Raw genomic sequence first — 116,279 nt, 5'->3', positions numbered from 1 at the left:
GGACGAGGAAGAGCAATCGTCTCCTTCCCTGTTTGCTCCATGGCGCAGGGAAGAGGCTTTGCAGATGTTTCTCCCTGAGGGTGGCCAGGCCTAGGGAAGTCCCATCCTTGGTGGACATCTCTGGAAGGAGAGTCCCTGTCTCCTACCAACTCCAACCTAGGGTTTGTTTACAGTGCAGGACCCCCGGGACAGGACCTTGTGGCTCCTGCACCCCTCGGATGTGGCTCTGCAGGCTTGGCTGTGGGAGGGAAGGACAAGCTGCTTGCTCCCTTTTGCAGGGCAGCCCTCCTTCCCAGGGGCTCCTCTGGACCGCGGCCACCGTGGTGACATGAAATCTTGATGCGAAAGACAGAATGGCTGTGGGGAAGCGTAAGGCTCTTGTCAAAGAGGCTGCATGCCCTTTGGGGAGTGGGAAGATGCCCCCCTGTGTTGTGTCCAAGCAGTCCCTCAAGAGCCACCTGTACCTGGGGGCTCGTCCTGTTCCTGCCACCTCCTTGCGCTCCCCGCTGGAGGTAGGAGCGGTCGGAGTATTGTCTCCTTGCTGCCAGGAGCTCGGCCCCCAGCAGCCAGCCCCGGGGCAGGGGAAGGGGAGCAGGGCTGGGGGCATTGTGCAACATGTCCACACCGCAGCAGGCTGCGGGGCCAAGGCTCAAGGGCGAGTGTTGTAAACCCATGGGGCGGCTGATGTAACAGTGCTGCCTGGGGCCGCTGCCACAGGACACCCTGTCTGTGGCCTCCTGCCCCTTCCCAAACCAGCAGCTCCCTCCTGCTGCCTCATTCCCTCCACACCCTCCCGGCTGTGGCCTCCCATTGCCCTACTGGGAGGCCCCAGCCCTTCCACACCTGATTTTGTCCCCAGCCTAATGAAATGTCCCCAGCCTAATGAAAGCAACTGGCGGGGCATTTTGGAAAGGTCTCCGTCCCTGTCCCCTGGAGGTCCTTGGGCTGCTGGTGGAGGTGTCACGCTCCTTGCGCCCTCCACGGCCTGCAGACAATGCCTGTGGTGGCACAGCGGATGCTGTTGCAATGTTGGTACTTGCCAACAATTTCCAAATCAGAAGTGCCAAGAAACTACTGCTGAATTTGAGCCAGGCCCCGGTGCTTGCACCAGGCAGAAGAGGGTTTTTTTTTGTTTTGTTTTGTTTAAGTTTGCCTGCCTGTGACAAGGCTGAGGGTAGCTCTGAAGTAATTTTAACCAGGTGTTGCCTCATGTCAAAATACCGAGGGAGAAACTAATTTTGGAGTAATTTTTGTCATTGAAGGCATGTGATTACGGAGGAAATCCTGGCTGAAACAGAAGAGGTTATTTTGGGCAACACTGGGGTGCTGCAGGAGAGCTGCCAGGGCAGCGCGGTGCCCCAGGAGCAGTGGCAGCAGGCCGCATGGTTTGTGCTCCTCCAGAAAACATGTACCCATGGCCGAGCTTTGTGTCTGTCTGTCTGTCAGTCCTCCCTCGTCCCTTCTGGGTGTACAGACTGGTTACAGCCACCCCGACAGGAGGGCAGGAAGCCTGCAGATCCCTTTTAGGTTTCGTGAGAACCAGCAGTGCTGGGGAGGGACCCAGTGAACGTCCTCGCTGAGGAGAGCGGGGCTTGGTAGTGGTGGCTGCTGGCCAGCCGGTGTGTGTGCCGACAGCTGCAGCATGCCTCGTGGGTCTGGCTGCGGAGCAGTGGAGAAAGCTGAGAGAATTAAAATGTCTTAGTCTCAGCTGCAGACACGTGTCAAGGTCTGATGTGAGTCTCCTGGGAGCTTCTTGTGTTACCAGGCCCCTGCTCAGCTCCCGTACCGTCAGAGCAAACGCAGCTCCACCAAAGAAACACTGTGAGAAGTCCCATCAGGTGGTGGGATTCTCCTCTTTTATTTCCATAGGTCTCCAACTTTTGTGGCCATCCCAGGAAATAAGGCAAAGAGCTTTCAATGTGTCAAAGGAAGTCCCGCTCTGGTTTCAGTCTCCTGCCTGTGCTCCAAGGCAGAGGCCGCACTGCCACTCCTGTCCCTGCCCAAAAGCAAGGAGTTGCTTCAGTACCTTGGCTGCAGGCCTGAGATGGAATATTTGCCTTGGCAAAGCTCCATTGGGATCTCGTATGTGCTCAGATGGTCAAGCACCCCAAAGAACATGTACTCTGCCCTGCAGAAGACTGTGGCACCTTCCCTTCCAAGCTGGTGCGTGCAGAGAAGACAGTGTGGGCCCAGGTGCAAAACCTAGCCTGGTACTCTGTGTTGTGGAAAAATACCAGGGAGCGTAACAGTATTAGTTCCTAATAATAAAAATGCCCAGCACCAAGAAAATCCTTGCAAAAAGAGATGTTATGAGGGAGAAAGTTAAAGTAAATATGTTATTGCAAATGCCCTAGGGAAAGCTGCTACCCACCGGGAAAAAGGAGTTGGGCTTCCAGCAGAGGAAGAGCCCAAAGAGCAGCACAAGGAAACAAAATCCCAGTAGAGCACCCAAATAACAGGCAGGCAGGAACAAGAAAGAGGTGAGTCCTTGGCCAGGCATACAAGGTGCTTGTCAGAGATATTGTAGTGGTGCTGGGGTGAGGCACTGTAGGCAGAGTACCAGGTTAGAACAACCTTTTCCCAGAGATTAAGACCACTTAGGCTCAGTGGGTTAGTCTCTCCCAGGAGAGAGGGGTAACTCCAGCTCTCTCATCACCTATGATGTTCTCTTTAGAGGTATGCTCCAAGATCTTGCCTACATGCAGTCCACAGCTTTCATTGCCATTAATGAAGTCATGGAAAAATCACAGCAAAAGGAAGGAGGTTGGTTGTCTGCTTCAGGACTCCATGAAGAAGTGCAACAACTGTGTACACGTCTTTACTTTTTTTTTTTTTTTTTTCTTGCAAGTTTCCCTTCCCCTAATGAACACACGCTGTAGAGATGTCTGGCTTGACATCCCAGAGACTTTTCTTTGTAGCTCTCCAGCTGATGCAAAGAAACAGTGCCTTTCTTTCTCCTATGCTCTTTGCTTGAACCCTGGAGTACTTGGTTGTGCAGATACAATCTGTAAAATTTGTCTGTAATGGGTACGTGCCTTCCTACACAAGGGAAACAAGGGACATAAGGATGCAGTCTGGACTAGAACTTTAAATTCTCCAGATTTCCTGTGTGCTCTTGCAGGAGAGGAACGAGGGCCGTGATGGAGTGGTGAGAGTATCAAAAGGGACTGGTGTTATTTCCACTGACACACTGCTATGACTGCAGAGAGAGCGTGGTGCTCGGCTCCGCTCAGGTATGCTGAATCAGTTCAGATGCATTAACAGCTTCGTTTGTTTACACCTTTAAGTGTCCGACTGACTGGACTTGGATCTGTTCTAGATACACAGGTCATAGCGAAGCAATGTTCTAGGGCAACTTTAGTGACTGCAAGCTTTATTTGGTGGGGCAGACATCTTGGGAACTTGCACGTACTGGGCCTGGGGGCTCAGAGGACATAGCGTTGTACGAGAGGCTGTTTTGCTTTGCTTGAAAGGCACATACACTTCTTGTATGTTGATGAAGGCGGAGAGGGAAAAGGTCAGACAGAGGAATGCTTGCAGTTCTTGGTGATAAATACAAACCCAACCTCTCCTCAAGGATTCATCAGCTCTCTGTGCTGCAGCAGACAATAGTCAGTCCCTCCAAGAATCATTTTTTCTCACCCTGAGATGAAAGATGGGATCCATTGCTTTTTGGACCTGCCTATCTCTGTCCATTCACTATAAAGGGAATCTGAAAACCGGGGGGAACGAGATGCCTGACTCTTAAATGGGGAAGAAGGTCAGCTAGAGCTGCTCCCATCATCAGCCTCTGTGTTCTTTGAAAATATTTTGCAGATATAGCCTAGTCTTTTTATTTGGAAGTGTTAATTTAATCACAGGGAAAAATGGTGACATTCAAGTGTTTATCAAATTAACCAGAAGTCTGAAGTTTTGCAGAAACTGATTGCAGCTAAGAAACTAAATGCAGTGAAGTAGGTCACTTGAGATGCCAGGTTTGGTGCATAAAATTACCTCCACTGTCTGTAGGAAGCTTGGCGTTGCCGACTGTCTGAGTGCTTAGGAGTCTGCAGAGATGGCTCCCTCCCTGTCCCATCTCCCAAGATCTAGCTAATCTCATTTGCGCCTAGCAGGAGCTGGTTAGGCACAGCATCCTTGTAGCACAGCAAGTACTTGTAAGCTTGGATCGGAGGAGGCAAAATTTGGGAAATCTGCCTGCAAACAAGAGACACACTCAGGTCAGAAATAACCCTGACAAGGTCAGGAAAGCAGGCTGGTTATTTGTAGGAAACCTGCTGCTGGCTTTGGTAGGGGAGGAGGAAGTCAGGCCGTTGGACAGTCTGTGAAGGTGTGTGTAATTAGCTTGTAGTTCAGTCAAATCAAACAATCAAAAACTGTTTGACTAACAGTTTAACCCAGGCTGTCTCAGCTCGTAGTGGCCTCCCCTACAGACAGGGCCTGATCCAGCCCGTGCAATGACCCAACTGGGCTTTGCACCATTCCTGTACAAGGAACTGCGTGCTGCGTGTGCAGGACAGAGGTACCCTGGCACCCAAACTGCCTCCAAGCTTTTTAAATCCCTAAATGTGAGCTAAGGCAGCTATAAATAGCAAACGCTGGCCCTTGGTTAACCCAGAGGTTTTGGTCGTGGAGCTGGCTCTGGGTTGCAGTGCTTGGCTGCTCTCACATCAGCTGGGTTCCCAGTTCATTAGTACTCCTGGCTCATTGCTGCCTGCTGGACTGGGTAATGGGGAGCGCATGTTTCCACAGGCACCTGCAAATATGAAAATACGTTTGTATATTACATGGCAATAAACATGTTTGTACCTACCCGTAGAGGTTGATATACTTTTTAATAGAAAATATTAATCATGAACTGCAAATTAAAAAGTAAGTGCATTAAAAATGCAGATTGATGAAGTTCAATAACATATTTAAAATAAATCTCTAAATAAAGGGTTGGAGGCAGTTGCCTCGGGGCATAACTTGCCAGCTCTGTTGCAAACCAGGCGTCTTTCCCATCTGGTGTGGATGCTGCAGTGAACTGCCCATCGCAGGCCTGGCAGCCGCGTGTCACCACGCTACCGTTCCCCAGCATTCCTTATCTGCTCAGGCACGCATCCTGTTTGTTAGGCAGACTTCCTTTGTTTTGCCGGTCACTCTCCCTTATTGGCATATCGTTGCCATTGTTATTCTCACACTTGGACAGCGTGGTGTGACACGCCAAAGTCACCTGAGTTCACCACGCTGAAGGTTTAATTGCCTTCCTCGGGACATTTGCAGAGTGTGGGTCTCAGCTGGGGCTCCTAAATGGTTGGTGGGGCTGTGTTCCTGGTGTCTGACACTGCCAAGACTGTACTCGGGCCAAAAGTACAAGAGAAATGGGGACAGGCTGCAGCCCAGCAGCAATCACTAAGTTGGCAAGAGTTTGGAGCACATGGCAGATGAAGAGATAAGGAGGGAGCTGGGCTTCTTTAGCCCAGAGGAGAGGTGGTCGGTGGGGATCTGACTGCATCTTCCACCGCCCTGCTCGTAGTGGGGAGGTGCTATATCGTAGTGATATAGCGAGCAAATACAGAGCGATGAGTGGCAGATAAGGCATGGGGAATTCACTTATCCGTGTGATATGAAATCCAATATTATATGGCTAAGAGAGATGAAAGAGAGAGAGACGAAGGAAGGAAGGAAGGAAGGAAGGAAGGCAGGCTCAAAATACTTAATAAAGGTCTCAAATAATTTGCAGATAGGATGTAGTATATGAGCGTGAGTTCACTACAGAGTCTCAGAGCAAAGCCTTTCCTTTAATTAATTTATTACTAATATAAAATTTTACTAGTCTGTAGGGAGCAATAAAACATGCTAAAGCCAAGTTAACCCAATCTAAGGTAAACACATGCATCTATTGCTAATACAAAGGTATCTTATTCTGCATAAAGCAAATAAGTGTATCTATGGGCTGTGTGCAAGTAGTCTGTCTCACAGACCTTTGCCCACAGACTGCGATGTGACTCTTGCACCTCTGAAGATCTGTACTTGCTTTAGCTCCCACTGCAGACAAGATGGGCTTATGCTGGCTATAATTATTACCCATGACATGCTCAGCTGCAGTCTAAGCTGCTGTCTTAAGTAATTTTGGCTGGTTTGTTTCACTTCTCACCCCGTTCTAAGACTTTTACTACATGAACAAAGATTATATCAGAGCTCCTGTCATCCCATCAGCTGCCAGCATCAGACCACTCTTTATTTTTCCATTTGTGAAGGAGGTGTATGTAAGCTGTGAAACTCCCCATCACAGGGCCTTGTGGATGCTAAAAACTGACGTGAGTTCAAAAAGGGACCAGACACATTCACAGAAGGAAAAAAATCCAGTTGCACAGAAAGACGCAGCCTCCTTTTCAGGAAATCCTTGATCTGCAAATTGAGCTGGCTGGGAAAGTAATCTGAAGTTGAATCACTACAGGCTTGTCCAGCTCTTCTCCTCCTCAGACATCTGCCATAGCTCCCTACCAGATGCGGGGGAAGATGGACCACGTTTGAGCTTGAGGACTCACAAAAATGTTTGCTCGATGTCACAGACATATTGGAATTTCTCCCTGGAAAACTTCACCGAAGGTGAAATCTTACAGGACAGTTGCAGAGAGAAGTGAAGGGACAGCTCCAGAGAGAAGAGCAGCATTGCCCAACTCCTCCTCCCAGTCCAAGGGTTCCCATGGAGGAATGCTCCCAGGGTTTGCACATAGATGGAAACCACCTGCAGGGACAGGTAGGTATGGCCATGAGCTGAGACCTGCAGGGTGGGCATTGGTGAGCATCATTCATCTAAAAACCCAAAGGTGCCTGTGCAGGTGAAAGGAATCTCCGTGTGACAGTAAACAAGGCCATTAAATGTAGAAGACTGAGAGCCTGTGGTTTCTGCACTTCTCTGAGCAAAAAAAAATCAGTTAATCCTCCAAAAGCTACCAATGCTGGCGCCCCAGCTTCTGTGCAGGGCGCTCAGAGCATGGGCAGGGACTGGCCCAGATGTGACTGGTGGCATTTGAACTCAGGGGCTCGAGTATCTAGAAAAAGCCTGATAAGAGCCGGGAATTCAAGTGGTCCTGAAATAGTGGTAAGAGCAGCTGGGGAATGCCTCATATGGACACATGGGATGGAGCAGTGGGGCTTGGTATGCAAGGAGGTGACACCTGCCCCACGCACTCAGTGTCACGTTTCAGCCCCGAGGAAGGTTTGCACGGGGCAAGTGACACACAGCGTGTCTCAGACGTGCTGGGGAGGCTGTCCTTTGCTTGCCCTACACGGAGCTGCAAGAGGAGGGAGGCCGTTCCGCCGTGCAGCCCCCAGACTTTCACACTGCTTCCTAGAGTGCCAGGCATCCCTCTGAGCTCTGCAGCACGTGCTCTGGGCTTGCAGTAGGAAAGCATTGCTGTCAGAATGTCAGCCAAGAAGCCACCAAGTTTGGCCACAGGGGTAGGACCACAGAAAATCTGCAGCCCTCCCCAGCCTCCCTTTGAGGTGTCCCAGGCCCTGGGGCAGAGCACGGCGCTCCCTGCTGCCCTTCTCAGCTACCTGAGAAGCTGCAGCCAGCAGAGATGTGTACCCTGTGAGCATCGCCGCCAAGTCCCCTGCGTTGGTGGGAGGTGTTACTTGGAGCCGACAGGGCTAACGTCCAAAGAGTTCAGTTTCAACTCCAGGCTTCAAACAACTGTGGTGAGCACACGCCTTTCAGAGCAGGCCTCAGGCAAGCAGCGTGGTTCCCTGGCGCCTGGCCTCCCCGGGAGGTTGCCGCTCATCTGCCTCGGGCAGGCAAGTGCCTCTGTGCATCCCTCTCCTCTGGCGGCTCTGGGACCTCCTTGGAGCAGAGTTTAGTCTAACACAGACTTCTCCTCCAGGCAGGCCTGGAGGATGGCAGTGGGAACCCGCATTTCCCTTCTTGCAAATTCAAGAGGAAGATTGGAGTCACAGCTCTTCAGAGGTGGTTGAGAGACTCCATGGAGTTAAGAGTGCTTGTTTCACGTCCAGCGGGATGTGATGTTAACACGCCAGAAGTCCTCTGGCAGCAGTACCCTCCCTTTGCCCATGCAGACTTGCTGGGAGACTGGCTGCAGCCTTCTCCTCCTTTCTGGTCCTGGTTCGTTGTTTCCATTCTCTCTCTCTCTGCCCTGTAGTGCTGTTCACGAGCAAGTCAAACAAGGGATTGCATACAGCAGTAAAAAGATGTTTCTCTTAAGAGCAGGAAACAGCTTGGTGAGGAAAGAAGCTCCAAAAGCCAGCAATGCATATAGGCATGAAGGAATAAACGCATATAAAAGCACGAGGGAATTTTAAACTAAGTCACCTTAACTCTGCCCAGTGCTGAGCTGATGGAAATAGTCTATCTGCTTTGCCTGGTGGCAGGAACACGATGGTTTTGAAGCTCCCCTGGGGTACGTGGCACATATTACAGAACTCAGCGGGGCCTGGACTGGAGCATCCCCTGACCTCACTGCCTGGAGGAGCAGGAGGGCAGCTGTGGGGTCCGCACTGGCCACCTATCACCTGGAGGCAACGTGCTGTGAGAGCTACCAGCTTCGTGACGGAAGCCTCAGGTTTGTTCTGGCTGCTATTGAGGGGCTAAACCCTGGGCTTCTGCTCTGAGACTGAGCATCCTACTCAGCCCCCCTCTCTGGACGTGGGCAGGACATTTGAAGAAATATCTGCTGCCTGGATCTGTGGAAGTCCTGCAAGGCTAAGGGCTCCCAGTCTCACCCCTGCTGTTTTACCCTTTGCTGCCAGACCGGGGCTGCTTCAGTACGCCACACGTATTTATCCTGCCTCCCGGTCCTCGTGCTCGGCGCCCTGCGTGCTCTGCCCTGGAGGCTGGCTGAGCCTGGGGCTCTGCGCCGAGGCTGGTGAAGGCTGGCAGGCTCAGGCAGACTGGGCTCCTGAGCGCGTAACCCCAGGGTTATCTCTGAGAAAGCAAACAGCTTGGCGGGTTGTAAGCATGTGCAGTTAATGAGGGAAGAAGTTTCACAGTCCTTGAGCTTGTCCCAATTGCTTTTCATCCCCTACAGCCCTTCTTATCTCCCCGAAAGGCCTGGGACAGCTTTAATTGGAATTAGGGCTCTGACGGTGGATGCCAGATTAAATATGCAAGCTTTCACTGAGAATAAGGCAGTCTGCATCCTGGCCTACATTAGATATGTGGATCGGCTCAGCTCCACCCTTAGAAAGGAAGAGCTCGAGAGTCATGGTCCCGACTCTCACATGTCTTTGTTTCCCAGAAAAAAAAGTAGCTGGCTCATGCGTTTGTGCTGGATGGTGCAATCTGCGGCTGCCCGGAGCTCAGGTATGCAGTAGGCACGCTGCCCATGGCCCCAGGGATTTCCAAAGGGGTTGGCAGCGTCCACCCCCTGCAGGAAAGACGGGCACTGAAGGTCACAAGCCTACCGTTCCCAGCTGAGCTCTTCCTCCACGGTGGCAAGAGCATATGCCAAGGGCAAAGGGAAGAGCAAGCGGTCTGGTGGAGAGCAGAGCCCCACGTTGCTTTATGGCTCCACGTCTTCGGCACTGCAGAGGTGAAGGGAGGTCCTGCCAGAAGGTCTCTCTCCTCTGTGGGTTTGATTTTCCTGGAAGGAGGAAAGCTTTATGCTTGGGGCTGGGGTTGGCCTGTGGGTTTAGAAGGTTTTGAGAAAGGGATGCACAGACGAACAAATGGTCAGTATCAAACAACCCCAGCTTGTAAGGAGATAGGGTTAAACCAGAAAGAGCCGGGGGGAATGAAAGTGAATGCCACCCTTAAAGAAGAAAATGAATGTAGTGCTTTATGTCCTGGGACCCAGTGGCACACTGCCTCTGAGGGACGGCAAAGTGCTCAGCCCCTGCACTCCCACGTTGCCTTGATGGGAAAATGCAGAGACCAATCCCACCCCAAGTGGGGACTGTTCCCTGGGGGGTGGACACCAGCACGTTGGGCACCTCCTAGGAGACTCCCTGTCTCTGAGACACTTGCACACCTTAAAAATCAGGGCCTTGGTAGCCTCCAGGCATCCTGCTTGAAAAGACAGGCCAAGTTGCAGAGATCTAAAAGTCTTCCCTTGGGTTTTCCAGGCAGAGCTGGAGGCGCATCTCACCAACAACCACCCAGACGAGATAAAGTAAGCAGCAGAGAGCATGTAGGCAACTTTTTGCATTTACTCATTTGCAGTTGATCAAAATTCCGCCAGTAAAATGAAAGAAAGAGTACACGCTGAAAATGGAAACCCTGCCCTGAGAAGGTAGACTGGCCTCCAAAGCAGTCTATGGCGGGCCCATTTGAATACTTGTCATATTAAAAGGAGGCAGTGTCGGATCCACAGTTACAGGGCTCTACCCTCTGCTTGCCTCCCAGTCCCGCCCCAGTGAGTTTGCCATGGCAGCCCTGTCCCAGATGCTGCTCCAGAGATGACATGCTAGCCGCAGGGCTTGCTGGAAGTTTAAGACTATTTTAAATAATGTGGGCTGCTTGATTAGCTGAACGAGCCTCTCTCTGCCAACACACTCACCATGCACGGCAAACACACTCCATTTTTTGGCTTCAAGTGCACTTTGCGTGTCGTCAATGCAAAAAATTAAGTGGGTGCAATACGTCATAAAGATACAGGGATACTACAACTCCCTTACCCCCAAAAACACACTCAAAAAAAAAATCACTCATTTTTTTTTAACATTAAAAGGAAGGGAGCATTTAATCTACCAGCCACAAAGATGATACTAATTTATCTTGGTTACTTGGAGCACTGGAAACTCGATACAGCAATCTCCTCTGGGAGAAGGTGATTGTTTCTATTTTTGTGGGGACTGGAATCTGTGGGATTAAGCAAGATGTTCTGGATGCAGCTCCATCTCCCCGATGCCCGTTTTGGGGCAATGTGGCAGTAGCGGTATTTTGCACAGAGCTAAAAGCCCAGTCAGCACAAAGAAGGGTGCAGTGCAGCTCCATCTGGCAGAGAGCAGAGCCACCATGAGTCATGAAACGAAGCCGGAACGCGTGGGACTTCTGCAATCAGTAGGATTTAGGCAGTGTTATTTCAGAGCTATTTCAACCCCATCCTCTGGGACTTCTCCCCTTTGCCTGAGTGTGGGGATTTCTCTGCCCAATTCCAGGCTCAAGGCAAACAGGCACGCGTTAGAGAAAACTAAATACAACAGATATCAAAGCCCATTGTAAAACGTGAGCCCTACAATAGCAAACAGCTGTAGCTGCCTGTGCTGATGCCCTTCTTGTTCCAACTGCCCACCTCCCTGATATCTGCTAAGTAAGAGGAACAGCTGCTGTGATATCTGTAGGCGATGGATCTTGGAGGCAGGGACCGCTGGGTGATACCAGCCTGCAAGGGGATGACCCCATCCTCCTGCATTTCGTCTCTTAATCTTGTGGTCAGAAGACCTAGCAGGATGGGGGAAGGTGACAAATACCCCCAAGCAAAACACGTGCTTGGGAAGAGGTCTTTTAGAGTGGGCTGGGTCCCCAGCGCTCGCCATTCTCTCCCTCAGGGTGCGCAGTGTGTTCTGCTCCAGTAAATGCAGAGAACAACGCTGACGCTGAAGAGCAGCACCCTGCAAGGCAATAGAAGAGCTGCCCTGGTCAGCACTAGGAGGATCTTCTTATCTTCTTATCTCTCTCCATGTGGCCAAGGTTGAGCTAACACGGTTGGTTAGCTCAGTGTTAGCCTCCTCTGAAGAGCTTTCGGAGGAGAATTAGTCTGAAAACACACGGCAACTCGCTGCATAGCCATGAGGGTGCAAGGAGTGCCCTGTAAGGACTTCTGTGTGTGACGTCCTACATCTGGGATTGCACTGGGCTTATGCTCGGATCCAAGCTGATGGTGCAAGGCGAAAAGCAGCCCTCCTGCCTGAAGAGTGAGGGTTGGCCACACACATCCCAGCAGAACGCGCTTATCAGGATCTCACATAAATATGAACTCCACGGGAGCAGGGATGCCATTTCACAGGCATCTGGCTGCTGGCTGCGGCTCACAGCACGTCAAGGAAGGGATTAACCCCTGAAACAAACATCAGGAGCAGCTAGGAAAGGAAAAAAGCAGAAATAGCCTTTGCAGCAGTCTATCTCCAGCCACAGCACACTCGCATCCCAGATGCTCTGCACAACTCTGATCTCCCCAATGCTAGAGGAGGACTTCAAGGGTCTGAGACACTTACTACACGAGGAACAACCTAGGTGTTGTCTCAGCCTTGTGAGAACAGGTGAGGTACAGCTGTGAGCAGGCAAAGAGGAACTGTGTTTTCACCAGGTGAAGCTCTCGAGTGGCCTATTAAAAGGGAGCGAGAGGAATTGGTTTCTTCTTACAGCACAGAGCTGGGAGGAGGAAGGCCCTTCTGTGGTACAGCGAGGCTTACAGGAGTTCAAAAAGGGAAACCTTGAAGAACAAGCCAGCAAGGCTTATTAAATGGAGACACCTTGTCTGGTTCAACAAATGCTGATCAGCGGAGCTTGGGTGAGGTTTCAGGGAGAATAGCATGTTTTCCCAGTTCTCTCTCTTCCTTAAGCATCGTTTCTGCTTCTTTGCGTCCTTTTGCCTTAATTTTGTTGAAAGTTCCTTGGGGAACAAGAAAGGGAGGTGATGTGCGGAGCACAGGTTGTCCCAGGATTATAATGCTTTATTGTTCACTAGCAATAAATTAAATCTGCTATGATAGTCTGAGAGGAGGGCAGATTGGCCTGTTTTATAGCCTTCTTTGTCTCCCTGCAATTCTCATTACTGCCTGGAGCGATTAAACAGGTGGCCCTGGAAGGGTTGGCAGAGGGTAAGTTTGCTGTTGCTCCACATGTGGGTGCCCTCCTGGTGTGCCTCACACAGCAGTGGGCTGCACTGGTGGCCCAGGCCTGGCACAATCAGTGCAAGTAAATTCTTAATGCAAACACCGAGAGCAGACAACCAGGGCAGGCATCAGTCATACTAGGACAATAAATGTACTGAGTCAGGGAGGACATTCTGGTCCAGGACACCCATGGCACCCAGTGCAGCCTTGAATACATACAGAAGGATGAAAATTGTTTGAAATCAGAAAGTCAAATTCTCTTCTGAAAAAACAGAAATCTGACTGAAGCTGGGTAGGGAGGAGCTGTTTTTAAAACCAGCTTAAAGTTAATTTTCCAAGTAACGATGAATCAGATTTTTCTTCTGAAATTATGTGCATCTGGAGGGGAAATGACAAAGACATTTATTTTTCTTGGCGTGTCTTATTAAGCAGCTAAAAGCAGTGATGTGATGCTAGCGGGTATCGGTGATGCTGGGGCAATGCTGAATTCACTGCTTCGGGAAGAGAAGGAACTTCTCTCATTTTTTAGCTTTTTACTCGGTTAAATAATGGACTCAGCTGAGGGATGCAGCCAGAGGGTGTCTTTGCTTGGGGTACTCGCTCTGTGTTGAATGCGGAACTGGAGACAGGGTATGGACAAGAAGAACTTGGAGTTAATAGAGGCTGGAAAAACAGAACAGAAAGGAAGACCTTTGCCATTTTAATATGTGTTGGGGAAAGAACAAGGTGTGCCCAGCTGGATCCTCTGGGGTAAGGAGCCTCCAGGTTTCCTGGTCCCAACTGGACCTGCCACGTCCTGGATGTGGAGGGTAGAAGCATGTTGGTGTGAGGCGGCAGGTTGGTGAAAAGCAGGATGGAGAGGTGAGCGAGAAGTTTGTGAGGAACAGCTGAGGGAACTGGACTTCTTCAGTCTAGAGAGAAGGATGCTCTGGGGAGACCTTATTGCTCTCTACTACTGCCTCAAAGGAGACTGTAGCACGGTGGGGATTGGTATCCAGAGCAAAAAGCTATAGGACAAAAGGAAATGGCCTCAAGTGGCACCAGGGGAGGTTTAGGTTGGATGTTAGCAAACATCTCTTCACTGAAAGGGTTGTGAGGCATTGTAACAGGCTGCCCAGGGAAGTGGTTGAGTCACCATCGCTGGAGGTATTCAAAAGATGTGTAGCTGTGGTGCTTAGGGACACGGTTTAGCGGTAGACTTGGCAGTGCTGGGTTAACAGTTGGACTTGAGGATCTTAGGGGTCTTCCAACCTAATGATTCCATGATCTGCACCAGGGACCCTCAGCTGCTCGTGGGTAGGTTGTCCATCTACCTATGCTCTTGGCTGTAACGTGGAAGAGGAGCACTGCTGCACGTAACTTTCAATATTATGTCCAGGGTAAACTGATCTCATGGGCCCACCTGGCAGGAGACACCTCAGTGGAGCAAGGTGTCAAAGGACTGGAAACAATCCTTCATCACCCACGCAGGTGTGTGAATCTGTGTGAATCTCGATATGAATCTACCTATATGTGTGTGTAACTGAGTCCAAATGTCCAACAGAGAAACCTTCATGCCTGCGATGCTGGGGAGATATTTCTGCGCTGTAGACGTGAGCTGACAATGATTTTTCTTCCCTCTCCTGAGGTGGAAGGACTAGAAAAACTGGAAAGGAAGGGGAAGAACCGTGTCCGCATAGCAAGTCAGAGCTATCAGGGCCAGGAGACTTCCCCCATCATCCTATCCTAAGCCAAACCTTAGCCTGGACTCCTTGCAAAGTCACCTTGTCCCACCTCTTCAGCAAGGGTGCATGAGGCTTTAAGCAGGGCTTGGCTACAGCCTGTGGAGCTGCAAGGTGAGCTGTGGGAAGGCTCCGAGGCATGGCATGGGCTGTGGTTTACTTCTCCATCCTCCCTAGGTCTCGCAGCTCACTCTCGCAGAGCCTGGGAAGAGCAGGTTGACGAGACGGGGCCTTCCTGCAGCCTTCTGCTGCTCCCCAGTGGCCGCGTGGAGAAGGCTTCACAGGAGAATCCCTTTGAAGCCCCAGAGATGCTGAAGGGGCTGTGGCATCTGTAAGCAGAGGTCCCGATTTCCTTTCTCACCGTCTCCACGTCTCACAGATAATTTTCACAGGGCCTGGGAAGAGCAGGAGGGCAGAGATGTGGGAGAGATGCGCTCACAGGCTTCGAGTTCTTAGAAAAGAAGCAAATATTTTTAGGTCCGTTGGGCACCAAACAGTACTTTCTGGGTTTAATTTTGCAAAATCGCTGAAGAGGCCAAAAAACATCTCAATTTCTGTATTCAGGTAATTCACCTGCTCATTAAAAATGGTTTTTCTGCTGTTTGCTTTGGGGCTGGTGCTGGACACATGCTCGCTGCAAGAGTGGAGGGATACTTCAACAAAACAGAGAGGCAATGCCTGCTAAGACACCAAAGCAGGAAAATGACAGATGAAGGACAAGGTCTCCAGTTGTTTCCTATCCCTCCGGGCACAGCCCTGCAGGTGTCAGGAGAGTGTTGTGGTCAGTGTAGAAGTAGGGTAAAATTGGGAAAGCATGGGAAATGGACAAAGCTGGTCACTGATAAGAAACTGCCTAGGGTGAGAGGTGTAAAAAAAAAAAAAAAGGCAGCTCTCTGGTTATTTCTGCCTCATCCAGCTTTCTGGGCTGCATGTCCTCTGAATGGAGAAATGTCAGAGGGAACTACTGAACCAACCTTTGGCATCCCACAGCTCATCCTGCTGAGCGGAGTGCTGCAGTGTGCAGCTCCCATCAGCAACATTTCCCACAAAGCAGAGGCAGTGTTTGCGTTAGCCTCACTTGTAATGCACACCGAAATGGACGAGGTCAGATCGACCATTTCTCTACCCTACCTCCTGTCTCTGATGATGGCCTGTAGCAGTTAATGCTTGAAAAAGCATTTATTTTTTTCCTGTGCTTAAATTACTGCTTTCCTCGTTTCACTTCAGTGCTATTCCTTGCTATCCTTGCCTAAAGAGTTTATCTTCTTGTCTCTTGTTTTCTCTATGGGCATTTGCGACATTGTTTTCCGTTAGGAGCAGCTTTGCCAGAAAAGCAAGCTTTGAGAGATTGCACTTATTTTCAGCTTCTATTTCAATTAGTCAAATGATCTGATATGAAAAACAGGGAGATGAATTGTTGAAATACTTTTCTCAAGGTTTTCCCTTGGAAAAAAAAAAAACAACACTGAGCCAGTAGGCTGTTTGCATGCCACAGCTGACCCACATATACACGGTTAACTTGAAAAAAAGGTGATAGAGGCATGGAGAACAGCACACCGAGCTTAAGGGATAAAAAGATGAAGTTTCCTTGCTGAGGCACTAACCTCCATTTAAATTCAGTGTGATGATCTCCATCTGGGAATACTGTGAGGGGCAACACTACAGAAAGACTGTTATACCAGGTGTCATTAGGCCACGGCTTAAAATAGAAGAAAGGGCATCTTGTGATTGCAATCAGCTGCAACGCATCCAAGAAAAAAAATAATAATAATTTTGAGTTACGAAAGTTGATAGATGGAAAAGGTGTAAAAACTTACAGCCACTTCCCACAGGATTTTTTTCTATGTGACCAAAATGACTTCTTCTGTCGTCAGAAAATGACAGGCAATGTATGTGCCACGTATTGATCTCTTCTGTGGGTCTTCCCGATTACAGCTTGTGCAGATGGGGGAGGGAAAAAAAAAGGGGGGGGTGAGGATATGGTTTGAAATCATTTTCATTTTGCGATCTGAAGAATGGGGTGTTAGTTCCCCTCCCTCCCCCAGCCGCCAGGACTCCCTTACCTCAGGGCCCTGCTTCAGGGACGCTCCCCACCCAGGTCACTGTTCCCGAGACCTGCGCCTCCCTGTTCCCTTGGAGGTGCCGGGGCCGTGCTGTGTGTGAGTACCTAGCGTGCTTGGAGCACCACATCCTGGGACAAAGGGTCTCTCCGTCTGCGTTACGGGCATCTCCCCTCTGCCACACGATGCCCGGCGTGCCCCATCTACCAAATGGTGCTGCCTCAGCCCTGAGCGCCCAGCCGAGACGGCCGTGCCGGAGCCTGCCCTGTGCTGGCAGCGTGGCCGTTGCCCAGCTTTTTCCCTTCGTGGAGGAGATGGTCTGGGAGCAATCCCTGAGCGCCGGGCTCTGCCCTGTGCTCGGGGTGGCGGTGGGGGCTCCTTTCCCAGGCTGCCGCAGGTGCCTTATCCTGCTGGCGGGCTGTTTTCCTCCCCTTGCTCTTTGTTGTGCTGGGAGCCTGTTTTCCCAGCGCCCAAGGCCAAAAAGGGGCCAGCGGCAGCCCGTGTTTTGGGACAGTGCCCCGGTTTTCAAGGTTTCTCCCCGGATCCCACGCCTGGCGCAGCTGCGCCGGGGCCCGGTTCACACGGCGGGCTCCCACAACAAGCCCACGCTGATAACGAGGGGGTTTGGGGCACCCAGCGGGGCCGGGGACCCTCCGGAGCCCCTCATCTTGGGGCCGGCGTGAGGAGGGGGCCGCGCCTGCCTCGGCCGGGCCCGGCGCTCCCCGGGGCTCGCATGGGGGCTCCCCGGGCCGGCCCCGGCCTCGTCCCCGGCCCCATCCCCCGCGGCCCGGCCCCGCTGCGGGCGGGGGCAGCGCCGGGGCCCCTCCATAAAGGCGGCTGCGGCCGCTGTGGCGGCGTCGCGCTGCCCCCCGCCGGCCCGGCCCCCGCAGCCCCCGCCGCCGCCGCCATGGGCCGCCCCCCGCCGCTCCGCCTGCTCCTCGTCCTCGCCGCCCTCCTGCCGCCTCCCGGGGCCCGCCGTGCCCGTGAGCTGGGGCTGGGGGGGCGGCGGGGCTGGGGGCTCTGCCTGCACGCCCCCCCTCGGGGTCCCTGTACTGGGAGAAGGGGGGTGCTGCGTGGCTGAGCACCCGCGCGGCTTCCTCCCGCAGCCCCCGCCGGCCCCCCGTGTGCTGCCTCGCGTCAGGCCGCCTGCGGGGCCGGCTGCATCCCCGTGCCCTGGCTCTGCGACGGAGAGCGGCAGTGTCCCGACGGGACGGACGAGATCTGCGGTGAGCGAGCGTGTGTGGGGGGCGGTTTTGGGGGGCCCCGTCCCGCACTGGGTAGCGCCCCAGGGCTCCTGGGCACGGGGACGCGTTCCGGAGCCTCCTTGGACGTTGCCGGGACAGGGGGGCTGTTGCGGTTGTTCCAAGAGCCGTGGCGGGTCCCCAGTGACCGTGCGCTGTCCCCACAGATGCTCCCTGCGGCGGGGACCCCCACGCGTGGCAGTGCGACGACGGCCGGTGTGTTTCCAGCAGCTGGCGTTGCGACGGCGCTGCCGACTGCCCGGACGGCTCTGACGAGCAGGACTGCGGTGGGTGGTCGCCGGGGGGCCGAGGGGCTGAGCGGGGCTGTCCGGGGGCGCCGGGTGAGGTGTTGAGTGCTGCTCCGTCCCCTCAGTGTGCGGGGCGAAGAAGCTGCAGTGTCCCGGCACTCACCACTGCATCCCGCACTGGGAGCTGTGCGACCGGCACCAGGACTGCGAGGACGGCTGGGACGAGGAGGGCTGTCCCCAGCAGCCCTGCCTGCCCGGGCAGTGGCAGTGCAGGAACAGGGTGTGCATCATGGCCGAGTGGAAGTGCAACGGGGTCGACGACTGCGGCGATTCCTCGGATGAAGACGTCTGTGGTAAGTGGGCACGCAAGGTGCTCCTTGATGGGGTGAGACCTGCCCAGGGTACGTGTGAAGTTTTTTGCCTTCCCGGGCCCCAGCTCCCCTCAGGATGGTGGCAGGCATTCCGGTAAGCTGTAGGCACTTTGTGGGACCTCCCCATGAGGCTGGGACCCACAGCTTCTCCAGTGCCCGCCTGGCATTGCTCTGCCCTCCTGACATGAGCTGTGTGTGTCGTAGCCCCCTGCCCAGCCGGCATGGTGAGGTGTGACGAGGGGAAGTGCATCCTGGAGTCTCTGATGTGCAACGATGAGGATGACTGCCTGGACGGCACCGATGAGCCCAGCACGTGTGGTGAGCAGGCGTGGGGCCGGGGGAGCTGCAGAAGTGGTCCTGCATCGTTTCACTCCTCTGCTGCGTCCCCGCAGGACGGAGCTGCTTTGTGCGCAACGGGGGCTGTGCGGAGACGTGTGCTGACACCCACTGGGGCGTGCAGTGCTCGTGTGGGGCCGGCTGGGTGCTGCAGGCTGACGGGCAGAGCTGTGCCGGTAAGGGGAGGTTGGGGTGTGCACGCTCTGGGTGCAGGAGGCTTTGCCCACTGAGAGTGGGGCCTCGCTGGAGCCAGCGTTCATGCAGGAGCACCCGCCTCAGCCCTGCTCCTGCCCCCGTGTCATACCTGGCCCCGAGAAGGCTGCGTGTAGATCATGTCCCTGCCGTAGCTGATGGGTTTGGGGGTTGGGGGCTATCTAGGTAGTCCCTTGTGGTCAGCGGCAGTGCCCACAGCCAGGGGCTGGCGGTGCTGTCTGAAGGGTGCTGGGCAGCCGTGCCGTGGGCTCCCGGCAGCTCCTGTCGCTGCAGATGTAGACGAGTGCTCCTTGGAGTACAGCCCCTGCAGTCAGCTGTGTAGGAACACCCCGGGCGCTTTCAGCTGCTCCTGCCTCGAGGGCTATACGCTGCGCCACGGCACCATCTGCGAAGTGGCAGGTAGGGTGTGCTGGGCTGCCCTGCCTGTCCCGGGGGTGGGCAGTGCCCCGAGCTAGTCCCATTCCCATCCACCTTGCGACATTGTCCTGGCAGACAACTCGACGCAGCTCCTGGTGGCCGTTGGGGAGGACCTGGCTCTTCTGGACGTGCGGACTCAGGCTTACCGGCCCCTGCTCTCCACTGAGACTGAGCCCCGTGCCCTGGTGTACGACTTGCTCCGGGAAACCTACTACTGGCTGACGGAAGAGGGCGAGCTCTGCGCCCACCACCCGGGGAAGGGTGCACAGCTTCTCTACGCAGGTGCAGAGATGCAAGGGCGCTGGGTCCTGCGGTGGGGCTGAGATGGGTGCAGAGAGCTGGCCTGCCACCCCAGCCCGGCTTTCCTGCAGAGGAGGGGGCAACCTGGAGTTTGTGGCCAGGAGCTGAGGCTGCGTGCATTAACCGCTCTGTCTCTGCAGATGCTGGGGAGGTGAACAGCATCTCCGTGGACTGGTTCACAGGGCAGCTGTACTGGGCCAGCAGCCACCCTGCGGCCATCTGTGCGGGGCTGGGTGACGGCCGGGGCTACGTGACGGTGCTGGGGAAGGATGTGGCCCCAGAACAGCTGACGGTGTATCCAGCTGCCAGGTAAGGAGTAGGGGAGGCAGGGCTTCCCCTGGGATCCTGAGCGAGTCAAGGCCGTGCTCACCACGCCATGCTGGGGGGTTTTGGCAGCCCTGGGGGTATACCAAGAGGTGGGTGCTTGGTGCCTGTCCTCAGGTCCATGTACTGGGTCAACCGTGGGCAGAAGGGCCGGACGGTCATCGCTGCAGCTGGCATGGATGGCTCAAACCGCCGGGAGCTCACAGTGGTGTCCATGGAGGAGCCTGTGGGGCTGAGCCTGGACCACGTGGCCGGCAGGCTGTACTGGATCAGCGAGTACAAGGAGGTGGGGACGGGGGGCAGCAGGGCTCAGCCCCACCACCTGCTGGGAGGTGGGGTGGGAGTGGGAAGGGTGGCCCTGGCTCCCCTGTGGCATGGGAAGGAGCAGGGAGCAGCGCCCTGGCACACGTTATGGGGCTGGGAGGGGGAATGCAGCTCTGAGCCCCACGGCTGTGGGGCGCTGCTGGGCTCTGTAGCCGAGGATCCCTGCTCCGAGGTGTGCCACACGGTCACTGCGCTCTGTCCCCAGTCCATCGAGACGCTGCAGGTGGATGGCAGCGGGCGCCACTCCTTTCCCTCCGTCCTGCGGAGCCACACGGAGCCGCTGGGCCTGGCTGTGTTCGAGAGCCGGTTCTTCTGGGCCGACGGCACCGAGCTGGTGTCCGCCAGCCGGGCCTCTCCCCAGGAGCACGCCGTGCTGCTCCGGGCCCCGGTCTCGGCTTTCACTGTGCTGCACGTGCTGCAGCAGCCACCACGTGAGTACTGCGCCGGGTCCCACCTGATGGCTCTGCTGGCCCCGTGGTGAGGGCTGCCCTGTGGGGTTGTGGCACAAGGGACGTGTTGACCCCCCGGCTGTGTCCCCTCGGTGTGGCTGGTACCCTGCCTGGGGCAGCTGGCCCCTATCCTGCCACGGGACAGCCTGTGGGTGTGGGGAGAAGCACGAGGGATGGCAGCTGCCTGAGCTCCTCGTGTCCCCTTTGCTCCCAGGGGATACCGCTGCTTGTGCTCCGGGCCTGTGCAGTCACCTCTGCCTCCTGTCCCCTGTGCACCCTCGGGGCTACAAGTGTGCCTGTCCGGAGGGCCTCTACCTCCTGCCCTCAGGGAAGTGCGCAGGTGAGCAGGGCCTGCTTGGCTGCCCGTGGCGGGATGCGTCCCTGCCGTTCAGGAGGGGCACTGGGCAGCCCTTTCTGGTGCTGTGCCCCGTGCAGGGAGGGGAGCGGGGTGCTGTCTGCACCCTGGGGAGGGGATGATGGTGCTGCGTGGGAGCAAGGGACCCCCTTGTCTCTCTGGCGTGTGGCCTGGTGCCTCAGCAGCCCTTTAGAGCGTCAGCCCTGCTTGCCAGCAGAGGCTGCCTGGGCTGTGCCCGTCCAGCGCCCCTGGAGACGTGCTCACACGCTGCCCTTGTGCCCCGCAGAGCTGTCCATCGCCTACTTCTCAGGGACAGCCATCTCCCTGGTGCAGGTGGGCCCCGGGCCACGCAGCCGACGAGTGCAGGAGTGGCGGGAGCCCCTCCACCTGCAGGACGTGGACTGGCAGAGGGCGGTGCTCTACGGGACAGATGACAGGGGGACGCTGCTGCGTGTCGTGGGGCACCCCGGGAGGAGAGAAACCATCGTCACCGGGCTGCCAGGTGAGATCCCGTGGGGTGCTGGAGCCCCGCGGTGGCACGCTTGCTTTCTCGGGGCTCCCGGAGATGTGAGGCTCTCCTGCTGCAGAGCTCAGCGGTCCCTTGGTGCCCACGCCGGGGCTGTGCTGAGGCACCGGTCAGCTGTGCCCTGGCTGTAGGGACAGGGGGGACCCAGGCGGAGGAGCTGGGCCATGCGACAGCCCCGTAACTGCTTGCTTGCCTGCCTGCTGTTGCCAAGTCTGCTCCGCCCGCGTGGACATCCGCTCAGGGAACCTGTACTGGCTGGCGTGTAACCGGAGGGACATCGGGGTGACCCAGGCGCCCGACATGACCCCGCACATCCTGCACCGTGCTCGCGGCAGCATCCAGCACCTCTTCTTGGACTGGCAGCGGGGGGCTCTGTACTGGCTGGCTCGTGGGCAGCCCCTGCAGCAGCTCAGCCTGGCTGGGGGCGACCCGCGGGATGCCTGGAACGAGACGTGGCCCGGAGAGCTGCCCGTGGCCATGGATAGCAGGGCCTTCAGCCTGCTCTGGAGCTCAGCCCTGGGTGAGCCATGGAGAAATCTGGAGCAGAGGGGGTTGCTGTAGAGGCAGGAGTGCCCAGCCGTGCCCTACGTGCAGCAGGTCCCTGCCTGGGCGGTGAGATGCTCTTGGGACAGGCTTTGTCCCGCGGGTGGGCTCCTGTCCTCAGCCGTGGGGTCCCTGCCTTAACTGGGGGCTGTGGGGGCACAGGGTGGGCCACAAGGGGTGCCGACAAACCCCAGGACCAAAACATCCCTCTGCCTGCAGGCCTGAGGGCACTGAGCCTGACCAAACGGCAAGCAGTCACCCTGGCACCCAGCTGGCCCCACGGTCTCGTGGCTGCCTTCGAGCCGTACCTGGTGTCCGTTAACAAGACGTCTCTGCTGCTCTGGGACCGGAGGACGCTGGCCCTTGTGCTGTCTGTGCCAGCAGAAGGCGTGCAGGGAGCGGTGGCCTTCGTGGACTTGGAGTTGCCTGCAGGTAAGAGGGGCTGGGGCTCTGTGCCTAGCGTCGTACCTGGTGTGGCTGGGCGGCCCGCACTGCTCCAAGCTGGGGCAGTGCCGGGGTGCTGGGGGCCGTCTGGGTTGCTCCTGGACGTGCCTGGAGTGCGGGCAGCCCCAAATCCGGGCTTGTGTTCCAGTGCCTGCGCCAGTGCCAACAAGCAGAGTGCCTGCGCTGCCACTCCATCCACCCGCGACCACTACGTCGAGGACAAGCACGACCACTGCTCCAAGGGCAGGCCCAACCACCACGTCCGCTTGGCCTCCCACCTCCACCACACGACCTCCACCACGCAAGACCACCGCTGTGCCCGCCACCACAGCGCCGACCACCACCAGCCAGTCTGTGCCAACCAAAACCACCCCTGCACCAGCCACCACCACCACCACCAGCCGGCCCACCCCAACCACGACCTCTGCGCCGGCCACCACCCACACCGCTCCGCCCAGGACCACCACGAGCACCGCCACCACGAGCACCACCACCACCGCTCGGTCCGTGCCAGCCAAGCCCGCCGCCCCACGGCTAACTACGACCACGCAGCACCCAACCGTCCCTGCACGGGTGGAGCCCAGCGTCCCGCCCGCCCAGCCCAGCCCTGCACGCCCCCTCACCGCGGTCCCCCGTCTCTCCTGCCCTCGCACACACGTGCCCTGCCGTGACGGCACCGAGTGCGTGGCCCAGGAGTACGTGTGTGACGGGGAGAAGGACTGCGCGGACGGCTCTGACGAGGACGGCTGTGCCCAGCTCTGCGACACCCCAGGTAGGAGCCCTCCTCCAGTCCCCTGTGCGGACGGGTGGCTGTGTGCCAGGATTTCAGGTGGGGTAGGTGGGGTGGGGCCCCAGAAAGGTCTGCGTGTCCTGGGCTCCAAAGCTTGACCTAGATATGGATGAACCGAGACCACCTCAGTCTCCCTGCCCGGGACCTGGGCTGCTGGCCATGCACTGACTAACGAAGTTAGTCCGTGTAATTTGAGGCCGCTCCAAGTCGCTGGGGGGCTGGCACCCCGCCCGCCTGCAGAGGGCTCGGCACAGCTCCTCGTCTCCCCAGGGGCCTTCCGCTGCGTGAGCGGCGCCGTGTGCGTCGGGGCTGGCGAGCGCTGCGACGGGGTGCCGCAGTGCCCCGACGCCTCGGACGAGGCGGGCTGCTGGAGCCCCACGCAGGACTGCGCCCTGCGCTGTGACGCTGCCACCCGCTGCGTCCCCGAGAGCTGGCTGTGCGACGGCCACGCCGACTGCCTGGACCGTGCCGACGAGCAGCACTGCGGTGAGACCCGGGGGCTGGCGGGGGTGGCACGGGGTGAGCGCGGGGTGAGCGCAGTGCCCCAATCTCATCCCCGTCTCCCCTCGCAGCGCCCAAGGAGTGCAGCCCAGCCGAGTTCCCCTGCCGCAGCGGGCAGTGCGTGGCCGTGTCCCTGCGCTGCGACGGGGACCGAGACTGCCGGGACGGATCGGACGAGGAGGGCTGTGCCGTGCCGCGGCCCCTGCTGTGCCGCGCGGGCGAGGTGGCGTGTCCCCACAGCAGGCAGTGCGTGCCGGAGGCCTGGCGCTGCGACGGGGCCGCCGACTGCGAGGACGGCACGGATGAGGAGGTGGGCGTGCGGTGGGGAGCCCCCTGCCCCAACTCCCAGGGGGCTGGTGGCACCGCTCGCCCCCCTGCTCCTGCAGGGCTGTCCCAGGGAGGAAGGGCTGTGCCGTGACCAGCAGTGGGGCTGCTCCCGGGGCCACGAGTGCGTCCCCAAGGCCTGGCGGTGCGACGGAGAGGCTGACTGCACGGACGGCAGCGACGAGGCTGGCTGTGAGCAACGCGCTGCGTGTCCCCCTTCGTGTCCCACCTGGGGGAAGCTGGCAGGTCTCCAGCACGGAGCGGGGCGGGAGAGCAGCCTGGTCTGTGCTGAGGGGAAAGGTCCTGTGTGCAGAGAGCCTCCTCCCAGCACTGCTGGTGGCTCCAGGCCCTGGCTGGGCGTTGTCCCCATGGGACTGGTGGCCTGGGCGTTAGGATAGCCTGGGGGCGGGCTGCTGGCACAGCTCTGGGCATTGCTGCCGTGTGTCCTGGGCACCCTGTGGGCGCAGCTCAGCTCGCCCTGGGCACGCGGATCTGGTGGACGAGGCTCGGGGCAGCTTCCCCCTGTGTGTCCCTGCAGGCCAGCCCGCTCCGTGTCCGAGCCACGAGTACCCCTGCGGGCTGGGGGTCTGCCTGAACGTATCCCTGGTGTGCAGCGGGCAGCAGGACTGCGTGAACGGCTCGGATGAGGGGGGGAACTGCTCCCTGCCCTGCCAGCTACGCTGCTCACAGCTCTGCCACCCCTCACCCCAGGGCCCTGTGAGTGCCGGCAGCCCTCACCTGGGGGCTTGCACTGCTCTGCTGCCCCGTCCCAGCTGCAGGAGGAGCCCCACGCACACCTCTTTCCCCACAGCGGTGTTGGTGTGCCCCGGGCTATCGGCTGGCCGAGGATGGCCTGACCTGCGTGGACATAGATGAGTGCACGGAGCGGGGTGAGCGAGCCTGCAGCCAGACCTGCCTCAATGCCCCGGGGTCCTACAGCTGCGGCTGCCTCGCTGGCTACCTGCTGGAGCCCGACGGCCACGTCTGCAAGCTGAGTGGTAAGCCCCAGGGATCAGCAAGCAGCATGGAGAGCCCTGGTGCTCTATGCTACGCTGGGAGCCAGGGGGTACTCGGCCATAATTACCGCATGCCAGCTCGTGGCCAGCATCAGGGGGACGTGCTGTGCAGTAGGGCTGAGCCCCAAGAAGGCTCTGACGCCGGGGATGGCTGTGTTTCCTGGGGCCATGGGGCCACCGGGGGCTGAGGGGCTGTGTGTCACCCCAGGACCAGAGCCCACGTTGCTGGTGGCCGTGCAATCGGAGGTGCTGTCCTACGGCCTGCGGAGCGGGCGTGAGGAGGTGCTGCTGGCCACCGACAAGGAGCGCATCGTCTTCTCGCTCGACTACGACCCGGCAGAGAGGAAAGTTTTCTGGATGGACCTGGCCACGGAGAGCATCTGCTGGCAGGGCCTCGACTCGGGCAAGAAGGGCACGTTGGTGAAAGGTAGGCTGTGAGGACACGGAGTTGGCGGGGCTGGCCTGTGTCTGTGCGATCTGTAGGATGCAGCTGGAGTAGCAGGCTGTGTCCCCGTGCGTGTGGAGGTGCTGGGGGGAGCCTGAGCTCCTGGGGTGCTGGAGACCCAGTCTGGGAGCACTGTGCCCCATGCAGCTGTCACCCTCTGTGTGCTGACTCTTGGGCACGCTGCAGGTGTGAGATCAGACTGTATCGCTGTGGACTGGCTCGGGAGGAACCTGTACTGGACGGACGGGGCAGCAGGGCAGGTGCTGGCCACTCGTCTGGGGGCTGCCTGGCGAGGGAAACCAGAGTACACCGTGGTGCTGGATGGAGACATGGACCAGCCCCACTCCCTGGTGCTCCAGCCTCTGGCAGGGTGAGGTTTGGGTAGGAGGACCTGGAGACCTTCTTGCCAGCCCTGCCCTGGCCCGTTTTCCCCTGCAGAAGCGGGCAGTGGGATGGGAGAGAGTTGGGATGGCCTTGCCTGGGTGCTGTTGGGGCTGTGTGACTGGGGAAGAGGAACCCCAGGCATCTGCCTCTGCCTCGGGCAGAGCTCTTAGTGCATCCCTGGTGGAAAGGGAAACTCTGTGCTGTCCTCTTCCCACCAGGATGCTGTACTGGTCAGAGGTGGGCAGCCTCCCCCGCCTGATGGAGGCCACCATGGACGGGAGCCGGCGGCACGTGCTGCTGGCGCAGGGGCTGGGCTGGCCCACAGCACTGGCCCTTGACCTCCCCGCCTCGAGGATCTTCTGGCTGGATGAGAAACTGAGCAGCATGGGTTCTGCACGTCTGGACGGCACTGACGTGAAGGTGCGTGGTGGGTGCTGTGGTCGCAGGGCTGGGCCGGGTGCCAGGGTCAGCTCTAAGGGCCTCTCTCTCCTCCAGGTGCTCCAGCTGGGCTGGGTCCGGAGCCCTTTTGCAGCGGCAGTGTGCGAGGGGCAGCTCTACTGGTCAGAGGGGAAGACGTGGTCGGTGCAGCAGGTGGACAAGGCTACTGGCAAGAACAGGACCGTGCTGCTCAAGCGACACGGGCAGCCCCATGGCCTCCAGGTACCTACCCGAGGGAGCCCTGAACCCTGCTGCACCCGCTCTACTTGGGCACGGGGTGTGGAGGCATTGCGAGCTGTACCTGCTCCATCCCCGTGGTCCTTGGGACAGTGGTCCCTGTGGTCAGGAGTCACCGTCTCTCTTGTGGAGCTGCTAGGCCCCGGTCGGGCTGTGGGGCTGAGCCTGCCTTGCCCTACAGGTGATGCACCCAGCTCTGCGCCCGGCGGCCCCTAACCCATGCGCAGCGCGTGGCTGCTCCCACCTGTGTCTGCTGAGCGCCCGGCACTCCGGGCAGTGCCGCTGCCCTCCTGGGCTGACCCTGGCTGCCGATGAGACCACCTGCCTGCCCCTCCACGACTCGGCCTTCGCCCTCCTGGTGTCACCGGCAGCCGTGATGCAGGTACCCTCCTGCAGGGCCAGGCCTGGGGGCCGCTCCCCTAGCCGCTTTTGGGGGAGCGGGGTCCCCGTCCCAGCACTGTCTCTTTCCTCCAGGTCTACCTGAAGGACCTTCCCACAAAGGCTACATCCCAAGGCCTCCCTCCGCACCGGGCCCTGCCCCTGGCCAAGGTGGGACGCCTGACTGCCGTTGACTACGGGGTGAAGGACAAGAGCCTGTATTTCGCAGAGGTGGGGGGCGGCTCCATCGGGCTGCTGCGCCTGAAGGACTCGGGCCGGCTCTCCTGGAAGCAGGCGGTGGCCGTGGAGGGCACGGTGTCCTCCCTGGCCCTGGACTGGCTGAGCGGAAACCTGTACTGGATCGGGGGGCAGCCAGCCAGCATCCACGTGGCTGCGCCCGGCGGGCGCTGGGCCCTGGTGCTGCTCAGCGAGGGGCTGCAGGGGGCTGCCTGGCTGGCGCTCTGCCCTCGCGCGTCCACCATGTGCTTTGTCACCGCGGCGGGGAGGCGGGGGCCTGGAGCCGCAGTGGAGTGCGCGGCCATGGACGGCACCGGCCGCAGAGCGCTCTGGAGGAGAGCCCGGTCTCCTGCTGGCCTTGCCTTTGGGGGTGCTGGCACCAGGCTGTACTGGGCAGACCGGGGTGAGTGTGGGGTTGACCTAGGGCGCTGTGGCAGGTAGCAGGGCTGCAGGCGCTCACCCTGTGGGGTGTGACTTGGGGCAGCCCCAAGGGGCAGCCCGAAGGCCTGTGTGCCTTGCAGCTGATGGCCCCCGTGTCCGTGCCCACAGAGAGGGGTGCGATCGGCAGCATTGAGCTGGATGGCTCCCACTTCCGTCTGGTGCGGGAAGGGCTGCATGGCCTCTCTCTCTTTGCCATCGGAGACGGCTTTCTGCTCTGGACCACAGCCTCAACTAACGGTGAGCCCAGCTGGGATGCACTGAGCTTCCTTCAGCTCCTCTGGCTGCCCTGGGACTCAGGGTCTCCGCCAGTCCCTGGGGGATACCGGGTAAAGGGCAGGCTGCAGGAGCCCCATCTCCTGTGCCAGGCACCTTTGTGGGAGGAGGTGGAACGGTGCTGAAGCCAGTGTGTGTGTCTCCAGGCTCCAGCAAGGTCTGGCACAGCCGACTGGAGCAGGCTAAGAGCTGGTGGTTCCCGATGGAGCAGGAGCTGGTAGCCTTGAGGATTTACAGCCAGGTCTCGCAAGAAGGTGGGTCTGGGGCTGCCCCAGCCTCTGGTGTCTGGGGCACCGAGCTGTGCCCCGCAGAGGCCCTGCTAACTCGTGCTGTCCTGGCAGGCACCCACGGCTGTGCGAAGAGCAACGGGGGCTGCAGCCAGCTCTGCCTGCCCAACCCCACGGGACGGCAGTGCCGCTGCTCCCTCGGGTACCGCCTGGTGCGCGAGGTGACCTGCGTGCTGGCCCCACCGTGCCCGGCCCCGCTGCGGGCTTGTGCTGACCTCCAGAGCTGCATCTCCAGAGAGCAGGTCTGCGACGGGCACCCCAACTGTGCTGATGGCTCCGATGAGTCGGGCTGTAAGTGCTTCCCCGCTGCTGGGGCACGTCGGTGTCTCCCCTGCTTGGGAAGGGGACTCTCACCTGGGTCTCTGGTCTGCGCTCACTCCTCCAGGCCCCTCTGTGGAGCCGAAGACACAGGTTCACGTGGTGGTGGCACCATCAGGTACCTCCCATGCGGAAGAGGAGAAACCAGCCGTGCCCTCAGCCGCACCTGTGCCTCAGCAGCCTGTCCCCAGCCTGCCTGCAGCCCCCGGCCCTCGGGAGCATGAAGAACCCTTCCTGGTAACCCCCAACACCGAGGAGGTGCTGGGGGCCGTGCCGTGCAGCAGCGAGACGTGTAACCTGCGCGGGGACTGCGCCATCGAGGCTGGGCGGGTGACGTGTCACTGCGCCCTGGGCTACCGCGGGGACTACTGCGAGGAGGCCGAGGTGCAGCCGGTGGCAGGACCCATCGCCCTGGGGGTGGCCGTGCTCCTGCTGCTGGCTGCGGCTGCTGTGGGTGCCCTGGCCTACATGCGGAGGCAGGACAGGCGGAGGAGGTGAGCTGTGGGGATGGAGAGAGGCAGGATCTGTCTGCCCAGGGACAAAGTGGTGCCTGGTGCACTCCTCTGCCACGTGCAAAGCTCCAGTCACCCCAGCAGGCTAATGACACAGGTTTGAGACCGGCTCCACCTTGAAGACAGGGCTCTGTCGTTCTGAGATTCTTTATTTTCTCTCCACAGGACCTCGAGCACCGCTTCCACCCGCGTGCTGACTCTGTACCACCGTGAAAGTGACCCCGAGGAAGAGGATGAGGAGGAGGAAGAGCTTCCCCCCAAAAGCGATACCTTTGTGAACGAAGCTTATGACGGGAAAGAGGTGAGCAGGCCCTGCTAGGAACCCTGCTGACACTCTGGCTTGTCCTGAGGCTCCTCCAGATATACCTCAGGCCCAGTGCATGCTTGCTGAGGCAAGAGAGGGGCAGAATGTAGGGATGCCAGGAGTCTGACCCGATGGAGGGGCTGTCCCGCTCCTCCTGTGGCCAGAGCCCCCGTGCCAAGGTGTGTGTGGGCCCAAGGAGGCTGGTGTAGATCCATCCTTGATGCACTTATCTGTTGTCTGTGCAGGAGCTGCCGGCCGCACTTAGGAAGGGACCGCCTCGCCCTGATCCTGTATTTCCATAAAGGAACATCGTGCAGCATCTCTGGTGCCGTGGTGGTTTGTGTTTTGGGGGGCGGAGGGTGCTCAGGGCTCCGTTGGGGTAGAAAACTGGCCAAAGGAGCTCTGCAAGCAGGCTGGCTGGGCTCAGCTCAGCTCAGCCCAGTTACGCAGGCTGTTGAGTGGGATTTTGTCGTGCAGTTCTGGCCCCTTAGGTGTCCCTTACAAACCAGCGCGACCAGTTTTACTGCCTTGCACCAAGCTAACGTTGGAAAGGAAAATATAAGCTATTTTTCCCCAAAGTGGCCGTACTTTGGAGGAAGGAGAAACCTCCTCCTGAGCCCATTTTAACCATGGGAGAAAAGTCCTTGAGGAAGGTGGCTATAAAAGCCACCTGTCCTCTTGCAGACCTTTCCTCCCTTCTTCAGGCGAAGCGCAGGGGAGCAGGGTTGGCCGTGCCTCTGGCTCTCAGCCCAGCCTGCCTGGCAGAAAGCCCGTAACTACCCCACAGCGCGGACCTGTTCCTCTTCATTTATTTTCATGTTTACACAGCCCTGAGCTGAGCAGAGATGTGGGAGGCGCTCCCCTCCCCTCTTCCCCACCCTGCAGGCTGCGCGGTTGTAAGCAGTGTCCTGCTCGTGTGAGAACACCCTGAAAGGCTGCACGGTGCAGGGCGATGAGCTGCACCGAGTGCCTGGAGCAAGGCCTGGACCATACAAAGCACGGCTTTGGCACAGTCACAGAGCCTGGAGCGTGGCAGGCTTTTGAGGAGGCTGCAGAGATTCGAGCTGGATCCTTGTTCTGAGGTGCCCTAGAGCCTGGGGAGGCAGGAGCCAGCACCCTTCTCAGTACCAGGCAGGGCAGTGCCCGCTGCTCTCCCCGTGCTGGAGCTACAGGTCGGAGTCACAAGGCAGGGTGCTCTTCCAGGGCCGCCCGTCTCGCTCGTCCTCCAGCACGTCCCAGGGGTTGCTGTAGGCACCGGCAGTGGAGAGTGGCCCAGGCTCCCGCACAGGGCTGGGGGGGTATTTGGGGGCCCTGCACTTCTTGCAGCAGCGGTGGAAACTGAAGGTGAGGGCCAGCCCCCCCAGGATCTCCAGACAGCTCCCCAGGTAGCTCAGCACCAAGCTGTAACCCGCAGCCAGCGTGCTGCCGGACGCTGCAGGCAGTGCCCACAGCTCGTGGGTGTACCAGGAGACGGGTACAAGGCTCAGCAGCCCCGAGAGGAGCAGCACGAGCCCTGCTGCCCCAGCCACCGGGTGCCGGGGCTCCTCCTGCCAGCAGCGCACCCCCAGGCTGGCCACCACCAAGCCCAGGAGGGTGAGCACCAGCGAGGTGGGCATCAGCCCTCGGGCCACCTGCACGGGCACCTCCTCGAAGTAGCCCAGCTCGTCTACCTGCCCGCAGCGGCGGTCGTGGCTGCTCTGCCTCTCGCTGCACAGGTCCCAGATGCCCTGCTCCAAGACGAGGTCGGAGGGCTGCTCGGGCACGAGGCTCACCTGCCTCCAGCTGGGCGTCATTGTGCCTACCAGCGTCAGCAGGAGCCCGCAGGGGCACAGCACCAGGCCCACGATCATCGCCTTCGGCGTCCTCATGCTGGGAGGGCGGGTGCTCTCCGAATTCAGCTCCCGCTCGCTGAAGGCAGGGAGATCAGCGCGGACTCCGTGCCCGTGGGGTTATCCCGCGACGGGGCAGGAGCCCCAGGTCCCGTGGGGCGGACAGCCGGCAGGTGAGGTGCTGGAGGTGGCTGTGCTGCGGGAGGTGCTGGCAGCAGGAGGAAGTGCAGGCAGGGAGGAGCCGGGAGCAGGCAGCGCTGGCCAGCACCCAGCCAGCACGGCGGGGGCAGCACCCTCCAGCAGCACGGCAGGGCCGCGGCACCGCGGGAGCCAGCAACACATCGGTCTCCGCTCTGCCCTCGCAGGTAGAGGGGCTGGGATGCCGGGGGCATGGAGCAGTGTGTGAAAATCAGTCATTAAAATGCAACTGCAGCTCTAGCTGTAATCAGTAAGGACCCTGTGGTCCTCCGCTGGCCCAAGAGACCTTCCCAGCCCCTTCATCTCCTCGCTTACCATCCCAGAAAGCATCCCCCTGCACGCCAGGGACCGCTCCTGAGCTTGGCCCTGCTCAGAGGCACACCCGCAGGTGGTGGTGGCAGCCCAGCCCTCAGCAGGAAAAGTTCCTGGGATGTCCCTTGAGGCAATTGTGGGTAAGTCGGCACGTTTCGAGGTTCCCTGCGTGGGCTTTTGCTCCCCAAAAAGCACTGGCCTTGTGTGTCTCCCAGTTCCGCTGAATTTCTGCTGGTCACGCCGGGCCCAAAAGAGGGCAGCACCCTCTGTGGATTAATTTGGGATGGTCGATGCCAGCCGAGCGGGAGGGCTGGCTGCACGCCTTCCCCACAGCACCCTTGCGCTGGTGAGCGCCTGGCCTCGGCCACCTCGGGGTTGCCCGACTGCCCCGGGAGCCCTTCGGTCTGTGGGAGCCGGAGCGTTTGGGGAGCTGACGGCGGGGCCGTTAACCCCTGCTCGAGCAGGGGCACCTAGAGCACGCTGCAAAGGACCACGTCCAGGCAGGTTTCGAACATCCCCAGGGAAGGAGACTCCACAGCCTTTCTGGACAGCCTGTCCCAGCGCTCTGCCGCCCTCACAGAGGAGCTGTCGGTCCAACCAGCGTGCCAAATGCTGTCTGCCTGATGTGTCACCTCGTGAGGCTGCCTTCTGCCACGGGACCTCTGTCCCCGGATGGGAGCAGGCTCTGAAAGCACCTGAAATCTCCTACTCCTGGTTTTCTCTTGTTTGCTCCTCCAGCGATGCCCTGCCCCTCTTCCTGAATGCTTCCACAGGCCTGGCTTTAGAAGGTGGGCACCGCTTGGCTACCCTGTCCTGTAAGGATAAGTAGGTGCTGGGTGCCTGGGGCTTTGCAATTAAGAGCAGGTTTAACGGCCTGGGACCTTCCGTTTTGTTCGTAATGCCCAGCAGCATTGTGATCTGCGCTTTGGGCTGGCGCCCAGGCTCCCGATCGCAGGGTAACAATAAGCAGATTAGGTGATGTGGCCCCGATGCTTGATGACCTGCCCTGAGTAAGCCCAGGGAAGGAAATGGGATTAACAGAGCTGTTTCCCACTCTTCCTACGGAGTTATAGATTGTTCATTTCTTCCCCTTTTAGTTTTTAATGAAGTGGTGTGAAAAGCCATTCAAAGCAGGGGCTGGCCCTTCCTAGCTCTGGGGAAGCATTCAAAGCCGTCTGGTCTCGGAGATAAAATGGGCTGGCTGAAATGGCCTTCCTTCCCACGTTTCCCCAGCTGCTGGGTGGGGAGAGCTACCTTACTTGGTGTTTTCTACTTCTCCAAGGACAGAGTTTTTCCTACCTTGGCAAAGCCATGATGAGGGAAACGTTATCTGGGCCTGGTTGAGTAGGCTTGCAACTTTTTTTACTCCCTTTGTAAATTGAAGTACCATCAGGAGGCCTTGAGCTAACAGGAAGGGGAAAAGATCTAGGGTCGGATGGTCAGAACTTGTGCCCAGTTCCAAGGAGAAAAAAAAATAAAATAATAATTAAAAAAAAAAAATAACAGGACAGGCTACTGAGTGTCAAGTTGCTGCTTCCAGCCGCATGTACCCTGCATCGTTGAAGGCTGCAGATGCATTTGAGGCAAGAGTGCTGCGATCATCAAGAGCAGGAGTCTGTGACCAGACTCCCAGGCCCAGCTGAGCTCTTAAGAAGCGGTTCTGGAGGGGAGGAGAGCCCTTCTGCACAAAGGCAGCCCTGTGCTGTCTGAATTTGTGGCACTGAGAACAGCAGGGCATGTGCTCGCGAGGGGGCTGCTCCCACCCCCTTCCTGCCGTGCTGCAGGGCTTGTCTTCAGAAGCAGCAGGATCTCTCAGCATCCTGTTTGCCGTGCTGGGAACAGCCAGGGCCGGGGCTGTTTAGCGGGAGCCTGCAGCTGGCAATTCCTGTTTATGTCCTGCTGACCGTGGGGCTCCACATCTGCCATACGCAGCAAGGCAGTGGGGCTGCAAGGCCGGAGGGGGGACCAGGCCTGGCTCGGTGCCTGCGTCCCAGGGGCTTGAATATCTCCACAGCATCGTGCTGCCCACGTGTGATGTGAGTTATGTTGTACGTGAGCCCAGGCCGTATGTCCTTCGTTCTCTCTCTCTCTCTTTTTAATGGCGAAGCCTGGCAGCCCCCTGCCTCCTGCCTGCTGAAGGAGAAGGGGGCTGGATAGGAACAGGAGCTGGGCGCACTTGGGGATGGCAATATCCTTCCGTCCAGCTCTTTGGCCACTGTCCATCTGTGTTTGCCTCTGTGCTGAAACCCTGAATCCTCACAGAGTGGAAGCAAGGCAGGATGCCTTGAACAGCCCGTGCTGGGTCGTTCAGGCCTGGTTGTCTAAGCCTCTCCCCAGTCTCCATCCCCCAGGGAAGTCTCCTTAGGCAGGTGTTCAGGTTGGAGGACCTGGTTCTGACAGCTCCATTTTGCTGCTTTTTCTTCTAGAATTTGGAGTGTGAAATTAGGATTCCCCATCGTCTCGGCCATAACTTTGAGCCATGGCCCCGGCAGCACGTGAGAGCAGCCAGGACATGCTCTGCACAGCGCAATCAGCAGCTGCGATGGGCTTCTCTCAGCCCAGCTCCTGGCTTCCTCCCTGGACACAGTGTTGTCTTTGTGCCTGCCTTCTGGGATGCTGAGAGCAATCCCCTGGGGCAGGACAGTGCCTGCGGCCCTGCTTGCCAGCTGGATGAGGAGCAGCCACCCGTGTGCCCTCTGCAGAGCTCAGGCAGCAGCGGTCAGCACCCGACACGCAGCTCCGTGCCCCAGCTCTCCAGCCCTCAGGCTGTGCCTTCTGGGAGCAGATTTATTGGCTTCTCATTTGCCCGCCACCCTCCAGGCTGGACGTGGCAGTCGCCAGGCTGCGCTTTAGGGGGGTATCAGAGACCAGAGGCTGTGTTGGGCATACAAAGGGCTTGCAAGTCCTGTGCTGGTAGATGCCCCTCTAGGGCTGTGACCTCGCAGCGGTTTTACTACACTCAGACCATGGCCTGTAGGAGTCCTGGCTGTTTCCCCCAGACCCAAAACCCAGCGCAAGGGAGCTGCATACAACCACACGGTCTGGGGACAGCATCCTGCGGTGCCTGCACAGAGTAGCAGATCTCAGTGCGCGCCCGCGTTCCTGCTCTGTTCCTGCAGCCCAGCTGTGATCTGAAAAAACACTTGGGCTAAATCCTGGGAACGAGTTGTTGAAAGCATTATTAGATGCCCCCCAGCTATTCACTCATCTGTTAAACCCTCCCTTCCAAGCTGCCGCATTTGGACTCGCAGATTGCCCAGAGTGTCTTCTGAGTCTTTGCTTTCACTTCAGAAAACGATGTAAAAAGCATTTTTGCAGCTATTTCTATTTTTGTCTGACTCAATCCTAAAACGGCTGAGAGTGGTTTGGCCGTGAAGCTCTTGCTCTGGGTTTCCAGGATGTGGCCCTTTTCAGCTGGGGAGAAGAGAGCTGTGTGAGCTGTGTCTGGCTGTGGAAACTGCATGTTTGTCCAGCTCCTGGGCTACGGATCTCAGAGCAAAAGGCAGTGCCAGTGCCCGTGGGCACTGAACGTGTTGCAACCAGCAAGGCGAAAGCAGTACTTTGTAACGAGGTTCATCTACCTACTGTAAATGTGACTCACCTGCACGTACTTTGCTCTTTCCTTGGGCTAAAAGGCCAGAATCCAGTGCACAGCTAGTTTATGACTGTGCCTTTACATATTTCCAAGGAGTCTGGGCAGCTCCGTGCTGGTCAGACCTCTGGTCGTTTGACCCAAAAGACCTGCTTAAACCTTTCCTCTTAAAAAAAGCCCTGGGAAGGAGACAGCTTCGTCCAATGCCTGTGCTAGTGACTGAGGAACAGCAGGACCTCTGGCATTTGGTATTATTTTTTTTCTGACATTGCACAGGAAAAGGACAGGACCTCTGTCATGACTGTAGGAAATCCCCCCCCTCTATTTGCAAAATACATGGACATTTTGACCCAGAAGGATAGTTTTGTCTTGCTCCCATGTTACTTGCTGGCCAGCATACTGTACGATTTTGCTCCGCAGGAGGATCCTGGCCACTGTTCAGGAAAGCACGGGACTCTTCCAGGTTAGTCAGGGAAATTCTGCAAATGAAAGAGAAACACTTTTCTTTCTGCGTGTCAGATCCACGCAGCACAGTACACCTTCAGTGTGTGCGATACCATCAACACCAGCTTTCAAGGAAACCAGCACTCCAGTGGAGACAAAACTAATTGATTTTGGCACAGAAATGCCAGCTGAAACCACTAACTGCAGAGCATGCATAAGCAGCTCTTGGGTGTAAACTGTCCCCTGATGCAGGACTGGACCACAGCAGCAATGCCAAAGCACGTCCCTCCTCATCTTCTTCGTCCCATCAGCTTCCTGGAGGAATGAGCTCTGAGATGTGGCCCAGCTCACGTGATGCTCTGAGGATGCAGCAAATCCAGAACTTCGGTCTCCAAAGTCTCTTCTTGCTGTTCTGCAGCCCCTCAGGGAGACACTTATACCTCCTGCTATAGGAGGCGGTGGGAGATGGCAGCATAGCAGGGCAAGGAATGCTCAAAAGCTTGCAGGTCTTTATATAAGCCATTAATTAATTATTATTATTCATTAATACCCATGGAAGCAGCAAGTTTTCATCATCAGAAGGAGGTCCAGCCCTGGTACGTGATTTAGGCCAATGAGGTATTCCCAGGACTTTCTTTTTTCTTTTTTCTTTTTTCTTTTTTCTTTTTTCTTTTTTCTTTTTTTTTTTTCTTTTTTCTTTTTTCTTTTTTCTTTTTTCTTTTTTCTTTCTTTTTTCTTTTTTCTTTTTTCTTTTTTCTTTTTTCTTTTTTCTTTTTTCTTTTTTTCCTTTTTCCTTTTTCCTTTTTCCTTTTTCCTTTTTCCTTTTTCCTTTTTTCTTTTTTCTTTTTTCTTTTTTCTTTTTTCTTTTTTTCCTTTTTCCTTTTTTCTTTTTTTCCTTTTTCCTTTTTTCTTTTTTCTTTTTTTCCTTTTTCCTTTTTTCTTTTTTTCCTTTTTCCTTTTTCCTTTTTTTTCTGTTTTCCATTTTCTTTTTTCTTTTTTTCTTTTTCCTTTTTCCTTTTTTTCTTTTTCTGTTTTCCGTTTTCTTTTCTTTTTTTTCTTTTTTCTTTTTTTTTCTTTTTTCTTTTTTCTTTGTTTCTTTTTCCTTTTTCCTTTTTTCTTCTTTTTTCTTTTTTTTTTACTTTTTCCTTTTTTCTTTTTTCTCTTTTCTTTTTTCTTTTTTCTTTTTCTTTTTTCTTTTTTCTTTTTTCTTCTTTTTTCTTCTTCTTTTTTCTTTTTTCTTCTTTTTTCTTTTTTTCCTTTTTCCTTTTTCTTTTTTCTTTTTTTCTCTTTTCTTTTTTCTTTTTTTCTTTTTTTTCCTTTTTCCTTTTTCCTTTTTTTTCTTTTTTCTCTTTTCTCTTTTCTCTTTTCTTTTTTCTTTTTTCTTTTTTCTTTTTTTTCCTTTTTCCTTTTTCCTTTTTCCTTTTTTCTTTTTTCTTTTTTTCCTTTTTCCTTTTTTCTTTTTTTCCTTTTTCCTTTTTTCTTTTTTCTTTTTTTCCTTTTTCCTTTTTTCTTTTTTCTTTTTTTCCTTTTTCCTTTTTTCTTTTTTTCCTTTTTCCTTTTTCCTTTTTTTTCTGTTTTCCATTTTCTTTTTTCTTTTTTTCTTTTTCCTTTTTCCTTTTTTTCTTTTTCTGTTTTCCGTTTTCTTTTCTTTTTTTTCTTTTTTCTTTTTTTTTTCTTTTTTCTTTTTTCTTTGTTTCTTTTTCCTTTTTCCTTTTTTCTTCTTTTTTCTTTTTTTTTTACTTTTTCCTTTTTTCTTTTTTCTCTTTTCTTTTTTCTTTTTTCTTTTTCTTTTTTCTTTTTTCTTTTTTCTTCTTTTTTCTTCTTCTTTTTTCTTTTTTCTTCTTTTTTCTTTTTTTCCTTTTTCCTTTTTCTTTTTTCTTTTTTTCTCTTTTCTTTTTTCTTTTTTTCTTTTTTTTCCTTTTTCCTTTTTCCTTTTTTTTCTTTTTTCTCTTTTCTCTTTTCTCTTTTCTTTTTTCTTTTTTCTTTTTTCTTTTTTTTCCTTTTTCCTTTTTCCTTTTTCCTTTTTTCTTTTTTCTTTTTTCTTTTTTCTTTTTTCTTTTTTCTTTTTTCTTTTTTCTTTTTTCTTTTTTTTTCTTTTTTTCTTTTTTCTTTTTTCTTTTTTTCCTTTTTTCCTTTTTTCTTTTTCTTTTTTTCCCTAAATTCGTCACTACCTCTAATTTTGCCCACTTGGACCACACGGAGCTAGGAGAAGGCTTGACACTGCCACTTACATGACTGGAGCGTAGCTGCTGGGCCTTTGCTGGGATTACTGAATCCACAGTACAGCAGTGGGTGCTTAAATACTGTGCTTCACTGCTGGGGAAAGCAGAGTCCGGGGATTTTTTCTGTGTGTTTGTTTGGTTGGTTGGTTGGTTTTGGTTCTATTTCACACTGCTCTCTGCTCTCCAGGACCATGAATGAGGAAGGTCACTATAAACCTTAGAAATCCCTGAAGGGGGTGAGCCCTCCTGGGGTGGTGAGTGTCCATGTGTTGCAGGAGTCTGATTTGAGCAGATCTGCTTACCATCACTGGTGCTGTGCCGGTGTGCCATCGCAGTGTGGGGCATTAACACAAAGCTGGAGGCAGTCAGCAAGACAGAAAGTGAGGGAGACTTCACTTCAAGCCAAAAGCATAGGAACGTGCATTTACCAGCAGGGAAACAAAGGAGGAAATGAGATGTCCTGGAGCAACCTCAGCTTCAAAGGAGCATCAAGCACGAGCACCAAGACGAAGCAGTTCAAAACTGTATGTGACACCCAGCGTTTTGCTAGACAATAGCAATAAATTAGCCGTGCCCATCAAAGCTTTGTCATGAAGGAAGGCATGGAAAACTGCCAGACAGTTTGGGAGAGCAGGCTGCAAGGGGGAGGTGTCTCTGGCAAGGCAGAGCCTGGCATCGCTGTTACACAGCTCTCGAGGCATCTGCAATGGCTTAAGAGAGCTACTGCACAGGGAAAAGACCCTGGACAGCGCTGGGCACTGGCTGGATGGCAAAGAAACCAGAGAGCCCAATGATCTCTTGTGGAGACACAGTGGTTCCCATCCTCCCATAATGTTCACTGGATGTGGTGGCTTGGGAGATAGGAGAGGGCTTTGCTGGCAGTGTTGGCCTGTGCCAGAGAGAAGGGACTTCCTCACTGGTCTGTCTGTGGTGGCCAGGTGTTTGCAGCTGGCTGCAGGGATGCCCTTGTCTGGGGCTGACTGCTGCTCACTGGGTACAGCATCCTGTGGGGGGCATCTCTCTCTGAAGTGGGCACAGGCTGCAGACCACATGCCACATGGATAATTGACACCCAACATTATTTCCAGCCCATTGGAGTTTCGTTAAAGCAAAGCTGTCATGAGAGAGCAGCTGGCCTTGGCTAGCTGCCTGTCCCCATCACCCTGCCTGTGCCAGACACTTGGATAAGAAGGAGGGGGGCAGGCAGACATAGCAGTCATGGACAGGGTAAAGCTATGGTGAACCATCTCCAGCCACTAAGCATGAACACCTCTGGGGCACCAGTTTGGTCCCTGACACTTAGTGAGCAATGGGAATAGAGTTGTAAGCATCTTTACACTGTATGACAAGCACTCTAAATGATTTTCTGCCAAATCACTGAGAGAAGAAATTGAAATGGTGTAGTATGGAATGGTTCTTGTTTGCTTCTTAGCTCATATGTTAGCCCTAAGTGACTATATTAGTCCTTCCTGTGTGTTAATTTTCCAGGCACTGAATTATGGATCTATAGCTTGCATTCAATTCTTATAAACACAGGACGCTGGGCTCATCCTTTGCCATTGCCTTGGTCCTGCTCCAGCCCTCCAGCAGTTCTTGGAGAGCAAGACTTGAGAACTGGAGGTGGCTCCTCCTCTGATAATGGGCGTTGCTACAACTCATACACATTTCACCTAGCTAAAAGTTCGTGAACCTCTTCTTTCGCAATCCTGGCCCATTTCCAGACCCCTTTTCTGCTCATCATCATGGCTAAATGCCGGGCAAGGGTTTGGCTTAGTAACTGTAAGTGCTTGAGAGAGACTGCAGAGTTTCAGCTAGTTATCTGTTTATCTTGGCGGTTTGTAGAGGGCGATGCATCCTTTCAGAGGGTCATGCGCCTCTGGATTTGACTTTCATGTGAAGGTTAAGCACAAGAAAGACAGCAGTGTCATAAGTTTCTCCCATTTGCTTTCCTCAAATGAGCAATAGTGATGGTCCCACCTGCCCCTTGGTCCTTCCTCTCCACCCCCAAAAGGTTGCTTCTCACGTCCATGGCTAGCTTTTCAGCATCTCAGCTGTCTTCCCACAGGTAAGTGGTCATCGTCAAGGCAAACACTGAGCACAGAGCTAGCTGGTTCATCAGGGTATAACTATAAAGTTTGCCCTGGGATGCATGAAAGGCCATTGGGCTGCACTGCAAAGCCCTGTGTTTTCTGCTCCTCTTCTTTCTGTGACAACTGCTTCACTAGATTAAGGCGAGAAGCTTGTGGTTATGATACTTTGAGTTGGCACTGAGTTCTTTGCTCCCTCCTTCATCCTCCAGACCCTGACATTCATCTGGCCTGCCCAAAGTAACCTGTGGGTACTTGAGACCCCTAGTATCCTGTCAAATACTCTTGGCAGCTGTAGAAGTGAGAAAATTATTGTAGCTCAGGTGCCTGGCAGAGTAACCAAGGCCGAAGGGTCTGGAGATGTGTCCTGGAGGCCAGCAGGAGACAGAAGAAAAGACTTCCCCATCTTTTGGAGATGACCAGCATCATCCAGGCAGCACCAGTGAAACCTTACCACGAGCTGCCTGGCACGGACAGCTCACTGGGTGTGTTTTGGGAGGGTGTGAGGAGGTGCCACATGCAGATGGCTCGGCCTGGACTTCCACTCCAGCGCTTGCCTTTGGAAGATGGAGCAAGGGGCTTTCTCCCAAGACACTCCCGGAACACGGCAGGAGAGAAACCTTTTTCCAGGAAGCTCACTGCACGTTTGGAAAACAGTGTTAGTTTACGGCCTGGCCCCGAATAAACATTTGCATGCCTTTGCCCACTGCTGCCGACACTCTTCCCTCAGCCCTCTGATTCACCCAGGCCTGCCTTGTTTTTGCACGCCGGTGACGCCCGGGGAGCTGGGCAGTTACCAGAAGACAGTGAATCACCTGAAACATCCGCTAACCTCATTCTGCAGGAGCTCGTTGTACTCACGGGACAAATTCCAGCTCCTGACTCCTCTGATAATTCTCTGCCCACAAAACATGCAGCCATTCCTGGGCGCATTTCGGCCTGTCTGAGTGAGGGACACGGGTGGTGCAGGCCTGGAGCTAGAAGACGAGGGCAGCAGCTGTAAACCCACTGGTACCTGATTTTAGAGAAGATGGTGGGTTTTGTGGTGGTGCTTTTTGTCATTGTTTTTTATTTTGTTTAATGGCAGAGGCCTTTTGTTTCTGAGTTTGTCTGGCAAGAACAGCATGCAGAGAGCTTCACCTGCCTTCATCCTAGGCCTGTCCTTTGCAGATCCAACCTTTTGGAAAGACATTCAAGGTGGTGTCAGCTACAGCTTCAAAGCCAAGCAGGGTCCAGTTTTGGTCCATGAGGTCACAGCCCTGCTTTTTTCCTGCCTTGGTTGGAGCAGCTCCTCTACTGCTCCATAAATCAAGGCCCACTGATAAAATAAAAAGGGGGGGCTCGTTTGTCCGATGCCACTCTTGAAAGGCTGAATCTTATCTTTGCAAAAACAGCCCCTGGGAGAGGGGATAGCACAGAAACACACCGTGTATCTTCCCACCCCACCATGTGTTTTTCTGCTCTACTCCAAGAGCCAATGAGTACTAATGCCAAGGTGCTGTGCCCGATGCATATCACAGCCCGGCACAGTACTTTGGCATTTCAGCATTTCAGGTAGTAATCAGGCTGGTGTCTCGTGTCCCTGCCCTGTTTTAGTGCTGATGGGACCCTCACTACAGCCTGCACCAGTCTTCTCCATAGGCGATGTCCCTTCCGTGATTCTGTGATGAGGGGTCTGGGAATAGTAAACCCAAATACACCAACTATAGTCCAAGGAGTCCTGCAAGTTTGCTGGAGGCCAGAAGATTTCCATACGCCTGTGCATTTTGGGCACAGCAGGAGAAAGGATTGTGGTCTCCATGGACCTTGGGTCCTCATACATGGGAATATTCCTGCGGGCTCTGGAAGAAGCACAACAGCCTCTGGTCAGTATGGTTCTACCTTCTTGTACCTGTGTGTCTCCTTGGACTGTTGGCCATCACTCATCACAGAGACTTCAGGCCACTGGTGGCTTTTTGGAGGTGCATCTTCCGGCCAGCCTGGGCTACACCATCCAGCCAGTTAGCTCTGCCACGCTGTTGGAGGAGCTGTCCCCAGGCATGGGGACTGCCCAGTAGAACCAAATGGCTCCGCACAACTGCACTCATGGCACAAGTGTGCCCTGCTGTGAGGAGTGAGAGCTTCAGAAGATAGCTTTCAAATATAAAGGGTGTGAGCACGTGGAAACTCTGACGTTTCCCCACAGACATGCTCACGGGTGTGTCGGCTGCTCTCAAGGTGTGGCTGTTATCTAACCGAGTTTTGCTGTTTTCTTTTATTACACTCAGGACATAATTTGCATTCAGCTGTCTCCAGTCTCCTGTGGCTGCCACCTTTCAGGAGCAGCAGGCCCCAAGGAAGCAGATAGCTCACCATCTCGCATCTTCCTGCAACCGAGAGAGCACAGACTGGGCCCAAGCTTTGTCCTCAGCCCAAATACCTTGCTGACATGTTTCTGGGGGTGGCACAGTCCTGCCACATAGCTGGTGACTGTCCTTAGGCAAGCCTGCTGTAGGTGGCATGGTGCCTCTGCCATCTCTGGGCTAATTCTGGCAAGTTGATTTCACTTCCCAGTTGATTTCATTTCCCAGTTGACTTTGAGAGCTCTCATTCAGAAAATGTCCTAGGAGACACACCTGCCAAACCTCTTGCAAATACAACTCATCTCTGAGATCCGTTGATTTTCTGCAGATGAGATCCTTCTTTGGGGCTTCTTGGGGCAACCTATGACAGGGTCTTATCTGCATTTGTTTCCCACTGACAGCCAGGCCAGGGGCATCAGCTGTACTTCTCTGAATAGCCACAAACACACAGGGGGTGTTAAAGCAGATGCTAGTTCTCCTAAGTGAAGGCCTCTGGTGTCTGCAGGGAGATACGGTAGCCCTAAAGAGGGGAACGTCCTCTCTTGGTGTGAGAAATGACCCCAAGGTTAATATCAGGTTGATTCCTCTCCATAGGTAGCTCCAGGCTCCAAATCTGACCTCCAAAAATAAAAATCATCATAATAATTTAATATAAACCTGGGGATGGCTGTGATTTGCATTTACATTTTCAAGGAAGGTGTTCCTGCACTGCAGAATTGGCAGAGGAAAGCCAAACTGCTGCAGTACCCCGAGGGGCCTTACCTGCTCTACCCTCCTTTCAAAGGGCTTTACCCTTCATTTTTTAATGGCACAAAGCACAGAGGGCTGCAGCCTGCATCTCCCCAGCATGCCCCAGGCCGGCTTGTTCCACTGTGCCCAGTTTGGCAGGAGACGTGGGGCTCTGCTTCTCACTTTAGCCTTTGAACTTCCCAAGCTGGGCTCAAAGGCCTCTGGGGATACAACATTTTCCTGAGTGAGGGCAGTGTGCTGGTAGTGGATCTGGGCAGCCCTAGGGAGCCAATAAACCACGTGTGATGCTGAAAAGCAGCAAAATGGATGAGGGACTTCTGTTAGCTGAGCTCACGGGGGCTTCCAAAGCCCCTCTTGAAGTTTCCCCCCTCTTCCCATGCTACTTCATCCTGTTCATTCATGTCCTAGCTCTACTTTCTTGTACACTGTTGTTTTTTTGTCTCCCATTTGTTTACCTGTCCTGGACATAGAGGAGTCCTTGGGTGCTATCAGCATCTCTTTCTGTTTGGGCTAGCCCCAGTGTTTTGCCTTATTTTCATACTTCTCCTATCAACACAGCCACTCTGGGTACAGGGACCTCTCCCCTGCTTTCCGTCCCTTTAAATCACGGCCGGGGGTGCACCACTGGTGTGGCCTGCGATGTAGCCAGAGGTCTAGGACACCTTTCCCCATGGGGGTGTGTACAAAAGGGTAGCACTCAGTGGGTGTACCATGGGTGCTGACCCCCATGGCTCCGGCCTCGGGCAGCCCTGGTCCCCCCAGTGCCTCCCATATGGTCCGGTGGGACCAGGCCGCGCTCGTCCTTGGGGGGAAAGCTGCTCGGAGGCTTGCTGCCTTCCCCGAGTCGTGTCAAAATCTGTCCCAAATATTCTCTTTGAAGCTCTTCGCGCAGCGCCGAAGCGATCTCGCCTTCAAAGAGGCTGCCGGAGACAGGCAGGCTGCTTGAAAGACACTCGAGCGGTCTCGCGTCACGTTCAGGCTGCATTAAAATTTCACCGCGCTGTTTTCACACCTCAGATGAAACACAGTTCCTCCTGAAAAGCATCTGAGGGTGAGAGAGGGGGAACGTGTGCGAGGAAGGGTTTTTTTTTTTTTGAAAGGGATTATTAATGCACGGGGATGCTTTGGTGTGTGCGAGGGGCCCTGAATGGCAGCTCCGTGCTGATTTTCTCCGTGCTCATTAACAGCGAGGGGTGCAGCTGCTGCGGGGTGAGCGGAGCGAGGCGGGGGACGAGGCTGCTGCTCCATGAGGGATGCTCCTGGCTGGGGAGAGGACGTGGGAACCGAGGGAGGTGGGTGCTGGCTGCCTCTGAAGAGGCAGTTTCGGGTTGTGAGCTCAACGCCTGCCTCCGTTCGGGAGGCTGCAACCCTTTGCAAGTCTTTTCTTGACGTGCAAACAATTAAAAAGAGGGCGTGGGGGGAAGATGGAGAAAGCAAACACCTCCGTCGGCTCCGGGTCTGGCCGCCGCCGCAGCTGCTCACCTAAGGCAGCCCTCGCGGGGGGGAGTTTCACCCGGGGAAGATCGTGCTGGGCTGCTCGCAGGTCGCAGCGTGGGAAGGCACGTGAGATCTGCCTTCAGCTCTGGGCATAAAGGGCCTTCCTCCCCCTTCTGTCTGGGTACAGAGTCGGTCCCTTGGGTCTTTTACCACGGGTTGCAGTCCTCCTTTTGCTGCTCCCCAAACCGAGCATTTATTTCCTCATGCTGAAGCTAAAATGTGCCGTTTTCCTGATTTAAAAGGGGGCAAAGGTGCGCACGGGCCCCGTGCCCCCTGCTTCCACTCCCTCTGTCCTGGTCGGTTCGCTGCAGCGATGCCCCTCGGCCGGTATGGACGCCTGTCACCCCGCTGACAGCACGAGAGACAAACGCCAGTTTGCCTTGGCCAGAAAACTTGCCTTGCAAAGAGAAAAGCCAGCTCAGGGCTTTTCACTTGGAGAGAAAGAGAGCAAGAAGAATAGACTTGAAAGCAAATTCCCATGTTTTTTTTTTTGTTTTTTTTTTTTTTTTGCTTCGGGTGAGAGCTTTTCCCACGCTCCATTGGAAGGCGTGCAAGGAGCAAATGTTCCTTGGTGCCTGTAAACACCGAAAGCCACCGAGCAGCAAGGGAGAGAGCGAGTTTTATCTGGGAGAGGCAGAAATCAGCAGTCTGCTCCTCCTGTGGCAGTGGCTTTCCCAGACCTAGCTACGTTTCCTGAGTATGCCCGGAGCGTCGGACGAGGGGCTGCACCGAAATAAGACGGGGTGGTGGGTGCTGCCCCCAGCAATGCTGCTCGGCAGCTCGGAGGCTGCTACTCCTTCTGCAAGAGCCCCAGCTTTGGGAGGAGCATTTGGAAGAGTCTGGGGGGTTTGTTGCCCCGGCTGGCATCTGGTCAGGTGCTTGACAGCGTTCACCTGGCACAGGGCAAGGGTCTTTAGCTGGCTCTGCCAGACCTGTTCTCTCCAGCAAGTCTGGAGCTCCGTGGTTCCTGCACCAGTTGCTTCGTCTGAAGCTCATCACCCTTCCCTGGCCTGACTCCTGCCTTCAGAGAAGCGAAAAATGAAGCCTGTGCTCTGCACTTCGGCTATGCAAAACCCCTCTGTGCGTGGGAGAGCCTGCCCATGCAGCTCGCGCCCCTGGAACCGGTTCACCGGCTCTGCAAGCGGAGGCCTGTCTCCGGCGAGGCCGGCGGCAGCTCCCCGCTGCGCGAGGGGCTGCGTGTCTTTGAACTGCCCCGAGAAGGCCGATGAGAGACGTGAGGATAGCTTTTGGAGGTGAGGAGCCAGCTGAGGCTGGGGATGCTTGGCAGGCATTCGTGCAGTCCTTCCTAGGGTGGCCGGGCAGCTCCGTCCTGCGGGATGCGCCAGCTGCCTGGTGAGCCCCCGCTTCTCACAGCCGGCCAAGCAAAGAGCATTCAGGATACCTAAAGCCCCACCGTAGGTTCCTGGTTTTAAGCAAAGCAGTGGTGTCCTATCACTGGTGCATCTCAGCTCCTTGCCGTCGATGAGAACCTGGCTCCTTCCCGCTCCCCTTCCACTTGTCTTTGGTCTTGCTCGCAGTCCCGCTGACGAGCTCCGCAGCCTGCACGCGCCCCTATCTGCTCCCACGATCTCCCTTTGTTTGGCTGCCAGCTTTCTGCACCTGCGTGCACGTATGCTCTCGCTCCCTGCTAGGGTTCGTCCTTCCCTCTCCCAGATACGGGCAGGAGAGCAGGTTTTAGCTGGGTCCGGGGTCAAGGCAAAGGCAAGCGTTCCCATTGCTGCCCAACGGCAGCTGTGGGTGGGATGGGGGGGGCACAGACTGCTGGCGGCCTGGTTATTTGCAGACGAAGCGCAAGTTGCCCTGTGAGCAAGCCACAGCCATCAAGTGATGATGGGCAAAGTGATGCCAAGGGCCCGTGGAGTTAACGCCAGGCAGGCAGTGCGTGCTCTGGTGCCCTGGCTGCCATGGTGGCCAAGCCTTGGTCTTCATACGTCAACGAGCACAGGCAACATGGGCTGCCGGTGTTCCCCAGTGACAGGAGGAAAGGGAACCCGAACCAAAGGGACCAGCCCGAGGGCATCCCCTTTCCAGGAGCCAAAGCAGCAGCCAGAGCAGGACCCGAGGCGGGCTCTCCTCCCTGGGGACTGCTGCGTGGCTGTGAGGAGAAGATGCTACGGCACAGCTTCGCTTTTTGCAGGCAGGCAGGGACCGAATCGCTAAAATCTTATGATTTACACTCGTTCGCTTGAGCTTTTGTAGAGGCAGGAGAGGGGCTAGAACAGCTGTGGATGTCCCTGGGCGCAGCGCACAAAGCCCGCTTGTTGTCAGCGCTGTCATATGCCTCCGCGCCCCCCTCCCCCTGCCCGGTCCCACCACCGAGGCTGCGTCCCGAAAGCACGAAGCGAGCATCCCTCAAAGGGGCTATTATCCCACGATTTCTTAGCAGCCACTGTTGCCCTTCGCCACGGAGAAGCGGCGCAGTGCCTGTTGCTGACGGGCATGCTGATCCGTGGCCCTCCGCTGTGGTGGGGCCGAGGGGGAGGAAGGGAGACAGGCAGCTGCCTTTGGGGGAGAGATGTTGCACACGGGCTTGCAAAAAAAAAAACAGCAAAAAAAAGCCCACATGCAGCAAAGAAGGCGACCAGCTGAGCAGCCAGGGGCATGGCAAAGCAACCAGCGTCCAAAGCAAGAGAAGGCCTGGGGTACGCAGAGAGTCCAGGGGTGGCACGTCGAACCTGGTGGCCAGGCGGAAGCCCCAGCACATCAGGGCCTATGGCTCGGAGGAGATCCATGCAGTACAGGGGGAAATGAGCACACAGCACAGGGCACAGCTGATAAAAGGTGTCACAGGGCCTTCTGCTTTGTTTTGCTGTTGTTTTTTTAAGTCCCCTGGATGAAAAAGCGCTGTGGACTCAAGCTTGTTTTGCTGGCTGTGAGAGATGCCGAGCCCACCTCCGCAGAGCACTGCACTATTTTATTTTATTTTATTTTGTTTTATTTCTTTTCTTTTCTTTTCTTTTCTTTTCTTTTCTTTTCTTTTCTTTTCTTTTCTTTTCTTTTCTTTTCTTTTCTTTTCTTTTCTTTTCTTTTCTTTTCTTTTCTTTTCTTTTCTTTTCTTTTCTTTTCTTTTCTTTTCTTTTCTTTTCTTTTCTTTTCTTTTCTTTTCTTTTCTTTTTATTCTGACCACAGGGAAACTCTCTATCAGTTTATGCTTTTTTTGTCCTCCTCTTCTTGGGGGTCGTGCTTGAAGACCCTATGGGCCTGAAGTCTCCCCTGTGCCTTCAGGGTTTCTCCTAGCCTTGTTGCTGACTCAGCGTGCTGGAAACACTATGCTGGAAGAAATACGGCTGGCCAGGACATGTGGTCACGTCTTAGCAGACTCTGTATTCTGATTTCCACTTGATAGGGCCTTTTTATTGCAAGTTTTCTCGGCCATTGGTAAAATACCTAAACGAACAATGATGAACACTCTGTTGGGGGAGCTCTGGGAGTTTGCAGCCACCCAAAAAGCTGTCATTCTTGGTCTCAGACCTTGAAGAACAATATTTTTATGAAACTTCGAGGATGTGCTATTTTCCAGCTCCTGGCAGCACTGGGACATCTCAACCCAGCCGTCTTTGCAGGCGGGGTTCACGGGCAAGGCTGCGAGGTCAAAGCACCGGTGTCCCCAGGTGTACGACCACAGCGGTGCAGCTGATTTTCACAGCTGATTTCCACCCCCTGCCCCAGCACATCACTGTGCTAGAGGTTTGTTGAGATTAATGCGTTTTGGAGAGCTAGTTTACCCATTTGACTGGGTGCACTGGGATCCTGCCTGCAAACAGCCCAGCAGATTGATTGTGAACAAACGAGTGGTTAAGGACAAGCGGGAGGTGTGCTAGGCAGACTTCTTTACAGCGATGTTAAGGCAAATGAAGCAGAGGAGTCCTGTGTTTTCCCATCTGTCTGCTTACTGTGGGGTTTCCTGGCTATTTCAATAACTGATCAGAGTAAGGATTGAGAGCAGAAGCAAAGAGCAGGACTGGCCAGCCAGGGTGTCCGTGAACAGAAAGGTTTGCAACCTGCGGCACTGCCAAAATTCCCCAAAGCAGAAGGATTCATTGGGCTGATCGGCTCCTGGGAGGGTAATTTTTTTCCATGATGAGCGCTGTGCGTATCTCCCGCTTCTGCTTTTCTGTTCGGGGACTTGGATTTCCCATTGTGCAAGCCAGTTTACCTTTTTAATCCGCTATTTTGTCCCAAAACGCGTGTCACTTGGGATCCTTTGTTGTACTACATGAGAGGTGGCTCTAGCAAGGACCTGAGTTCAGGCCCTGAACTGCGAGGGGGAGAACTTCCTTTTTTTTCTTTTTTATCCTTTTTTTCCTCTTTTTTCTTTTTTATCCTTTTTTTCCTCTTTTTTCTTTTTTATCCTTTTTTTCCCTCTTTTTTCTTTTTTATCCTTTTTTTCCTCTTTTTTTCTTTTGTTCCTCTTTTTTTCTTTTTCCTCTTCTTTCCTTTTCTTTCTTCTTTTTTTTTCCTTTTTTTCCTTTTTTCCCTTCTTTCTTTTTTCTTTTTTTCCTCTTTTTTCTTTTTTTCCTTTTTCTCTCTTCTTTTTTTTTCCTTTTATTTTCTTTCCTTTTTTCTCTTCTTTCTTTTTTCCTTTTTTTTTCTTTTTTTTTCCTTTTTTCTCTTCTTTCTTTTTTCCTTTTTTTTTTTTCTTTTTTTCTTTTTTTCCTTTTTTTTTCTTTTTTTCTCTTTTATTTCCCTCCCCCCAGCTTCAGGTGAACTAGATGCCCAAAACCAGACAGCCCAGTGAGCGGCCGGAGGAACCCCTCTCCGTTTCTCACCCTCCCTGAAGCACATCCCAGACCCTACGGGGACCCAAACCTCCCCCACCTCCCCTCCGTGACCGCACCCTCCCCGGCCGGTAGGAATTCAGGATTTCCCGAGGCGCTGACCCCATTTTGGCACTGGGGAGCCCAAACCCCTCATTCTCTCCCTGCACACCGCAGGCGTGTGCACGGTGTGTGTGTGTGTGTGTGTGTGTGCGTGCCGGTGCCACGCGTGGGTGCCCGGGGTGCTCCGTGCCGGGGGCGCGGCCCCGTGGGGGCGGCCCCGTGGGCGGTCCGGGGCGGGGCGCCCGCTGCCCCCAGCCCACGCGGGGCCGCGCTCGCCACTCGCCCGGTGGCCACCGGAGCCGGGGCCGGGCGGCGGCACGGAGCGGAGCCCGGTGTGTCCCCCCCCAGCCGCCACGGGAGGCCGGTGAGAGCCGCGGGGCCGGGAGCGGGCAGCGCTGGGGCTGGGGGGAGCTCCGGGCCTCCGCCCCCCGGGACAAAGCCGGGCTGGGAGAGACCCCGCCGGGGCCGGGAGGGGCTCGGGGTGGGGGGGGTGGCGAGACGGAGCCCTCCGGTACGAGCTCCCGGCGGCACCGCAGCGGGAGCCCCGGGGAAGTTTCCGCAGCCCCCCGGGCTCCCGGCGGCGGGGTTTGGCCGGGGAGATGTGCCCGCTGCTCTGGCTGCAGAGACGGAGATCCCGGTCGGAGAAGGGCGCTTGGCAGCGCCAGCCATTCAGCCAGGAATGAGGAGTTTTTTCTGGCTCCCGTCCCTCCTTTCCTCCCTTGGATATTTTTTTTTTTCTTTGCTGGCTCTCATCAGGACACTTGTTAAACTTCGGGCATTGTCAGCGTGGCTAGCTTCCCAATTCTCCCCATGGCATTAAGCATCCCTGCATTTCAACGCTTTCCTTTTTTCCCCAGTCAGGTTGATAAAATTAATAGTGAGCCATTGGGATCATCCCCCCTGGCTCAGCGACCAGCCCAAACCTGATGGCAGTGCCCTGCTCGGTTAAGGATCGGATGCTGCGCGCTAAATCTGAAAGAAGACAAAGCAGGAGTACTGTAATATTTTTAGAGATGATTTTCTTGCAAATATTGTTAATCTTGTGGGCGTTGAGGTGTGTGCAAGAGTGATTTGCTCTCCTTTGGTTAACTTGGAGTCTGTGAAAATCCATGGAAAAAGCTGTCTAAAACAGTCTCTTCTCTGAAAGAGTCTCACTCCTTTTATCTTATTTATGAATCCCATTGATACTGCTCTTCTTGCTGCTTTGTCATGAAACAGTTCCTAATTTATTGGCCTGCCAGTCTGCAGGTACTAATGCCTTATGCGATCGAAGCCTCCCTTCCCAAAGCTGGTGTCTGAGCTCAGCTGATGCTTGCAGGTCAGTGGCTCTTCCCCCGTTCACTTCGTCCCCCTCAAGCTCTTACAGGCTTCCACCCCTTTAACTTGGGAGTCAAAGGCCATGCTATTTATACGTCGCCTTTCCAGTGATGGTGGCCAGGGCATCTCTGAGCCCCGAGGCAGGAGCTGTGGCTGAAGGGCAGGGCTGGTTGGAGCAGTGTGCGGGTGTAAAGTTGTCTGGAGCTGCGGGAGCACTGAGGGATCGAGCTGGTAAATTTTGCTACGCTGTTGGGATCGGGGTGTGAAAGCGTGTGTTTGCTCCGAGAGACCCTTGGAGAAGGGTTCCCAGTTAGCTTTGCCTTTGTGGTGACCTGAAATTGGTTATGTGGGGAAGATCTCTGTAGAGCGACATAGGGGACTTGTGTGCTGGGTCACCTGTAGCAGATGGCTGCAGTTTTCCTCCTCTAGTTGCACTTTCTGATCTTCTCTTCCCTAATCCCCTTTGCTTTGTGGGAGTCGTTGTCTGAAGTATCTCCAAAGTTGTTAGCTCCAGATAGCTACCGGCTGAGTGCAATCAGATCTGGCTGTGCGGGGAGGGAGGGCACAGGAATGCAGGAATGTCTTGGTCCTGGGGCATTTCCTCCTGGGGAAGGAAGATGGGAAGGCATCCTTGTGTGTAAGTAATCCAAGAGCAAAGCTCTTCTCCCCTTGCAAACAATGAATCATTTCAGCGAGCTGACACTGTTATTTGTGGCTCCTGGCAAACCAGATAAGAGCTTTTCTGCCAGGCACTTGCTCAAATCAGTGCCAGCCCCAGACTTGCTGCCTGCCTTTCTCCGTTGCGGTGGGTGGGAGAGATGCCTTTGTGTACGGCTGCAGTGATCACAGTGGTGTTTCTGGGAGAAGGAAGGCTGCTGCTGGTCCCTTTGGCTACACAATCACCGAGTCTGGCGCCTGTATCTCCAAACCTCTTTACTACCCAGAGGGATCGTGCCACTTTGGAAAATACATATTTTTTTCCTGCTCAGCTGGGATGCAAACAGCTATTCCGAGACCTCTCTCCTTTACCCTCGATACAAGCCTCGCACGAGGCTGGTTCTACATGCTTGTTAAACAGGGAATGAAATCACATAGGAATGCTGCTTGTTTGATGTCTTCTCTATTACAGAGTTATGCTTAGAAGTTGGGGCTTTTAATGTGATTGTGTGGGCTTTAGCTGAGCTGTGAAAAAAAAGCCTTGTAAACAACGAGCCTTTGTGATGAAGGCAGAATGAGTGTAATTATCACCTGTCCTATTAAAAATCTTCCATTTTTTTTTTTGTGGATAACAAAACTAATCGGACAGTTTGTGCTTTTCCAGGTAACCAGGTGATCTTTAAAAGCAGCTCTGGAAAAAGCCAATGCAAGATGAACAGCAGAGAACAGTGCAGGCGACACGGGAGGCTCTCGGGCTGAGCCGCAAGGATTTGAAGATGTCTGCGTGCAGTGACTTTGTGGAACACGTTTGGAAGCCCGGCTCCTGCAAAAACTGCTTCAGCCCCAAGAGTTCCCATCGACTGCAGACACCCCCAGACGTGGGAGCTTGTGGTGTGCTCCCGAATGGAGTTAGGACCAAGGCTGAGAGCCCAGCGTTGGAAGACGAAGGCGTAAATACCCCTGTCTCAAAGCCAACGATTGCTGTGAAACCAACTATGATAAACTCAGATGTTTCTGACACGTGGGCGGATGTGAATATGAATGCAGATCTGTCACAGGTAATGATTAATCCAGTCAAAGCATGATTTCCCGTTACTTACCTCCTCTCAGGAGCTCTTGGAATATCTGTTAAAACGGTTTCCTTCCCATTGTTTCTCCTCCTGTTCTTGACTCAGGTTTTTAAGCCTATCTTGGTTTCCCAACGTATTTTTGGCTAAAGCTGAATGAAACGTTCCTTGCAAGGCATGTGCAAAGGAGCTTAAATGTGTTGTTTGCTTAGGAACTTGTGGATTTTAAATGGTGACATAAGGTTATGGGAAGAGATAATGGAAAGAAGTCCTGCCTGGCAGGCACTGGTGCTTTGGATGGTGGCAGAGGTGCAAGCTCTGCCCCTACCCGCTCAGCTCTCCAGCTGGCTGATACTGCACTGCCCCAGCCACGCAGAGCGATGTACGAGCTGCTGTCACCTTGCCAGGGGTTCGTTGTACTTCCCTCTCCCACCCTCGCTCCACGAGAGAGGCAGACCGAACTGTAACAGGGCTCACTGGGTCTCATCTTTGCCTCCCGTTGCTCTCCCTTGCTCCTCTCCCAGGGATACAGACCAGGTGAGCGCAGGCTCCCGTTACTGGTGTGGTTTGGTCTGCACACGTGGATCTTGCCCCAGGCTGAATTTTGTGCTGTGGGAGTGGGGTTTGCAACATCCCAGCCCTGTGGGCTGCAGCTAGGTGCCACCCTGCGGGCAGACGGTGCCTCTGCTTCTGCCTTGGCAAAAAGGGGGCGTGAGGACTGTCCCTGCTGCCCCAGGATCTCCTCCTGCTCTCAGGCAGTAGAACCGTGGTCTCCTAGAAAGCACAGATTTACCACCTTGTGAATATCTACCAATGCCTGGCTCGTCAGGAAAAGAGGGGCTGCTGTAGTACCTGTCTACCCATCACAAGGCTGCGCTTTCAATTTACTGTGTATTTTTCTGTCAGGTTTCCACGCTGCAAAACTAAGTCTATGAGAGCTGAGTTAAGGCTGCCAGTCTTTTGAGGTGGAAGGACAACTGAGCAAAAATCGCTCCCTTCCGGGAAGCGATACTGCTGTCGTGGGATAACCTGTGATAGTCCTTGTCAATGCTTTGGAGTCTGCCACTCTGGAGCAGCAGCGTGCAGTGAAACAAAAATAGCAGAGGGAAGCACAAAGATTCCTTCCCTCTCTGAATCAGTAATTGCACGGTGACTCACAGACAGGATGACAGGTTGGACGTGTTTCTGGCAGGGAACCCATGCAAAGAGAAAGGGGAATGCCTCATTTCACTGCATTGCCATTGTTGGTAATGTACGGGCTGCGAATGGTCCAGGAAGAAGAAGGAGTAGAAAAGGCTTATTGGCGGGGTGAGCACAGAGCAGAAAAAAGCTGCAAATGCCAGAGGATTTTCCTGTGGATCTGTTTATCTTTTTTGCTTTCTCTTTCATTTTGCACGTGCTGACGGTGTGCTCATTTCTTCGGCCACTGCAGGTCAGCTGGGGGATGGTTTCCGGCAAGCACCTTCTGCTGAAGTCAGGCGATGCGCAGCGGCTTTGTCGGGACAATTTTGGCAACGGCGGCGTGAGGAAGCCCTTCCTGCACGGCCCGCCGAGCGAATGCCTGTCCTGCTGCTCTCCCAGCTACTCCATGGTGGGCCTGCGCAGCCTGGAGGGTCGCGTGGAGAGGAACGTCTCCATCCACAGCGTGGTGCTCGTGGGGGAGGTGGGCAAGCAGGAGAGCAGAGCCAAAGATAAGCTGGCCCTGCTGCATCAGCCCCTCTGCCCTAACCCGCCCGCCCTGGGGGACAGAGGCATCGCCAGCTCTGCCAGAAACCCTTCGTCCCAAGGGAGAGAAGGAGCAGCGCTTCCCTCAGAGAGCGGCTGTGGTCGTAACTCTTCCAGCTTTGAGGGTGAAGGGGGTGAGTACTGCTCGATCACGGACTGCCGCAGGGAGAGCCCCGTCTCGCGCTGCGCCGAGGGGAAGGGGGCCTGGTGCGAGAAGGAGGGCCCGGCGCCCCGCGGCTGGAGGCAGCGGGATGCTCCCGAGGTGGCCAGGCCGAGCGGCAGGGCGGTGAAGTTCAGCGAGGAGGAGCGCAGAGCTGCCAGCGTGGCTTTCTGCGTCGCGAAAGAGCAGGGAGATCCCTCTGCTCCGTCTTCGGAGAGGAAAAAGTCGTCTCTCCGTGCCGAGGCGGCCGCTGCCTGCGCTTTGTGCCAGGATAAGGAGGACTCCCCTCGCTGTGGGGACCCGGATGTCACCGGAGGCACGAGCAGTCCCCAGCAGGCGTTGGTGGAGCCGCAGTGCTCCCGGCTTGCCGAGCCGGCCCGCGGCGACCCAATCTACGCTGAGAGCACCAAGAGGAAGAAAGCCCAGCTGAAGGGCCTCAGCGGACCAGCTAATGTGGAGAAGCCGGCCCACAGCCCTGGCACGGAGCAGGCTGACGGCACGTGGAGGGATGGTGGCTGGGCGTGGGGCTCTGAGAAGGAGTACCAGGACCCCGCCACCCAGGTGGCAGCCAAGATAACCGTCATGACCGCGCACACGGAGGACGACCACAAGACCATCTTCCTCAGCAGCCCTGACTCCGCTGTGGGAGTTCAGTGGCCCTGCATCAGCTCTGCTTCCCACCCTGATTTTGGGACCTCGCCGCCCACCGTTGAGCCTGGAGAGGTGTTTCAAGCGTCTGGAAGTGAAAACGGACTGAGACTTCACTTCGCAGCTCCTACCAAGAACTCGGTTACAGAGGGCCCGGCCATCCCTCCCAAGATGTCCAAAAACAGCCAGCAGGGCAGCGAGGGGAGTTGCGTGCTCCCAGCCAGCTCCCCTGTGGCGAGGCTCGGTGACAGCAATAACCACGACGGAGCTGGTGCCCAGCTGCTGCCGAGGAGCTGTGCAGACACAGGTGTCTTTGGGGTGTCCCCTTCTCTGTGCACTCACGTTAACGGAGCCTCCGTGGAGGAGTCCGGCAGAGGCCTGGCAGGCTTGTCCTACGACAGGAGGCAGAAGCACTACACCCCAGCGTGGGCCAAGCAGTGCCGGATAGAGGAGGAGGAGGAGGAAGAGGAGGAGGAGCAGGCGCTGTCAACCCACCCGTGGGCAGTGGGAGCTGAGATTGGAAGAGCCGATGCCGACCCTGTGGATGACTGCCTGATGATGGAGAGCCAGACTGGGATCAGCAAGTCGTTGTCCTTTGACTTCCCTAAGGACAAGAGCAATGGCACGGAGTTTGCACCACCACCGCCGCCGCCAAAGAAGCAGTCCAGGTATTCAGCCTTGTGAGCGTGTGCATGACTCTGTTAAGCATTTGCAATCGTGATGTGTTTGCTGCAGGGGTTGACTGGCCAGAGGCACTTCTTGTTCTCTTTTTTCCCTTTTCAAGGTGGGCTTTTGGGGGTATTGGAGGTGAAAAACTGTCAGACTTTTGCAAGTCCTGGCCCTTCAGGGCTGTAAATTGCTGCTCTGGGTCACAGTATTGGAGTGAGAGCAGGGTCAGTATTTCCCAGTTAGCTTGGTATTTCCCAGGTCAGCTTGGTTCTTTCTCAGCACAGAACCTTGTTATCGAATGGGATCAAAAACAACGGGTTACAAGGTCCTTTGATATGTGGAACTGGGCAGCTTCCTCTCTTGGTGCTCGTAGCACGGGCCTCTGAAATCCCAATTTTCAGTTTGCCCCTAACATCTTTTTGCTTTAAAGGCCAACGCTTGAAGCTGTAGTTTCCCAGGGAGGGCTCCTTGCCTGCAAGCAAGTAACGGGAGCTTGTCTAACATGTGCTTGCTTCAGGCAGCCTTTCCCTTGCTGCAGCTCTCCTGGGACTCAGGTTTGCAGGCAGGGTGACAGCAGGCCCTACAGAACAAATGCAGGACTGCTGTCCATCTGGAAACGAAGAAGCTCTGCTAAACAATTAATAAAATAGGTTTCCAATAATTTATGTGTATTCAGTGACTGCAGTTGGGTGTGTATCAAAAAGAAAAAAAAAAAAACACAACCAAAAAATGCCCAAAGAAATGAAAGAAATTGATTTCCCTTCCATGCAGCTAATGGATTAGGCTGTCTGATCACAGCGGGGAGGGACACTTCGCGTTCTGCAGGTGTCCTGCGTTTGCTTTGTTGCAGACTTCGGTTTTGTTACCTGGAACTGTTCATTGCATGGCAGATTTGACTTCAGCTCTTTGATCTAGAAGTTGAGAGAAGGGATGGGTGTCTGGAGAAGTTGCTCTTGGGGTCCGTGGTCAGGCTTGTGCATTGTCATCAGCGCTCACCGGTCTGAGATGGTGTTTGGGTTGGTGCATCCTTAATTAATTAATTAATTTAAGCACTGCTTTATTCTTACACCAAAATTTCAACTTTTTAGGGCTGGCTAATGCAGGGAACTTTACCTCGTTTTAAAATTCCTTTAAACAAAATACTTTAAAGCGTTTTAAATTGACCGAATGATGAACAAATCAGTTTTCTCAAGGGAAGGAAGCAGATGAAAAAGAGGCTTTAGTCCTTAGTGCTGGGCTTTCTGCTGCGATGCCACGTGATTCCTGCTGAAGTCAGAGCAAAGAAAGAGTCCACAGGCGAGCACACAGACGAGCTTTATTGCCTTTACAATCAGAGACAACACTGAGATGTGCTTTAGTCCTGACCCTGCAAACTTGATTTCGTGGCTGCTGCTGCTTGGTGTCTTGTATCAGCACGTGGCTCGGGGTCGTGTTTGCCACGTGTGAGGTGTTGTGTTGTGGGGGCTCAGCAGAGCTGTTAAGGAGTAATTGTTTAGGAAATGTGCAGTCACCTGCTGAAAGTCTGGAGCTGTAACAGTGCCAGGTGGCTGAGGTAGGTGCTGGCATCGCTCTTACCCTCCGTGGCTGCAGGCGAAGCTTCGTGCTGCGTGTAGTTGCCTCCTCAGCACCTTGATGCCTGCAGCTGGGCCTCGGGGTGCCTTGCTCAGAGCACAGCCCTTCCTCTGGGAGCAACTCGATCAGACGGCGGGTTTCACAAGCTGCTCGCTTTGTTTGTTTGCTTGGAGGGTGCTCGTGTTTTCTTCTGAGCGTGTTCACACAGGAACCGGGGTGTTGTTACCTGTACGTGGCAGCGGGAGGGATGGCTACGTGCACAACTGCTTGAAACCACCACAGCAGGGTTGTGTTACCCTGGGCAGTCATCGCTGGCAGCTTCGTCTACTGGTGTGACCTGCCTGGTGCTAGGGGAACATCTCTGGTGTTCCTGGGCTGCAGCCGCGTGCCTGGAGAAGGGCAGAGATCCTCCACGCAGAGGCGACTCTGAGACACGTTCATCCTCCCATAGGCCTGGGCATTGTTCATACTGGAACATGTGCTTGTCCACGCTGGAAGAACTGCTGATTAATTACTGTTACACTGATGTAGTCCCTTACAGGGACAGAGAGCATCAGCACAAGGTGTTTGCTGGTGGGACAGCTGCAAAGGCCCCTTTGGATGGGTATAGATGGGGCCAGGGTGGTGGATGTAAGTCTTGGGGCATTGGGGCTGAGCATGTCCAGGCTCCGTTCAGCTGCAAGAAAGATGTGCGACCATCCTTTTCCCTTTAGATCTCGAGCCGCAGCAATGCATGTGGTTTCATGCTGGAAAATGAAGCCCGCCCGTTTGCATTTCCTAACTAAACTTAACTGCTTATTTAAAAAACAAATGCACATTTACATTCAAATTAGTTTCACAGCAGAGAGAGAAGTGAATATGTAGCATGTTAAAATTCTTTTTTTTTTTTTTTTTGTTGGTCATCCTTGCTCTAACAATTAGAAGGGAAAAAAAAATTACAGGGTAAATTCCTGCCAGGCACTGAGGAAGCTCTGGTTTTGCTGTAAGCTGTCTCCTAGAATGGCTGAAGGAGTGCTTTTGGAGAGTTTTAAAAGTGGGCATCCAAAAAGGCAAATAATAGATTTGTACCTGTTTCATCTCTCTGTTTCTTTGTATGCTTCTTTTTCCTGCTTGTGTGAAAGATTACAGATATTTAAGGCTTTTTTGGTCTGAAATGGGATAGAAAATGAGTCAAATTACAAGAGGAAAGAGACTGGAAAAGGAAAATGGTGACTGGTCTCCCTCCAAAAGCTGGGAGGGTAGTTGGATATGGAAAGGGCTAACCAGGGAATCTAGGATCCCCAGGACTTATATGTATAATGATGATTTAGATGTTCTTTGGTGAGAAATAGTCCAGCACAGCCTTCAGTTATTTGGCGCAAAAATGGAATCCTTGCTGAAATTTATGCCTTTATTATGCGGAGGGTGAGGTTAAATGATCCTAAGGTTTCTTCCAGCATGTCATCCTTAACTGTTTATGGATATTATGTGCCTCTAAAGCAAAGGAAACGGTGCTGCTATTTTGCAGTAGCTCTTGAGCTGGTTTTGTCACAATTAACGCCACCTTCAAAAGGCAGTGCTGTAGGTGTCTTTCTAGTACCATTCCTGAGGCACCTGTTCTGTTTTGGATCTTGGTGTGGGTGTGTGCTCTGGTGAACAGAAGCAAACTAGCTATGTGGTGCTACTGTGGCAGTACAAAATGCAATTGGAAGTCATACAGGTCCCAAAATTTGACCCTTTTCTCTGTGGTCTCTATGACTGTGAATGACAGTAGGGAGTTGCTTTGAACAAGCCAGACTTATTATTATTAAAAAAAAAATAATCACAAACTCTAGAGTCTATTTTAAAAAGTACATGAAGCAAAGAAGAGATAGTGTGACTCAAGCAGGAGAGAGTATCCCACTCCAGGACAGGGAGCTAATGGGCCTTTTGGATTCTCCCTGAGTGTTTTTTGTCTGAAACTAATCAGGAATTTCTCGTGTTGCTTCTGCCAGTGGATCACTTTTGAAGGTTGTGACTTATCGGACAAGTCTTTTGGGAGAGACTGTCTCCCATTTTAGAAGAAACAATCTCTTTTCTTTGTGTTTCCTATCTTGCCATGTAAAAAGTACGGGGTTGGAAATCAGTTTTCTTGTCGTCTTCACCATATTGGAGCATTCAGTGATTTCACTGTTGACTCAGCTATCATTAATTCTGCTCTCCATGTGAATTTACTCCGGCATCCAGGGGAAGATCACAGAATCATAGAACGGCTCGGGTTGGAAGGGACCTCATAGACCATCCAGTTCCAACCCCGCTGCCATGGGCAGGGATGCCACCCACTAGATCAGGTTGCTCAGGGCCTCATCCAACCTGGCCTTGAAAACCTCCAGGGATGGGGCATCCACAAGCTCTCTGGGCAACCTGTGCCAGTTTTAAAGAATCTGTCTCCTGATAAGTCAAAAAAAAAAAAAATACACTGTAGAAAGTATGGGTTGAGTCACCCCCAAGAGTATAAATTATATGAACGTGCCATCAAGTTTTTATTTTCTCTGGGCTTTTTACCTTTAGTGTAAAAGGGATAGGAAGATCTTTAATAGCTACACAGATTAAAGCATTCAGATGACCTGACCACAAAAAGGTTTTAGGTGGGACGCTGGTATTAATGGTGTAGAGGATGCTTAGCTTTTTTTAGATTGCTTGGTTTGCCTAAACCAGAAACAAAGCGATATAAAAACAGCTCCCTGGCACCACAGATCTGCTCTACCACCTTGCTAATGCCCACCTGCAGCAGCGGAGGGAGGAGGAAAATATAATGTTTCATGACAGACAAGCATATGGTACCATGATGCTTCCCCTTGTATAATAATTATGCCCAGGCGCGTGTGGTTGCAATGTAGTCTGGCTTTTCTCTCTGCTGCGCATTAGTTCCAGTGCTTTACTTTGGGAAGGGACGTCCTGTTCGCATTTGCACCGCCGTCCCCTGGAAGTTCCTACTTCTCTATTTTTGAGGGGTTTGATGCTCCTACTCTGCTCCGTTCATGGAAGCATCTGGAAATAATGTGCTCTGCTTTGTGGGTCACTGTACACAGAGAAACCAATTCTTCCCCGGCCAGGTGAGGTTGGTATGGGTTTAACTGTCTTAAGGGAGAAACGAGGACATTGCTATGCTTTCCACCACCACAACACACAAAGAAACACGAAGCGTTACACTGCCCTAGCAGGAGACGCAGCATTGCAAATGATCTGGTGTCCCGTGGCAATGTTACAGATCTCCAAACCATTTTATTTTTTTTAGAAGACCACAATTTTCCACCTTGGTTTGTTTTAGGCAGGACTGTGGGAATCGTTTGGAAAGCCAGTTAGATGGAATTGTTTAGGATGGGGAAAAATGGCGAATAGTGAATTATAGGGGTTGCCTAAATATGCTAGGATGTCATGTTGAGGATGTTGAATAAGCCAAGTGTGTTTAAAGCTGCCAGAATAATTAGGAGAGCTGGAAATCCTGTCTTATTAGATTGAGAGCTGACTCTTTAGTGACCTGCTCTTTATGCACTCACACTCTGTGGAGGCTCTGGTGCTGTTCCTGAAGTTAGCACTTAACATTTAAAGTGCTGAGCACAGACTGAGGAAATGGAGGTGAATTACCCACTGCGAGATCTTTCTGAGGGGAGCGGAGCCCACACGTGTTAGCAGGCAATGGGGGACAATCCCAGTGATCTCTTCAGGTTTAAAATGGGTTTGTGCTCCTTATTTCCAATATCCTTTGATGGAAAGGGCAAGACAGCGAACCTGTACAGCTGTGCATGGCACGAATAAACGCTACAAAAGGAGGATAAGTGAGGATCCCACAGGTTGTTACAGTGGTCAGCTGCTCAGTTCTTGGAGTGGATTTTTTTTGGAAACGGGACAGTTTGGCCACAGCAAGTGTTTTCAGTAATTCTTTGGGAAAGTGATTGATATTTTGTGTGCTGTCTGGGCTTTGAGGAGCTCATAGGAAAAGAAGGAGATTTGAAGCAGAGATATTTCCAGGCGCTATTAGCTGGCCTGGCTGCAACATCTGAAACAAGAGCAGGATGTCGTTTAAGCGGCGAGCAATTTCTATTTTGGTGCGACCTATTCAGGAACTGCATTTTACATAAGTCAGAGCGGTGCAGGGAGGAAATGGTGCTCTCTGAACGTATGACTTCACGGCAGCGTCGGGCTCGGCAAATACAGCAGCCAGGATGGTGCTGGCAGACGCCGTGTTGTGCCCAGGTTGCTTGGAGGAATAGGTGGGGCTGCGCGGGGTGGACCTTGGACCCTGCCGAGCAAAGTCCCATCTCTGCCCGAGTGCGGGAATGGTAAGGCAGCTCCGTGGATCTGTGTTTAAGTGATGGGGAGGAAACAGAAATGCACCAACTTTTTCGTGTGTGTGTGTGTGTTTGTGTGTGTCTGGAGAAGGGGAGGAATGTGTCAGGAAACCTCTCACCTGTGCAAATCGAGACCGGCTCTGTCCTAAGATCTCTCTTTTCTTCTGGATTCAAACACTTCCTTGATTCTTACCAAGTCAGCCAGGGCACACGCATGTATGTGCACCCTTTCATTTTTTCTCCCCAGGTTACTAAAAGTTAAGTTTCTGAGCAAGTCGGTTATGGGATAAGGTTATATAGTTTATATGTATGTAAAACCGTATATGTAGTTTTATTTAGTATATGTAGTTTTATTTAAAAAAAAAAAAAAGGATTAGACTCCAGTTGGTTGTTTTCAACAGCATTAATCATAACAGAGCTAAAACAGAGCTAAAAACCTCAGTGTCTCTCACTTGCTCTTTCCTTTTTTAAAAAAAAAACAACACTGTCTTGCGTGGTGCACGTGAAGTTTTGTAAATCATCCTCAGGAGGCTTGCTGTAGTGACCAAGTGCGTGTGGAAAATTCATCACTGGTGCAAGACCAAGGGCAGCGTCCCTGCCGAGCTGTACCTGAGGTGGTTTTCCGACCCTTATTTTGATCAGCCCCCGAGTATTTTTAGAATGAGCCTGCTCAGGCAAATGAGGAAGTCTGGCAGAAGTTTCTTCCGGGCTTCTCATACATGCTGCTCTCCATGTGGTTGTGTGGACACGAGAGTAAGTGCTTTGTCTGGACGCAGGATGAAACGTTTCTTAATCTTAAAATAAAGCGCTCGTGGCATCTGCTGTGCTGGGGGATTTTGGAAGAGGAGGGATTCTGCATGTGTGAGCAGTGTGTCACAAGAAAATAGTTGTGCATGTCTTTTGTTTGTCTTTCTCAGCAGCCGCTCAGCCGTCTGATTAGGAAATGCCGGATACCTTCCAGCGAGATAGCTGGTGGAAGTTATTTTTCTTTTCTTTCTTTATTTTGCAAGTCTTCCACTAACCTTTTTGCATTCTTAATCAACAATGCGTTGAGTTTTATCAGTGGATTGGTGGTTTTATTTAAAAAAGTGGCAAATAACCTCAATGGAGAGTTTGAACTGTACCAAAGCTAGGGGTATTTGTGCTCTGGTGTGCTGCCTGGTTTCGACAGTCCCTGTTGTTTTCCAGGGAGGAAAAAATGAAGAAAATACAGGGAAAACTCATCATCTCAGCAAATAGTCCTGCTTGCCTACAACTGATCGCTTATATTGTGGCTCTGGCAGTATATAAGGGCAGCTTATGGTTTAAGGATTTATTTATTTTAGATGGAAGCTGTGTGGAAAACAGTAGGTCTTACCCTAAAAGCTGCATGGTGGGTCCTGCGTTTGATGTACAATTGTTTTCTGAAGAGGTGCTTCTTTTTTCAGTTGTTACAGTGGTGCACAGTGGAGAAAACAGCTGCTGCTGCTGGACCGTGCTTCTACTCTTGCCTCCACCGTGTAGGAGTTGGGTTCTGGTGCCCAGCATCAACTTTTCCTCCTGTAAAATAGGAGGAGGGATGCTGCTCCCTTGCATTGAGTTTTACTGGAGGCAAACGTCGGTGGGTCCCCGCTTCCTGGTGGCAGTGGCCAAAATGGGATGCAGTCCAAGACCACACGTGTGCTAGAAGTGGGAGGTTCAGACTGGGGCTCGACGCTGCTGGCTCAAGGGTTTTCTCTCTGCTCAAGCACAAGTGGTTTGTCAGGGGAACTGGTGCTTTGCAAGGCCGTGAGCTGCTTGATGTCAGTGGATTACGGTCTCCAAATGCCAGAGAAAGGGAGGAAAAAGAAAGTGTACAATGAAATACTAACACCTGGTAAGACTGCAGTGTTTTTATGAATATGCGGGGACCAAGCTGAGGCTGCTCTCAACTTTAATCTATGTGCACAACTGCATGAGTGGTACCTTTTACTGTCTGTCTCCTGACCCTTCTGTTTCATTGTCTCTAGGCGTGCTCTGAAAATGAACCCAAATAACGCTGAGCTGGAGAGGGCCAGCAATAGCTCCACTGAGAGCCTCAGCCCACCTTTCCGGAGCATCCACGTCAGCTTCACGGCTGGATCCACCGACAGCCTCAGTTCAGACACGCAGACCGGCAGCGATGGCAGTAAGTGACCGACTGGGTGTCGGAGAGGTAGCATCAGACCTGGGGAGGAGATTACCCCATCCTGAGTCCCACTGCTGGGGCAGCATCTGCAGGGCTGGGGTCACAAGGGTCCCATCGCTTAGTCCTCCCAGCAACCCTCCGTCTGTCTACTCTCACCCTTCTGCCTCTTGATGCACTTAAGATGAACATGGCGGAGTCAGACCGTCATGGGTTTTTTTTCCTCTTTCGTTTGGCCAGTGCCAAAATCTGTTTATCCATCTTGTCTGGATAAAGCCTCTATCTGAAAGCAATTGTGCTCATCCTGCTTGTGCTTCCCATGTTGCACAAGGCCACAGGTAAGCTCTCATGGAATATCCGCCACAGATTTGAGGAGTACCAGAAGGAGTCTTGTGCTAAAGGTGATCTCTCCCTCTCCTTGTGTTCTTCCCAGTTGTTTCTTGAAGGGAAAAAAAAAAAATCTGCCTGCACTAGTTTAACTGAGATTAAAAAATACTTACTATGAAGTCACTTTCTTCATAAATGCGTAACTTAGACATGCACTAACGTGTTCGGCAGCTCAGAAAGTATTTCATTTGCAAAAGTAATCTTCGTGTAGTGGAAGTTCTGTCTTTCCAAGAGCAACAATGTGCAGCAATAAAATTAAGAGCCAGAGCTCTGGAAAGTCCATTTTTCCACTGCTAACTTGGAGTCTGAGAGTGAGACTCTGCCAGGAAATTGTACATGGGGAAGAAAAACTCACATATTTTGGATCTTTACTTGCTGGACACCAAAGCAATTTGCTGTCAAAAATGATACGGAACAACAGGAGTTCTCTGCTTCCACTAGCAGACGCAACTGTTTAAGCTCATCTCAAGAAGGCTGAGCTTTAAAATGAATAACCCACATGTGATTTCTTTTTCTGGTGTAAGCAAGCAGCTATGCAGTCAGTCACTGTGTGAAGTGAGCTCAGATTAAATGGCTGTGCTGTCAGATGTGAAAATATGGGGGGGATGGGATAAGCCCCATCCCGTCTTATGCAGAAGAACCCTACGCTGAAGGTGCAGAGCACTGTTAGGAAAGTTGTGAAAAGGTTTTAATTGTTACCCTGTGCTTGGGGCAGAGTCCATCGGAGTGTAAAAAAGAGGTAAGAGCAATTTGGTGTTTGTGGGCTGTGCATGTGGACTGGTTGCCAAAGGTTCTGGTGCTACTGTTTGTTCCCTAAGCCTCCATCAAATAAATTGATCCTCTTGAAATGGGGGTTCAACTGCATGTCCTGGCAGAGGTGCTGGTCTCGGGCTGTGTGCTGAAGAATTTCTCTTGGTTGTGTCTTCTGACAAAGCCCCTTGGACTGGAAGTGGCAAGAGATGCCCTGCTGAATGACTCCTGCCTGCAGGTTTTGCCAGGGTTTCAAGGGAGGGGGATCATGGACCAGGCAGGGTATAATGCAGGTGTTTGACTTTCTGTTAAAGCTTGGGGTGTGCTGATGAGCATCTCTGCTGGGCTCTGCAGCTAACTGTGCAGTCGGAGAGCAGCTGGAACTGGAGAGCAGCTGACAGCTCCAGCGGCTGGGCGAACAAGGCAGGCACCTGGGGAAAGGGCCCAACGGGGTCAGGGAGCTCAGCACCAAACAGCTGGTGGGCAGCTGGGACAAGAGAGGTGTGCTGATCCCCAGCATCTCCTACAGAGCTGTTCCTGAGCGTGTTGTCAGAGATGGGGTGCCAAAACTGCCTTGAATGGAAAGCTCATCTTCCACGGGAGCTGCCAGTGTCTGGGGAGTCTCCGATGTGGTGGACTGCAGCAGGAACATCCACGCCACTTTGGCAGTGGGAGTGACATGAAAATGGGTGTCATCCTACCAAGCTCTGGGGGAAAGGAACTGGGACAGCGTGAGCTGGCATCTGCTCTGGTAGCTGAGATGTAGTGGGCCTGCCCCCACCGTGGTCATCTCAGGCAGCGAGCAGCTACCAGGGATTGCTGTCCCAGTAATTGTCACTTCTTTTAATTGCCGCTTCAGATCCCCACCACTTTTTTCTCTCTGACCTGAAAGTCTTGCTGTCTATTTCAATGTCAAATCACCCTTTTCTGAATTTGCCCTCTTCTGTGGCATGCAGCTGTGTTACCTGTCTCCAGCCTAGGCAGGGTAGGAAGGCAGAGAGGTCTGATGTAAGCTGGGGGACAGCCAGGAGGGAGGCCAGATTTTTTCAGTAGGGTGGAGCTGGCCAAATCCCAGCCCTTACCCGGTGACTCTTACCCAACGTGAGGTGGAGAGACGGGTTCAATATCCTTCTTGGGCAGCTCTGGCCACGCTGAAGTCAGAGATGTGTGCTGCGTGAGTCACTCTTATCACGCTGTGCTGCTCAGGCGCCGGGTGGCAGCTCCCAGGTGAAACAGGCTTTGCTCGAGGGATTGCTGCCAAATGAGTATCCCCCAAGTGCTTCATTCTTACTTACCTCCTCGTGGCTGATGTCACAGCTTAAATATTTGCCCTCTGCCAGCTTTTACTGCCATGTATGCAGTTCGTAGGAAAGCAGTTTCAGGTGGGAGGGAACATTTCTCTAGTTAGCTGTTTGCAGCGTGCTTTGCAAAGTGTAGCTCTGCCTCCACGAATGGATAAGTCAAATCCTGTTGTGTCTTGCTGTCTCCTAGGGCACTCGTCTGAGCCGAACCACTCACCCCCCCCAGCTGAGAGCCAAGTGTTTCCCCCGGGCTCTTTCCTTCCTACCTCCAGTGATGATGCTCCCGCCGCTGGCCCCAGCTGCCCACCCCCTCTGCCCCAGAAGAAGACGGTGAGCAGAACGGTGTCCTCCCCAGATGGCTTTTTTGGGGGACAGGCATCTTCCGGCAGAGCAGCCAGCACTGCCAGCCCCAGGTTGAACGTCAGCCACTCTGAGAGCAACGTCTGCCTCCGGGAGGAGCCTCCCTTCACCCACCCAGCCGGCCTGGGGGGTCCTGGCACCTTCTCCTCTTCTGAGTCCTTGGAGAAAGGCTCCAAAGGCAACAGCTACTGGGGCTCGGCTACCAGCAAGAGCACGGGGGCCTGCATCCCCAGCAGAAACCTCCAGTCCCTCTCCTCCTCGCAGCTCAGCGTGTCCAGCCAGGTGTCGTCGGGCTCCAGCCTCCATCTCCACAACCTCCTGAGCAACATTGACAGCAAGGAGGGGGTGTACGCCAAGCTGGGGGCCCTCTACGCCGAGTCCCTGCGACGCCTGGTCGCCAAGTGCGAGGACTGCTTCATGCGGGAGCAGAAGAACGAGCTGCGCTTCAGCGAGAACAACTGGTCGCTCTTCAAGCTGGCGTGCAACAAGCCCTGCTGCGACTCGGGGGATGCCATCTATTACTGTGCCACCTGCTCCAAGGACCCTTCAACCACCTACGCTGTGAAGGTAAGCCTGCGCCCAGAACAAGCCTGGATGTATGGCTCATCTCCACCTCCCAACTCCAAACAGCCGCAGGGTTCGCTTCCCACAGCAGAGCTGGGACTGGTCTACAGCTCAACCAATTTCTCTCTAAAAAAGCTTGGTGCAAATACTGTATTGTGAACTCAGCATAGTTCACCTCTGACAAACCAAACTGCTTAAGAACTGCTCAAAAGACAGCCTTTTTCCCTCTGCCTGCCTTCTAAGGGGAAGGTCTGACCCAGAAACCATGTGAGTGCCTGTATGATGTTGAAACTACAGGCTTTAAGATATTCCAGGTCTCAATTAATGAAAGGCTGACCTAGAGATGGTGTGTAAGGTCAGGTTCTGAAATATATTCCTGTAACTATACAGAATCCACGTTTGAAATGGAAATGTGGGGTGCGATGGTTCAGCTCTCTGAAACCTAGATAAATAAGCTTAGGCAACTTGTTTCATGTGCATCCCATGGATCTGGGGTTCTTGATCCATGTTACTACTTGAATACAGAGACTTTTAACTTCTATTTGGACTTTAACCTAGGAGAAGTTCATTGCTGCTTTCTCTTCATGTTGTTTTCAAAAACTAAAATAATTCCCAAACAAGTGCTGCCAGAGGTGCATTAAGCAAGAAAAAAAAATCTGCTGAATTTTTTACACAATTACAACCCCCAAGGGGATGTTTTAGTTAAGTGATAGCTTTAAAGCCTTAAAAAAGATTTTCTAAAGGAAGTAGTCAACCCAACAGGGGGGGCTTTGAATAACCAGAGTTGAATCAGGGCTTGCCCCAATGCATCTAGTCCAGCAGTCAGAGCAGCAACTTCTTTGGCTTGTTATACCTAAATCCATCGAAATTTTCCTCCAGAAACCTCAGAGCTGGTCAGCTCCTTTTCAATATGTGGTTCCCTGTGGCACACGCAGACCTTTCCTCTTGCCAGCCACATTGGGTGGGGTTCAGTGGCTCAGCCTCTACTGCTGTAGTGGATGGATTTATGGCCAAGGCAGAAACACCACATTTTCAGTCTCTTAACGGAGCTGCTCTTGTGTCCGTGTGTGCTTATTCTGTGTTCTCGGTACTCTACAGAGCACCGTAATAAAGCCCAGACCAGCCCAACAGGGCTGTACTCTGCACCAGCATAAAGTCATGCATGGGTTTATGTACGTGCACTCACACATCTCTTGCAATCTTCCAGTGTGCTACCTTTTTTTCGGTAGATGAAATAGAGAATACTTACAAAATTTTACAGTTGGCTGACTTCTAACTGCACCTCCTGGAGGTGATACAGATTTTCTGACATGCAAGAAATCGCAGACCAGTAGTTAAAATAGATTTGGATAACTCAAGATGGGCAGAGGATCTGACTTGAGCCAAGGGGCCAGCTGAGCAGCCGGAGCCAGGGTTTAGGCTGTGTACAGGCACACAAGGATATGTATAAAATAGTTAGAAAGAGCCAGTTTTACATGAAATGGCTTTAGAGGAATTAAGCCAAGATATGCTCCTCTCCTTGGCTTCTTTCTCTGCTAAAAGGTGCACGACTAAGCCAGCCCCGGGCTCCTACTTGGAGCCTGTTGCATGGAGGATGCCTCTGGTGCAGCCAAAGTCACAAAGAACGGCTGGTTGGGGAAGATCTCCCTGACTCCATTTGGCTGCATTTATTCTTCCAGGGGCTCCTCTTTCCTTGGTACTAAATCTTACACATCTTCCCTATGCGGGGAGTAACAAGCACGTTTGTGCAGCAGAGGGCTGGAAGGCCTCCTCTGCCTTTGGAGACCTTTTGCGTTTTACTGCAGCCCACTGTGTTAATCTGTAGTCTGTCCCACTCTCCAGAGATTATCTTTCCCCTAAATAAGCATGAAGCAGCAGCAGGGTATTTTTGTTTAGAAGAGAAGGGGCACTTCAAACCCCTATTGTCCTATCTCTACACGATCATCTCATCTGAGTGAATTACCTGCAAATGCCTAGATTCAAACCGTTGCTAGCGGAGTACAAAAGCAGCCTGTTTCTCCAGCTCCTCTCTATTATTGCATTTATTTTAGCTTGGAGGCAAAATTGATTTCTTGTCCGATTTTGCACGCACACCATGACTGGCAGTGGCACGCTCCAGGGTTTGAAGCCTTTTATGCTGAGTTTCAGCCTGTTGTTGATTCCTGTGGTTGAGATATAAATACATCGCTAAATAAAAGGGGAAAAAAAAGAAGCGTACAAAAGAAATGCCAGAAGGCCTCACAAGCTAATGGATACTCCTATAATAAACCTGGTTTGGGGTTTGTGTTGTCTTTAATGCAGCCATAATGCTAAAACACAGAACAAAACGAAGACAAAGTCGTGCGAGTTCAAGAAAATCTAGACTGGTTATTTGCTTTTTTTCCCTTGAGTTTGCAGCACTCCCACTTATTTCTAAACCTATTGTTAGCTTCCACTTTCTCTGTAGATTTGTTCCCCCTGTGCTGATGAGTGCAATTTGTGGTTGGTATTCCTCAGCTATTGATCAAGGTTCTGAGAGGGGTTAATGACACGAGGAAAACGGAGTGTTTGAGGATGTGAAAGGAGCTTAGGTCCAGAGAAGGGTTAGGTGGGAGGAAAGCGCTGGAGGTTTCTGTCCAACCATCACTCCAAACAGGGCAACCCTCGTAGCCAAGTCAGGTTGCATGGGTCCTCTTCCAGGCAACCCTTTCCAGGCACAGAGGTGACACATCACCTGCTACAGCCTTTGCTTTTCCCTCTGCAAAATGTCTCCGGGGTTGTAGGGGGGATCTTGCTGACATATGAGACACAAAAGCTGTGTTGCTCCAGTTGGCAATGAAACAAAATCTCCAGAAGTCACCTGTGGGCAGGCTGTCTTCCTCCCTTCTTGCAAATGCTGAGCATTACCTGGCAAAGGAAGCGTGCCTAGAAATGGGTCGCAGAGCTCTGGTTGCTCAGCTTGGGGTGCTGCTGGACAAGAAAGATCCTCAAGCCAGGAGATGGTTTAAAGTACTAAAGGAACTAATATGCACCCTGCTTCTACTAATATCTTAATGTCTTCAAATCCCAGCTTAAGGAACTACCTCTGAGCTTCTAGTCTACGGCCGGTCTCTGTCACTGATGGATAAGACTTTTCTTTGGTCTCTCCTTGCAGATCTGTAAAAGCCAAGAGTCCAAGGTGGCCGCTTCGTACTGCAGCCCCGCGGTGCCAGTCCACTTCAACATACAGCAGGACTGTGGGCACTTTGTGGCCTCCGTCCCCTCCAGCATGCTGCTGGCCTCAGATGTGGAGAAGAGCGTGCCTGGGGATGGTCTCCGTCCCTCCCGCGCTGCCAGCGAGCACGACTGCGTGGTGGTCATCACGCGGGAGGTGCCAAGCCAGACCACTGCTGACTTCGTGAGGGACTCGGTGATGCTGCACCAAGCCAAGCCTGAGCTGTACGAACGTCGTGTTTGCTTCTTGCTCCTCCAGCTCTGCAACGGGCTGGAGCATCTCAAAGAGCATGGTATAATCCATCGTGACCTGTGCCTGGAGAACCTCCTGCTTGTCCCCTGCAAGCCCCCCATGAGCTGTGTGAAAGCCAAAGATGACAAGCACTTGCCCCGCCTGATCATCAGCAACTTTTTGAAAGCCAAACAGAAAACAGGATCTGGAGACTCCAAGCTGAAGAAGAGTCAGGCCAGGCTGGCTCCGGAGATTGTGTCAGCTTCTCAGTACAAGAAGTTCGATGAGTTTCAGACTGGCATCCTCATCTACGAGCTACTGCACCAGCCCAACCCCTTTGAGGAGAAGGTGCACCTCAAGGAGCAGGAGTACAGCCCCGAGGACCTCCCTGCTCTGCCCAGCCTGTCCATCTACTCCCGGGGGCTCCAGCAGCTGGCCCACCTGCTTCTGGAGGCAGATCCCATCAAGCGCGTGCGGATCACCGAGGCAAAGCGGATGCTGCAGTGTCTGCTGTGGGGTCCCCGGAGGGAGCTCACTGAGCAGCCCCTCAGCCACGAGGAAGCCCTCTGCCAGGTGCTTCAGAACTGGGTGGACATGAAGCGCGCCCTGCTGATGATGAAGTTTGCCGAGAGAGCCGTGGACACGGAGCGAAGCGTTGAACTGGAGGACTGGCTGTGCTGCCAGTACTTAGCGTCTGCCGAGCCTGCCTCCCTCTCGCACACGTTGAAACTGCTGCAGCTGCTCTGATGCTGGACGTGTCTCAGGGGCAGCTGTGAAAGGTGCGCAGCCCCGTTATACGGGAGAGGCTGGGAGCTCAGCTGGGAGCGTGTGTTCCTCTCCTGTCGCGTGCTCCGATCCGTGTAAGACGTTTAGTACCTTGAGGACAGTTAAACTGCGAGCAGGCAAAACTGGGAACCTAACCCTCTTTAGGGGGATTTTTTTTTTTGTTTTGGTATGGTAAGTCTGTGGACTAATAAATTCCTGCCCGCGTGTGTGCATGTTTCTAATGAACACGGTGCAGTTGAGTTGATTTCTGAGCCTATGGGACAGTCCTTTGATCTCCACCCCCTAAAGCCTCACAGCGTCATTGCCTGGAAACACCACTGATTGCCAGAGTGGGCAGCAAGGAGGAACAGCTGGCTTATTCTCCCGAGGAGTAAAAACAATTCATTCAATGCTCCTTTGCATGGGAGAGCCAGGAGGTGCTTTCAAATTCATTTCTGTTTTGACATCCATTTTGTTGTTGTTTTTTTTTTTTTTGCTTTAAAAACAAAAATCGCTGCTTGTTTCTGTATTTTCTGCTGTGGCAACTAAGTATCACCTGCCTGTTGCCTTCTCTGGATGTTAGTACAGCATTGCCTTCCTGTCTAGCATTGCTGCCTTTGTGAAGGGGTGAGAGAGCCAGGATGGGGCTGTTCACAAAGAAGATGCTGCATGCTGGGAATTACCCCTTGTAAAGTTAATGAAATGGAAAATCCCCAATTCACCTCCGAGGCCCCGAGGAAGAAAGTCGGGGCCAGGCTGCTATGCTTTCCCCATCCACCCAGCTTATTCCCTTCACCTGGTAACTCACCTGTCCCTTGTGCATACCATGTATTTAACTCCTTTATCAAAAGATGAGCGGGCCTGTGGGAGGCTGGTGCTGCTAGCCTCTGGTCTGGGAGGCTTATTGCTGCTGGTGCCTTGTGCTGATGCATTAGAAATGCAGAGGGAGAGCTGTTTGCATTGTGAACATGTTCTTTCAAAAGATGTAGCACAAGGGAAGGGGGAGAAGCTGGCCTAGCTCCCTCCGTCCCCTTTCTCTCTATTGAGACATGCAACAAGCAGCCACCTGGCTTGGTGGGGAGGCCGTGTTGCTGCTGACTTTTCAGGCAGGTTGTGGGCTGCCTTTATGCTCTTCCATCTCAATATGAGGCAGAGATGAGCTGCCCTGCTGCTGGGACCGGTTGTGCAGCACTTGCAGGGGTCGATTTGGGGCTCATGGAGGGAACCTGGCATCAGCTTTGCTGAGGAAGGACATCACCATCTGAGCTACCCCCATCCCAGCTGAAAATGGGGAGAAATTCATGAGGACTCTCCAACCTTTATTCACCTCCAGCTCCAGCCTGCTCTCTTGTGGGAATTTTAATTCCCCATGATTTTTGACACTTTGTATGCTTTCTGTGAATCTTTTCCAGGCTTCTCACCTGGATTTTTAATCTGTTTGGCTGCAGTTGCTGCTGATGGGAGGGAATGGTTTCTTGGCTGGGCACCCATTTGCAATGAATTTCCCCTAGTCCCCTTAGGGAGGAAGCTGTGCACGTCCCTGCCTGCTGAAAGAATGTGGAATGGCTCCAACCGCTACTGTCAGGGATTTTTTGTACGCAGGCTTTCTTGTGCCCTGTCTCTTGCATACATTTCCCTCCAACACAGGCAGCAGGAGCCTTCTGGCTTGGGAACCACTGTCCTGTGGACCATCCTACGTTCTTTGCTGGGAAGTCTGGCCACAGCCTGCTGCATGTGGTCTCACGTTGGCCAGGGGAGTGACTGAACAGCTGGAGAACCTGTCTGAAGGAGCCCAGCACGTTTTGCATAGATAAGATGAAGAGGTGACTCAGTTTTTAAGCATGGATGTAGGGAACAAGTTGGAGGCAGCTCTGCAGGACTAACACTGAAGGAGACAGGGCCTGACCATGACGAATCCAATCGTAATGCCCACTGTACTGGCAACTGGAAAATAATGATGGGGGCAACTGGATTGAGACTGGTTCAGGTGTTGGTGGTCCTGGTACCTTGCAGCAGTATCCCCCACAGATTAGGGACCAACTATAGTCTTGTAGTGTTTTCAGCTATATTATATTGAGATTGGGTGGGTGGCTTCATGCTTTCATGTAAACAAAAGCTCCTAGCTCCATGGTTTCCTGGTATCTACCCCTCTGGTATCTCATGCCTAAAGAGTCCCAGGCTTTTGGGTCTTAGGTCAGTGCTTGGACTCAAGAAGAGCATTGTGCAGCTGTTGTGGGGAAAGCAACCCTGAAGCCCTAGCTGAATGTCACAGCCAAGTCTGAGGGCTTTGCTGGCTTATTTCCCCCCCCCTCTGCCCGTGCTGTCCTCAGCATGCCCCGGGCAGTAGACCCCAACTCTACCTAGACATACTTGCCCACATGCCCAGGATCCTCTGCAGAGGTGGTTGAGGGGATGGATCATCCGTGTTCCCTGACCTTCCACCTTGGGGGCCAAGCATGTCACCCACTCAGGGGGACTGCAGAAGACATCCAGCTGGGGACAAAACTTGGGGTTCATGTGCCATGGGAAGAGTGTCAAGGGGCGATTGCTGGAGAAGCACTGCAAACTCATGCCTCTCACTTTTACTGCTGGTTGGGGAAAGATTTTCTTGGCTTGTGACAGACTGCCAGCCCCTTTTCCTGCGTCCAGGCTCCTGGTGGTCCCTGAGCACAAGAAAGCTGGCATGATATGGCTCCCTGCATGTACCTGCTAGCCCTATGGAGGACAGGTTCCAAGGAGCTGGACACAGGTGCTGACCAACACATATTTGCAGCACTGATGAGTTTGGCAGGGAGGTTGCATGCTTTTCACATGAGATGAGGCTGAGACTCGAAGCCTCAAGACAAATGCGGGGCAAGCAGTGCTGCTGGGAGCTCTTTTGTCTAGGTCGGTGACATCGACACCTTGCTTCAGTACATCCCTCAAAGCTGGGGATATCCCAGGACAGTCTCGGGTCTCTGGAGATCACTTGACCAATAGTTACTATCACTCTGTATGCTCATATGTACAGGGACATCCCCAGCCATCCACTCAAGGTAGCACAGGACAGGCTCAGTTCTGCTTTGGCTTCTTGGAAAGCAGCAGCAGCACAACACCGTAAGAGAGGGGAAGGATACTTTTGTAAGAAGTCCAGAGCAGGCAGAGCGCGGAGAAGCTCTCAGACTCCACAGCATCCAGGATGTAGGCAACAATGAGCTGCGTGAAGATCCAGGTCGTGCCACGGTAGAGGAGCTTTGCAACACGGGAGGCGGCCCAGGCGCTGAGGAAGGGATGGATGCGGTAGTCGGCCTCCACCATGATGGCCCAGCACAGGAAACCAAAGACGTGCCCGGGCCGGAGGCCGTGCCACCAGGCGGAGAAGGCGAAAGTGGCGAGGAGCGGCTGGGCTGGGCAGCGCTGGAAGACCAGCCTCCGCAGCCAGCGGGACGTGCTCTTGTTCCAGGTTCGGGCAAAGACAGCCAGGCGGTGTGTGGTCTCCAGCACCCACAGGTCACGGCCTGAAAGGTCTCCCTGCCCCACCACCAGCCCAAAGCCTGCCATCTCGAGAAGGGCCTCATCCAGTACCCACTGTGTGTAGTAGGCCAGCCTGAAAAGCAGGGCCCGCATCCACGCGTGGCACAGGCTGGCCAGGATGCAGCAGCCCTGTGCATGGGGCAGCCAGCCCTCCAGCCCCACACGCAGCGCCTGCAGTGCCAGCGCCCCAAGGCACCTCCGGCCAGCAGCCTCCACTGGCAGGGGGACAGCCCCCAAGGACTCGGCTTGGACCTGAAACCTGCTGAAGGGGTACAGGGGGCCTCCGAGGAGGGCTGGGAAAAAGAGCAGGTAGCTGCAGAGAGGCAAGGCTTGCTGCAAAAGCCCCTGGCCTGCCTGGGGCAGAACGGTCCCTTCGTGGATGTCCAGGGCCAGAGATGTCACTTTCTGGGTGAGCAGCATAATGGCGGAGAGGGCAACAGCTGGCCTGAAAGGAGAAAGCACCGGGGAGCCGCTGAGGGTGCCTTGAAAGGAGCGCATGGGCACACATGCTGTCCCTCCCACCTCCCCGCTGCCATGCCCACAGTGCCATCCATCAGCAGGGATGCAGCTGGGGGCCAAGGACAGACCAACCTCCACCCGTCCAAAATGGCTGGGAAGGTGGAGAGGGAGGGAGGCAGGGCTGGAAGGTTACCTGGCATCCTCTGACTCCAGCGCCGAGCTGCCCAGGCCCAGGTGGCAGAGCGTCTGCCAGCACATCTGGAGGCCAAAGACCCAGGTGTGGACGTGAGCTGGGCTGACGGAGAGGAGGACGAGCACAGAGCCAGCAGCGGGGATAAGAAGTAACACGGCATAGCTGCCCATGGCTGTGACTGCAAGGAGACATCCTCCAGCGAGGAGGAATGTGTACCTAGAAGAGACCAGATGCCCTTTGACTGGCTTTTGGGGAAAATGGCGACTGAGGCTCCAGCCCTGGTGGTGGTGGTAGGGTGTAGTCTGAGGCAAGCAGCCTCCACAGTGCCCTGCAGTCTGCCTCTCGTGGCAGACGCTTGGTCTCTTGTGGGGCTGAGGGGTCACTAGCACCCCACCATAGCTGCAAGGCAGGGACGGGGGGACTAGGCTGCGTATCACAGCCCCTGCCTGGCCCCTGTGTTAGTCACATCAGAGACAGTCCCCGTTCCCTCCCTGCTCCCTTTGCCCATGCACTCATCCCAGTACACCCCTAAAACCATCTCTTTCAACAGGAGAGTCTGGCCTGGCTGTTTTAGCCTTAACCACCCTGAACTGGCCCCCCTGCACAAAGAGGGGAGCGGGACAGCTCACGTGCATACCCGTATCAGCAGGGAATCGCTACCTTGCATCCCACTGCACTTCTGGCTAGGAGAGACCCAGAAAGCACCCACGGACACAACCTGCCCTTGTCGCAGCAGCAGAGGTGGCAACCACATACCGAGCGGTCAGAGAGAGTTGCCCCGAAGCGCAGAGCTGGTGGAAGAGAGCAGCGAAGGGGAAAGCTGCCAGCTGGTACCAGGCTGCAGGGAGAAGGATGAGCAGGTCCGCCCAGCGCATTGAGCACCGTGCTTCTTTGGCTGCCTCTGACACCTGGAAAATGGACTGAGCCAAGGGCTCCTCTGTCTCTGCTTTATATCTGGCAGGAGCACGTCACAAACAGCAAAAAAACAGAGCGGAGCCAAGGAAACAGAGATATCTGCAGGAAGAGGTGCGTGTTTTTTGCATTCGTCAGTGCTGGCTCCTTGAAGCACCTCTCTCCCAAGGTCTGTGAGCAGGTGGAAAAAGTTAGGGGCTGGTTATTTGCTCTGCCAGATACCCGTGCCATTACCACGTGCTTTGCAGGCAGTGAGAGTGAGCGCCGAGATGAGAGCCTCTTTGAGCTGCCAAATGTGTCATGCTGGGATGCACTTCAGAGAAAAATCCCCAGGTACAGAAGAGGCTTGGCCTCATCTCAGCTCAGTCCTTCATGGAAAGCTGTGGCTCTTTCCCATCTCTGGCCTTGCTTGTCGTGGGGTGGTGGTGGGGATCTCCTGCTGTTTAAATTCCTGGTGACAGAGAGAAGATGGACTCTGTCACCTCTGCAAAAAGCCAGGGGAGGGTGAGCCCATCAACCCCAGCACTCAGCCTGAGCCACAGGGCCTTTTCACTTACCAGACATAAAGAAATAGTTTTATTCTTCCTGAACGTTTTTTCTTTGAGAAGATAAAAAATGGAATCACAGACATACTTGAGATCGCAGAAATCAGCTGTCGCTGTTAAACTGCACATTGGTTCAGAAATGCGTCATGTGGGAAAGCAAAATTTCCTCTTTTTGTCAGACTTGAAAGGTGATTTGAAGACTGAGCTCTAGGGTGAGCTGAAGGCAGTTGCTATTGCTCTCAAAATGCTACTAGTGGTATTTCATAGCTAAACAGACCAAAAAAAAAAAAAAAGCCCACAAAAACAAAGTCAGTCAGTCTACAGGACTTCGTTTTTTCATTTTTCTCTGTGAGATACAGGTAAGAAAAGCTAGGTGAATTCAAATGGAAAGCTCATGCTTGTTTTTGTTTGTTTTTGATTTTTGTTTTATTCCATTGATATCTGCTTTATTTTAGGCATATGAACAGTGTGATTGTGAAGAGAAATGCCATGGAATTTTCCTCTGTATGAAAAAAAATTTACTTATTAGAGGGGCAGGAGTAAGGTTTTTCCTTGGACGAATGATTAAAAATATTTAGATTTGCCTGTTTTTCAGTGAAAAAGAGCAAAATTTGTGCTTAATATTACAGAAAAATCTGTTCTCATCCAAAAAAAAAAAAAAAGAAAGAAAGAAAGAAATTTTAATTTTAAAACTTTTACGAATGTTTCTACTCTTCACTGAGCATTTCAAGTCACCATGATGTTGGCAAGCCTACCATATTGTTTGGAATGGTTATAAGAAGGCAGGGAACAAAACCCCATGGAAAAAAATGATTCAGAGTGAATACTGCAGGAGAACTGGCTCTTCATTTTGCTGTGTTTGTAAGGTATATTTTAAGAGGAAGACATTAAACATTTGCAGTTCATATGTGATAGCACTGGAGAGAAGCTTTTTCCATGTAACTTCTGGCATGCATGGCATGCAGCAGGAGCCTGGTTTCACAGGACTCATCCTGCCAAATCCATGGAGCCCAGCACTAACTTTGCTGAGTAAATATTTTTCAAGGCCTTTGCAGTGCCTATTTAAGCAGTTCACTGCTATGGTTCTGAAAAAATGTCATTGCTTTTCAAGCAGCAGAAATGAATTTCCACAGTAGCATTGGAAATGTGATGCACAGCTCATGCTGCTTATTGTATAATGTTAGCTGCTGGGCTGTGGAAGTGTGATCTTAAAGTGAGTGTATGAGCCAGAGAGAAACCTGTGAGAGAGCTTTATTTGCTTCATTTGTATGTACTACACAAGCAACAACCCTGTTCCTGTCTGAGGAATTAATTCTTTGACAGCAAGTGAGGAAGAAGTGGGATGAGCAGTGTCAGAGCAAACTGTGGTCATGAAATCTGAGCAGATATGACTCAGACACTAGTCTTGGGCTACTATTCTGAAAGTTTTTAAGTTTTAAGCTGCTTTAAAGTTTTAAAGCTGTTTTAAAGTTTTAAGCTGCTTTCTTAGTGGAATATAGTGCTGCTTCAGGAACAGTTTTGGTGGCCTGTTGTAATGCAGCATATACTGATCTTATACATATGTAAGATATATATGTGATACACATTAATTTGCAGGACATGCAGCAAAGTGAAAGATCAGAATCAAAAGCAAAATATATATATATATTTTAAAGAAAAAAGTCAGACCAGTGGGTTTAGTCTTTATCCTAGAGAAAAGCACATAAATAGGAAGGAAGGCTATTAAAAAAAAATAAGGTTTAGGAAGCTTGGACTGAGCTCCTGTCTCAGTCTTTCTCTATGACCTTGGGCAACCTGGACTTTCCCACCACAAAACAAGATGATAGTTTCTGTCTCCCTTTGGTGTTAAAAGGCAGAATCAACTAAAAACCTTGGGACTTCACATTTGGCTGTGATAAGCAGAACATGAAAGTGCCTAAATAAGAAGGGAATTAAAAAATAAATGCAAGGGTTTATTAAAACACAAAAATGCAAAACCTCTTCCTTTGTTGGCAGGGACTGGTCCCTTACTGGCTTTTTGCTACTTGTTGCCTTTACAGATTTGCTGTCTGCTGCCTGTAAATGGCCCGTGGTTGCTTGTGGTAAAGACATTTTTGTCTTCCTGGAAAAAAGGCTGAACCCCAGAAGGTTAAGGATAGTGACAAAGTCTCTTATTGTAGCCATGACCCCAGTCAGAGAGGTCTGAGAAATCTCTCTGCCCCATGGTGATGTAGCTTTGAGCTAGGTTCTTCTGGCTGGTGACTCCTGTTGCCTGACTCTAGGTGTACAGGGACATCTGGTCAATAGGGACTTCAGTCTGAAGTTAGGGAAATTAGACAAGATTCAATAGTCTAGTCTGAGCCTGGGTAAAACCCATCTTTTTGAATGCCTACACCACTGAACAAATAGCCTGGCCCTCATACTCAGCTCGATGTGACTGTTAATGAAGTGGGTGTTAATGAAATGGGTTTATCCAGAGTCCCAGCTGCTAAGGAAGGGTTTGGTGATGGTTGTCTTCTGCATCAAAGTAGGCTGAGACACACTGTGAATATGTTGTTTCCGGACTGTACTGTATAAATGGACTTTCTGAAATAGTGATTAATTTTTTGCCTTGAAAACTTTTTCCTTCAGGTCTACTGTGTTGTTTGGTGTGCTTGAATGCAGAAGAGAAAACAACAATAACAACAACAACAAAAAAACAACAACAGCTGCTCGTGAAAGGGAGACACAAGGTGGAGGCGATGACTCTAGGGATATTTCCTGCAAGGAGAGGGACCTTGAGGGTCTTCGTGAAACAGTGGTTCAGGACTGCAATGGAAGGAAGACCATCTCTGAAAAACCTGGTTCCCAGCCTTGGTTGTGGAAGAGGAACCGGGCAAGTGGAAGGACGTTTCATAGAGCAGCACTACTGAGATCCCCACTGGGGTGTTCAGTCTTTGCAGCAGGGTATTGTCTGTCAGGTTTACAGTATGCATCATATTTATACTATGCAGTATGCTTGCATGCTTAGCAGTTTCGTTAGATTTGCACTGTGGCATAGCCTTTTGACCATTTCTTGGTGTGAAAGCTTTCCAAGTTAAACAGATACTCTGTCCCCTGTTTCACAACAAAATGTAGACTTGAGGAACTAAGGTCTGGAAAGCAAATGACTATTATACTCTGCAACAAAAGCGACCTCGATGAGGTACACTGCAGAATTGAGGTTCTGTTAGTCCAGTTCCTTGCTGCACATTTTGTGTGAGTGCTGCTGTTTCCACCTGACACCACTGGGTACACAAGCAATGCTATGTGGACTGCTGGAGAGGCCTATCTCTCTCTCTCTTTTTTTTTTTTTCTTGTTAGAATGAGTGGTTCCAAGCAAACTTTTGCTTATGCATGCGTCAATATATACTAATGGATGCTCTGTACTCATTTTCATTGACATCTGCAGGAGGTGTTACCAAAACAAAACTACAACAACAACCAAACCAAACCCCCTTGATACTGCTTTTTTTTTCAGACAGAGTAGCTCATGGAACAGTACAGGCATGCGATCTGCTTGCTACATGCACACAGAAACTTTAGCAAGACTGTAAGTATATTTAGTTTAGTTGCAAACTAACCACAACCCACAGCTTCAGAGTCATTGTGTCAGGTTCTAAATAAGTCTGACAGCTCGTGTAAGATCTTTCTCTCTGCTCCTGTTCAGTATAGGGATGGCTTCAGTGCTTTTGTTTTCTGGGAATGTGATAAGCACAGTGGTGCCTTCTATAAATAAGTCATCCTTGCTGCTGATGTTTAGCAGGGTAGTGTGTAACTAACCTTGCTGTGGTTCCAGATGTCTGCAAGGTATTTAAAAGAAACCAGTGAAAAATAATACTAAAAATATGCAGTATCTTTAAATCAGTAAGCTGCTAAAATATCTTTCATATTACTTTTAGATCAACAAGATTTTGCTAGAGAGAGGGAAGAAAGAAGGTCATCAGGTAATTATGCAGTCATTTAGTCTTTGCTGGTAAACTGGAAGAATGTGCAGGTTCATCTGTGATGCGTTAGGCAAAATGTTGCCTCAAATCTGTTTTCTCCCAGAGTTCAGGTCTTCTGTGTTCGACGGTAAGTCCTGCAATATTTTCATGCACTTTAATTCCGCAACACACGTCTTGTAGTTTCCTCTCTGAGCCTCCTCTCACCTTGTTGTGTGCTCTGTTCAGCAGTACTTCTGTAACTCTTCTTGAACACGTGCAGGCATTTATTCTGAGGTCTGAGGGGTGCACTGGCAGTACCTACCCAGGTGGAACCCCTTTTCTGTCAAGATTTAAACCCTCACACGGTTTATTCAGCTTCTGATGGACTAAAAGGTACACGTGCTGTTTTGTGTAAGTGCCAGAGGACATGCCTGGGGACGTTTCCTGAAGAAGCAGTTCAAGTTCTGAGCAGTACTGACTGTTTGGTGGAGCAGTGCTGCCCTCAAGTGGCATTTTTTTGGCCCATTTTCGGTGTCGGCACTTTCGAACTGCTGTGCATACGCTCTGAGAAAGGCTCGTGCAGTCACAGCAATTTTTCTACCCTTCGTGAAGTGAAAGTCCGGTTGGGACAGGTGGATTTATCTGAAATGATTGAGAAAGACCTGCCTGATGAACCCTGAGTAAATGCTGTCGCTGGCCTGTGGCTGAAGTTTGGCGTCCTCCAGTGCAAAGCAAATAGCAGGTCCTCCTTCCGTGTAGCTGTCAGTCACGTTCATGTTGTCACGACTTTTGGACCTCGACCAGATGCTAGTTCAAAGTCTATGCATAGTGGTGCTGCTAATACTGGCTTTGCAAGGCTTTTCATTTCTTTCTCCCGGTGGGGATAGTAAAAATGTGTTTTTGTGCGAATTAAATTTGAGAGTAGCCAGCGGGAAGCATTTAAAAGGCTGCCTCAATGCTCTTATACACTGTTTTAATGTACAGCTGTGACTGCAAACATTTCAGCAGCTTTAAATCCCTGAGTGACTTCTGAAGCACAGACAGCCCTGTACCTTTATAAAGCCTGTTGGCTCAGCGGCTACAGTCTGCTTACTTCCCACTTCTGCAAATGTTTTGCAGTTCTGTAGCGTGTACTTCCCAGAATGCTAGTACAGTGTCTCTGTGCTTTGCTGGGGTATTCAGTGGATGTGTTAGGCTGAACATGTTCCTCAATACACTTTTGACAAACAAAATAGCATTTAGTAGAGGTGGCTCGGAGGCCCATTCTGGCCGTGAATGCAAAATCAATACATAAAGCCAGCACAGTACACAGAGAAAACTGAGCTGAAATTACATGAGACTGGGCTATTTGTAGCTGCAAATCTGGGGTTACAGAGCATCTGGTGCTTCATAGGGCCCACACAAAGTCTCTTCTCCTCAGTTCCTTTTTATTAAGTCAGGCCTCTTATTGGCAAAGGGAAAAACAACCAACTCTGTCTTTAAACCTTCCAAAGATCTGTAGCATCAGCTCTCCTAGAATATCAGTAAGGAAAGGCAATAGTGAATTTCCTTGAGGTATGTTTTTGATTTTTTTTTTCTCAGTGAGACATCAAGGGAGCTCATGATTTGTTTCCCCTTGAAGCAATAACTGATGGATAAACCTGCACAGTCCTGTAGTGTGGAAGACAAACAGGAGAAAAAGCAGGCCTTGTTAAACATTTCCTTATCCATCCCTGATTTTCCTTCTGTCTGTCTTCCATATTACAGGATTCACTGACTCTGCTTAATCTTTAGAAATAGCTCTTCCAGACAGACAAGTGCTTCTCCGTTTCAAGTTCGTAACAGTGACTGTGGCTTCTCTGTAGCTGCAGGGCAAGCGGGTCTCTGGCCATGGTCATTAGACACATAATTTTTCATATGCTAGGTATTGGGTCGCTTTGACCTGAACAATAAATTTTCTTTCATCACCATGTCCCACCATCCAGCTTGCTAATGGACTGCTCCCAACAGGAGAGTTGATGTGATCTGTCCAGTTATTTCTCCAGGCATGGGAGCTGGTATTCCTCAAAGAGGAAAGTTTGTAGCTCCAAGTTGCCACTATAAGTTGTCTGTTGCATCAGTTTAAGCACTTTACTACTGGAAATTCAAGGGAAGCTATCGCTGACCAGTGAAGAGATACAAAAAGGAATGCTGGCAGTAAACACTGAGAGAAGTAGGTCATACTCTGAACAACATATTTGCATTCTTCCAAAGAGGAATTGGGTTTACAAAAAAGAAAAAAGGAAAGAAAAAAAAATAGAAGCCCACGGTCTCAGGACCGCAGAGGAGTGCCCCATTAAGTAGGGGCACTGGCCACACAAGCAGTCCACCTCCAGTGCCTCTCCCAGCAAATCCACTGAGACCTGGAAGGGACACAACGTATGTCCCAGCCTCTGTCTCTTCTCCCAGATGGTTCTGAGGTTCAAGTGCTGATCTCTCTCAAAGCTCATTTAAGACTCCACCACCTGTTGTTTTATCTACTCAGGTTCCCTACTCCCAGTCCCAGAGCAGCATTAGTAGTCTCCCACCACACTTTCTTGAGTAAAACTGTTAGAGCCAGTGGATTTATTTGGAGACTCCTTGCAGGGAGGGTCCTGGGTGGCTCTGGTACTTGTGTCCCCCTCTTTCGTGCTGCCCTTCCCAATGCTGATGTCTTTGGATGGGTGGTTGCAGCTATCTTTAATCAGCCCCATTAATCAGTTAGTTGGTAACCCCATAAAGCAGGGGCTTGCCATGATGGTGGACTCACCCTGTGCTCCAGAGGCCAGGCACCAGCAATTTTGCTTTAAGTCAGAGCTTGTAAAGGTAGAGTGACCCTCTGTCACTCTCCCTTCTCTACTCCAGCTATGGAGGCAAACTGTTGCAGCCTGCCCTGAAGCCCATGGAGATGGCACTGGGACAAGAGGAATCAGGAGGGAAGGATAGCCAGCTCCACCCCAGCCAAGCAAGCCTGTGGACAGAAGAGATGCTGGAGGTGCCTGTTTTCCAGGCTAACTTCATCCAACTTCTCCACCAAGCCAGGGAAAAAGGAACCAAGGTGGCCATGGGTAGCAGGAGCAGGAGGCCTGTCTGCCCCCAGCTCTAGGTGGCCGACTCACCAAGTCCTCTTCTGATATTCATGGCACAGGCTCCAGCTGAAACTAGGGCTTGAAACCAGGACTAGGCCCATGGAGGAAGCTCTACCAAAGGAGATACAACTCCAAAGGGACTGCAGCCCATGGGTGACCCGTGTCAGAACACATATTTACTCAAAGGATCTGCTGCCCTTGGAGGAAGCAATGTCAGAACAGGTATGAACACAAAGGGATTACGGGCCATGTACAACCTACACCAGAACAGAAATTGCCCCGAAGAGCCTGCAGGACACAGAGAAAGCTGTGTTAGAGCAGAGAAGCAGGAATAAGCAAAGAGAATCAAAAAAATAAACCCTTATGCCCTGATTCCAGCCTTCTGAATTGCCCTCCATCCCTCAGAAAGAAGAGAGGGAGTGTAACACACAGCAAAAAACAAGGAAGTAGAGAGTAGCAAGAAGGGAGGAGTGGTGTTGGCCTGAAGTTGAGCATTGGGAAGACATTGCCGTAAGTGCTAGTGTAATTGTTTGGTATCTTCTTTGTTTCTCAATACCCAAACAAGTAATTAAAAGCTTATGGAAATAAATTATTAAATTAAGTGAAATTTCCACAGATCGAGTCTTGCAGCTCTTGAGCTCAGCCACATCACTTGCACGAAGTGCAGGATAGGAGCCAGCCCCGCGCCCTTCCTTATGCCAGAGGTGGCAGAAGAGGTGGTTTATTTTCAAGGCAGAATATAATCAGGAACTCTTTTCTCTCAGTGTTGAGACCGAGACCCAATAGAACCAGATCCTTTTGTACCTCCTAAGGTTTCAGGATATTTAGAACAGAGGCTGATCCCATTGGAGACTATACTCTGTTCTGGTTCCCCTCAAACTGACCACAGAGTTCTTGAGACAAAAGGTATGCAGCGCTGGGGACCATGCACAGTAGTGAGTGGTGGGGAATAAAGGTCTAGGGCTGCCTGCTGTTCCCTTCCAGCCCCTTTCATGGGAAGTTGTGAAGCACCTGGTAGGGGGCAGAGAATATGGTGGGCAGTCTGTGGGGCACAGTAGAGGTCAGAGACACCTAGAGGGTGCATCCAGGAGGTTGGGAGAATACAAGGGTTTATGGGGGCACCTAGGGTGTCCATGACCACTCCGGATGGGATCAGAGGTACCCAAAGGGTATCCACAGGGGAGTAGGGTCCCAGGGTCCCCCAACAAGTTGATTCTGGAGCCCAGGCCTGTGACACCTCCTTTATTGTATGTCCTAGAACAGCCCCTGGCAGAAGCAAGGGGGGATCCACCTCTCCACACATTTGCCCCCACATTAAGCCTCATCAGGGGACGCATGGGTGCCAGCGAGGTGCACAGGCCACCCATCAAGGCAGGCAACACGCACATGGTGCTGGAGCTGCCGGGCCCGGTAGTTGCAAGGGGGCCGGGTGTCCCCACCCCGCAGGCGGCAGGCTGTGATGCCCATGGGTGATGAGGTGCTATGGATCCCCATAGCATCAGCAGGGTTCCTGCAGGTGGCTACCAGGTCCTCAGCCGGTGCATGCACGAAGGTGTTGGAGGGCTTGCAAGGCCGCCCTGAGGCCGTCACTTGCCGTCGTGCCAGCATGACCTGGCAGTAGCGGTGCCCCATGAGCCCGAGTGTCCGGGGATGGTCCACATGCTGCCGCAGGAACTTCTCATAGCGGGTCTCACCCACCGCCCCTGCCACTGTTGCCAGCACCAGAACCACGCATAGAGTCCAGCTCGCCATGAGTACCTGTGGTAAGTAGGGTCAGGGCCATCGGGACTGCAGGAGCCCTGAATGAAAAACCCACCCTGGACACCCGAGTCCCTTGCAGATTCCACTCCCAGACACCCTGGTCCCTTATAGATCCCCTCCAAATGCATGAGGAAGCCCCCCTGTGACTCCTGGGTCCACTACAGAAGTCCACTGGACACATGGGTCATCTGTTGATCCCATCCAGATCCCTGGGTCCCTTACGGAACACCCCACCAGCACTAGGTCCCCTACAGTCCTGCACCCTGCAAGTGTCTGGGTCTCCTATGGAACACCCCCCTGGACATATGGATCCCCTATCATTTCCCCCCATGCTCGAACACCTGGATCCCCACCATACTCCTGCTCTCCCACTAGATGCTTGGGTTCCTTGTGGTTCCCTCCCGCAGAAACTTTGGTCCCATATGTATCCCTCACCCTCACCTGTGTGAGTGTCTCAGTTTTCCTTCGGGCGTCAGGGTATCCTGGTCCCTCCCACTCCCCCATGCCTCTTTTATACTTGCCCAAGCTAGGCCCAAAAGGCAAGGGGCCAGGAGGAGGGACAGGGCAAAGAGCAAGGTCCAGTGTGAGGGGGGGAACCTGGCACCTAGGAGGCCCCACTCCCCTCACATCCCTCCACCCCTCAAGGTCATTAGGGAATCATTAATGGACCACATGACTGTCTGCATACATCCCCTCAGGTGCCTCCTGCCCACTTCACCACAGGCAACGTATTTTCGCCTGAGGCCACATGTACCATAAGGGGCAGGTCCTCTTGGTGGAGGGGGCAAGATGCACGTGAAAAAGTACTATGAAGAACAGGATTGAACAGGAAGACGTGGTTCCTGTGGGGAACCATGACAAGACATTGGGTTTAAGTGGCAAAATTTTGGTAGCAAGTGGGGCTGCATGGCTGGCCTCTGTGAGAGGAGACCAGAAGCTGCCACGTTAGATAAGAGCCAGCAGTAGTCAGCTTGAAAAGGGACCTGCCACTGGCCAAAACCTTGCCACATAAACACATGGGAAGATCCCTGGGTTGACCTGAAAGGAAATCAGAGGTCCCTGGGCACGCAGGAAGGCAATTAGATTCACCTGCTTTGAACTGAAAGGCTCTTGGATACTATTGCTGAACATGAAAAGAGACTTGCAGGCCCCCTGTAGAACAGAGGGGTGCTTGGAGGCATCTCAGCTGAGCCAAATGGCAATCAGACCTCCCTGGGTCAAGCTGAAGGGCACTCAGAGGCCCCTGGGGCTCACAGAAAGACACTTGGAGGATGACAGAAAGGAGTATGTTACCCTGTGGGGTATAAACAAGCCTATTCTAAGGCTCCTGTGCTGAACAGCAGGTAAAGCAAACAGAAGCCAACAGCACCGTCACGCATCCTGCACCCAGCCCAGCAGGCAGCCCGACAGCAGCAGCGCTGGGAACTGTGCTGCCACACAGGGCCTGCAGCCCCCCGAACCACTGCTGGTGCCACTGCCACAGCCACAGCCATGGCGGGCACCGCCAGTGTCACCAGGACAGTATTGCAGCATACTGCCACCCACGACTGGCACTGGGTTAAGATGCAGCATGGGAAAAACCTGCCACAGCTGTGTCAGGCCCCTCAGCAACGATGCCCCCTGCTTAACCAGCCAGGCAGGCCCTGAGTGATGCTGCAGCTTTGGTGGCCTCTCCCAGACATGGAGCGGTGCTTGAATCACAGCACAAAATAATGCTAAGAAATAAAACTTGTAGCTTTTGAAAACCAGAGTAGCCATTGCTCATACACCGTCTGGCCATTGGTCTGCTTCTGGGAGGTGGTGAGCGATGGCTCCCCCCTTCAGATTACGTCTCTTTTTCTTTTTCTCTTTCCTTCTCTTCTCCCACTTTCCCAGGGGACATGCGTACCAGGGATGGATGCAGACAATACACGCAACCTCCATTGTTTTGTTTAACATACTTTATTCACTGGGGAGCAATCCCCCCGATTCCCTCCCAGAGCCTCCTTGGGAGCCGTGGCTCTCCAGGGAGATGGAGAAAATGCTCTCCTCCTCTTCCATGTCTTCCACCTTTGTCTTCTTTTTGGCTCTCTGGGTCCTCCCAGCTCTTGGGTGGTGGAGGAGCAGCTCTCTTAGGTGCTTCTGCATCAGGACGATGTTTCCTTCCATCCGGCATAGCATCTCATAGCTGTCGTAGGAGTACCCACAGTGGCAGCACGTCCCTGAGGAAGCTGAGGGCGTCTTGCTCACCTCCTGGAAACAAGAGGCCAAGGGGGGCATGATGAAAGGGACATGGGCCTTGGGGGGGCTAGAGACATCTGCACCGGGGCTTGGCCTCTTCTTGAGAACTTTGGGTCCTGCTGGGCTGCACCAGGCAGCACGATGTGCAAAGAAAGCCTCAGGCAGGCCCCATATTTTTGTCCCTCAGGCATCAGCCTGTCCCTGTTTCTTCTTCTGAAGATGAGACCCACCTCTGCCTCCCAGGGGTGGGAAGAGGTCCAGGGAAGACCCAGGGCACCTTAGGGTCCTCCTGAGTCCTTCATGACCACGTGGGCTATTACTCCTTGTCCTACCCGTTACTGACCCAAAGTCCAAGGCCTGGCAGTCCCAGCAACCTGGCACTGTTTGGCCTGCCTGACCTCCGTCACTCACCTCTCTCTGGCATCTCCTGGCTTTTCTCCAGAAGCAAATCCCCACAAGGAAAACTCCACCAAGCAGGCACAGGGCTGAGTCGCTCCTGTAGAGCACCTCCATGGATGCAAAAGCTGCATCCAGCATGGCTAGGGAGGACCACAGCTGGCCCAGCAGGTAGGGCAGGTAGGAGCACTGGCTCTCTGTACCAATGCCCTGGTGCTCCAGGTCCTCAGGAGCCACGTCCCACATAAGCGTGGCCCAGGAGGGCCGGCTGGAACAGCCAAGGCTGCTGGGGAGCAGAGAGGCCACGCAGAGCAGATAGACAAGGGAGAGCCCCGGGTTGAGCATTTTGCTGCTCCTTCTCTGGGCTCGATCTCTGGCCGTCACCAGCAGCACCGCTGTCTGCACGCTGAGTGGGTGATGGTGCCAGCAGCCGCACGGTGCTGTCACCGATGGCCCTGTGATGTCACAAGGCCTTCGTGGGGCACCCAGCAAGAGGGGAAGGTCTTGGCAGGGAGGCAGGGCCCGGGGAACCGAATTTCTCAGCCGGCTGCTCCTATGGTCACCTCCCCACTGCGGGTCTGGGTCTGCCTCGCCACTGAGGCCTGGGCCAGAGCCCTGGGGGCAGGGGCTGTGCTCCAAAATGCTCAGTGAGGAGGAGCTGTGCCAGTGCAGGGGCGTTGCTGAGCCCCCCAGACCCATGCTCGTCCTTCCGTGCTGTTCCCACAGGCTGTGGGGCAGCCGTGGCATTGCCCGCAGCACCAGTGGGGTGCTCAGGGCTTTGGTGGCACAGGCAGGAGCAGATTGCAGGCCCAGCTGGTGACTCCCATACTTGTCAATATTGCATAGAAATGACACAAATATCATTCTTTATTAAATGGAAGAAGTTTTCATTCCTTATCTTTCTCCATTTATGACATAAACTCAAAATATGTAACTTGCTGGGGCACATTGTTTCCTGATATAAGTCTTGTGACTTTAATGTGTTGCACAGTGGTTAAATTTGGTGGTAGTCTGGTGATTACTTTCTTCTTCACACCTTTCTTCACTATTCAGTATGTAGCTTTCGTTGTGGTGATATCAGATAGGGTCATACCATTCTAAAGCACTGGTTTCCCCTTGGGAAACTATACATGCTCGGTAAAAAGGACTTTTATTTTGTGGGAATGTCGATCTGCTTCAGGCTACGTAGGAAGGCTCTGCAGAGGGATCTGGATAGGCTGGATGGATGGGCCGAGGCCAAGTGTACGAGGTTCAACAAGGCCAAGTGCCAGGTCCTGTGCTGGGAGCACAGCACCCCCACGTAATGCTGTGGGAAGAATGCTGGAAAGCTGCCTGTCGGAAAAGGACCTGGGGATGTTGATCGGTAGCCAGCTGAATATCAGACAGCAGTGCGCTGGCTACTATGGGCGGATGGCCAGGAAGACCAACAGCTTCTTGGCTTGTATCAGAAATAGTGTGGCCAGCAGGCCCAGGGAAGTGATTGTCCCCCTGTACTTGGCTCTGGCTCTTGCTTGCACCTCACTCTGTGTTCAGCTTTGGGCCCCTCACTGCAAGAAAGATATTGAGGTGCTGGAGCATGTTCAAAGAAGGACTGTGAAGCATGGTTTAGTGGTAGACTTGGGAGTACAAGGTTAATGGTAGGAACAGATGGTATTAGAGGTCTTTTCCAAACTTAATGATTCTATGATACTGTGATTCCTGTGCCTCTTCTTGTAGCAACTTTCTTCCTTTGGGAGGACTCGTTAGCTCATGCTTTGGTGCAGAGGGACCTCTAGTGTCCCTTTGCGGCAGATGCTTTGGCCTCACAGGCCATAGCTTGCTATTTCTTTGTCAAAAGACCTTCCTATGTATCATGGAAGGAGATGAGGTCCCCGCAGTGTTGCAGGCAACAGGCTGGGAAAGACAAGTGCTGTTTGCTCCCCTGTGGGGAGAAGGCAAACCCAATTGTGGGACTGCTTTTGCTCAAGGACCCAGGTGTACTTGGACGATGGGGAACTGCGGTGTGTACCCTGAGTGACTTTCACCTTCGTGGATGTAGCTCCAAAAGGAAAGAAAGAGCTTTAGTGACTGTCCTTTTCCTCTCCTCCCCTCAAGTCTCTTCATTCGTGTGCCTCTGCCCGGAGCTCCTTTGCTGTCTTTGGAGGACAGATTATCTCATCTTTTGGTGCAGAGGGACTTCACTGTGCTTTTGCGGTTCGTGCTTTGGTGTCCCAAGCCTCACAGTACTGCCCTGGTTAATGCTGAGTGCTGCAGGACCTGGGTTGGGCCCTGCCCTGGACAGAATTGCCCCAGTCCTGACAATGGGCTATGTCCTATGTCTCCACCCTGTCGTTATTTTTCACCATATTGACTCTCTGTGCCTTTTTGTTCACTCCATTCTGCTTCATTTAAATGTATCATATTAAACACTTCTGTTGTCTCAGTAATTATTTTTTTCTGCAGCATTTCACTCAACGCCAGTAAGAATCCGTAAAATCACGTCCTTAGTGCTACTTTCACAGCATGCCTTACCCCTGCTATCCTCCCTGTCTGTGCTCAGCATTCAGCAGCAATGATTTTTTTTAAGCATTCAGTTCACTAGTTAAAGGTATTGGGAATACAATGAAGATGCTCTTATGTCTTTCCATGCATTTGATCCCTAACACGGGTATCATTTATTGTACAAGGTGGCCCTGCGCGTGTTCTCCTTTAGAGGCAGGGGGAGATTTAGCAGACAGCAGGAGAGAATATGCGAGAATGGAAACCCTTTCGAGCACAGATCCCCGTTTCCCAGCTCAGCGCCTCCAAGCGTCAGCATCCCGGGAACCTCCCCAGCTGCTGGAGCTCCCGGGTTTCGCTTTCGGTTTCGTTTCCCCGCCGGGCCGGGGCTGGCTGGGGCGGGGAGCAGGCATAAAGGAGCTGCCTCGGGCTCAGCCTAGCGGTAGCAGGCTGCTTGCTGGCACGGCATGGCCGGGGGAAGGAAAAAGCAGCGGCAGCGGCAGCGGCAGCGGGCCGGACAGCAGAAGCGCAGCCCCCCGCAGCGGCCGAAGGCAGCGGGAGGTGCGGGGGGGAACCGGCGGCGTAGCGGGGGTGGGGGGGTCGGGGACCCCGCCGGGAGCCAGGGGTTGGGGAGGAGACGGGGGTGATGGGGAGAGATGCCCCTGTCTGACTGCACGCTGTGGTTAAGCTGGGGAGGTGAGAAAGGTGGGCGGTGGGGCAGCCAAGGTGTGAATTTTACTGCTTCTCCAGTGTCTTGTAAAACATCTGACTTCGAGACAACCTGTGCCCAAGCGTGTGACAAATCTAGGGCAGTCAGATAACTCAGCAAGAGCCTTTTTTCCCCAGGACACTCTCCACAGCCGTGCAAAAGTAAGTGTACTTCTGCTGACGTGTCAGTGATTGTTTTCAGAGCCTGTATCTGAGAGATGGCGAAATGTCTTCTAGTGACAGCCAGGAGAGTGGCTGGTGGACAACAAAGTAGTGCACAGGACACTGAAGCTCTGAGTGACCTGAGAAAATATTGCCTATGCTTGCTGCACTTCTTCCCAAGGAGCAGAAACTCTCAGTGAAAGCAGTAGCACACAGAGATACTGGGGAGGGAGCAGAGATGGTTAAGGTGCCTGCTTCCTGCCATGCCTGTCTTTATTTGTTCTGTAGAACATGTGCAGTTGCAGAGAAAGGAGGGGGTGAAATGTTCAAACTGTGATGAAACACATACTCTCCTTCTCTCCTGTGATGGGAAGCTTTCTGAACACTGGGCTACATCTTCGGATAACTGCTTTAAGCCAAGGTAAGAAGCTTTTGCAGGGTGAAGGTATGTATTGCAATGGTCAGAGAACGTCCTCCTTTTCCTAAAGGTAACATTCAAGAAACTCAGGCATGCTCTTACTGTAAAAAGGAAACAAGAACACTTGCATTCCTAAAACTCAAAACTTTTTCTTTTTTAACCAGCAAGAAATGTTCTGATTTTGAGGGTAACACTAAGATCTGAGCTGTTTGAGATACTGACGGTACAGGTTCCTCTCAAAACTTAGTAAGGATAAGTAGATTTACCAGTTTGCAAATGACATGCAAACTACATGTGGCTTAGGAAAGCTGTGTGTGAAAGACCCAGGCCCACATAAACCTTGCCACCTTCTGATTAATCTGTGAGGGTAACCAGCATCTACAAATGACATAGCAGTATGCTTATGGAATTTGCTGCTAGTTTGCCCAGGGATGAGACTGATTCTCTTTCAGCTTCCTCTGGTGCAAACCACAATCAGATCAGTTAGTGCAACTGAAGGAGGCTAGTATAAGAGCAGGGTGAATCAACTGAGAGATGACCAATATTTTTCTATGTAAATACTGCTAAACATCCTAGGACGTGGTGAGCAGAGGATCCTCTTTTTTTTTACTTAGTCTCATGGCACAGCATCTGTTTTGATTTGGTATTTTTTCCTAATCTTCGTAGGCTGGTGGAAGAACTGGGAAACCGAGAAATTGTTCAAATAGCCTGTGGGGACCATCACTCCATGGCGCTGTCCAGAGGTAGTCTCTTTTATGCACACCTTTTCTCCAAATGGGAGTCCCATTTGGCAGGCTTGCTCAGAAGGGAGACCTTGAACCGTGTCCAGTAGTTAGTGACACCATCAGTAATGAGCAATGGATAGGTGACACAAACTGTGCTCTCTGTCAGCGCTGCCCTTCCTTCCCAGCTCCCAGGGACCTGCAGTTCTATCTTTCTCCAATTCCTTAGCACTACCCCTCCTCAAAGGTGCGTCGTGGAGAGCAAACGTGGCTGCCCTGCCCTACGCTCACCAGACCTGGACATTTTAAAGTTTGAGCTCTTCTCTGGTTCATAAAAGTACGGCAACAGAGGCAACACCCTGCTTTTATTCGTGCTGTGATGAGTCACATAGGCAGCATGGGACTGCCCTGAAGGGGGCAGAAGCAGACAGGGAGATTTGGCTTCTGCCGCTGATGTACTCCTAGCACTTAGGAGCTAGATCTTTGAAAACAGCACTGATTCTCACTCCCACTCCCAAAGCACAAAGACTCAAGGGAAGCCTGACACAGAGCTGTTTTCTTTTGTTCCACGTGTGAAGGAGGTGAGCTCTTTACCTGGGGCCAGAATGCCTATGGACAGCTTGGAGTGGGGAGACAAGTCACGCTCACCCCCAAACCACAGCTGGTGAAAGGACTAAAGGGCATCCCACTTGCTCAAATTGCTGCTGGAGGAGCTCACAGCATTGCTGTGTCACTCTCTGGAGCCGTGTACTCCTGGGGAAAGAACGACTTTGGACAGCTGGGACTTGGACACACGGAAGGTAAGGAAAGAAAGCAGTTTGAGAGCAAAGCAATAGGAAGGTATTTTCCTGCTCAGTGAACTTTCTGCACACAGGAATCACTCTAGAATGCCAAATCTCTTTGGAACAGCAGTGGGTGGTAGGGACTTTGGAAGCAAGTATATCTAGATAAGTTTTTTGTTTCGAAGCTATTGCATCCTGACCAGAAAATGCATGAAGGGTCGAGGGATTTAGGTGTTATATATCTACAGATCATTTTGTCATCATTTTATGTGGCCAAGTGGGTAGCCTGGGCTCGTAAAACCATATGTCTCTTTCCAGCCAATCTTGCATGAAAGAAATTCATTTTATACCTCTTTGCCTTCTTTAATTTTCTGTGAAGATAAGGTGAGAAAATAATTAAAGTCACCCATTGTCTTCAGACTTAGAAGGCAAGAGTAGAGTTGCCTTAGCCAGACAGAACCTGAAGTTGTTGAATATGTTCAGCTCCTTGAAAATCAGATGTTTTGAGGCCAAGTACCTTTCATCAAACAAATGTGAAAGTGTTGCATTTTGTTTCAGACCTAGTGTAACTGAACAGAGAAAAAACTATGAACCAGACAGAACATTATGAGAAAGAGAATGTTATAGTGGAGGGTAGAAAACAACTTGAAACCAAGTCATAAATATATGAATTGCTGTAAGATAGGACGGTAAAATCCAAAAGAAAAAAAGAAAGAAAAAAAACCAACGAGAAGTATTTTCTAATTCTACACTCTAGCTTTCACTTTAGCTATGCTGTATTTTCTTTCCAGACAAGGACTACCCATCATACATTGAAGCATTAGAGCACTGGAAGACTGTATTTATCGCATGTGGGGCAGATCATACTGCAGTTCTCTCCAAGGTGAATCTGAAATTGAAACTCAGCATCTGAGAAATGCTGGGAGAAAAGATACACTGCTAAAACTCAACACAAAGAAATTGGAATATCAATGCTTGCTTCCATCGGAATCTGGAGATGATCCTGAAGGCATACTAACTGTGGTAGTGGGAAAACTGGCCTTTGCTCTGATTCATATCACCTGCATGAACAGGGAGGGAGATGGTGAATGGGAATCCTGGGGCAAAGAGAAGCAGTTTGACACTTCATACTTTTTAAACATACTTTTTTTTTTTTTTATAGTATACTGTGAGCAAATGAGAGCAATAGGTCATTCACTAGGTTTAACTCATACAATAAAATGCTTAAAAAACAAGGAGTTATTCTCAGGAGGGTTTTTTTTGTTTGTTTGTTTGTTTGTTTTTTTTTCTTCCAGGAGTTAAAGGATTTGGGCATAAAAACAACATAAGATTAGGCTTGATGAGCAGTGAACTGTTTGAATGAGGGATGTTTTGAGTAAAGGCCCATAATGCATATTGTGTCTTGCTGGGTCCCTCTCTTGATGGTGACCATTTGAATGCTGTTAATAATGCAGAGATCCTGTTGTTTGTTTCTTCATCTTCAAGGATGGCTTGGTGTGCACATTTGGAGCAGGAGGGGCTGGCCAGCTTGGTCACAACTCCACCCGGAATGAACTAACACCTCGTGTAGTGGCTGAGCTGTGGGGAGCAAGAGTTTCGCAGGTTGCCTGTGGAAGGTAGGAAAGTACCTTAATAAAATGCCTTCTGAGGTCAGAGTTTTAGGGGAATCACTGAACAACAGCAGGGATGAAAGTCACCAATATGTTCAAATCCCTGTGTGTTCAGCTCTGTCAGTGATCTTCCTGATCAGGCCACCCTTCTGCCACGAGCCCTGTGAAATCAGAACCCTCAGCCAGTGCCAAGCAGGGGGAGAGGGCTGCAAAAACCATCAGGAGTCCTTGACTCTTGTTCTTCCAAGAAATGAAGGGTGTACTGGGTTCCAAAGGACAGAAGACTGTCAAAAAGCTAAGTCAGAAAAGTCATCGAGTTCCCATCTCCTTCAAAAGACTGGGTGGAAACTTAGAAAGAACCAAGCAATAGTGAAAATGATCCAGTTTCATTCTGCCTTTCTGGAACTGGGACAGAAAAAGTCTCCTGTTGAATTTCCTGGGTTTTGAATCAGACTCAGCAGTGTGGAATTTGCACTTGGAAAAAAAATGGAAGGAAGCTAGCAAGGCATAACAATTAATTTTTTTTATGCAGAACCAGGGTAAATCACAAACATTAGGGGATAGTATAGGAAATTTGAGTCTGTATTTTTTTACTTTTTTACTATGCTTATAGAAGGAAAGGGTCCTATGACTTCAGTTAAAGGGACTCTATGGCTGGACTGTCATGACTTCTAAAGACAAGCCTCAGCTATCCCCTCTGAAAGCATATCTGTAAATTGTATTCTAAGTAGCTCAGTGGTATTAACTTGTTCTGACCATTTTTCTTTTTCTGAACAGACAGCACACACTGGTGTATGTCCCCTCCTTGGACAAAGTCTATTTATTTGGTTCTGATGAAGGACAGCTGGGAAATGAGAGAGTGGCTAATCAATTGATACCACTTCCCATCAATTCACCAGTGGATAATGGAAAATTCTGTCAGGGTAATGAACACTGCAGATGTGTACAATCTGTATTAATTTCTTCAGTTCAGTTTGATTTCTTGATTTCCTGTTTACACTAGAAAGCTGATGGCTTCTAGTTGCTTAGACATGCTTGCTTGATAGTCCCAAACACAGTCTAGCAATGTGTAAATCTATTTGCTATTTGATTTACCATCATGAGTAATGGCCTCAAGGAATCAACTTTTAGATAGACAGCTGCTGTCTTTTTTTTTTTTTTAATATGCCACCTCCGTGCACTGAACACTATGTAGCAATGACTGTGTCTTCAACTGTTTGAAAACCTTTTCATTCTTTCACAGAAAACAACACCTCACAAAAGGTGATTAAAACTACGTCAGAAGAAAAGGAGAGTATTGTCCTTTGCTTGAAGGAAAGGGTATGTACATATTTGTTTACAGATTGTAGTTTTACCATTTTTCACAATACTGTTGGAAGCTTTTGATTTTTCTTTTCTGCTTTTAATGCTCCAACTAAAGATAAGTCTCTTTGCAGTTCTTTTCATGCCTACATCAGAAACAGACTTGTATTGCAATTATATTTCTGTTCTATGTTTTCTGCATCTGGGTCACACTGGATGACCATTAATTTATTTATATTTAGGCTGAAATGTTCTTGTAGTGATTGACTTGAAAAAAAGAATCACATCTGCTATACCTTTAATCTCATCACATATTCATGCATTTCCTACAGAATTCCTATCCTTTGAATGGAATTGCAACTCTGAAGGAGAACGAAGCGGATGCATGGATTTCTAATTCCCGTCCAAAACGCTGGAAAACTATAAAAAAGTAAGTCAGAATGCTGGTGTTGATTTTTTTTTCCCCCAATACATAATTTTCCCTAAAAAAATATTATTCTTTGAAGACTCTTGTAGGAACTGATGTTTGAGAATTTAGCCGAGGGCCATATCTTGTACCAGCACTGCTTACTTAATTTTTGCATAGGAAAAACACATGCTCATAAGCAACAGCCCCTTGATAACCCTTTTGAAAGAACAGAACAGATGTACTGCCTGGTTTTGGGAGCCAGTCCTTCTCATTGTAAGAATTGATTGTTAAATTGGTGAAGAGCTGACAAAGTTAAACCAGTCTAGAGACTGAGGCCTTGTATAAAAGCTCTCAATATGGTGTTGTTAAGAAATTTTTATGTGGTTAGGTGGAGATAAACTTGTGCACATGGCTTTTGTTCTCTCAGAATTAAATAATGAAGTTGCTACTTTTGTTGAAAGGATTGGTTTGTTTTTTTTTCTTTGCCTTTTTTTTTTATTATTTTTACTCAGGAATATCAGACTGATCTTTTCATCTGAGGCTTGCATCAATGGAAGCTTCCTGGAGAAGAGGTAGTGTGTGCTGACATAGACATAAAAATATTTGCTTAATATAAACCGATCACAAAGTGTTATTTTAAGCTATGTATGTAGAGAAGAATAGTTGCATCTGAATTTGCAAGAAGCAAGTCTGCATTTTCAAGGAAAAGCTTGAAATAAAATTATTTTTTTATCCTGCAGTTCCCACCAAAATTTGCTGTAGAAGCTCATATTGTAGTAGACCATCCCATAGTGACAACTGATGGATGATTTTAATCTCGTGAGGCAATATTACAACTCCCACTTTATTACAGTCCATAATAGCTCCTCCCAGCACTGAAGTGCAATTCATTTTTGGGTGAAATACAGCAAGCCTGTTATTACCAGTTATTAACAGTCCATCACTACACAAGATGGGAATGACAGAATATTAATGAGGATGCACCACAGTGAGAATATCCTTATAAAACAGGTGAAGCTGTACTCACTGGAGTTGGGGCTTAATTCTAAGTATTTTCTGGTGTTAGGGTGCTTCACTGTTCAGTCACTAATAAAAAACAGCTCATTTGATTTTTTTCCTTTGCGACAGAGACAAACATTTCAAAACTTCCAAAGAAATCTCAGGTGTAGACATGAGAGAAGTGCAATGTTTTTATAACAAGATCAGCAACAAGAGAGTAATCTACCAGGAGGTAAGGATTTGATATAAGAATTCTCACTACATGGACACCAAGGAGCTCTAGATCTGACTACTGTTTTCCCAGTCTTTCACAAACAAAGCAAATGTGGGACAGACATGTTCTGCAGCAGAGTGGGGGATCAGGGCGTGCAAGGTGTTTCTCACATCAAGGAAGCCACCAGGAACTGGCAGCCCTCACGAGAGCGGCTGACTGGGCTTGAGTGGAGTCAGGAGTGGGTTGTGTCCCCTGTCCTTCCCCCTGAACAAAGGCAGCCCTAGGGAGTTCAGTATGGCAGGAGCAAGTACACTTGTGGGAGGTATGCCCAGGTTGAGGCACTCCTCTGCTCTGGCAAGAGGTGAATAAACTGAAGTATATCAGGGAGTCTGAGGAGACAGACTTCTGGAGTTGCTCCCTACCTTTTCTGAGACAGGCCCAGCAGACAGAAGGGACACTCAATAGAGGGGCTTCCCTGTCCGCTCTCCACCCGGCCGAATGCACTGACCTAGAGGATAAGGGGCAATGGCAACAAGTCCTGGCTTGGCGCAGCAGGTTCATCCCCTTAGGAACTTCTCACCTTCTCAGGTGCCCGTGCACAATAGGTGTGAAGCTTTGCAGGTCAATCTGAGCAACACTGGGGAATGCAGTACGTCTGGCTTGGAGGTGACGCGAAGGTCACGTTGACCTGTGTCCTGCATTAAAATAGCTCCCACCAAGAAAAAAAGACAGGTCACTGTTGTGGGAGACTCCCTTCTGAAGGGAACAGAAGGCCCAATGTGCAGACCAGACCTGCTTCATAGGAAGGTCTGCTGCCTCCCCAGGCCCCAGATTAGGGATGTGAAGAGAGAGCTGTTTGCCCTGGTTTGGCCCTCAGACTATTACCTGTTAGTGATTTTTCAAGTACGCAGAGATGACAAAGTCTGAGGACAATCAAAAGAGACTTCAGGGCCCCGTGACATAGTTGTTGAGAGGTCAGGAGTACAGGTGATGTTTTCCCCTCTCTCCAGTTGCAGGGATTGATGGGTTGAGGAACAGGAAAAGTCAGCAAATCATTATCTGGCTCCAAGCCTGATGTCACCAGCAGAACTTGGGATTTTTTGATCATCGGTCATTTTACAAGACACCAGGCCTGCTGGCAATGGATGGCATTCACCTGTCTCTAAGGGGGAAAAGGATCTTTGCTCAGGAGTTAGCAGGGCTCACTGATAAGGCTTTAAACTAGATTTGAAAGGGGAGGGAAGGGGATAAAACCAGGCTTGACAGAGACAAGCCTGGGGGTGATATGACAATGGTTAAAGAACAATGTGCTAGCAAGGTCCATTGGTCTACCACCCCTGCTGAGGTAGGGGATGGAGAACCATGTGGTACCAAAGGCACAAGGGATATTGACAGGTTAGAAATCACAAAAGTACCTGGGAATGGTCATGCAGGGCTTCTCCCCCCCCAAAGGTGGCAGGATCGCTAGCCCAACTGAAGTGCATCTACACCAATGCACACGATATGGGCAACAAACAGGAGCTGGAAGCCATTGTGCAGCAAGAGGGCTGTGACATAGTTGCTACCACTGAAACATGGTGGGATGGCTGTCATGAATGGACTGCTGCAATGGACGGCTACAAACTCTTCAGAACGGATAGGGTAGGAAGGAGAAGTGGTGGGGTAGATGTTAGGCAGTGTTTGGGTTGTCTTGAGATTAATAATGGCGATGACAGGGTTGAATGTTTATGATTAAGAATCAGAGGGAAGGCCAGTGAGGCAGATGTCCTGGTGGACATCTGTTATAGACTGCCTAACTAGGCCGAAGAAGCGGACGAATAATCTACAAATAGCTGGGACAGGTTTTGCAATTGCTAGCCCTTGTTCTCATAGGGGACTTCTACTTATTGGATGTCTGCTGGAAATACAACCCAGCACAGAGGAAACAGTCTAGGAGGTTTCTAGAGTGTGTGGAAGATAACTTCCTGACGGAGCTACTGAACGAGCCAGCTAGGGACAGTGCCCGCTGGACCTTTTGCTCAGAAACAGAAAAGGACTTGTGGGTGATGTGAAGGTTGGAGGCCATCTTGGGCACAGTGATCATGAAATAATAGAGCTTTCAATTCTTGGAAAAGTAAGGAAGGGGGTTACCAGAACTGTCACCTTGGACTTCTGGAGGACAGACTTTGGCCTGGTAATGAGGCTGGTTGGTGGAGTCCCTTGGGAGGCAGTCCTGAAGGACAAAAGAGTCCAGGAAGGCTGGACGTTCTTCAAGAAAGAAATCCTAAAGGCACAGGAGGAGGCCGTCCCCACATGCCGAAAGATAAGCCAGCATGAAAGAAAACTGGCCTGGCTGAACAAAGAGCTGCAGCTAGAGCTCGGAAAGAAAAAGAGGGTTTATGACCTTTGGAAGAAAGGGCAGGTCACTCAGGAGGACTACAAAGATGTCATGAGGCTGTACAGGGACAAAATTAGAAAAACCAAAGCCCAATTTGAGCTCAATCTCGCTATTGTTATTAAAGACAATAAAAATGATTCTATAAATACATAAACAAGAAAAGAAGGACTAAAGAGAATCTCCATCCTTTATTGGATGTGAAGGGAAACATACTGATAAGAGATGAGGAAAAGGCTGAGGTACTTAATGCCTTCTTTGCTTCAGTCTTTATCAGCAAGACCAGTTGTTCTCCAGGTATTCAGCCCCCTGAGCTGGTAGATAGGGATGCGGAGCAGAATTAAGACCTCATAATCCACGAGGAAATGATTAATGACCTGCTACTCCGCTTAGATGTATGCAACTGTATGGGGCTAGATAGGATCCACCTGAGGGTACAGAGGGAGCTGGTGGGAGTGCTCACCAAGCTGCTTTCCATCATTTATTAGTGGTTCTGGCTATCAGGGGAGGTCCCAGCTGACTAGAGGCTAGTAAACAGGATACCTATCTACAAGAAGAGCTGGAAGGAAGATCTGGGAAACTGCAGGCCTGTCAGTCTGACTTCAGTGCCAAGGAAGCTCACGGAGCAGATGATCTTGAGTGCTATCTTACAGGACAGCCAGGTGATCAGGCCCAGTCAGCACGGGTTTATCAAAGGCTGAGGAACCTGATCTTCTACAACAAGGTGGCATGCTCAGTGGATGAGGGAAAGGCTGTGGATGTGGTCTAGCTAGACTTTGGTAAGGCTTATGATACTGTTTCCCACAGCATTCTCCTGAAGAAGCTGGCAGCTCAAGGCTTGGACTGCTGTATGCTTTGTTGGGTTAAAAACTGACTGGGTGGCTGGGCCCAAAGAGTCGTGGTGAATGGAGTTAAATCCAGCTGGAGGCCGGTCACTAGTGGAGTCTCCCAAGGCTCAGTATTGGGGCCACTTTTCTTCAATATCTTTATCAATGATCTGGATGAGGGGATCGAGTGCACCTTCAGTAAGTTTGCAGACGACACCAAGTTAGGCGTGAGTGTTGATCTGCTCGAGGGTTGGAAATCTCTGCAGAGAACTCTGGATAGGCTGGGTTGATGGGCTGAGGCCAGCTCTATGAGGTTCAACAAGGCCAACAGCATCCTGGCTTGTATCAGAAATAGTGTGGCCAGCAGGACCAGGGAAGACATTGCCCCCCTGTACTTGGCTCTGGGCTGCACCTTGAAAACTGTGTTCAGTTTTGGGCCTCTTGCTACAAGAAAGACATTGCAGTGCTGTAGTGTGCCCAAACAAGGGCAACAAAGCAGGTGAAGGGTATAGAGAAGAAGTCTTATGACTTGTTCTGAGTGGCTGAGGGAGCTGGGGTTGTTTAGCTTGGAGAAGAGAAGGCTCAGGGAAGACCTTATTGTACTTTACAATTACCTCAAATGAGGTTGTAGCAAGGTGGGGATTGGTCTCTTCTCCCAAGCACCAAGTGATACGATGAGGGGAAATGGCCTCAAGTTGTGCCAGAGGAGGTTTAGGTTGGATATTAGGAGAAATTTCTTTACCGGAAGGGTTGTGTGGCATTGGAATGGGCTGCCCAGGGAAGTGGTTGAGTCACCATCCCTGGAGGTCTTCAAGAAGCCTTAGATTTAGAACTTAGCAGCATGGTTTAGTGGTGGGCTTTAGTACTAGGTTAAAGGTTGGACTAGATGATCTTAGGGGTCTTTTCCAACCTGAATGATTCTATGAAAAAAATAATAATCCAACCTTTCAGGAAGCTTCTTGAAGAGTTTGTTTGTTGTCCCTACTGAAGCTGAATCCTGGAGAGGTGAAGTTTTATGAAAGTCTTAGTGCAGGGAACAAGCCCTTTTACAAAAAGCTGCCAGGCTTCCCAGTGAAGAGAAATGATGGCAGAATTACCCCAGAAAGTTGTCTGTCTTCTATTGGGGGAAATAAATGGATGAATGAGTTACCCAAAATCAATCAGAAAACTGAGTAATTTAGGAACTGAATTTAAAGGTAGTATTCTAGACCTAGTGTGTGAAAGAAGATCTGTGAATGAAACAGAAATTCTGTGCTAACCTAATTCATAGGTTATTTTGGCATAACACAATTGCATTTTTAATCCCTGTTTTTAATCCCTGATTTTTTTTTTTTTCTCCCCCCTGAAGGTGCAAAGCGGAATTGAGGATTTGCTGCCATCATTGTCTTCCTCTCCCATCTCACCTGAAAATTTCAGAGTCTACTTGATCTTGCCTTTCCTTCTTCAGGGAGATGATGAGAGCTCTTACTGTTCTCTCAGACTGTTAGCAAAAGCCATTTTGAGGCTCCAGCAGAAGGACCGGGAAGCTCTTGGTAGGGTTTGAAGTAGATGGAATTGAATGATTAAATGTTTGGTCATTTTGGGCTGTGGAGCAAGAGATAGTATTGTTGATGTAACTTGTTCCAGAGTTCAGCCTGGAAGAAATGCTTTTGGTAGAAATACAAATATGGGGACTACTACAGAAAAAGCAGGCACAAGAAAAACAGTGTTTCTCAATCTGAGGTTTACTAATTTTGTACTATGAAATTTAGCATTTTGTTTTGTTCGGTTGATAAGAAAGGAAAATGCAACTTAATCAAAAAAAAAAAAAAAGTAGTCATTTGCATGTTACCTGTGGTGGATATCTTACTAGCTGTTATTTTATTTACAGAGTGCCTGTGGTCAAATCTAGACACATTATTTTTCAAAAATCTGGTCCATATATATCAGAAGCTTTCCCAGAACACACTGGATCAATTAATCAGGAGAAACGGAGTGTTGCAAATACATCTCTTTGAACACGAGACTACTCTTAGACTGCATGAGACTCTGCAAATACTGCACATTCTTTACCAGGTGAGAAGGTGTTTGGATCCAGATTAGACAGGACATATCAGTATGATTTAGAATATTTTAATAATTTTCTTTGTTGAATTTTCAGTGTTTCCTTCTTACAAGGAAACATGGTGCTTTGACATTCCTTCAGGAATCTTTTTAGCATGTCTTTGAAGGAGTTGAGTTGTCCCACTACCTACCCCAAATCATGCTCTTGAACAGTGCCTGGCTGACTGTCTGTAGAAATGAATCACAGAATGGTTGAGGTTGGAAGGGACTTCTGAAGATCATCTAGTCCAAACCCTCTGCCAAGCACGATAACCTAGAGCACAAATGAAGAACTGAAGCATGTTATAGCCTCAAGGTGGGAGGGAATGCTTTCAGTGAGGACTGCATGCCTTGATGCATGTTGAGCTATGGATGTAGCTGTGGTGGTTTTACCATGCTATGCAGTTGAACACCAGAACGGCTCTCTCACTTCCCCTCCTGAAAGAAAAAAGGGGAGAAATAGGATGGAAAGGGCTCTAGAGTTGAGATAAGGACAGGCAGGTCACCCACCAATTATCATTGCAGGCAAAGCAGAGGGTCCCTTTTGGAGGCAGCTGAAATTGGCTCTTATCTGACACAGGACAGCTTCTGGGCTCCTCACAGAGGCCACCCCTGCATCCCCCCTGCTACCAAGCCCTTGCCACGTAAGCGCAGCACAGTGGTGCCTGCCAGTGAGATCCCTCACCCCAGTAACTGCTCACAGCATTTAAATGACAGCCCACCTATTTGGCACAGCATGGCTGTCACAGCAATACTGTAGGATGCTTTAAGAGCCTGTTACCTGAGAAGTTTTCTGAAACAGAAGAATTATAACATGTTTAGCTGCATATGAATAAGGGGAAGAGAGGGGACAATAGCTGTATTCTTCTCAAAAGACATCCTTTCTCTTGCTGAGATCTTCAAAGTTTAGGAAAGGGAGAAAGTTCAAGCATGCACTCAGTGTGAATCAGAGAACTGATAAATTTGGTTCAGAATTCAGTATCCTTTTGGCTGAGAATGCAGACTTGGACCTCTAAGTTTATACTTTCGAATCTATTCACTGGATAAAACTCAGAAGTGCAGGAGGGTACTCCTCAGTAAGTGGTGACATCATTTGCATCTTTATGTGGTCACTTCCCCCCCCCCCCCCCCCCCCCCCCCCCCAGAATCACATCTCTGTCAGGCAACAAATATGAAAGTGAATGAGGAACTTCAGATTCTCTTGCAACATGACAGACAAAGTGGAAAAAAATACCTTTCATACCTTTCATACCTTTGCTAACGAGTCTTTGTTGTAAATTAAAATCACGTTCCTGCAAGTTTTTACATGGTTTTCTGTGACTTGCCACTGTTGAGTGCTTCTACAGTGTTGTAGTGTTTCTGTACTTCCATTTCTGTGCAGGGTCTCAGAGCTATTTCTGCTGAGAGCCCGGTTTCTTCTTAGTCCTGTCCTGCTTACAGATGCATAGCTCAGCAGTTCTGCTTTTCATATTTTGTCTATCAATGCAGGTGAACACCAGGGCTGGCTTCAGACTACAAGAAAACAACTTCTATGTGTCCGAAGTGAAAACGATTATCAAATATTTATTCAACGTGAAACAAGCTGTAAGTATAAAATCTTACAGCAGCACAAAACACTTATTCTGCTGTTTTGTAAATCAATATATATGGAAGTCAACTCTAAACTCTACCCAAGCGGCAGTGCACTTTCCCACTCCTCCGGCTGTCCTAAATCATGCAAGCCATTTACAGTCTCAGTATTTCAGCAGCTACAATAGTACCTTTCCTTTGATGACTCCCTGGTTCAGAGAACCAGGGCTGTTCCCAAGAGCTTAGATCTGTTTGCTTCAAACTGGCAATGAGTATGAAATAGCAGCGTGAAGGATGGTTGCTATGCTTCTAGTATACTTCTAGATTTTATCATATTTAATTAACAGAATTATTGTGAGGTCTCTTTAAACTTTTATGGAGATACCCTATTGAGCACTTTCATTTACTTATATCTAAAAGCAGTGTTAATAATAATAAAATCTGTGAAATGGTTCACTTCTTCACTTTTAATAACAACATATCTAACTTGGGTGTCTGGGGCATTTTTACTATTTTTACAAGGTCCAGGGGGACCTTGATAGGCTTGAGAGGTGGGCGTGTGTGAACTTCATGAGGTTCAACGAGGCCAAATGCAAGGTCCTGTATCTGGGCCAGGGCAGTACCAAGCACAAATACAGGCTGGGAGAATGGACTGAGCACAGCCCTGAGGAGAAGGACCCGGGGATGTTGATTGATGAGAAGCTCGACGTGAGCTGGCAAAGTGAGCTTGCAGTCCAGAAAGGAAGCCCAAGGAATAAAATTACTGTTTTATTCCTGGGATACTGTAATGTATGTCTGCCTACACAGACAGTTCTGCAAAAATTCAGATGCCTCCTTATCAGTTTCCCATTCATGCAAGTGTTTAGAAGCCGCTTTTATGGAGCGTGCCTCTCTGTTGGTATAGTGTTCATGTACAAAGTATGTACATGTTGGTACATGTACAGGTATGTTGGTATAGTGTTCATATTCTGTTTGTATAGTGGTCATGTACACATCAAAAGCCTTTTTCAGAAATACAGGATGGCAGTTCAATCTCTACACATACCCCCAAACTCTGATCTTGCAAGTGAAGAATCATGTCTTTTCTTTGTAATTTCAGGTGATGTTTCAGAGGGTGACATTTCAGAGGACTCTAGGGATGCTGACCAAATATCCATGCATCTTTGACATGCACGACAAGATCTTGGTTCATTATTTAGAATGCAACAGTCTGTACACGTGCTACAACTTTGTAAGTGTCACCAATTTTTTATTTGTTTTTACAATTTAGAAGAGAGAAACACACTTCTAACAAATGGTTATTTAATTCTTCAACAGCTAGGCTGGATATGGAAGAAACCCTATATTTTCTCTGTCAGACGAGAACACCTTCTGGATGACATACGGCGTCATTTAATAACAGCACAAAATGATCAATTCAGCAGGAACTTAGAAGTAAGATACCAAAATATATTGTTTTGTTAGCTCTAAATGTATTACTGCACTGTTCTGAAGTATTATAAAGTTCCACTGGGGATGTAAAGTAAATCGGGAGGGTAGTATTTTACATTCCTGTTCCAGATAGCCGTTAGGCTTTCTGGGCATAATTTAAATGCAAGTGGCAGTGCTATTTATTGTGAAGCTGCTTTGGGATAATATAATAGGATTGCTCAGGAAACTGGTAATTGGCAAAGTCCATTACTATTACTGCTACAATGATTTTGAAGAGACTCAGCTAGTTTTCTTCAGGTTTTCTTCAATACTAGCCCTGCCCTGCAAAAGCAGTTAGGTGGCTGATGTGGGATCCAAGCATCTGCCCAGAGCTGAGCTCAACACAAGGACCATGTGCCTGTGTTCTGTCACTAACACAAGCGCTGTCAGTCTGGTACTGCACCTATGCATTATCCGATTCTGTTTCTTCCCACGTGAGACTTCTTGCTGGCCAGAGCTGTCAAAGCTTCTCCTTCCTAAACATTTAGGAAAAGATTCACAAATAGCTTCTAGAGCTACCCTTCCTTCCCCCTTCCTCAGTACATCAGCTAAAATGGGTACTTTTTACACTGAAAATAAGGCTTGTGCTCTGTACTATCCTCTAGACAAGCCTCTCCACTGATCATAGAAGGAGCCCCAACAAGTTCCCAGATGTTTGCCAGTCAGCCTTCAAATACACCCTCTGCATACTGCCTTTCATACTATAGATCACACCATTATTTGCGCAGAAGCTACTTGGTCAATTTGATTAGTATCTCACCAACAGACACTACTGTCTATAGACACTACTACTAAGATCTGCAACATTTACAGTTTTGTGCTGCATTTCTGAAATGTTCAGCAGGTAAAGGACATTCTGTCACTCCATTCTCTAGTCTTACTGTAAACGGGAACAGGGAAGGCTGAAGTATTTAGCAGAAGTATCTTCTGTTTGCTCTCTACTGAAGATGCTGAAGAAGAGATCGTGTTAAGGGGAAAGATACCCTACATACGTATGTAGTATTTGTAGCTGCTGACTTGGCTACCAAATCCTGGGCTCAGTAAGCTGTTTCTCCTCCAGCCTGTCAGGAGATGCCTCTTTAATGAAGATGACCCAGCATGGCTACCAAACTCGTGCACTCAGACACACTTAACAAATAGAATAAGGACATACATCTCTGAAATAGATACTGAAATATGTTGTAGGTGATTCTGCCTAACAAAACCCCTAGATGCACAAATACATCTTTTCTGGGCAGCAAGCAATGCTGTTGTTTGCCCATCTTTTTCTTACAAAAAAAAATTAATGAAAAAATAAATAACCGAAGTAAGCAGTTGGTGGATGTACAGTCATGGGTGTCATCCCAAGTAAATTTCTTCATTTAACTCAAAGCTTGTTATTAACCATCAGCCTAATTTATTTTACATTCTTCTAACAGGGAGACAAATACATCTCAATACACACACATCACTTCAAGACATATGAACAAAGTTAAAGCTTCATGACTCAAAGAGAGACTTATACCGTCATGCTGTCATTGCTTATTATCTAAGACGTTACTTCAATCTGCGTGCAGTCTTTTCTCAAAAGGATGACTGCCACCTGTAAGCTTTTCAGTAGTACCATTAGAAACAGAGAATGTTCTTGAAGAGATATACTAGAAAGAGTTAATGCTTCTCATTAGTCCTCCTCTCTATCTTCCTTAGCAGTAATTAAGTAATGGGCTTGCTGCAGATGACTTCATACAGTTCCAGATACCACTAGGAAAACAGCGACGGTCACTAGTGCCAGATGGGAACTCTCTCAGATCAACTGTAGCACCCTGTGAGAGTAAACTGTTGCTCTAGAGAAGCACAGGGGTTTAGCAAACGCATTGCACTAGTTGTGCCTAAAGAGCTTAATCCCCATCCAGGTCCACAGGTGGAAGAACACATAAACTGGTATTGTAATAGGAAGGAGGAGGCTGTAGAAACACAAGCTATTTGTGCTGGTGCAGCCCTGCGGGAAGGTCTCATCCACAGCGGCTGCATAGAACAAGCCTGCTAGGGACAGGAGCGGAACGAGGACGGTCAGTGTGGGCAGGGAGGGCAGCACGCCTCCTCCAGCCATCGCTTTACTGCTGGGGCCCAGCGGGCCCCGAGGTCTCCTTCGAGCCGTCAGCCGGGGGCTTCTTCCGCGTTGTCCTGGCAGCCTCCGGGATCATGTTCGGGATGCCATCGATGACGGGATACGCGATGCCCAGCTCCTCGTTAATGAGCTCGTTAGTAGACTCGTCATACCTGGGCAGCCAAGAGAAAAATAATAATGAATCCAAGCGAGGAGCGGATAGCTTAGGTTTGCCCTTCAGCACCCGCTCGCTTCCCCCTCACCTCAGCGGCCGCTTGGAGAGCGGGCACACCAAGAAGCGCAGCAGGGACGGCTCCAGCGCCTGCCCCCGGCCGTGGCCGCCCGCCCCGCGGCTCCCCGCCGCCCGCCTCAGCGCCGCCACGGCCCCGCGCCCGCCTCGTAACATGGCGGCCGCGCCCGGGGCTCGGTTCCGGTGCTCGGGCGGGACGCGCCGGGCCGTGCCGCGGGGAGCGCACACGGGTTCCGGGCGGCGCCGGGCCCCCCTCGTCACGGGTGTCTCCGGGCCCGCAGGTGGTGTTCGAGGGCGAGGAAGGGCAGGATGGTGGCGGGCTGTCCCAGGAGCTCTTCGCTATCGCCGCCAGGGCCTTCAGCGACCCCCGGAGCGGTGCCTTCCGCCACTTCCCCTCCCGGCTGGTCTGGTTCCCCAGTCAGGTAAGGCGGCGCAGCAGCCCCGGTGCAAGGGAAATGCTCTTCAAGACAGAGAAAGGTATAATTTCTTCTGCTTTTTTTTTTTTTAAAAAAAAAATTCACGTCTAACTAGGTGCCAAGCCACGACGACACTTTTTTCCTGATTGGGACCCTGTTTGGGATGGCTTTTTATAACAAATGCCATGCTCCCTTCCCCTTCCCCAGCGCTCTCTTCAAGAAGATGTTGAACATCGCACCCACCCTGGAGGATCTGAGGGAGCTGATGCCAGCAGTAGCCAGGTACAAGCTAGGAATGTCCTAAGCTGTGAGATTCCTAAGGGATTTCCTAATTTGCTGTGAAACTACAGTTCGGGCAGGTCTCCTAGTTTGGTGATGTGCACAGAAATCTTGAAAGCAGTGTTAGGTACACCTATGGCAATGATATTTGCCATTTCTGAGCTGCTAAAAAACACAGTGTTTTGAAGGAGGCTCCTTGGCTGGGAATACAGCTCTCAAACAGATGCTGGCATCACCAAAACAAAAAGTCAAGTCCTGGACGTTGGAAGGAGTAGGGATGCCAAGCCGTGTGAGCTTAAGTCCATACTAGCAAGATGTGGTTCATAAATACTTCAAGCTGTAGTTTGGACTTGAAATAACAACCTTATTTATTTAATTATTTATTACTAATTTCCACAGTGATTTTAAAGTAGCCAGTCATGAGCGCAGTATTAACCTATGCTGCAGTCATGTCAAATCTGAGAACCAAGATGCAGCGTTTCCACATACTGAGAAAGGAGATTACAGGCAGATACTGCAGGAAGAGCTGCTGCTGCCAGCAGCATAAAGCTTCTAGGTACCTGAAGCCTAGCATTCCACACAATTGCTATGAACAGTTGGTAAGAACCTTTTCCCTAGAGCCAGTGACTGTGTCAATGTGCAGAAAAGCCCTCAGTGTACTGAAATGTTGGGTTGCCAGCAATGCTTTGAGAGACACTGTTCTATAAAACAGTTCTCCTAGATCATCCCACTGATGCACACATAATTCCGTACTAGATGGTCTTTGGAAGGATAAAGCTGTGGTCTGAGCCCACTTGCCACTGGAATTACTCTCTGTAAAATCCCCGCGGAGCATGGAAATGGTCTTGCTTGGAATCCTTTGTAATCAAGGCATTTGCCCTTAAGTCATGGCAATTGTAGAACTCAAGTGTATAAATCAGTTTAGGGCCACATTATGAAGGTTCTGTGTGAGTACAAGTACTCTGTATGTGTGTACATTTAAATACTGCTTGTCAAAGGATGCTTTTCAGCAGAATCTGAGAGTGCAATGAATCGTCTTAATGTCTCTTCTCTATCTTTCCTTTTTTGTGGTTTTTTCTTGAAAGGAATCTTCAGAATATTTTGAATGAAGAATCTGAGGATGAGCTTGAGAGCCAGCACATGACCTTCGTGGTAAGATGCCATTGTGTCATTTTGATGTGCAAGCATGTAACTCAGGCAAGACAGTATCCCCCTGCAAATGACACAAAAACTTGTCTGTAAACACAAACTAGCGAGAGTGCTGAGTCAAGCCCCGCAGAAAGAAAGAGTAATAGATATAGCTCACATGTGCCTATTATATATATAATAGATATGGCATCCAATGTTTTTCCTTTCTGTGCAGCAACTGGAAGAAGGAGGGTCTGTGGTTGAGCTTAAAGAAAATGGTACCAACATTCCTGTCACTAAGCATAACAGGTCAGTTTCATTTTTCTTGTCCTGTTACCTGTTATGAGTATACAAAATGTCGTATCTATATCTGTCCCCACATATTCCTTGAAAATACTGAGCATCAACATTGTGCCGTTCATCTCAGTCAACTTGTTTGCTTTCAGTTCTTGCTATTTCTGCTGTATGTGTGCCAGACATCAGCAGTTTGTGCCAGCAGTGGATAAGACAGGGATCCCTGGTCATCCTGACATTGGCGTACGCAGGGATACCTGGTCTTTACAGGGAAGTTCCTAACAAATATATAAAATGTCTCTGAACAACATTTTCAGGGAAATACACACAACTTGTCTGGGAAATCAGGCACAGGTACACCTCTGTAAGATTTTTTTGTGAGCAAAATATTCCCTGCTTAGTTATTTGTACATAACATGTCTTGTGCATAATGGAAGAGGAGCAATCTATCAGTGAGGTTTTGTGTTAATATTAACCTCAGCACAGAGGACACAGAGCAAGTCTATGGCCTGAGTTATGCAGGTGACTGCTTTCAGTAAAGAGTTTTGACAATAAAGCAGGTGAAACAGAGTAAAGAAAAAGAAAAAAAAAAGTTCTATGTATTTCTCTTTTTCAAAAGTCACTTTCTTGTATTACTTGTTTGAATCAAAATATTTTTGCAGGAAGGAATTTGTTGACTTATATGTGAATTACATATTCAATGAATCAATACGGAAGCCATTTGAGGACTTTATGCAAGGTTTTTTAAGAGGCTGTCCAGCTAGAAGCTGGAAGATGTTTCTCCCTGTTGAGCTCCGAGTTGCTCTCCTGGGACACGCAACATACAACTGGCGTCTGCTGCAAAAGGTATTGGATACAAGCAGAGTGGCTTTCTGCTGTTTTGCACAAGGTGTTTGCTGAGCAAAAACTCCTTCAGTCCTATTATTTTATTGAATGTGTAGATCAGGAACACAAAGATAGTAGCTCAAGGTACTCTTTTTATCATTTGTAACATTGTTTTGAGTCTGTTTCTAATCCACACTAGGTACAAGAAAATAGGGTGATAAAAATTAAATTGTAGCTCAAGGATTGTCATGCGGATCTTTGAAAAACAAATGAACAAGCAGATTCCAGTCAAGAGGATTTGAACATCTATGAACAGGATTATAAAATTATCAGATAAACCGTTGTTGCTTTAAATAAAAATGGAAATAGCGAAGCCAGTTTTATTTTTATCTCTTTAACAGAATGTGATGTACATAGGCTATCAGGAGTCACATCAAACCATCAAGAATTTTTGGACTGTGTTTTTCAAGCTCCCAGAAGAAAAAAAGAAAAAGTTTCTTGGTAATATTCAGACATTCTAAACTTTCCTACAGCCCTTTTCTCTCTCTCTCACAAGACACATTTAGATGCTTGTGTGTGAAAAATACTGTAGATCCAAACTGCTTTTCAGCATGCTTTCCCCCCCCATTTTCTAGTGAAAGACACAAAGGATTAACACTAAGAATAATACAGACACAGGTCTGACCCTTCTCACCTCCCTTGAAGCTTGCTTAAAGGCATCTGACACCCTTGTATCTTGCAATTACTTTATGCCTTACTTTTGTGGATATCAGTTGTTGGTCAGAGGCCTCAACTTGCGTGCTGACACAAGCAGTTTAGCTTTCTCAAAGGAAGCTACCTCATCCTTTTTAAAGGTAGAAGATCAAACCTAGCCTGGGTTTTCTTATCCACAAAGTCTATATAAGTAAAAGTAAAAGATGGTTTATAATTATTACGAATCAGCAAGAGACTATTATAATCGGGTAGAAATTGAGCAACACAGAACAATTAGCTTATGGAAATAGCTATATGTTTACACTGATTTTCCTTCATATGTTTTTCATCCTCTGATGACATTTTCTTGTTTGTTTGTTTTTAATTTGCTAACTTGCCTTTGTTCCATCCTCCTTTGTTTAGCTTTTATGTCAGGATCTGATCGAATCCCTGCCTATGGACTGGAATATTTTGGATTTGCTATTCAAGATCCTGGATGGGAAAATCCAGATAATTTTTTTCCTCGAGGTAATACCTGCAGCCACCTTCTCATCCTCCCCAGGTACAGCAGTAAGGAAATACTAGAGAAAAAGCTCCTCTGTGCCATAGAGCATGATGAAGGTTTTGCCTTGAAGTGACTTTTGGTCAGGAGCACATTAATGCACAAACAAGAAAGCAAGTTTTTGTTTCATTTGTAATATTTTTCCTCTTGGTAACTGATTTACTGGTTTTACCCTGACTTTTTTTTTTTACTGTACTTCATAAACACTTGACTGTGTATATTCACTGAGGTTGTATATTGATTACATACTTGATTGTTAGATTATAAAGTTAGTAAAAAAAGAATACTATTTAACATGCTTGCAAGAAGCAATTTGGTAAACAAGTATATTTACATGTGTGTTCATCCTAATTGTGCTGTAGTGGTCTTCTTTAGTTGGTCGAGCTCTCAACAGCAGGGTTTCTGTGATTTGTACGTTACCAAATACACAGACAGTGTATGCTAAAGTCATTGTCACAAGAGGAGGCCAGGGTAACATTTTAACCTGTGTTAGTCAAGGATTCTCTTGGAGAGCAACCAACTCTAAGGAGACCCGATCCATTAAATTGTGAATTGAAGGAGCAATCTGTACTTACCTGAATATGGCCTTTTACTTATCTGAGAGAAGTTCTTAGGAAGAGGATTTGATCATTCCTAGACTTTGTCAGAAGCTGTATTTGTAAAGCATTAATTAGTTTGTTGTGTTGCTTTACATCTTCTAAGGAGATGGCTGGCAATTAAAACAGAATTTTAGGCCTGCAGAACAGCTCTGTCTGCAGAACGTTGTGAATATGAGGCTTGCAGGACTGTTGGAAGCTCATTGCCAAAACTGTTTAACACTGGCAGGATATTGGCAATGTCAGGCAGGATGTAAAGGCAGAATGTGTATTTTCTCTGTATATTTTGCTTTATGTAAAAAAAAAAATAATTGAGGGATAGCAGTCATGATTTTCTGACGTCCTTTTTCCTTTGGTGTAAGTGTGTCAGTAGATGTACATATGTAAAGAAGGCTTTTACTGTGCTAAATTAAATGATGATTGATTAAGTTTTCATACCTGTGGTTCTGTTTTTCCTCTGTTATGTGGCTGCCTATGCATGACAATGTATATCTGTTTTCTGTCCTCGTTCATATACACAAGGCCTTCACAAGAGGAGTCAAAGGCTGTATAGGTGTGTTTCAAATGTGCATTGCATACACTGAACAAGTCAGAGTATTTTACATTTGGTGCAGAATATGGTTTAGATGAATGTAAAAATCTAGAGCGAGACGATGACAAATTTTCACCACCTCCTCTGCCTTGATTTCGTGTTGTGCATTACACGCAGTGCCCCTTTCCAGAGCTGGGTGAATTTTAATGATGAATAAACTACTCCCAAGCTGCAAAAATGAATGTTACAACCTCTGTCACTGTAAGGTTGTCCATTAAGACTTGGGGAACTATCCTGTTGCTGCCTGCCTGACTCACTGACGTGTTAGTGGGGATGGGTACCACGGTAGCGCTGCTAGTTTGAAGCATTTGATACAACTCCCAGTGCAAGGACAGGTCACCCCTGGAAACGTGTCATTTGAGGACACATGAAAAGTGTACAGGGACTGCAGAGAAAATCAGTTTATTTTTTTTTAATACTACTTCTCAGCAGACAGTTCACAGGACATCGCTCAGAGCTTTCACGTGACAGCTCCAGCAGCTTTTCCCTATATATTGTCACAGCCTGTCTCCCTCTGCTTTCCTGAAGGGTTCAGGGCTTGAGTCTAGGTTCAGAAAGAGAAACCAAGAGCTGGACTTTCAAAAGAGCTTGGCAGCCGTTATCTCTTAGATGTCTCACCTGTGCAGCAGAGCTTCTAAAAACATGCCCTGGGGTATGTTTGCTGACATACTCAAAGCCCTGTGCCACATGGGATCCTCAGGGTGGCTGAGCTCTTTGCGATGAAATGAAGCACAAACACTGCATGATGAAAATAGACTAAACACCATGGCGATGACACCCATTGTCTTGTATAAGGATGCTCAGATTACAGGGATTCCCCTGGGAACATGTGATTTGGAGCATGGAGGGGATACATGCCCCATGCCCTGGGTGGCCTGTGCAGAGCCAACCCCCAGCCCCTGCCTGTCTGGAGCAGAAAGGGCACCATGGGAAAGACAAATGAAAACTGGTCAGTGTGATCTGCTCGAGGTGTCTTTTTTCCCAACTACATGAAAACTGTTTTACTAATCATCTTTGGGAAAGGCACCACCCTGCTGCAGGTGTATTTTTGAGGGAACTGGCAGAAGCCCGAGCTGTTGTGCCACCATCATGACTGACTGTTGTCACAGCTTAGCCTGCTGATGGCTCTTTACCAGCCTGCTTCTGGCTGCTTCATCCCTTCCCCTTCCCCTTCCCCTCTCTTTCCTTTGCTTTCCTTTATGCTTTTCTAAGCCTCTGTTAGATCTTGGAAATCCAGAGTGATCTTTTGTGCTCTGCAAGTGCACAAAAGATATATTGTTTGGATTTCCAAATAACCCATCAGAGATTAAATGATAATAGGCTTATTTAGAGCCTGAAGGAATTTCCTTATCATGTATGATGCAACAGCACATGGGAGATTAAATCCCAGAATAACTTTCAAGGCTATCTTTGATTTGTCCTCAAATAAGCCCTGCTTTTATAAAAATAAAAAATAAAAAAATTTAGAAAGACCTTTCAAAGAAGCAGAGTAGAACACTGTCATATTCTGAAATGACTTCGAGCTCTAAGCTGTGTCTATGTTTTTTCAAGCAGTGCTTATTATAAAATATGCAAAGAAATACAATGTGAGTGAGTCTGATACCCAGCTATGAGTTTAAAAGGCTTTACACAGGTATCAAAAGTATATTCAACCTGCAGCAGGATTTTTTTAGACTGTTCTTCTGATCTGAACATCACCTGTAGAGATGTGCCAGAGCCCTGTAGAGCAGCTGATGCAGTCAGTGTGGATCTGGGATGACTTGGGCACCCAGGCAGCTTGTAAGCCACGAGAAACAAAGTGGGTAGCCTTGGTGAAGAGTGTTAGGGATGCCTTCGTGCTGGATTTGCTGCAGAGCAGACACCACGCAGAAATGCCACTTCCACGGGGGCTAGCAAGGCCTCACCTTAGCTCGTGGCAGCCAGCATGGGCAGCTATCCCTGGCTAATCCTCTGAGCT

General features: G+C 51.0%; 9 protein-coding genes and 1 long non-coding RNA gene across 15 annotated transcripts; 4 read left to right on the top strand and 6 right to left on the bottom strand.

Moving 5' to 3' along the window:
* The first annotated feature begins 17,276 nt into the window (after positions 1-17,276).
* On the top strand, positions 17,277-29,853 carry LOC308193798 (uncharacterized protein). 2 transcript variants are annotated; one of them, XM_080588837.1, is made up of 33 exons: positions 17,277-17,541; positions 17,665-17,784; positions 17,967-18,086; positions 18,173-18,400; positions 18,623-18,736; positions 18,811-18,930; positions 19,241-19,366; positions 19,460-19,666; positions 19,825-19,993; positions 20,126-20,294; positions 20,538-20,763; positions 20,996-21,121; positions 21,423-21,638; positions 21,874-22,182; positions 22,425-22,637; positions 22,798-23,421; positions 23,710-23,925; positions 24,012-24,250; positions 24,327-24,456; positions 24,803-24,981; positions 25,076-25,262; positions 25,489-25,707; positions 25,912-26,095; positions 26,328-26,529; positions 26,605-26,769; positions 26,966-27,166; positions 27,259-27,802; positions 27,949-28,077; positions 28,260-28,367; positions 28,455-28,691; positions 28,786-29,212; positions 29,396-29,531; positions 29,780-29,853. In XM_080588837.1, the coding sequence occupies exons 1-33, from the start codon at positions 17,292-17,294 to the stop codon at positions 29,834-29,836; spliced, it is 6,897 nt and encodes a 2,298-aa protein (XP_080444963.1). In that variant the 5' UTR covers positions 17,277-17,291; the 3' UTR covers positions 29,837-29,853. The 2 variants fall into 2 exon arrangements, with proteins under 2 accessions (XP_080444963.1, XP_080444962.1); XM_080588836.1 differs by having other exon boundaries at positions 24,327-24,510.
* Positions 29,841-33,595, bottom strand: CLDN23 (claudin 23). The gene has a single exon (XM_080588847.1). The coding sequence runs from the start codon at positions 31,400-31,402 to the stop codon at positions 30,701-30,703; it is 702 nt and encodes a 233-aa protein (XP_080444973.1). The 5' UTR covers positions 31,403-33,595; the 3' UTR covers positions 29,841-30,700.
* A 16,260-nt stretch (positions 33,596-49,855) lies between these two features.
* PRAG1 (PEAK1 related, kinase-activating pseudokinase 1) lies at positions 49,856-71,713 on the top strand. 3 transcript variants are annotated; one of them, XM_080591839.1, is made up of 7 exons: positions 49,880-50,012; positions 50,890-50,966; positions 52,287-52,680; positions 54,122-55,890; positions 63,762-63,919; positions 66,545-67,281; positions 70,412-71,713. In XM_080591839.1, exons 3-7 carry the CDS (start codon positions 52,327-52,329, stop codon positions 71,447-71,449), a joined length of 4,056 nt encoding a protein of 1,351 aa, XP_080447965.1. In that variant the 5' UTR covers positions 49,880-50,012; positions 50,890-50,966; positions 52,287-52,326; the 3' UTR covers positions 71,450-71,713. The 3 variants fall into 3 exon arrangements, with proteins under 3 accessions (XP_080447964.1, XP_080447965.1, XP_080447966.1); XM_080591838.1 differs by lacking the exon at positions 50,890-50,966 and having other exon boundaries at positions 49,856-50,012; XM_080591840.1 differs by lacking the exons at positions 49,880-50,012; positions 50,890-50,966 and adding an exon at positions 51,128-51,602.
* A 202-nt stretch (positions 71,714-71,915) lies between these two features.
* Positions 71,916-77,556, bottom strand: MBOAT4 (membrane bound ghrelin O-acyltransferase MBOAT4). Its single transcript, XM_080591874.1, has 3 exons — positions 76,389-77,556; positions 75,633-75,848; positions 71,916-75,425 (listed from the first exon to the last, which is right to left on the bottom strand). The coding sequence occupies exons 1-3, from the start codon at positions 76,505-76,507 to the stop codon at positions 74,519-74,521; spliced, it is 1,242 nt and encodes a 413-aa protein (XP_080448000.1). The 5' UTR covers positions 76,508-77,556; the 3' UTR covers positions 71,916-74,518.
* LOC308195079 lies at positions 76,796-85,861 on the top strand. Of its 2 annotated transcripts, none has more exons than XR_013951246.1 (2): positions 76,796-76,877; positions 77,545-85,861. It is a non-coding gene; the product is annotated as an uncharacterized lncRNA (long non-coding RNA). The 2 variants fall into 2 exon arrangements; XR_013951247.1 differs by lacking the exon at positions 76,796-76,877 and adding an exon at positions 77,378-77,448.
* On the bottom strand, positions 85,326-86,459 carry LOC308195064 (ribonuclease CL2). Its single transcript, XM_080591896.1, has 2 exons — positions 86,301-86,459; positions 85,326-85,856 (listed from the first exon to the last, which is right to left on the bottom strand). The coding sequence occupies exons 1-2, from the start codon at positions 86,361-86,363 to the stop codon at positions 85,413-85,415; spliced, it is 507 nt and encodes a 168-aa protein (XP_080448022.1). The 5' UTR covers positions 86,364-86,459; the 3' UTR covers positions 85,326-85,412.
* A 463-nt stretch (positions 86,460-86,922) lies between these two features.
* LOC308194724 (uncharacterized protein) lies at positions 86,923-89,553 on the bottom strand. The gene is made up of 2 exons (XM_080590925.1): positions 88,491-89,553; positions 86,923-88,091 (listed from the first exon to the last, which is right to left on the bottom strand). Exons 1-2 carry the CDS (start codon positions 89,337-89,339, stop codon positions 87,801-87,803), a joined length of 1,140 nt encoding a protein of 379 aa, XP_080447051.1. The 5' UTR covers positions 89,340-89,553; the 3' UTR covers positions 86,923-87,800.
* A 1,768-nt stretch (positions 89,554-91,321) lies between these two features.
* LOC308195052 (putative E3 ubiquitin-protein ligase HERC3) lies at positions 91,322-114,165 on the top strand. Of its 2 annotated transcripts, XM_080591858.1 has the most exons (23): positions 91,322-91,514; positions 92,112-92,244; positions 92,908-92,984; positions 93,542-93,763; positions 94,537-94,628; positions 95,231-95,361; positions 96,133-96,278; positions 96,599-96,675; positions 96,990-97,087; positions 97,579-97,638; positions 98,195-98,297; positions 102,829-103,012; positions 103,351-103,535; positions 105,051-105,146; positions 106,231-106,362; positions 106,449-106,565; positions 109,219-109,359; positions 109,469-109,635; positions 110,718-110,784; positions 110,996-111,069; positions 111,717-111,900; positions 112,281-112,380; positions 112,996-114,165. In XM_080591858.1, the coding sequence occupies exons 1-23, from the start codon at positions 91,421-91,423 to the stop codon at positions 113,208-113,210; spliced, it is 2,895 nt and encodes a 964-aa protein (XP_080447984.1). In that variant the 5' UTR covers positions 91,322-91,420; the 3' UTR covers positions 113,211-114,165. The 2 variants fall into 2 exon arrangements, 1 of the variants encoding a protein (XP_080447984.1); XR_013951187.1 differs by lacking the exon at positions 111,717-111,900 and having other exon boundaries at positions 112,996-113,044.
* Positions 106,360-108,690, bottom strand: PIGY (phosphatidylinositol glycan anchor biosynthesis class Y; the record flags this gene model as incomplete). The annotated part of the gene is made up of 1 exon (XM_080591910.1): positions 106,360-108,690. The coding sequence occupies one exon, from the start codon at positions 108,688-108,690 to the stop codon at positions 108,460-108,462; it is 231 nt and encodes a 76-aa protein (XP_080448036.1). The 3' UTR covers positions 106,360-108,459.
* PYURF (PIGY upstream open reading frame) lies at positions 106,360-109,210 on the bottom strand. Its single transcript, XM_080591904.1, has 2 exons — positions 108,951-109,210; positions 106,360-108,860 (listed from the first exon to the last, which is right to left on the bottom strand). The coding sequence occupies exons 1-2, from the start codon at positions 109,091-109,093 to the stop codon at positions 108,695-108,697; spliced, it is 309 nt and encodes a 102-aa protein (XP_080448030.1). The 5' UTR covers positions 109,094-109,210; the 3' UTR covers positions 106,360-108,694.
* Positions 114,166-116,279: the final 2,114 nt, after the last annotated feature.

This window comes from Anser brachyrhynchus (genome assembly GCF_964034855.1).
Source record: "Anser brachyrhynchus genome assembly, chromosome: 4".
NCBI classification, from domain to species: domain Eukaryota; kingdom Metazoa; phylum Chordata; class Aves; order Anseriformes; family Anatidae; genus Anser; species Anser brachyrhynchus.
This window is presented reverse-complemented; position numbering and strand designations above follow the sequence as displayed.

Excerpts from the sequence above, each read along its gene's own strand:
- LOC308193798 (XM_080588836.1), top strand. The coding sequence starts at position 17,292 with ATGGGGGCTCCCCGGGCCGGCCCCGGCCTCGTCCCCGGCCCCATCCCC. Across the intron at positions 17,542-17,664 it reads TCCCGGGGCCCGCCGTGCCC|CCCCCGCCGGCCCCCCGTGT; the intron begins GTGAGCTGGGGC and ends TTCCTCCCGCAG. Across the intron at positions 22,638-22,797 it reads GGACTTGGAGTTGCCTGCAG|TGCCTGCGCCAGTGCCAACA; the intron begins GTAAGAGGGGCT and ends CTTGTGTTCCAG.
- CLDN23 (XM_080588847.1), bottom strand. The coding sequence starts at position 31,402 with ATGAGGACGCCGAAGGCGATGATCGTGGGCCTGGTGCTGTGCCCCTGC.
- PRAG1 (XM_080591838.1), top strand. The coding sequence starts at position 52,327 with ATGCAAGATGAACAGCAGAGAACAGTGCAGGCGACACGGGAGGCTCTC. Across the intron at positions 52,681-54,121 it reads TGAATGCAGATCTGTCACAG|GTCAGCTGGGGGATGGTTTC; the intron begins GTAATGATTAAT and ends CGGCCACTGCAG. Across the intron at positions 67,282-70,411 it reads CAACCACCTACGCTGTGAAG|ATCTGTAAAAGCCAAGAGTC; the intron begins GTAAGCCTGCGC and ends CTCTCCTTGCAG.
- MBOAT4 (XM_080591874.1), bottom strand. The coding sequence starts at position 76,507 with ATGCGCTGGGCGGACCTGCTCATCCTTCTCCCTGCAGCCTGGTACCAG. Across the intron at positions 75,849-76,388 it reads CAACTCTCTCTGACCGCTCG|GTACACATTCCTCCTCGCTG; the intron begins GTATGTGGTTGC and ends GGTCTCTTCTAG. Across the intron at positions 75,426-75,632 it reads CTGGAGTCAGAGGATGCCAG|GCCAGCTGTTGCCCTCTCCG; the intron begins GTAACCTTCCAG and ends TTCTCCTTTCAG.
- LOC308195064 (XM_080591896.1), bottom strand. The coding sequence starts at position 86,363 with ATGGGGGAGTGGGAGGGACCAGGATACCCTGACGCCCGAAGGAAAACT. Across the intron at positions 85,857-86,300 it reads AAACTGAGACACTCACACAG|GTACTCATGGCGAGCTGGAC; the intron begins GTGAGGGTGAGG and ends TACTTACCACAG.
- LOC308194724 (XM_080590925.1), bottom strand. The coding sequence starts at position 89,339 with ATGATATTTGTGTCATTTCTATGCAATATTGACAAGTATGGGAGTCAC. Across the intron at positions 88,092-88,490 it reads CCAGGAGATGCCAGAGAGAG|GAGGTGAGCAAGACGCCCTC; the intron begins GTGAGTGACGGA and ends TCTTGTTTCCAG.
- LOC308195052 (XM_080591858.1), top strand. The coding sequence starts at position 91,421 with ATGGCCGGGGGAAGGAAAAAGCAGCGGCAGCGGCAGCGGCAGCGGGCC. Across the intron at positions 94,629-95,230 it reads ATACTGCAGTTCTCTCCAAG|GATGGCTTGGTGTGCACATT; the intron begins GTGAATCTGAAA and ends TTCATCTTCAAG. Across the intron at positions 95,362-96,132 it reads TCGCAGGTTGCCTGTGGAAG|ACAGCACACACTGGTGTATG; the intron begins GTAGGAAAGTAC and ends TTTTCTGAACAG.
- PYURF (XM_080591904.1), bottom strand. The coding sequence starts at position 109,093 with ATGTTACGAGGCGGGCGCGGGGCCGTGGCGGCGCTGAGGCGGGCGGCG. Across the intron at positions 108,861-108,950 it reads CTCTCCAAGCGGCCGCTGAG|GTATGACGAGTCTACTAACG; the intron begins GTGAGGGGGAAG and ends TTGGCTGCCCAG.